Source organism: Mustelus asterias, unplaced genomic scaffold, assembly GCF_964213995.1.
Source record: "Mustelus asterias unplaced genomic scaffold, sMusAst1.hap1.1 HAP1_SCAFFOLD_98, whole genome shotgun sequence".
Lineage (NCBI taxonomy): Eukaryota > Metazoa > Chordata > Chondrichthyes > Carcharhiniformes > Triakidae > Mustelus > Mustelus asterias.
In genome coordinates, this window is record NW_027590146.1 from 987,558 (window position 1) to 1,131,736 (window position 144,179).

Below are 144,179 nucleotides of genomic sequence, written 5' to 3' on the forward strand. Positions count from 1 at the left end.
ACAATGCATCGTCCAATAGAGTGGGTCAAGAAAATATTCTATACGGTCATTGCTGTCGTTGGTGTTCCTGGTAAATCACACATCCATTGAAATTGTGTGAATCTATGTGTGAGTCTGTGCCTGCTTTTAATCTGTTCAATGTGCCATATGCTGTTTAATGTGTTATACGCTGATCTGATGCTGACCATTGTACAGATATCTGTGATAGTTTCCCAATCGCTTGCATGATTTAATTCTGGTTCCTGCACGGAAAAGCAATCTGTGGCCACAATTCCGACCAACTGTAAAGCGATTATTTCTTGAGTCCCACAGTGGGACTGTTGAACTAGATATCAGACCACGGAAAGTTTCTGAGGGAAAGTTATAATACAGGTATCTGTGATTGTGTGTTAGATTGGCACTAACTCGAGGGGACACTGACCATGCAAAATCTGGGCTCTGAGTCACAGGGAAATTGTGCTGATTGTGACTATCAGAGCATGTGAGAATGGAACAGGAGTATTGCATTAGTACCTTCCCCACTATTCAATAAGATCACGAATGACATGACTTTTTCTCAATTCGAATTTCCTCCCGTCTGGCACTAACACTTTAGTCGTTTATTTATCAAATAAATCTACTAAAATCAGCATTGAATATATTGAATGTCACAACAGCGGCGGCTTTCTGAGGAACAGAGTCGACAGACAACTCACTTTCTGTGATTGAGAGAAATAATCTCTAAACATCCCAAAACTAAGAGAGGACTCTTCTTTTGACTTGGGACCTCCATTTGTAATCTCACTTCCACGAGGAGACTCCCACTTGGTACCCATCCTTTCAAGAGCCCTCAAGATCTCAAAAACATTAAAGTAAAATACCGCTGGTGCTGAAAAACAGGCATTGAAACAGCAAATGTGGAAACATCTCAACCAGTCTGGCAGCGATGGCACATTATCACATTGTTTGTGGGAGTGGAATGAGATGAGTTTGCTCAGCACAACAGGAGACCTACCGGGGAGAAGAGAAAAGCAGATTCAAGAATGAGGTTTTCCACGACTTGTGGAGAGTGGGGAATGGAAGCGGGAACAAGAGCCACGCGAGGATCTATCATAAGAACATAAGAACATAAGAAATAGGAGCAGGAGTAGGCCATCTAGCCCCTCGAGCCTGCCCCGCCATTCAATAAGATCATGGCTGATCTGACGTGGATCAGTACCACTTACCCGCCTGATCCCCATAACCCTTAATTCCCTTACCGATCAGGAATCCATCCATCCGCGCTTTAAACAAATTCAGCGAGGTAGCCTCCACCACCTCAGTGGGCAGAGAATTCCAGAGATTCACCACCCTCTGGGAGAAGAAGTTCCTCCTCAACTCTGTCTTAAACCGACCCCCCTTTATTTTGAGGCTGTGTCCTCTAGTTTTAACTTCCTTACTAAGTGGAAAGAATCTCTCCGCCTCCACCCTATCCAGCCCCCGCATTATCTTATAAGTCTCCATAAGATCCCCCCTCATCCTTCTAAACTCCAACGAGTACAAACCCAATCTCCTCAGCCTCTCCTCATAATCCAAACCCTTCATCTCCGGTATCAACCTGGTGAACCTTCTCTGCACTCCCTCCAATGCCAATATATCCTTCCTCATATAAGGGGACCAATACTGCACACAGTATTCCAGCTGCGACCTCACCAATGCCCTGTACAGGTGCATCAAGACATCCCTGCTTTTATATTCTATCCCCCTCGCAATATAGGCCAACATCCCATTTGCCTTCTTGATCACCTGTTGTACCTGCAGACTGGGCTTTTGCGTCTCATGCACAAGGACCCCCAGGTCCCTTTGTACGGTAGCATGTTTTAATTTGTTTCCATTGAGATAGTAATCCCATTTGTTATTATTTCCTCCAAAGTGTATAACCTCGCATTTATCAACGTTATACTCCATTTGCCATATCCTCGCCCACTCACTCAGCCTGTCCAAATCTCTCTGCAGATCTTCTCCGTCCTCCACACGATTCACTTTTCCACTTATCTTTGTGTCGTCTGCAAACTTCGTTACCCTACACTCCGTCCCCTCCTCCAGATCATCTATATAAATGGTAAACAGTTGCGGCCCGAGTACCGATCCCTGCGGCACGCCACTAGTTACCTTCCTCCAACCGGAAAAACACCCATTTATTCCGACTCTTTGCTTCCTGTCGGATAGCCAGTCCCCAATCCACTTTAACACACTACCCCCAACTCCGTGTGCCCTAATCTTCTTCAGCAGCCTTTTATGGGGCACCTTATCAAACGCCTTTTGGAAATCCAAAAACACCGCATCCACCGGTTCTCCTCCATCAACCGCCCTAGTCACATCTTCATAAAAATCCAACATGTTCGTCAAGCATGACTTTCCCCTCATGAATCCATGCTGCGTCTGATTGATCGAACCATTTCTATCCAGATGCCCTGCTATCTCCTCCTTAATAATGGATTCCAGCATTTTCCCTACTACAGACGTTAAGCTGACCGGCCTATAGTTACCCGCCTTTTGTCTCCTTCCTTTTTTAAACAGCGGCGTAACATTAGCCGTTTTCCAATCAACCGGCACTACCCCAGAATGCAACGAGTTTTGATAAATAATCACTAACGCATCCACTATTACCTCTGACATTTCTTTCAATACCCTGGGATGCATTCCATCCGGACCCGGGGACTTGTCCACCTTCAGTCCCATTAGTCTACCCAGCACTGCCTCTCTGGTAACATTAATGGTATTAAGTATTTCTCCTGCTGCCAACCCTCTATCGTTAATATTTGGCAAACTATTTGTGTCCTCCACCGTGAAGACCGACACAAAAAACTTATTTAAAACAGGGACAATATAGATCCAGACCCTGGTTCAGGGCCACTCGCTTACCTGGAAAGAGCAGGAAGAGGGATCCAGGGAAGTTTTGGGGAGTTTGAAATTAAAACAATTCCTGTCATCGCAGGAAAGTTCGAAGTTAAATGGTTGGTGATGGAGTTTACTTAGAGGTGGGGCCAGAACAGATGGTGAGACTTTCGTGTTATTTAAAGTTTTATTAATCCTACTGAAACTAATTAAAATAGGGAAGTAAATTCTTCATATTTCTAACATTATTAATGCAAGAAGTCAGGCTATTTATTTGGCAATATGTTTCAATGTTGATGAGGTTGATTAATATTTTTAGAATGTATCAATATTTGTAAGTGTTGTGGTTTATTAATGATGGTATGGTTTGTTGAAACTGTTGCTTTTATTAAAGTAGAAAGGAATAATGGCATTGAAAATTGTATATTGAGTCATTATGTTTACTCGCAGCAGTGTCCAAGTGATCAACTGCAATGAACAGTGAACAGCAGAAGCAGCACCTCTGGAATGGGCCATCATCATCTCAGGGATAATTCGGCCACAGTCAACGTTCATTCCCAGCAAAGGGAGAGGCAGAGAGAACAGTTGCAGAGCTCACTGTATCCCGAAAAAGACAGGGATTAAGCTCAATAAGAAAAAGTAAGAAAAAGTAAGGGGCCTGGAATGTGTTGCCGGGCAAGGTGGTGGAGGCGGACACACTGGGAACGTTTAAGACTTATCTAGACAGCTATATGAACGGAGTGGGAATGGAGGGATACAAAAGAGTGGTCTAGTTTGGACCGGGGAGCGGCGCGGGCTAATTGTTCTTTGTTTCTCATTTCAAGGCTTCATTCTATGATCATCTTGCTGGTGCCAGTACAGAGCGAGACTGCGGATAGTTGGGAACCTGTCTCGGGGGCAGGGAATTCAGATGGTGTTCGAAAAGCAGAAGTGGAAATGAATAGGGTTGGGAAGCATTTTCTGATCAGGGCCAGTGTGATCTCCTGGACTCGTTTCGATCGCCTCAGGGGGTCGGAGAGGAATTTCCCAGATTTTTTCCCCCATATTGGCCCTGGGGTTTTCACTCTGGGTTTTTGCCTCTCCCTGGAGATCACATGGTCTGGAATGGGGGCGTGGGGGTGAGTAAATAGGTTGTGATGAACAAAGCATCGTAGCTGTGAGGGACAGCTCGGTGGAAAGGATATTAGGATGTAGATAGGCTGGAAAATTGGGCGGGGATCCTGGATTCAGGATTCAATCCTGGACCGGGGAGCGGCGCGGGCTTGGAGGGCCGAAGGGCCTGTTCCTGTGCTGTATTGTTCTTTGTTCTAAATATGGAGGATGGGGTGTGGAATGGACTGCCTGCAGTGATAGTGGAGTCAGACACTTTAGGAACATTTAAGCGGTTATTGGATAGGCACATGGAGCACACCAGGATGATAGGGAGTGGGATGGCTTGATCTTGGTTTCAGATAAAGCTCGGCACAACATCGTGGGCCGAAGGGCCTGTTCTGTGCTGTACTGTTCTATGTTCTATGTTAACATGACGAAGGACCAGATTCACTGTCGAAAGAGAAGAGAACTTACAAACAAATCAAATAAGAGAAGCAAAGAGAGAGCAGGATAAAATAATGGCTTCTTGCTGTAAGAGAATATCACAGTTTTAGTTTGAATAACAGATAGTAAGAGGACGATTGGGACGAATGGTGGGGTGGGGGGGGGCGGTGGATGATTTATGATTGGAGATATAGGTCATAGTTACCATCAAATGAAGAGTCAACATTCAGTTTTAAGAGGGGAGACTGCAAATCTCAAGAACCCAATACCAACCAAGCAATCCACCTATGGGACTCATGCATCCTCAGTTTGAATTCTTATCTGTAACTCTTCCCCTCCTCCATCACCCACCTCACTGTCAGTTCAAGAAGGCCGATCACCTTCTCAAAGGCAACATGGGCTTTCACACAAAGTGTTGGTCTTATCAGAGGCGTGCCTACGCCATGAAATAATATGTTAATCAGAGTTGCTGTGTCATTTCCATGTTCTGTTCCCTTCTCTGTCTACAGTTAATTTAATGGCGATTCTGGTCCTGCTCCGGGGGAAGTGTGACCTCTCCAGCTGCACCACTCGCTACCTGGTGGCCATGGCAGCCGGGGATCTGATGGTTATTATCTTTGAGATCATACTGCGGCGGTTCACCTTCTATTATTACCCATGGTGTTTCCTGGACTTGACACCCGTGTGCAGTGTTGTCAATGTCCTTCGCCGTGCAGCAATAGACTGTTCTGTCTGGTTCACCGTCATGTTCACCTTTGATCGATTTATCGCCATTGGTTCCCAGAAGCTGAAAGCTAAATATTGCACCGAAAAAACTGCGGCTGTGGTTCTTGCAACAACAACCATTCTACTCTGTCTAAAAAATGTGCCTCATTACTTAAGATATGAACCCAGTAAAGTAATCAACAATGTATCGTGGTACTGTAAAAGTAAGAGAATCTATTCCACTGATCCTAGATGGCGGGGGTTCATTAACTTTTCAACAGCATTAACTCCAATGATCCCATTCGCAGTAATTCTGATCCTTAACGCTCTGATTTTCCGACGCATTTTAATGGCCAGCCGAGCTCGCAAGTCACTGAAGGGTCAGAGCAAGGGAGACAAACAGAGTGACCCAGAGATGGAGAGTAGAAAGAAGTCTATTATTTTACTCTTTGCCATATCCAGCAACTTCATAATTCTGTGGTTATTCTATGTTTTATATATGCTTGGTGTGCCAGAACTCTTTTTAGATGGCAGTGGTTATGGTATCTTTGGGGCAGTCGCCTATATGCTGCAGAGTTTAAGCTGCTGCACAAACACCTTTATTTATGTGGCCGCTCAGCCCAAATTCAGAACAGAGTTAAAGAAAATGCTGGAATATCCGTTTGTATCGATTGCTCAGTACATTGATTGAAACAACCGTTTAAAAAAAATCCAGTGTGTAAGGGACAGGAACATGGTGCCCCTGTGAGCAGAGATATGACAGATATCCAGCTCATGAAGAGCAAGATGAAACTGGGGAGGAGGTGACGTAAAGTGTCTGCAGGAATGAACTGCATTGGAGGGATGTGCGCGGCGCAGGGAGAGAGAGAGAGCGGAAGAACCAGAGCTCTACTTCTACAAGGAGGTCAGACAAGGCGAGGAGAAGCCGCGAAGGACAAGAGGTGAACTTGACATAACCCAGAATAAAGATATCAGGTACAAAGTCTCTCCTGAATGTATTGATTTAAACAGTTCCTAAACTTGACAACTGCGGAAAGGGAGGTTGTTAATTTCTCATTTCAGGGTATCTCCTGGACCGAGGGGGGTTTTTAGCTGTCAGCATGTTCCCGTTTCTGCGATTCTGTTCTGTGAAGAGGACAAGTGTGTGGCTTTCTACATGGCAGTAATGTTGCAGAAACAGAGAAAGGGAGAGAGGGAAAGACAAAGAAAAAGAATCAGGGAGAGAGATAGAAACGGCTGGATGTTGTGTGTTAGAGGCAGAGGGAGCGGTGAAAGCTTCGAGTGAGGTGTGGGGGGCCTAAATGGGGGAACAGGGTCTCCATTTAATTCTGAGGGTCCCTGGATTTCACTGTCCCAGCCTCACTCTGCCTCACTCTGTACCTCTGTATAAAAACTGACCACATTTAAAACGCACTCCACACTGTTGATTGCATCTTGTGGGATCTTGCTCACCACCAGGGGCTCCACTTTAAAAAAGCCATCATGCTTTTCATGAGGGACGTTTACCCTTTGAGGGACTGAAGGGATATATCCAGACTTGAGAAAATGCCCACTGATACAGAGGTGTGTGTGTGTGTGTGTGCTTGTCTGTTTTTCGGGCCGTGTGTCTTGGTGTGTTTTAATGTATGTGCGTGTGTCTGCGTGTGACAGTGTTTGTGTGTCTGTTTGTGTGCATGTGTCTATGTTTGTGCGTGCTGCACGTTGCTGTGTGTTTGTCTCAGTGTCAGTGTATGCATCACTGTGCGATTGTACTTGTGTGTGTTGGTGTGTGTGTGTGTGTGCGCACCTGTGTGTGCGTGTGAGCCCGCCTGTGTATGTGTCCCAGTATCTGTGTGTGTGCCTCAGTGTTGTGTCTCCATGTGTGTCTGTTTGTGTCTCAGTGCGTGTGTCTCAGTGTTTGTGTTTGTCTGTGTGCTTGTCTGTGTGCGTGTGTCTCTGTGAGTGCATCTCTATGCGTGTGACTGTGTGTGAGTGTGTGCGTTTTTCTAGGTGTGTTTTGTGTCTGTGTTCATGTGTTTGTGTGTGTGCATGCGTGTGTGTCTATGTCTCAGTTTATGTTTCTGTGTGTACAGCTTTATGTGTTCCGTGTGTTTGTGTGTATGTGTCTTGTTGTGTGTGCCTATATATATGTGTGTGTATGTGTGTGAGCGTGAGTGTATGTGTGTTAGTTTGTCTCAGTGCGTTTGTGTGTGCATGCATGTGTGCATGTGGGTGTGACGGGAGACAGAGTGAGGGAAGACAGTGAGGGGCGACTTTGAGGCATCGCATAGTGCGGGAATAATGCGAAGGGAAAAAGAGTGAGGGGGGAGAGAGTGAGATGGAGAGAGCAAGGCGGAATAGCGCAAGAGGAGGATAGAGCGACGGGTAAAGAGTGTAACTGGAAAAGAGTTGGGGAGAATGTGAGGGAAGAGAAAGTGAGGGGGAGAGTGAGTGAGTGGGAGAAGGGTTTTAGGGTGCGAAGGAATAGTGTGATAGGAGAGAGTAAGAGGGGGAAGGAATAAAGGAGTTGAGGGAGTGAGATACTGGGTAAGGGACGAGCAGATGGGAGAGAGATTGTTGAGGTGAGAGGGGAGTTAACAGAAAGCAGAATATACTGGCCAGTTTGAATTTAATCTCAATTCATGAATTCTAACTTTCTATCTGAAGGAATTCACATCTGAGGATTCCAGTTAAAAATCCCAGTGACTCTCCCACTGTGATGCTGCTGAAGATGCTGTATTTAGTAAGTGGAAGTATTATATCTCACAATGAGAAAATTAAATTTAATGCAGATTTCTAGAGCAAGCAAATCCTAATTGAGTTAAGAAGAACAAAACTGTACACAATGCTCCAGGTCTGGTCTGGCCAAGGTTCTGTGCAATTGCAGCAAGACATCTTTACTGCTTTACACAAATCCCCTTGCGATGAAGGCCAACGGACCATTAACCTTGCTAAATGATTGCAGTCCCTGCATGCTAGCTTTTAGAGTCCCATGCACAAGGACACCCAGAACTTTCTGGACATCATCTATTTCCAATTTTGCACCATTGCATAATTACCTTGTTTCTCTGTATTTTCTACCAAAATTGGAGAACTAGACACTTATTCCCATTATATTCCATCTGCCCTGTCCTTGCCCATTTCCACAGCCTGTCCAAATCCCGCTGAAGAACCATCACAAGTGTGTGTGTGGGTGGGTGGGTGGGTGTGTGTTTGTGTGGCTTCAAGGTGATTTAAACAAGTTGATTAAGTGGGCAAATACATAGGGAATGCAATGTAACGTAGATAAAAATGGTATAATGTAATTAAATATGAATTTATACATTTTGGATGGAGAAACGGAATTGTATAGTATTCTTTAAATGGTGACATAATAAATTTTAGAAAATTCAGAAATCAAATTCACAACAAAGTGTTGGATTGGACATGTTCAATTATAAACCCAGGATTAAAGTTCAAACATACAATATGTTCACACTCTTCATTAGTGTCCTCACAGTTACTTCCCTGCCTACCTTAATATCATTAGCAAATTTATAATTGATAGATATCGTTCCTTCATCCAACTTACAGATATAGGAACAGCAGCACAGATCATCGTTACGTATACCATTAAAAAGTGGATGGAGAAAATCACAAGGAGCACCAATCAGAGCGAGAACAGGATAATAAAAGTACTGGATAACATAAAGTGCGTATTCGATCCGTGTATCCATCCATCTGGCTGTAGCGGCAAGGTGAAGCCACACTGATAAACCCCTTTCCAATGTTGTAACATTCGCACCTATTGTTCTGAGATCCTGATCCATTGCTGTTTCATCCCAAACTATTGTTCTCAGATTCTCATCCATTGCTGAACCGTTCCAAATTATTGCTGTCAGAATTGGATCAATTGTTGTCATCTTTCAAACTACAGTTCCAATCCCTCCCATAACTCTCACTTGAGCCACCGTTTCCTGTTGCTGCTGTTACCAGTTCATAACTTATCGAGGTGACCCCCTTATTAATGAAACAATGACGCCCTCCCGTGAGGCAGAATTGTCACGAATCCATGGAGAATGAAATTAATTTCTGTCACTAAACAAACAGGTTACGTTAACCCGTTTTGATTTTTGGATTCCGGGGCTTCCAAAACAACAATGGTCAGTTGACTGTCGGTGACTAGTTTAACATTATTTAATATAGTTATTGATAACAAACAGTTTGGCTGCAGCAAATTATCTGCATTGCCGAGACAAATCGACAGTTGACAGCTGATCACTGATCCGAGAGGAGCACCGAGAGAGTGGTAAGGAATGCACACTTTGTTTTCCCGCGTTCTCCAGGCACATCATGTGTCACCACTTTGATATTTGACATCAAAACGGTATATCCCCTGAGACAGATTGGACAGCCAACCGCATTCGGGATCAGCATATTTGAATCATCGACTCTACCCACCATCATGTGCCCCCCACCCCCCAACGTCCCTTCCCACTCCCCCCCCCCACCCCCGCCACCCACCCCCCTCCCCCCCCCAAGAAAAATTACCATTCACTTTCCCCTTGCCCTATCGTATGTCGCCACTCAGGCTGATTCTCTAAGCCTGGTTTGTCGCAAACCTCAATCCAGACACCCATTCACAAAGGTCACCTAAAAATGGGGTGTGGGGTTTCTTTTGGAGGGGGGTCCGAGTGTAAGTGAGTTTATAGAGTGGAAGTAAGATGACAGAGACTGAAAATGCATGGGCATTAACACAAATGTTCGACGTAGAGGAATATGAGAGGGGCGATTAATTCTGGGGCCGAATGGCAAAACGTTGGAGTGTCAATTTGAGGTGAATTGAGACCAATTGAGATCAGGATCCTTCAGCAAGATAACTGATGAGAGTTCAAATAATTAACAAAAAAAAGAGTCAATTGCTTCGAGACACATTGAAGTGAAATTCAATGATATTCAATCCCACCACGGCCCTCTCCCTGACCCCATATGTTTACCCTGCGAGTCCCTCTGATATTCAGTGGCAATTGAGCATGGCCAATCATCCTAACTCACACATCTCTGGCACGTGGGAGGAAACCGGAGCACCCGGAGGTAACCCACGCAGACATGGGGAGAATGTACAGACTCCATACAGACAGTCACCCGAAGCCGATATTGAACACGGGTCCCTGGCGCTGTGAGGCAGCAGTGTTATCCACTGTGCCACCGTGCCGCCCCTGTGAGACTGCAAATCCCAAACTTAACCGGGTGAATGGCTTCCCAAAAGGAAAACCAAATGTGAAACTTCGATTCTGCAAGGACAGAAATAATTTTTTGCAATGTATGATCTGGTACATGTAAGGAACTTAGGGGATGGTTCCGATGAGTCCATGGCATTGTTACGAAAGAAAAAATATGACCAGATTCTTACAAGGCAAATTTCAGGCAAAAGCACTAAACAGAGAAATATCGAAACCAAAAGTAGGAGTTCGCCATTCGGCCCCTTGAGCCTGCTCCGCCATTCATTTCAATCATGGCTGATCATCAAATTCAATGTCATGATCCCCTGCCCCGCCCTCCCTCCTCCACCTCCCACCCCCCCCCCCCCGCCCTCCCTCCTCCCACCATCCCCTCCCCCCCCCCCCCCCATCAATACATCAATATATCTTGTCCCCTTCCGCCGCAAGAGCTGCATCTCATTTCTTCTTGAAATCAGACAAAGTTTTGGTCTCAATTACAATCGGTTGTACTGAACTCCACATGCTCACCACCTTCTGGGTGAAGAAAATCCTCCTCACCTTAGCTCTGAAAGGTTTAAGCCGTATCCACAAACTATGACCCTCGTTCTGGACTCCCCCCGCCATTACAGAGATTCTTTCGGAATCAACCCTGTCTAACGCTATTTGAATTTTATAAATTTCTCTGAGATCCCCTCTCACTCTTTTAAATTCAAGGGAATCGAATCCTAACCGGCTTAATCTCTCGTCATATGGCACACCTGTCATAGAGCCATAGAGGTTTACAGAATCGAGACAGGCCCTTGGGCCCAAATTGTCCATGCCTCCATTTCTTAAACCCCTAAGCTAGTCCCAATTGCCCACATTTGGCCCATATCCCTCTGTACCCATCTTAGCCATGTAACTTCCTAAACGCTTTTTAAAAGACAAAGTTGTACCTGCCTCTACTATTAACTCAGGCAGCTTGTTCCAGACACTCACCACCCTCTGTGTCAAAAAAATGTCCATCCGGGCCCTTTTGCATCTCTCCCCTCTCACCTTCAACCTATGCCCTCTAGTTTTAGACTCCCCTACCTTTGGGAAAAGATATTGACTATCCAGCTGATCTATGCCCCTCATTATGTTATAGACTTCTATTAGATCTCCTCTAAGCCTCCTACGCTCCAGAGAGACAAGTCCCAGTCTATCCAACCTTTTCTTATAACTGGAAACATCCAGTCCCGTCGCATCCTAGTGAGGCTTTTCTGCACTCTTTCCAGTTTAATAATATACTTTCTAGATTTGGGTGACCAGACCTGTACACAGTGGTCCAAGTGTGGCCTCACCAATGTCTTGTCCAACTTCAACAATTCGCCCCAACTCCTGTATTCAGTGTTCTGACTAATGTATACTCTGTGACTCCGCTGCCGCACACACACTCACTCCCTCATTCCCACACACTGTAACACTCACACACCCACTACAGTATAAACTTACACTCTCCAACCGCCCCCTCCCCACCAAATACAAACTTACCCGTTCACGCACTCTCTCCCTCACTCCCACACACAGCAGCACTCACACCCTCACTACAGTATAAATTTACACTCTCCAACTCCCCCTCAAAATTCACACTCATCTGCTCACATATTCGCTCCCTCACTCCCACACACAGCAACACTCACACCCTCACTACAGTATAAATTTACACTCTCCAACTCCCCCATCAAATTCACACTCACCCGCTCACACATTCGCTCCCTCACTCCCACACACAGCAACACTCACACCCTCACTACAGTATAAATTTACACTCTCCAACTCCCCCATCAAATTCACACTCACCCGCTCACAAACTCAGTCGCTCTCTTACCCCACACGTTATCACTCACTGTCTGACTCAGACAGATGCACACGAACAATCTAGAGTCTCACTCTCTCTTCCAGTTACAGCCACACTCAAGCTTTCTCTGCAACACACTCACTTCCTCAATGCAACACAACCACAATCCGAATCTCTCATTCCCACACACAAATAGAGACTAACCACCTCACTCACTTACATATACACTCAAACAAGCACAGACAAAACACCAAGTCTATATCCCTCTCACATTCATGCATGCACTCCCAATTTCACATGCAAGCCAACATTCACAAACACACACAAACACTCTCTTTGTCTTTTCCCACGCTCACAGACACACGCACACATTTCTCTCTTGCACACCTTTCTCTCACACGTACAATCACACTCATTTTCACATTCCCACAATCTCTCACCCACACTCGCACATGTCCTGTCTCTGGTCTTTCTGACACACACACACACACGCACACACACATGCACGCACAGAGGCAGAGTTTATTTTCTTTTGTTCAGATGCAATATTCCCAGGCGACAGTGAATGGAGCAGTAACGCTGAACATTAAAATAACTTTTTAATTCAAGTGTTTACTTTGTTCTATGTCCAGTGTCTATGTGACTGTGTATTTCACTTTGTTGCAACTAACCTATTTACTGGTTTGATACTAACACGTGGAACATGTGGTCTCTCCAAATGTGTCACCTGCTAGTTAGTGGCCATGGCAACAGCAGAACTATTTGTCATTATTTTCGACGTGATAATGAAGCAGATTCCGCATGTTTACCTTTTACATTTTTTATTATTTGCTGCACTCTCTCAAAGTGTGCAATATCCACAGTACAATTCTTCACACAGCCACGGACTGTTCTGTCTGGTTCACCGTGACTGTCACCTTTGATAGATTTGTGGCCAGATGTTGCGGAAAGCTGAGAAGTAAACACTGCACCGTGAAATCCGCAGCGGTGGCTCTGGGAACAGTAACTGGGTTGAGCTGTTTAAAAAAAACATGTTCTGGTGTTTTACGTTCACAGGTTCATATGCGTTTATAAAAAGACTATGGCTTTGTAGACTTACAGGCGGCTTTATAAGCTCCCCTATGTGGGCATCAATCGAATTGCTGCAATATATTTTAACACCTTGTATTCCACTTGTCCTGATTATAATGCTCAATACCTTCACCGTCAGAAACATTTTAGTGACCAGCAGAGCCCGCAGGAGACTCCGTGCTCAGAGCATTGAGAAGACTCACCTAGACCCAAAAATGGAGAATAGGAGGAAATCCATCATTTTACTGTTTGCTATATCAGCGAATTGTATTCTGTTATGGGCATTGTTGGTGTTTTCTTCGAAACAGACACGCATGACATTTCTCCAGATTACGGATATTGCTGTGGGCTATTTTATCATTAAATTGGGCACCATGCTTCAGCTTCTTAGTTGCTGCACAAACACTTGCATCTATGCAATAACACAGACAAAGTTCAGGCAGCAGGTGAACACTATGTTGATATATCCCTTCAGTAGAATTGTGAAATCTATCCAATGATTCAAATAGATGAATAATTGAAATTTCCCATGAAGTCAAGATCTAATTTTACTTGTAAATGGACCAATTCTTTTAAGTTGTAGACGGCGTGTGGTTGGTTCATGTCACTGTCCATGTGCAGCAACTGTCCCTGAACTAATAGAACATGTGGTGCATCTTAATCTATGATAGGAAAGATTGCGGGGGGGGGGGGATGGTAGGGGAAGGACAGAGCGGGGGGGTGGGGGGAGTGGGGTGCAGAGCCTGTCATTATGGCAACAGAACTGGCTGAAGAATATCTCTATTGCAATAGGGATGGAATGCAGGCAAAATGATGGTAGCAGAGCAGGGCGGAGGATTGCCGCTAATCAAACAAAGCATGGAAGGTGCCAGCACTGTGCTGGCAGAGCATGGGTAAGAGCGCTATGTGTTTTCACAGAGTAGGGATGGGACCTGTCACTATGGTAACATGTTGATGAGCATCTGTATTGGGGCACGTTTGGAATGATGTTAATCTCTTAGTAACACAATACAAATTGTGCTCCCATTGTGGTGAAACGTGCAGCCGTGGGATATCTCTTTAGTTGCAGCGATGTGGTGAGACAGTTTTCAGCTGGAATTGGAGGATCTGTTTATGTTGGTATGCGTTAACAATATTTCAGTGTCTATGTTAGATTTTCTGCCTATTAGATTCAGGGCCCCCATTAGTTTCAGGGTCTTTGTCAGTATAAAGGTCTCTTTCAGTTGCAGCAACATTAGAAAATCATAGAAAATCAGTGAGACTGCATTAATTGCAGTCTCACTGAAGCGCCCCCATTCCAGACCCCTCCCCCTTCAATCACTGCAAATCACAAACACTTTTAGAACAGTACAAAGAACAAAGAACAATACAGCACATGAACAGGCCCTTCGGCCCTCCAAGCCCGCGCCCCTCCCCGGTCCAGGATTGAATCCTGAATCCAGGATCCCCGCCCAATTTTCCAGCCTATCTACATCCTAATATCCTATCCACCGAGCTGTCCCTCACAGCTACGATGCTTTGTTCATCACAACCTATTAACTCACCCCCACCCCCCCATTCCAGACCATGTGATCTCCAGGGAGAGGCAAAAACCCAGAGTGAAAACCCCAGGGTCAATATTGGGGAAAAAAAAAATCTGGGAAATTCCTCTCCGACCCCCTGTGGCGACCGAAACGAGTCCAGGAGATCACACTGGCCCTGATCAGAAAATGCTTCCCAACCCTATTCATTTCCACTTCTGCTTTACAAACACCATCTGAATTCCCTGCCCCCGAGACAGGTTGCCAACTATCCGCAGTCTCGCTCTGTACTGGCACCAGCAAGATGATCATAGAATGAAGCCTTGAAACGAGAAACAAAGAACAATTAGCCCACGCCGCTCCCTGGTCCAAACTAGACCACTCTTTTGTATCCCTCCATTCCCACTCCGTTCATATAGCTGTCTAGATAAGTTTTAAACGTTCCCAGTGTGTCCGCCTCCACCACCTTGCCCGGCAACACATTCCAGGCCCCCACGACCCTCTGTGTAAAATATGTCCTTCTGATATCTGTGTTAAACCTCCCCCCCTTCACCTTGAACCTATGACCCCTCGTGAACGTCACCACCGACCCGGGGAAAAGCTTCCCACCGTTCACCCTATCTATGCCTTTCATAATTTTATACACCTCTATTAAGTCTCCCCTCATCCTCCGTCTTTCCAAGGAGAACAACCCAGTTTCCCCAATCTCTCCTCATAACCAAGCCCCTCCATACCAGGCAACATCCTGGTAAACCTCCTCTGTACTCTCTCCAAAGCCTCCACGTCCTTCTGGTCGTGTGGCGACCAGAACTGGACGCAGTATTCCAAATGCGGCCGAACCAACGTTCTATACATCTGCAACATCAGACCCCAACTTTTATACTCTATGCCCCGTCCTATAAAGGCAAGCATGCCATATGCCTTCTTCACCACCTTCTCCACCTGTGACCTTCAAAGATCTGTGGACTTGCACACCCAGGTCCCTCTGCGTCTCTACACCCTTTATGGTTCTTCCATTTATCGTGTATCTCCTCCCTACATTATTCCCACCAAAATGCATCACTTCGCATTTATCAGGATTGAACTCCATCTGCCATTTCTTTGCCCAAATTTCCAGCCTATCTATATCCTTCTGCAGCCTCTGACAATGTTCCTCACTATCTGCAAGTACTGCCAGTTTTGTGTCGTCCGCAAACTTACTGATCACCCCAGTTACTCCTTCTTCCAGATCATTTATATAAATCACAAACAGCAGAGGTCCCAATACAGAGCCCTGCGGAACACCACTAGTCACAGGCCTCCAACCGGAAAAAGACCCTTCCACTACCACCCTCTGTCTTCTATGACCAAGCCAGTTCTCCACCCATCTAGCCACCTCCCCCTTTATCCCATGAGATCCAAAATTGCATTTAATGGGAACTCTCTGTTTGGACATTGTCATGTGAGTGTACATTAAAGCAATGTAAATGCCACACAGCTTACAGCTTCAGTGATGTCATTGGGGGGCTGCAGCTAAGCTGTGGCAGTCGGGTGATAGGGTTCTTTACCGTTGGGCTTTCAGTTACGTTTTTGGAAGCAGTTTACCTGCAAGCGAAGAAGCAGACTGATTTTCTCCCTGTTTCTCCCAGACAACACAATAAAGCTAGTTTAAATTGAAATAATAGATGATATGAATAGTTTGTTCTGAAGAAATGATACGAATTTGAAAGTGATTAATTCATAGTCTTTGAAGAATTTCCCCGATTCAATGTGAAGCTTTTAATGGTATAGAATATCTACCCACTTTTCAGCGCCGGCATCTGCAACTGTAGATGGATGAAAAACAACAATCTGACAAACACCAGGTAATATCTGTCATGGTAAAATAAACAGTTTGATAAATAATGGCAATATCTGACATCATGCATCTGTCCTGAGATCTTTGGGATAATCCAAAATAAATCATACATTCAGAAATTAAATAAAGCTGAGGTGAGTGTGCAGGAACAGAGTGAAATTGTGAATTCGAGCTTTCTATGCTATAGCTCTGTATCTGCTCAGTGAGATATAAGGAACAAGGAAAGAGCAAACTGCATTTCCGAGGCTCTGATCCTGTGCAATGCTGCGCCAGTGTTGCTGTGTTGCTTTCGTTCGAGGGATGTCGGTTTCAGAGGAAATGTTTTCACTTTTGTCCAACTTAAATGTTATTTGGTGACAGGGCGCTGCGATTTCATTAACCGCTGCAATGCATGGGTTTGTTGCTTGATAGTGGTTTGTGATGTGCGTTTCTGTGGGTTTATGGCTGCATGTTGCGAGTATTTAAGAGAGATTCTGTGTTTCTCTCTGTGTCAGTACGTGGATAAGAGTGTACAATTGTCTGTGTTTGTGAGTGTGTGGGTGTCAGTTTGTGCCTGTGTGTCTGGAAATAGGTGCAGGTGTGTTATCTTGGAAACAGGAATTACAGAGTGCAGCAGAGTTTACCCACTCCCATTCTGAATGGGATTAGTGTCTGATAACTGCACCAAATGTACACATTACAGTCTGAGATCATCCCCAACTACAATCTCCAGACAATATCTCCCATAGGGAATGAGGGAACAGAGTTCATGTACAGTGTCTGGTGATAAAAGGGTTCATTCACCAGCCGGGGTTCCTGCTACAAACTCCAATCCCTGTCAATATTGTTCAATATTCACGCTGCAGTAACCGGTTCCCAGATGCAGACATGGGACTTACTGAACTTGTCTGAGGCTCACAGAGAGCAGCGCCTGCAGTAGCTGGGAGCCACCAGCAGATGGTGGCATTGTGTCACTTTAATCACCAGATCGTGAAAGAGGTTTTGAGGAGAGGCTGGTGGAGCCTTTAATTCATTCACAGAGACAGAGAGGAAACTCTGACAAGATTGACCAATCTGCCCTCTGCTGGGTACTGTCAGAATCACACACACACTGTTCTCTCTCTGGAGAATGATCTCTGCTGCTCCATTTTGAAAGGAGGTTGAAGACTCTGTTGCTGAGAACACTGACAACACATTGCTGCTGAAACAATGGTTTGCAGCAATCTTTCCTTCAATGTGGAGACTAAAACTACAACAGTTTTCCAGCTGGGAAACCAGGTAAGCAGGGAAATCAGTGCCAGGCTGGAGGGGCTGATGGAATAGGGAGGGAGAGGGGCAGGAATGAAGGGTTTGGAAGGAGCTGTCGAAGATCTTCACAATTCAGGATTTCACTGTAACCGGTGGAGCAGCAATGTTTATAGATTGAAATGTTCACACTCGCACTGTCAGTCCCCGTCTGGATCCCCGCAGAGACTCCAGCTGTCTCTCTCCATTTGGACTGAACTGATTCCTCTCCAGCCTGAAACAGATTAAAGATGAAACAGGAAATAAACAGATTGAACAACAGAGTAAATAACAGGAGACTGGAGTTAATGGGACAAATCTTCTGGTCTCTGGATCGCCAGAGACCAGACACACATCCGAAGATGAGCATCGGGACCCTGTGGATGTCCTGACGCACTGATCTACCTGGGAATTGTCCCAGAGGTATTAACTACTATTGGGGAACTCCCCTGCTGCAGTTAGAGTCAGATACTTGGGACAGATCCACAAAGTTTACCTGGATAGTTACTCAGGTAATGTTAGACAGCTCACCACCTGGGCTAATACCTGAATAGCACAACTGAGTCCCCCAATCACTTCCCACTGATCCCCATACTCCACCTCCCACAATCTGACTAGAACCAGTCCCCGCAACTCATCCCTACCTCCCCTCCAGCCCGACTACCTCCCACTGGCCCTTGAACAAATCTGACTAAATCTCCGAACTTGGCCTCATCCAGACCCAACCTCTCCTGACCTGACACAGAAACATGGAAGATAGGAGCAGGGAGGCCATTTTGCCCTTGGAGCCGACCCCACCATTCATCACAACACTGGCTGATCGTCCAACTCAAAAGCCTAATCCTGCTTTCTCCTCATAACCTTTGGTCCCGTTAACCCCAAGTGCTATTTATAGCCGTCTCTTCAATACATTCTTGACTAAGCCTCTGACTGATTACTCCAAAACCAACCCCACCCCACTACCCTCTCTAAAGCTATTAACCATTCCCAACCCCCCACCATACACCCACATCTGCTGAGACCCCCAGCAGCATGACCAACTCCCAGCCACCATCTAAACTCCCGATTAACCCTCCAACCCAACACAATACAACTCGTCCACTCCTCCCACACCCAGAACCTCTCCCCAGCCCCCTGACTAACTATTCATCCAGCCACTCCCCCAATCAACTGACACTTATGGAGCTCCCCAGGGTCACTGTGCTGTAAATAGGGTGTGTGCTCTCTCTTCCCCGACTCTGCTCTGCTGTGCTGGAGCTCCCCGGGGTCACTGTGCTGTAAATAGGGTGTGTGCTCTCTCTTCCCCGACTCTACTCTGATGGAGCTCCCCGGGGTCACTGTGCTGTAAATAGGGTGTGGGCTCTCTCTTCCCCGGCTCTTGTCTGCTCTGATGGAGCTCCCAGGGTCGCAGTGCCGAAGATTCTGGGAGAAATATGCAGCAGTTTCAGGTTCGGAGAATTTTTAAACATACCGACAATCTGCTTACCATTGCTGCTGCTTGGAAGATTCAGGCACATTTATATTTTAAATCCATTTATATTTTAATTGTTACTCTGAAAATTAACACAAACACTCACCAGATCACCTCCAGACTCCTGCAGGTCAGTATGAGGCGGCGGAGAGCAGGGACAGATTGATCTGTGAAGGAGTTTGATTCCAGGGACAGAATCCTCAGTGACTGGTTTGTACTGAGAGCGGAGGCGAGATCCTCAGCACAAGAATCTGTGAGAGCGTTCTTAACCAGACTGGAGACCAGAGAGAGGAATAACAGGAATCAGGCTCAATCCCCAGTGTTTTAAATAATACTGTCAATAACAATAATAATGTATTGTATCAGACATTCCAAACACACAACCTGCATTTCTGTAGAATGAATAAATACTCAATGCTGAAAATGAAATATAAATAAACTGGAAATGCTCAGCAGGTTCGCTAAATACATGTGAAGAGAGAAACAGGGGTAAAGTTTGAGCTTCCATTGGAACTGGGAACGGGCAGTGAATTGACAGGTTTGAAGTGACAGCGGTGGGTGGCTGGGGAAGAAACAAAGAAAGGACAAACTGGAATTACAGGAGTGATTAAATGATAAAAGTGATGATGGGACAGGACCATAATCACAGGATCCCAATGTCCTTACTCGGAGTGGCTCGGGAGGGACATGGGATGGTCAGTGGTTTGGGAATGCAGTTTGTGGTGAGGTTGAAGATAATGGCTGTGATTTTACCAGAAGCTCTGAAGTGCCAGCATGGGGATTGGAAATGGGTGGTGTGTCCGTGTGGGCAGGATAGGCAGAGTTATGACGGTGATATTGTCAGAGGGGGACAATTAACGGCTGGCAGGCAGGGGGAGCTGCCCACTGAGGCAGCCTGGGCACGGGGCAGTCCCGGTTCAGGCAATGCTGGCACCATCTCCAAAGGCAGCAGGACTTTCAAACAACAGCTCTGGAGGGAGCAGCGAGGGAGCTCTGCTTACTGAATGAGGGGCTGAAATGTCAGACAGCAGACCAAGGCTTGCGCCCCCCCCCCCCCCCCCCTCCTCCCTGGAGGGGCTCCTCCCGGCTGCTCAGGCTCGGAGGGAGGTCCTGTTCCCTCAGGATGGGAGGAGATTATCCCATCGGTACAAGCCAGTCTGGATGGAGATTGCTGGGAGGTGAGCAGGTTTCAGACCCGTGGTTACAGAGTGGAAAAGGATCAATGTCCTGATGTGTTCTGCCACGGTGAGTGCAGCACAGCCTGATATGTGAATAAGGATTAGAGGGAAATTGTGGAAAGAACATCTCCACCCAGACACTGGCAATGCAAAGGACTTGCAGAATCTCACTGGCTGTCCTGTCTGGAGACAATACACATCTCTGTAACCTGTGCTTAATGCTGCCTTCTCTCACATTATCTGTCTCTTTAAGACCTGGTTGGCTGTAGGGATTCGCATTCTAATCAGTATTCTGGAACTTGATTTTGTGTCTCTGTGCCCTGTTTGAGAGCAGATTTCCACTCCATCTGACGAAGGAGCAGCGCTCTGAAAGCTAATGGTATTTGCTACCAAATAAACCTGTTGGACTTTAACCTGGTGTTGTTAAAACTCTTACAATGCAAAGGCAGCAGCATTGACTGTCAGAGACATGTCCGTTAGGCTGGCACCAGCATCGGCTGGAGCAGGGCTGACCAACATATTCACTGGGCAAACACACGTCAATGTTTTTCTCACTCAAGGGGCCGATGAGTAAATTTCAGAATGATAAAGTTTGGCACCGCAGAAATTTCAATTAAAAACTAAACTGAGATATGAAAAGAAACAACTTGCTGAGCACAATAATGAGTAATAAATAAAGATGATTATTAGAGTTTAATCCTCATCAATCACAAATTGTTTCTCTCCCACATTTGCTGCAGATTGGCTCAAAAACCTATCAGCAGCAAACATGGGAAAGAAGCGGGATGTGATTGGAGGAGCAGCTCCATGCAGATTCTTCCATTCAAACTGAACTGTGTGACTGAGATTCTGGAAACTCGCTCCGGGGGCCGCATTGAGGGGCTTCGAGGGTCACATTCGCCCCTTGGTCCACACGTTGGACAACCCTGGGCGAGTGCATGTGTTTGATGAGTGAGCAACAGTTTATGTGTTTGGAAAGAGAGCAAACATCATCAGGGAATGAGTGAAGAAGAGTGGAGACATCCAGGTCTTGCCATCCTTACGCCAATGGAAGATGAAGTGCTGGATCAGGAAGGCCTGGGGGCAGAGTGGGTAATTACTGCTGGTGAGATGGGTTGAGTGGGTGGCCTAATGAATGGGCACAGGAGAGCGTCTGGTGAGGACAAAACATAGAGCTTGTTTATCCATCACTGGTCACAGAGAGCAGTCTGAAGGACGTATTGGGATAGGAACAAAATACCTCGGAACAGCAGAAGGTCATTCAGCCCCTCGAGCATACTCCATCACGGCTGATCTAATTATAGTCTCAACTCTTTTCCCCGTAACCCTTGATTCGCTTCTCAATCCAAAATCATTCTGAACTCAGCCTGGAATATATTCAATGACTCTGCCGCCACTAGTCTCCAGGGAAGAGAATTCCACTGACCAGCCACCATCTAAAAATATAAATTTCTCCTCATCTCAGTCTTAAGGGACTGACAATTACATTTTAAAATCTGTCCCCTTGTTCTGGTCTCTCTTACAAGAAGAAACAGCCTCTCAGCAACCACCCTGTCTCATCCCCTCAATGCGATCACTCCCTGAGCCTCTCCACATCCCCTTGAAATATTTTTGCATCCTCCTCACAATGGTGCGAGGGGCAAGGTTTAAAGGAGATGCACGAGGCAGATTTTTTACACAGCGGGTGGTGGGTGCCTGGAACTCGCTGCCGGGGGAGGTAGATTTGATCCCCACATCCATATCATTCATGTAGATTCTGAATAGCTGAGACCCAAACACTGATCCCTGCCGTACTCCACTAGTTAGAGGCTGTCAACCCAAAAGTAACCCATTTATTCCAACTCCTTGTTTCTGTCCATTGATCAGTTCTCAATCCATGCTGGTATATTCCTCCCAATCCCACGTGCTCCAATTTTATTTAATAACCTCTTGTGTGTGAATCATGCAACTATAGAATCCCTAGTGTAGGAATCGTCATTCGGCCCATCGAGACATACTGACAGAGTAACTTACCAAGGTCCGTTCCCCATAAACTCACTAATTTACTGGGGCTAATCCACCTAACCTACATATCTTGGGACACGAAGGGCAATTTTACCATGGCCAATCCATCTACCATCCATATCTTTGGAGTGCGGGGGGAAACCGGAGCACCCAGAGGAAACACAGGCAGACACGGGGAGAATGTGGAAACTCCACACAGTCACCCAAGGCTGGAATTGAACCCGGGTCCCTGGCTGTGATGCAACAAGGTTAACCACTGTGTCACCGTGCCAGCCTTTCATAAATCCATGTTGGCCCTGTCTAATCCTGCCATTAATTTCAAAGTGTTCTGTTATCACTTCCTTTATTATAGATTATTATAGGATTTCCATACCATCAATGTCAGACTAATAGATCTGCAGTTGCCCAGTTTCCCGTAACCCACATATTTATGCCGCTAATCCACCTAAACTACACATCTTGGACACTAACGGGCAATTTAGCATGGCCAATCCACCCAACCTACACAGTTTATTTGGACTGTGGGAGGAAACAGGAGCAGCCGGAGGAAACCCACACAGACACGGGGAGGACGTGAAAACTCCACAGACAGTCGCTCAAGGCTGGAATGAATCCGGGACCCTGACGCTGTGAGGCAGCAGTGCCAACCCCGGTGCCACATCTTCACTGAATCTAATACACTCCTTGAATTAGCAACGGCTGGAACACTTCTGCTGCTGTTTTTCAAATGAAAGGAATGCATTTTTGTTGGAAACGCCACACATTTGCACATCACCATGTCTAAAACAGCTTGTTGTGTGATTGGCACTGGAACGTGCTTCTCCAAGAAATTGCTTGAATACATTCTGTGAACGAATCTTCTATTCAACTTTTGACAATCTGAGTGATTTATACAGTAAATGGAAGAAGCCACAGGAGCATTGACCGACAGAGGGATCTGTGTGTACAAGTCTACAGATCCCTGAAAGTGGCAACACAGGTGGATGAGGTGGTCAAGAAGGCAGACAACATGCTTGTCTTCATCGACCGGGGCATCAAGTGTAAAAGTTGTCAAGTTATGTTACAGCTGTATGAAACTTCAGTTGGCCACATTTGAATATTGCTTGCAGTTCCGTTCGCGACACGACCAGAATGATGTGAATGCTTTGGAGAGGGTGCAAGGAAGGTTTACCAGAATGTTGCCTGGTCAAGGACGGTTAGGTTATGAGGAGACGTTGTATAAACACAGATTGTTTTCACTACAAAAAGGGAGGCTGAGGGGTGACCTGATGGAGGTGTACACAATTATGAGAAGCATCAATATGGTGGATAGTCAGAGACTTTTCTCCAGGGTGGAATGGTCAACTACAAGAGGGCACAGGTTGAAGGTGAGAGGAGCAAAGTTTGGAGGGAGGTGTGTGGGGTAAGTTTTCACCCAGAGGGTGGTGGGTGCCTGGAAGGCACTGCCAATGGAGGTGACAGAAGCAGGCACGTTTCCAATGTCCAAGGTGCATCTTGGTAGACACATGAACAAGAGACAAACAGAGGAATAGAAACCGCAAATTGGCAGTAAGTTCTGGGTCTGAATAAGCGTTAGGAGGCGCCACAGGCTTGGTGAGCTGAAGGGCCTGTTACTGTGCTGTGCGGTTCTTTGTTCTTCTTTGTATATGAAGATTAAAATCACCCGTGGTTATTGCAATATGTTTTTACAAGGCCCCATTATTTTTCCTGTGTATTGTGTCGGAGATTGTGACTGTTGTTAGGAGCCTATAAATGATTCCCACAAGTGATCTTTTAACTTTGTTAAATCTTATTTCTATCCAAACTGATTCTGCATCTTGAACTAAGTTCAGCTCTCGCTGCTGTACTGACATCTGTTACTAACAGCGAGACTCCACCACCATGTCCTGTCCTCCATTTACTGCCATCTATTCACTCTCCCCCTTTCACTAATCAATGGATGCTGTGTCCGGGGAGAGCTGTGCACATCTGAGGAGGAGGAGAGGACCTCAGAGGGTGAACCGTAACATTATTCCCCCACTCCCTCAACATAAGGATTTGTGGGACTGACATCCCATTGCTCAGGGATCAGAGAGAGAAGCAACAGGAATCAGAGGAAAAGCAGTTTTCCTGATTCATAACTGACGCCAATAGTAATGGGCAGTGTTTTTTATACAAATACCAGTGGTGAAATTATATTGTTGAATATTCAGTTATTATAAACACAATCTCACACAGTCTGCTACTTACTCCAGTTCCTGTATTTTACAGTCCGGATTCCTCAGAGCCACAGACAGCAGTTTCACTCCGGAATCTCCCAGGTTATTGTAACCCAGATACAGATCTATCAGTGAGCGGTTTGTACTGAGAGCAGAGGCCAGGTCCTCGGCACAAGAATCAGTGAGATCGTTACCACGGAGACTGGAGATCAGAGAGAGAAAAATAACAGGAATCAGGGTAAATCCAGAATGTATTTAAGAATAAGATCATTAACAATAATAATGTACAGTGCGGGATATTCACGAAACACAACTTCAGTTGATACAGAAGACAAAATTCTATTGATGCTGTTAATCTGAAATATGAATAAAATATGTGGAAAATCGCAGCAGGACAGGCAGCATCTGTGAAGAGAGAAACAGATTTAGTTTCAGTTCAATTAGCTACAATTAAAACTTGGGAGTAGCAGTGAATTAAATTGTTTGAAGTGACAGGGAGCTGGGGGTGGGCGGGTGACAAGGAAAGAACAAAATGGAAGTGCCGGAGTGATTAAATGACAAAAAGGATGATGGTGAAAGGGAAGAGCACAGGATTCCCATGTCCTTACCCTGAGTCACAGGGAGGGACATGGGATGGTCAGTGGCTCAGGAATGGAGCGCGTGGTGGGGTTGAAGCTGATGAGAGAGAAACCTTTTTCACGATGCCAGTGGTTCGGGTCTGGAATGTACAGTCTGGAAGTGTGGTGGGGGCAGGCTGATTCGAGGCATCACAGAGGGCAGTCGATGAACAATCGAATGAAACAATGTGCAAAGATACGAGGAGAAGGCAGTAGAATGAGACAAATTCCTAATCCTAGTTTGGTGAGCCGGTGCAGACACATTTCGCCTCGTGGTGCTCCGCAATAATTCTGTGAAGATAATGGTTGGAAATGTATGGAGATTTTAACTGGAAGCTGGTGATGTTGCAGTGTCAACAGGGTGAGGTAATTTAGCCAGTGTCCACAAAGGGCCATTGGTATCTCTCTCAGGTAGAATCACAGAATTGTTACAGAGCAGAAGGAGACCATTCGGCCCATGCTCTCTGCACCGACTCTCTGAATGAGCAATTTACTAAGTGTCATTCCCCCAAATTCTCCCCGTAACCCTGCACAATCTTCCTTTTCAGATCATAATCCAATTCCCTTCGGAAATTTTCAACTGAACGTGTCTCCACCACACTCCCAGACAGTGAACTCCAGCCCTTAACCACTCGCTGCAGGGGAAGTCCCGGTTCAGGCAATGCTGGCACGGGCAGCACTTTCATAGAAATCATAGAAACCCTACAGTACAGAAAGAGGCCATTCGGCCCATCGAGTCTGCACCGACCACAATCCCACCCAGGCTCTACCCCCATATCCCTACATATTTTACCCACTAATCCCTCTAATCTATGCATCCCAGGACACTATGGGGCAATTTTAACATGGCCAATCAACCTAACCCGCACATCTTTGGACTGTGGGAGGAAACCGGAGCACCCGGAGGAAACCCACGCAGACACGAGGAGAATGTGCAAACTCCACACAGACAGTGACCCAAGCCGGGAATCGAACCCAGGTCCCTGGAGCTGTGAAGCAGCAGTGCTAACCACTGTGCTACCGTGCCGTCCCATTATTCTTTGATAGGCAGCAGCTCTGGAGAGACCAGTGAGGAAGACCTGGTTACTAAACACAGGGCTGGAATGGGAGGAGAAAGGTTAAACTTAATTCAATGATGCACTTGGCACCACTTGGTACTCTTCCCCAAGGCTACGTGAGTTTGGAGCAAATTTCTGTTCTCTCAGGACTGGACAGTATCTGCCACATCAATCCAAGTATATCGGGATGGAGATTACTGGAGACCTGAGTAGGCGTGGGTTATATGGTTGCATGAGGCAAAAGGATGAATAACTTGCCAAGTTCTGACAAGGTGGTGAAGCATTTTATAGCATATAATCTGAGGCATATGGGGTCGAATGAGAATGAAAGTGTGCACGTGTGTGTGAATGTGTGTCTGCGCGTGAGTGAATGTATATCACTGTGAGTGTGTGTGTGTGTGTGTGTGTTTATTACTGTGGGTGTCTCTGTGAATGAGTGTGTGTGTGTCCGTGAGTGTGCATCTGTGAATGTGTGTCTGTGAGTGTGTGTATGTGTGTCTGTGAATGTGTGTCTGTGTCTCTCTGTTGTGTGTGTGTCTCCGTGTGTTTGCGTCTGAGTGTGTGTGTCTGTGAATGTGTGTCTGAGTGTGTGTGTGTGTGTCTGTCTCTGTGTGTTTATGTCTGTGTGTGTGTGTGAGTGGTGGAGCAGGCTCGATGGGTTAAATGGCCTACACATATTTGAGATTTAAATATATTGATACAGATGCATGCTGTCACCCCCCCCCCCTCCCCACCCAGCCACAGAAAGATATCTGCAGTTTTGTCATATTTTTTGAACCATTTAATGTGACAGAATACGAAACATCCTGGCCAATGACACAAACAATGATCCAGCATCGTCAGCAGCATCGCTGGAAACATCAAATTGCAAAGTTATTCATATTTTGTAAATTGACAAAACTGATGGAGAGGTTTGAGTTCAGGGAAATGTAAACCGACACAACTTCGATTGAAAAGGGCTGGAACAATGTACTTTAATAAATGATGAAAAGTGGAAGCTCAAAATGTTCCGATATTTCACAGCTGGACTCACACAATACACAGAGCAATGTCTCTGATACTCTGGAATTGCTGCAAATGTGGTTAATCTCAGTACGGAGGCTGCTTTCATGGTTCAATGTTAATCTGATCACTCTCATCAAAACAGGGTCAACATTTCTGTACAATGTGAGGGATTCGTAAATTAATATAGTTCAGTTTCAATGTTTAAAATAACCAGTCACTTTTCTGTGGCTGCTTTGGGAATGTCAGTGGAATGTAGTTCACAGTAAAGTGTGAACAATTGTATTGGGAAATAATTGGAAGCAGTTTCCATTTTTGGTGGGGGGAGTGGGTGGGAGCTTTACTCCAGAGGCTGGGCAGTAAAGAAACAGGGGAGGCTCCCCACTCCCATAAGACCATAAGACATAGGAGCGGAAGTAAGGCCATTCGGCCCATCGAGTCCACTCCACCATTCAATCATGGTTGATTTCAACTCCATTTACCCGCTCTCTCCCCATAGCCCTTAATTCCTCGAGAAATCAAGAATTTATCAATTTCTGTCTTGAAGACGCTCAACATCTCGGCCTCCACAGCCCTCTGTGGCAATGAATTCCACAGACCCACCACTCTCTGGCTGAAGAAATTTCTCCTCATCTCTGTTCTAAAGTGACTCCCTTTTATTCTAAGGCTGTGCCCCCGCGTCCTAGTCTCCCCTGTTAATGGAAACAACTTCCCTACGTCCATCCTATCTAAGCCGTTCATTATCTTGTAAGTTTCTATCAGATCTCCCCTCAACCTCCTAAACTCCAATGAATATAATCCCACGATCCTCAGACGTTCATCGTATGTCAGGCCTACCATTCCTGGGATCATCCGTGTGAATCTCCGCTGGACCCGCTCCAGTGCCAGTATGTCCTTCCTGAGGTGTGGGGCCCAAAATTGCTCACAGTACTCCAAATGGGGCCTAACCAGTGCTTTATAAAGCCTCAGAAGTACATCCCTGCTTTTGTATTCCAAGCCTCTTGAGATAAATGACAACATTACATTTGCTTTCTTAATTACGGACTCAACCTGCAAGTTTACCTTTAGAGAATCCTGGACTAGGACTCCCAAGTCCCTTTGCACTTTAGCATTATGAATTTTGTCACCGTTTAGAAAATAGTCCATGCCTCTATTCTTTTTTCCAAAGTGTACAACCTCGCACTTGCCCACGTTGAATTTCATCAGCCACTTCTTGGACCACTCTCCTAAACTGTCTAAATCTTTCTGCAGCCTCCCCACCTCCTCAATACTACCTGCCCCTCCACCTATCTTTGTATCATCGGCAAACTTGGCCAGAATGCTCCCAGTCCCGTCATCTAGATCGTTAATATATAAAGAGAACAGCTGTGGCCCCAACACTGAACCCTGCGGGACACCACTTGTCACCGGTTGCCATTCTGAGAAAGAACCTTTTATCCCAACTCTCTGCCTTCTGTCTGACAGCCAATCGTCAATCCATGTTAGTACCTTGCCTCGAATACCATGGGCCCTTATTTTACTCAGCAGTCTCCCGTGAGGCACCTTGTCAAAGGCCTTTTGGAAGTCAAGATAGATAACATCCATTGGCTCTCCTTGGTCTAACCTATTTGTTATCTCTTCAAAGAACTCTAACAGGTTTGTCAGGCACGACCTCCCCTTACTAAATCCATGCTGACTTGTCTTAATCCGACCCTGCACTTCCAAGAATTTAGAAATCTCATCCTTAACGATGGATTCTAGAATTTTGCCAACAACTGAGGTTAGGCTAATTGGCCTATAATTTTCCATCTTTTTTCTTGTTCCCTTCTTGAACAGTGGGGTTACAACAGCGATTTTCCAATCCTCTGGGACTTTCCCTGACTCCAGTGACTTTTGAAAGATCATAACTAACGCCTCCACTATTTCTTCAGCTATCTCCTTTAGAACTCTAGGATGTAGCCCATCTGGGCCCGGAGATTTATCAATTTTCAGACCTTTTAGTTTCTCTAGCACTTTCTCCTTTGTGATGGCAACCATATTCAACTCTGCCCCCTGACTTTCCTGAATTGTTGGGATATTACTCATGTCTTCTACTGTGAAGACTGACACAAAGTACTTATTAAGTTCCTCAGCTATTTCCTTGTCTCCCATCACTAGATTACCAGCGTCATTTTGGAGCGGCCCAATGTCTACTTTTGCCTCCCGTTTGTTTTTAATGTATTTAAAGAAACTTTTACTATCATTCCTAATGTTACTGGCTAGCCTACCTTCATATTTGATCCTCTCCTTCCTTATTTCTCTCTTTGTTATCCTCTGTTTGTTTTTATAGCCTTCCCAATCTTCTGACTTCCCACTACTCTTTGCCACATTATAGGCTCTCTCTTTTGCCTTGATGCATTCCCTGACTTCCTTTGTCAGCCATGGCTGCCTAATCCCCCCTCTGATAACCTTTCTTTTGTTTGGGATGAACCTCTGCACTGTGTCCTCAATTACTCCCAGAAACTCCTGCCATTGCTGTTCTACTGTCTTTCCCACTAGGCTCTGCTTCCAGTCGATTTTTGTCAGTTCCTCCCTCATGCGCCTGTAATTACCTTTATTTAACTGTAGAACCTTCACATCTGATTCTGCCTTCCTTCTTTCAAATTGCAGACTGAATTCTACCATATTATGATCACTGCTTCCTAAGTGTTCCCTTACTTTAAGATCTCCCCCATCCCTTCCCTGATCTGTCTCTCTCCACGTCTAACCCCATCTCCAGCGGTGTTTCTGACTCATTTTACAAACCGCACCAACACTGAGAATCTCCCTCATTCGATAATGCCAATCCATCTACCATCCATATCTTTGGAGTGTGGGAGGAAACCGGAGCACCCAGAGGAAACACAGGCAGACACGGGGAGAATGTGGAAACTCCACACAGTCACCCAAGGCTGGAATTGAACCCGGGCCCCTGGCTGTGATGCAACAATGTTAACCACTGTGTCACCGTGCCAGCCTTTCATAAATCCATGTTGGCCCTGTCTAATCCTGCCATTAATTTCGAAGTGTTCTGTTATCTCTTCCTTTATTATAGATTATTACAGGATTTCCATACCATCAATGTCAGACTAATAGATCTGCAGTTGCCCGGTTTCCCGTAACCCCACATATTTACGCCACTAATCCACCTAACCTACACATCTTGGACACTAACGGGCAATTTAGCATGGCCAATCCACCTAACCTGCACAGTTTGTTTGGACTATGGGAGGAAACAGGAGCAGCCGGAGGAAACCCACACAGACACAGGGAGAATGTGAAAACTCCACAGACAGTCGTCCAAAGCTGGAATGAATCCGGGACCCTGACGCTGTGAGGCAGCAGTGCCAACCCCGGTGCCACATCTTCGCTTAATCTAATACACTCCTTGAATTAGCAACGGCTGGAACACTTCTGCTGCTCTTCTCCAAATGAAAGGCATCTAGTTTTGTTGGAAACGCCACACATTTGCACATCACCATGTCTAAAACAGCTTGTTGTGTGATTGTCACTGGAACGTGCTTCTCCAAGAAATTGCTTGAATAGATTCTGTGAACGAATCTTCTTTTCAACTTTTGACAATCTGAGTGATTTATACAGTAAATGGAAGAAGCCACAGGAGCATTGACCTACAGAGGGATCTGTGTGTACAAGTCTACAGATCCCTGAAAGTGGCAACACAGGTGGATGAGGTGGTCAAGAAGGCAGACAACATGCTTGTCTTCATCGACCGGGGCATCGAGTGTAAAAGTTGTCAAGTTATGTTACAGCTGTATGAAACTTCAGTTGGCCACATTTGAATATTGCTTGCAGTTCAGTTCGTGACACTCCCAGAATGATGTGGATGCTTTGGAGAGGGTGCAAGGAAGGTTTAGCAGAATGTTGCCTGGTCAAGGACGGTTAGGTTATGAGGAGACGATGTATAAACACAGATTGTTTTCACTACAAAAAGGGAGGCTGAGGGGTGACCAAATGGAGGTGTCCACAATTATGAGAAGCATCAATATGGTGGATAGTCAGAGACTTTTCTCCAGGGTGGAATGATCAACTACAAGAGGGCACAGGTTGAAGGTGAGAGGGGCAAAGTTTGGAGGGAGGTGTGTGGGGTAAGTTTTCACCCAGAGGGTGGTGGGTGCCTGGACGGCACTGCCAATGGAGGTGGCAGAAGCAGGCACGTTTCCAATGTCCAAGGTGCATCTTGGTAGACACATGAACAAGAGACAAACAGAGGAATAGAAACCACAAATTGGCAGTAAGTTCTGGGTCTGAATAAGCGTTAGGAGGCGCCACAGGCTTGGTGGGCTGAAGGGACTGTTACTGTGCTGTGCGGTTCTTTGTTCTTCTTTGTATATGAAGATTAAAATCACCCGTGGTGATTGCAATATGTTTTTACAAGGCCCCATTATTTTTCCTGTGTACTGTGTCGGAGATTGTGACTGTTGTTAGGAGCCGATAAATGATTCCCACAAGTGATCTTTTAACTTTGTTAAATCTTATTTCTATCCAAACTGATTCTGCATCTTGAACTAAGTTCAGCTCTCGCTGCTGTACTGACATCTGTTACTAACAGCGAGACTCCACCACCATGTCCTGTCCTCCATTTACTGTCATCCACTCACTCTCCCCCTTTTCACTAATCAATGGATGTTGTGTCCGGGGAGAGCTGTGAGCATCTGAGGAGGAGGAGAGGACCTCAGAGGGTGAATCATAACATTATTCCCCCACTCCCTCAACATAAGGATCTGTGGGACTGACATCCCATTGCTCAGGGATCAGAGAAAGAAGCAACAGGAATCAGAGGAAAAGCAATTTTCCTTATTCATAACTGACGCCAATAGTAACGGGCAGTGTTTTTTATACAAATACCAGTGGTGAAATTGTATTGTTGAATATTCAGTTATTATAAACACAATCTCACACAGTCTGCTACTTACTCCAGCTCCTGTATTTTACAGTCCGGATTCCTCAGAGCCACAGACAGCAGTTTCACTCCTGAATCTCCCAGTTTATTGTAACCCAGATTCAGATCTATCAGTGAACGGTTTGTACTGAGAGCAGAGGCCAGGTCCTCGGCACAAGAATCGGTGAGAGCGTTACCATAGAGACTGGAGATCAGAGAGAGAAAAATAACAGGAATCAGGGTAAATCCACAGTGTTTTTAAGAATAACATTAACAATAATAATGTACAGCGCGGGACATTCAAGAAACACAACTTCAGTTGATACAGAAGGCAAAATACTATTGATGCTGTAAATCTGAAATATGAATGAATATGTTGGAGACTCTCATCAGGTCAGGCAATATCTGTGAAGAGAGAAACAGATTTAGTTTCAGTTCAATGAGCTAAAATTAGAAATTGGAAATAGCAGTGAATTAAATTGTTTTCAGTGACGGGAGCTGGGGATGGGCGGGTGACAAGGAAAGAACAAAATGGAAGTGCCAGACTGATTAAACGACAAAAAGGATGATGGTGAAAGGGAAGAGCACAGGATTCCCATGTCCTTACCCTGAGTCACAGGGGGGGACATGTGATGGTCAGTGGCTCAGGAATGGAGTGTGTGGTGGGGTTGAAGATGATGCGACAGAAACCTCTCTCACACTGCCAGTGGTTCGGGTCTGGAATTACAGCCGGGAAGTGTGGTGGAGGTCGGCTGCATCGAAGCAGTCAAAAAGGAATTAGATGATTATTTGAATATAAAGAATGAGCGAGGATACGAGAAAAACGCTGGAGAATGACTCAAATTCCTAATGCTAATTTGGTGAGCTGGTACAGACACGATGGGCCAAATGGCCTCATTGGGCACCGTAAGAATTCTGCGAAAATAATGGTTGGAAATGTATCGATATTTCAACTGGAAGTTGGTGATGTTGCCGTGTGGACAGTGTTAGTCGCCATAGTCCTCAATAAAATGTTAATACTGATAGGCAAAGGGATCTGGGTGTACAGGTCCACAGATCACTGAAAGTGGCAATGCAGGTGGAGAAGGTAGTCAAGAAGGCATACGGCATGCTTGCCTTCATCGGCCGGGGCATTGAGTTTAAAAATTGGCAAGTCTTGTTGCAGCTTTATAGAACCTTCGTTCGGCCGCACTTCGAATATAGTGTTCAATTCTGGTCGCCACTCTACCAGAAGGATGTGGAGGCTTTGGAGAGGGTACAGAAAAGATTGACCAGGATGTTGCCTGGTATGGAGGGCATTAGCTATGAGGAGAGGTTGGAGAAACTTGGTTTGTTCTCACTGGAGCGACGGAGGTTGAGGGGAGACCTGATATAGGTCGACAAGATTATGAGAGGCATGGACAGAGTGGATAGTCGGAAGCTTTTTCACAGGGTAGAAGAGTCAATTGCTAGGGGGACACAGGTTTAAGGTGCGAGGGGCAAGGTTTAAAGGAGATGTACGAGGCAGATTGTTTACACAGAGTAGTGGGCGCCTGGAACTCGTTGCTGGGGGAGGTAGTAGAAGCAGATATGGTGGTGACGTTTAAGGGGCGTCTTGACAAGTACATGAATAGGATGGGAATAGAGGGATATGGTCCCCGGAAGGGTAGGGGGTATTAGTTAAGTCAGGCAGCATGGTGGGTGCAGTCTTGGAGGGTCGAAGGGCCTGTTCCTGTGCTGTAATTTTCTTTGTTCTTTGTGTTTCTCTCCAATAGAGAGAGAGACAGTTTGTTACATGTAGCTTCAGGGATACAATTTAATAAACGTGCGGCAATGGGAGGAGATGGGATTCCATGAACCCCACAGCCGGTAAGAGGACCAAACCCTCAGATTTAGCATCATTCTACATCACACTCTAAACACCAAACCAAATGAACTAACCAACTCCACATATACCCAAACAGGCACATTAATATCTGACAGGTTCGGGAAATCCGTGCACTCAGGCAGCACAGGCAGAATCACAGAATTGTTACAGAGCAGGCGGAGGCCATTCGGCCCATTGTGTCTGCACTGACTCTCCGAATGAGCAACTCACTAAGTGTCATCCCCCCACCTTCCCCCAAAACCCTGTGCATTCCGGAGCTTAACCACTGGCTGCAGGGGAAGACCCCATTCAGGCAGAGCTGGCACCAGATTAAAAGGCAGCCAGCAGCACTTTTAAAGGCTCTGAAGGGAGCAGTGAGGGAGCCCTGGTTAATGAACAAAGAGCTGAAATGGCAGAAGGCAGATTAAACCCAATTCGCTGACACTTCCCTGGAAATTCTCAAGGCTATATCAGTTTGGAGGGAGGTTCTGTTCCCTCAGGAGTGGAGGAGGAGACCTGTCACATCAACCCAAGCAAGTCTGGATAGAAACTGCCGAGGGCCAGAGCAGGCAGCACGTGGCTGCAGTGAGGCAAAGGATCAATAACCTGATATGTTCTGACAAGGAGAGCGTTAAACTTACAGGCTGATATGTGAATAAGGATGAAAGAGGAATGGTGGAAAGAACATCTCCACCCAGACACTGGCAATGTCCAGACAGCAGCATCAATCTTCAGGAACATGTCAGCCTCTCTGTGAAGGGTTCCGGTCAGTCAGAGATGGCTGCTGCACTGCCGACACTGAGTGACCATCCTGGTGGTCCCATGATGGGCAGTCTGGCAGCACCATAGGCTTGTGTGTGTCTTTGATGGGTGAGTATCAATGGAAATTTATGTGCTTGTAGAAGAGGGCACTCAGCGTCAGGGAAGGAACCAAGAGTGACAGTGTCTGGATTGTGTCATCCTTATGCCAATGGAAGATGCAGTGCTGGAGCTGGGAGACCTGGAGGCTGGGTGGGCAATCGCTGATGGTGAGATGGGTTGTGGATCCAGAGAGAGTGAGTGAGTGAGTGGATGGGCACAGGAGAGACTCTGCTGCTGAGTCCATAACTTGGAGCTTGTGTGTTCATCATTGGTCACATGGAGCTCTGGGTGAGGAACAGTCAGAAGTTTAACAACACCAGGTTAAAGTCCAACAGGTTTATTTCGTAGCAAATGCCACTAGCTTTCGGAGCGCTGCCCCTTCGTCAGGTGGAGTGTAGAAATGCTCACAAACAGGGCATACAGAGACACAAACTCAATTTACAGAATAATGACTGGAATGCAGTCTTTACAGACAATCAAGTCTTAAAGGTACAAACAGTGTGAGTGGAGGGAGCATTAAGCACAGGTTAAAGAGATGTGTATTGTCTCCAGACAGGACAGCCAGTGAGATTCTGCAAGTCCAGACAAGCTGTGGGCCATTCGGCCCATCAATCCTTCACTAACAACAATCCCGCCCAGGCCCTATAACAGTAACCCTACATATTAACTCTGCAAATCCCCCTGACATTAAGTGTCAATTTACCGTCGCCGCTCAAACTAGCGTGCACATCTTTGGCATGTGGGAGGAAACTGGAGTAACTGAAGGAAACCTGCGCAGACACGGAGAGTACATGCAAACTCCACACAATCTGTCACCCAAGGCCGGAATTGACACGGGTCTCTGGCGCTCTGAGTCAGCAGTGCTAACAGCTCTACCACCCTGCCGACCATGATCAGCCGTGGTTCGTCCCAATTGCAGTGAGTATAGGACGAATAATTTCTATATTTTTTCATAAGATAAGCCTGGTATGCCATGAAAGACTCAAGCCAACATTTTCTCAAATGTTTATAAAATACGTTCATAAGGTGACCAAAACTTTTTACGTTACTTCAGCTGTGCTGTGACCACAAACCTATCAGATTTGTGACTGGCGACCTTTGCTCCCAGGCGAATTGTCCCTCATTGCCTTTTCTGTTGATTTGTCAAAGCTGTCGGCTCTTATAATATGAAGTCATGTGATTGGATCAGGTTGGGGATTCTGAGAGTCAGCACACCCGAAGGTAGAAATTCAATACAGTTTGCAGTTGCCAATGACTGGACCTCAGAGGGTGAACCATAACATTATTCCCCCACTCCCTCAACATAAGGATCTGTGGGACTGACATCCCATTGCTCAGAGATGAGAGAGAGAAGCAACAGGAGTCAGAGGAAAAGCAGTTTTCCTGATTCATAACTGACGCCAATAGTAATGGGCAGTGTTTTTTATACAAATACCAGTGGTGAAATTATATTGTTGAATATTCAGTTATTATAAACACAATCTCACACAGTCTGCTACTTACTACAGTTCCTGTATTTTACAGTCTGGATTCCTCAGAGCCACAGACAGCAGTTTCACTCCTGAATCTCCCAGTTTATTGGAACCCAAATTCAGATCTATCAGTGAGCGGTTTGTACTGAGAGCAGAGGCCAGGTCCTCGGCACAAGAATCTGTCAGACCATTAACATTCAGACTGGAGATCAGAGAGAGAAAAATAACAGGAATCAGGGTAAATCCACAGTGTTTTTAAGAATAAGATCATTAACAATAATAATATACAGCGCGGGACATTCAATGAGTATTCTAACTGAGTGCAGTTAGACAGAGACACCAGGAGATGGAGACAGTGAGGGGGGTAACTGAGTGCAGTTAGACAGAGACACCAGGAGATGGAGACAGTGAGTATTCTAACTGAGTGCAGTTAGACAGAGACACCAGGAGATGGAGACAGTGAGTATTCTAACTGAGTGCAGTTAGACAGAGACACCAGGAGATGGAGACAGTGAGGGGGGTAACTGAGTGCAGTTAGACAGAGACACCAGGAGATGGAGACAGTGAGGGGGTAACTGAGTGCAGTTAGACAGAGACACCAGGAGATGGAGACAGTGAGGGGGGTAACTGAGTGCAGTTAGACAGAGACACCAGGAGATGGAGACAGTGAGGGGGTAACTGAGTGCAGTTAGACAGAGACACCAGGAGATGGAGACAGTGAGTATTGTAACTGAGTGCAGTTAGACAGGGACACCAGGAGATGGAGACAGTGAGTATTGTAACTGAGTGCAGTTAGACAGAGACACCAGGAGATGGAGACAGTGAGTATTCTAACTGAGTGCAGTTAGACAGAGACACCAGGAGATGGAGACAGTGAGTATTCTAACTGAGTGCAGTTAGACAGAGACACCAGGAGATGGAGACAGTGAGGGGGGTAACTGAGTGCAGTTAGACAGAGACACCAGGAGATGGAGACAGTGAGGGGGTAACTGAGTGCAGTTAGACAGAGACACCAGGAGATGGAGACAGTGAGGGGGGTAACTGAGTGCAGTTAGACAGAGACACCAGGAGATGGAGACAGTGAGGGGGTAACTGAGTGCAGTTAGACAGAGTCACCAGGAGATGGAGACAGTGAGTATTGTAACTGAGTGCAGTTAGACAGGGACACCAGGAGATGGAGACAGTGAGTATTGTAACTGAGTGCAGTTAGACAGAGACACCAGGAGATGGAGACAGTGAGTATTCTAACTGAGTGCAGTTAGACAGGGACACCAGGAGATGGAGACAGTGAGTATTCTAACTGGGGCTCAGGAATGGTGTGTGTGGTGGGGTTGAAGATGATGCGACAGAAACCTTTCTCACACTGCCAGTGGTTCGGGTCTGGAATTCACAGCCGGGAAGTGTGGTGGAGGTCGGCTGCATCGAAGCAGTCAAAAAGGAATTAGATGATTTTTTGAAGATAGGCAATGAGCTACGAAAATGGATACGACAAAAAGGCTGGAGAATGACACGAATTTCGAATGTCAATTTGGTGAGCTAGTGCAGACACGATGGGCCAAATGGCCTCATTGTGCTCCATAAGAATTCTGTGGAGACAGTGGTTGAAAATGCTATCGATATTTCAACTGGAAGTTGGTGATGTTGCCGTGTGGACAGTGTTAGTAGCCACAGTCCCCAATGAAATCTCTCCAATAGAAAGAGACACAATTTGGTACATGTCGCTTCAGGGATACAACTTAGTAAACGTGGGGATATGGGAAGAGTTGGGACTCCATTAACCCCACAGCCAGTACGAGGACCAAACCCTCAACAACAGCGTCATTCTACATCACGCTGGAGACACCGAACCAACTGAACTAACCAACTCCACACAGAGCCAGAACGGGCACAGTAAATGTCTGACAGGTTCGGGAAATCCGTCCACTCAGGCAGCACAGGCAGAATCACAGTATTGTTAGAGAGCAAAAGGAGGCCACTCGGCCCATCGTGTCTGCACTGACTCTCCGAATGAGCAACTCACTAAGTGTCATCCCCCACCTTCCCCCAAATCCCTGTGCATTGCAGAGCTTAACCACTGGCTGCAGGGGACAGCACAATTCTGGCACCAGATTTAAAGGCAGCCAGCGGCACTTTTAAAGGCTCTGAAGGGAGCAGTGAGGGAGCCCTGGTTAATGAACAAAGAGCTGAAATGGCAGAAGGCAGATTAAACCCAATTCGCTGACACTTCCCTGGAAATTCTCAAGGCTATTTCGGTTTGGTGGAAGGTTCTGTTCCCTCAGGACTGGAGAAGGAGACCTGTCACACCAACCCAAGCAAGTCTGGATAGACACTGCCAAGGGTCTGAGCAGTGGCTGCAATGAGGCAAAAGATGAATAATCTGATATGTTTTGACAAGGTGAGCGTTAAACTTACAGGCTGATATGTGAATAAGGATGAAAGAGAAATTGTGGAAAGACCATCTCCACCCAGACACTGGCAATGTCCAGACAGCAGCATCAATCTTCAGGAACATGTCAGCCTCTCTGTGAAGGGTTACATGGAACATAGGACATAGAACAGTACAGCACAGTACAGACCCTTCGGCCCACGATGTTGTGCCGAGCTTTGTCCAAAACCAAGATCAAGCTATCCCACTCCCTATCATTCTAGTGTGCTCCAAATGCCTATCCAATAACCACTTGAAAGTTCCTAAAGTGTCCGACTTCACTATGACAGCAGGCAGTCCATTCCACACCCCAACCGCTCTCTGAGTAAAGAGTCAGTCAGAGATGGCTGCTGCACTGCCGACACTGAGTGACCATCCTGGTGGTCCCATGATGGGCAGTCGAAATTAGCGTCAGGTTTGTTTGTGTCTTTGATGGGCAAGTAACAATGGAAATTTATGTGCTTGTAGAAGAGGGCACACTGCGTCAGAGAAGGAGCCAAGAGTGACAGTGTCTGGATTGTGTCTTCCTTATGCCAATGGAAGATGCAGTGCTGGAGCTGGGAGACCTGGAGGCTGGGTGGGCAATCGCTGATGGTGAGATGGGTTGTGGATCCAGAGAGAGAGAGTGAGTGAATGGATGGGCACAGGAGAGGATCTGCTGCTGAGTCCAAAACCTGGTGCTTGTGTGTCTTCCATTGGTCACATGGAGCTCTGGGTTAGGAACAGTCTCCAGGACATGTTGGAATGTGTATTACCCTCTAACATTCTTCACTCACAAATCCACAGCTGCTGCGAGAGGGAGACAAGTGTCCACCTCAGAAGAAGAGGAGGGGTTCACAGAGGGTGCTCTGTCACATTATTCCCCATAATCTCCACCAGAGCAGATACTGCCTCACACGATTAGCAAAGGGGTTACAATCTGGCAGCACAGGGCAGCACACACAAACCTGAGCAGCTGATGAAGGCAGCAATAGCTGGGTTCACTCACACTCTCGAGGGGACAGGTCATTGTCAGCTTCAGGAAGATGAAATGTGACTGGAGTCTTTAACAATGCAGCAGATACTGGAGCTGCAGCGCAAGGTATTTTAACATCCGGTGGAGTTTCCAAAGGCTGTGTGTATCCATACACAAAGGATGGAGGAGTCAATCCAGGCCAGCAGTGTTACCATGTCTCAGGTCTGAGCACAAATAGCATCCTCCACAGAGAGATTGGTGACCTTCATGGAGAGTCACATCCAGCCTATCACCCACAGGAAATACACATGAACCTGCATGTTCTCACCACCTCCATGAGCTCTGTGGAACACGGGCTGTGGGAGGGATGGGAAAATGTGCCTGGAGTAACTGTCAGGACCTCCCCAGCTGAGCAGGGAGGGTTCAGTTTGCCCTGAATTGGTAGAGGAGCGGCTGCCTGCAGTATTCGGGAGCTCCTCTCAGGATGCCCCTGGTGTGGATAGTGGGTCCTCTTCTGCTCCGACTGTGACACAAGCACCTCACGAAGCTATGATGACAGAGACAACTCCAGCATCTGTGCAGAGGACCCGCAGTTGGCCGGATCCTTCCAGGACTCAGGAAATCCGAGGACAAAGGCCACGGTCATCGAAATTCCCAGAGGAGAGGAGAGAGGTAAGATGCTGCCTGCAGCTCAGCGGAAAGTGCGGGGATGGCGGTGGTTGTCATGGTGGGGTTGCTTCCTTGGGTTTCACAGGATTATACTTCGTTATTACTGGTCACTTTGTTATGTCTGTATTTTGAGTAAGTTCAGAGACGGAGCACCACTAAAAAAATCCTTCACCATATTTCTGGGTCTTTAACAGTTCACTGGGAATGTGAGATGGGAAATACAGCACTGAATCAGGTCAATACAATTCCAATACCTTTGTTTCATGTCGTGACGGCTCCAGGGAAATTATAAAACATTCACAGAAACAGCAACAGTGCTGGAGATGGTGGAAGATTTATTACACTGAATGGCTGTGTGAGTGTGACTCATGCAAAACATGTCTGTATCACTGAATCTCGATCCTCCCTGACATATCCCATGATCCCTGGCCTGTGGTCCATGGGGTTCCTCATCATGAAGCATTGGTCAACATCGCACTTGTTCAAAGTTACACTTCGTTCAATGTTTCTCCACTCTAGATCCAGGTTGTATAGAACACAGCACAACACCTGGACATTTGAGACCCTTGCTGGGTATATTGAAGGGCTCCATCAGATCTATCTTTAGAAACCTTATGGCCTGCTCAATGGTCACTCCAATTGCCCTGTAGCAGCTGTGTGTCTCTCATCTGTAACTATGTTTGGGCACAATTACCCATCCCTTCAGTGGGTAGCGCTGGTCTTTCTTAATTCTTTCATGGGATGATGGTGTCACTGGCAATGCCAACACTTGTTCCCATCCACAATTGGCCTTGATCAGGGGATGGTGAAACATCTTGAATTCTGAACACTCTCTGGTACACTGCCGTTAGGAAGGGACATCCAGGATACTGATCCCACATCAGTGATGGAAAAGTAATGTATTCCAAGTCAGGTTGGTGTCTGGCTTGGCAGGGAATCTGAAGCTGGTTGGTGTTCCATCCTTCTGATGTTCTTGCCCATCTAGGAGATAGAAAATAGGAACACATGGTCTTCCTATTTTCTATCACCTAATCCGTCTAGGCTTGTGTCTTTGATGGGAGAGTAACAATGGAACTTTATGTGCCTGTAGAAGAGAGCACGAAACGTCAGAAAATGAACTACAAATGGTGGCAGTGTCCAGATGTTGCCATCCTTACACCGAGAAGCAGCTGCACTGGAGCTGGGAGATCAGCAGGCAGGGTGGGAAATCGCTGGTTGTGATACTAGTTGTGGAGCTGAGAGCGAGCGGTTGAATGAATGGGCACAGGAGACCCTCTGGCACCTGCAACACATAGAGCTTGTGTGCCCATCACTGGTCACATGGAACCGGCTGAAGGACGTGTTGGAATGTACATTTTGTTACAAACTATGTCTTGAAGAAATATACTGAATATTGAAGGATATTGAATTCGATGATCAGCCATGAACAAAATGAATGGTGGAGCAGGCTCGAAGGGCCGAATGGCCGCCTCCTGCTTCTAGTTTCTATTTCAACTCACTTGATGAAGGGGCAGTGCTCCAAAATCTAGTGGCTTGTGCTACCAAATAAATCGGTTGGACTTTAAGCTGGTGTTGTGAGACTTCTGACTGTGTTTACCCCAGACCAACACCGGCATCTCCACATCATGGCTACCATCTCCAAAGGCAGCCTCCAAACACGTCAGCTCTGGAGGGGGCAGCGAGGGAGCTCTGCTTACTGAATGAAGGGCCGAAATGACAGAAAGCAGATCAAGGGTTGCTCCCCAATCACTAATTCCTCCCTGGAGGGGCTCCTCCCGGCTGCACAGGCTCGGAGGGAGGTCCTGTTCCCTCAGGATGGAAGGAGAAGATTATCCCATCGGTACAAGCCAGTCTGGATGGAGATTGCTGGGAGGTGAGCAGGTTTCAGACCCGTGGTTACAGAGTGGAAAAGGATCAATGTTCTGATGTGTTCTGCCACGGTGAGTGCAGCACAGCCTGATATGTGAATAAGGATGAGGGGGAAATTGTGGAAAGAACATCTCCACCCAGACACTGGCAATGCAAAGGCAGCAGCATTGACTGTCAGAGACATGTCCGTTAGGCTGGCACAAGCATAGGCTCGAGCAGGGTTGACCAACATATTCACTGGGCAAACACACGTCAATGTTTTTCTCACTCAAGGGGCTGATGAGTAAATTTCAGAATGATAAAGTTTGGCACAGCAGAAATTTCAATTAAAAACTAAACTGAGATATGAAAAGAAACAACTTACATAGAACATAGAACAGTACAGCACAGAACAGGCCCTTCGGCCCACGATGTTGTGCCGAGCTTTATCTGAAACCGAGATCAAGCTATCCCACTCCCTATCATCCTGGTGCGCTCCATGTGCCTATCCAATAACCGCTTAAATGTTCCTAAAGTGTCTGACTCCACTATCACTGCAGGCAGTCCATTCCACACCCCAACCACTCTCTGCGTAAAGAACCTACCTCTGATATCCTTCCTATATCTCCCACCACGAACCGTATGGTTATGCCCCCTTGAAATAGCTCCATCCACCCGAGGAAATAGTCTTTGAACGTTCACTCTATCTATCCCCTTCATCATTTTATAAACCTCTATTAAGTCTCCCCTCAGCCTCCTCCGCTCCAGAGAGAACAGCCCTAGTCCCCTCAACCTTTCCTCATAAGACCTACCCTCCAAACCAGGCAGCATCCTGGTAAATCTCCTCTGCACTCTTTCCAGCGCTTCCACATCCTTCTTATAGTGAGGTGACCAGAACTGCACACAATATTCCAAATGTGGTCGCACCAAGGTCCTGTACAGTTGCAGCATAACCCCACGGCTCTTAAACTCCAACCCCCTGTTAATAAAAGCTAACACACTATAGGCCTTCTTCACAGCTCTATCCACTTGAGTGGCAACCTTTAGAGATCTGTGGATATGGACCCCAAGATCTCTCTGTTCCTCCACAGTCTTCAGAACCCTACCTTTGACCCTGTAATCCACATTTAAATTAGTCCTACCAAAATGAATCACCTCACATTTATCAGGGTTAAACTCCATTTGTCATTTTTCAGCCCAGCTTTGCATCCTATCTATGTCTCTATGCAGCCGACAACAGCCCTCCACCTCATCCACTACTCCGCCAATCTTGGTGTCATCAGCAAATTTACTGATCCACCCTTCAGCCCCCTCCTCTAAGTCATTAATAAAAATCACAAAGAGCAGAGGACCAAGCACTGATCCCTGCGGCACTCCGCTAGCAACCTGCCTCCAATCTGAAAATTTTCCATCGACCAACTATCCAATCGGCCAACTTTCCCTCTATCCCACACCTCCTCACTTTCATCATAAGCCGACCATGGGGGACCTTATCAAACGCCTTACTAAAATCCATCTATATGACATCAACTGCCCTACCTTCATCAACACACTTAGTTACCTCCTCAAAAAAAATCTATCAAACTTGTGAGGCACGACTTGCCCTTCACGAATCCGTGCTGACTATCCCGGATTAATCCGCATCTTTCTAAATGGTCGTAAATCCCATCTCTAAGGACCTTTTCCATCAATTTACCAACCACCGAAGTCAGACTAACCGGTCTATAATTACCAGGGTCATTTCTATTCCCTTTCTTAAACAGAGGAACAACATTCGCCATTCTCCAGTCCGTTCACTCCAGTGAAAGTTCAAAGACTATTTCCTCGGGTGGATGGAGCTATTACAAGGGGGCATAACTATACGGTTCGTGGTGGGAGATATAGGAAGGATATCAGAGGTAGGTTCTTTACGCAGAGAGTGGTTGGGGTGTGGAATGGACTGCCTGCAGTGATAGTGGAGTCAAACACTTTAGGAACACTTAAGTGGTTATTGGATAGGCACGTGGAGCACACCAGGATGATAGGGAGTGGGATAGCTTGATCTTGGTTTCAGATGAAGCTCGGCACAACATCGTGGGCCGAAGGGCCTGTTCTGTGCTGTACTGTTCTATGTTCTATAACCTCACATTTTTCCACCTTGTAGTTCAGCTGCCAAACTTTTGGCCGCTCCCTGAGCCTCTCCACATCCCCTTGAAACATCTTTGCATCCTCCTCACAATTCAGATTTCCACCTAGTTTTCTATTAATTGCAAATTTGGAAATATTATATTCAATCCCCACATCCATATCATTGATATAGATTCTGAATAACTGAGACCCAAACACTGTTCCCTGCCGTACTCCACTAGTTCGAAACTTCTACGTTTCTAAGTTCTAAATTAGAGGCGGTCAACCCAAAAATAACCCATTTATTCCAACTCCTTGTTTCTGTCCATTAACCAGTTCTCAATCCGTGCTGGGATATTCCGCCCAATCCCATGTGCCCCAATTTTCTTCAATAACCTCTTGTGTGTGAATCATGCAACTACAGAATCCCTCGTGTAAGAGGTCGTTATTAGGCCCATCGAGACACTCTGACGGAGTATCTTACCACGGTCCGCTCCCCACAACATCACAAATTTACTCGGGCTAATCTACCTAACCTACACATCCTGGGACACTAAGGGCAATTTTACTATGGCCAATCCATCTACCGTGCATATCTTTGGAGTGTGGGGGGAAAGCGGAGCACCCAGAGGAAACACACACAGACACGGGGAGAATGTGGAAACTCCACACAGTCACCCAAGGCTGGAATTGAACCCAGGCCCCTGGCTGTGATGCAACAATGTTAACCACTGTGTCACCGTGCCAGCCTTTCATAAATCCATGTTGGCCCTGTCTAATCCTGCCATTAATTTCGAAGTGTTCTGTTATCACTTCATTATAGATTATTGTAGGATTTCCATACCATCAATGTCAGACTAATAGATCTGCAGTTGCCCAGTTTTCCGTCACCCAACATATTTACTCTGTTAATCCCCCGAACTGACACATCTTGGCCAGTAATGGGCAATTTAGCACGGCCAATCCACCTAACCTGCACATTTTTTGGACTGTGGGAGGAAACAGGAGCAGCCGAAGGAAACCCACACAGACACGAGGAGAACGTGAAAACTCCACAGCCAGTCGCCCAAGGCTGGAATGAACCTGGTTCCCTGACGCTGTGAGGCAGCAGTGCCAACCCCGGTGCCACATCTTCACTTAATCTAATACACTCCTTGAATTCGTAACAGCTGGAACACTTCTGCTGCTGTTTTTCAAATGAAAGGAATCTATTTTTGTTGGAAACGCCACAGATTTGCACATCACCATGTCTAAAACAGCTTGTTTTGTCTTTGGCACTGGAACGTGCTTCTCGGAGAAATTGCTTGAATACATTTTGTGAACTGATCTTCTATTCAGCTTTTGACAATCTGAGCGATTTATACATTAAATGAAAGAGGCATCAATATGGTGGATAGTCAGAGACTTTTCTCCAGGGTGGAATGGTCAACTACAAGAGGGCACAGGTTGAAGGTGAGAGGAGCAAAGTTTGGAGGGAGGTGTGTGGGGAAAGATTTCACCCAGAGGGTGGTGGGTGCCAGGAAGGCACTGTTAATGGAGGTGGCAGAAGCAGGCATGTTTCCAATGTCCAAGGTGCATCTTGGTAGACACACGAACAAGAGACAAACAGAGGAATAGAAACCGCGTATTGGCAGTAAGTTCTGGGTCTGAATAAGGATTAGGAGTTGCCACAGACTTGGTAGGCTGAAGGGCCTGTTACTGTGCTGTATGGTTCATTGCTCTTCTTTGAATATGATGATTAAAATCACCCCTGATTATTGCAGTATGTTTTTACAAGACCCATTATTTTTCCTGTGTACTGTGTTGGAGATTGTGACTATTGTTCGGGGCCTATAAATGATTCCCACAAGTGATCTTTTAACTTTGTTAAATCTTAACTCTACCCAAACTGATCCTGCATCTTGATCATTGGATCCTCTCACTACTGTACTGACATCTGTTGCTAACAGAGAGACTCCACCACCATGTCCTGTCCTCCATTTACTGTAATCTATTCACTCTCCCCTCCTTTCACAAATCAATGGATGCTGTGTCCCGCGAGAGCTGTGCACATCTGAGGAGGAGGAGAGGACCTCAGAGGGTGAATCATAACATTATTCCCCCACTTCCTCAACATAAGGATCTGTGGGACTGACATCCCATTGCTGAGGGATCAGAGAGAGAAGCAACAGGAGTCAGAGGAAAAGCAGTTTTCCTTATTCATAACTGACGCCAAAAGAAATGGAGAGATTTTTTATACAAATACTTGTGGTGAAATTATATTGTTGAATATTCAGTTATTATAAACACAATCTCACACAGTCTGCTACTTACCACAGCTTCTGCATTTTACAGTCCGGATTCCTCAGAGCCACAGACAGCAGTTTCACTCCGGAAGCTCCCAGGTTATTGGAACCCAGATTCAGATCTATCAGTGAGCGGTTTGTACTGAGAGCAGAGGCCAGGTCCTTGGCACAAGAATCTGTGAGAGCGTTACCATAGAGACTGGAGATCAGAGAGAGAAACATAACAGGAATCAGGGTAAATCCCCAGTGTTTTATGGAAGAAGATCATTAACAATAATAATGTACAGCGCGGGACATTCAAGAAACACAACTTCAGTTGATACAGAAGGCAAAATACTATTGATGCTGTAAATCTGAAATATGAATAAAATATGTTGGAAACTCTCAGCAGGTCAGGCAATATCTGTGAAGATAGAAACAGATTTAGATTCAGTTCAATTAGCGAAAATTAGAACATGGAAGTAGCAGTGAATTAAATTCTTTTAAGTGACAGGGAGCTGGGGATGGGCGGGTGACAAGGAAAGAACAAAATGGAAGTGCCGGAGTGATTAAATGTCAAAAAGGATGATGGTAAAAGGGAAGAGCACAGGATTCCCATGTCCTTACCCTGAGTCACAGGGAGGGACATGGGATGGTCAGTGGCTCAGGAATGGAGTGTGTGGTGGGGTTGATGATGATGAGAGAGAAACTTTTTTCACACTGCCAGTGGTTCAGGTCTGGAATTCACAGCCGGGAAGTGTGGTGGAGGTAGGCTGAATCTAAGCAGTCAAAAGGGAATTAGATGATTTTTTGAAAATAGGCAATGAGCTAGGATACGAGAAAAACGCTGGAAAATGACATAAATTCCTAATGTCAATTTGGTGAGCTAGTGCAGACACGATGGGCCAAATGGCCTCATTGTGCTCCGTAAGAATTCTGCGCAGATAGTGGTGGTAAATGTTATCGATATTTCAACTGGAAGTTGGTGATGTTGCAGTGTGGACAGTGTTAGTAGCCATAGTCCCCAATGAAATATTAATATTTCTCTCCAATAGAGAGAGACAATTAGTTACATGTAGCTTCAGGGACACAACTTAGTAAATGTGAGGCAATGGGAGGAGGTGGGACTCCATGAACCCCAGAGCCGGTACGAAGACCAAACCCTCAACATTAGCGTCATTCTACATCACACTCGAGACATGAACCAACTGAACTAACCAACTCCACACAGAGCCAGAACGGGCACATTAATATCTGACAGGTTCGGGAAATCCGTCCACTCAGGCAGCATCACAGAATTGTTACAGAGCATGAGGCGGCTATTCGGCCCATTGTGTCTGCACTGACTCTCCGAATGTGCAATTCACGAAGCGTCATTTCCCCACCTTCCCCCAAAACCCTGTGCATTGCAGAGCTTAACCACTGGCTGCAGGGGAAGGCCCCATTTTGGCAAAGCTGGTACCAGATTTAAAGGCAGCCAGCAGCACTTTTAAAGGCTCTGAAGGGAGCAGTGAGGGAGCCCTGGTTAATGAACAAAGAGCTGAAATGGCAGAAGGCAGATTAAACCCAATTCACTGACACTTCCCCGGAAATTCTCAAGGCTATATGGGATTGGAGGAAGGTTCTGTTCCCTCAGGACTGGAGAAGGAGACCTGTCACATCAACCCAAGCAAGTCTGGATGGACACTGCCAAGGGTCTGAGCAGTGGCTGCAATGAGGCAAAAGATGAATAACCTGATATGTTCTGACAAGGTGAGCGTTAAGCCACCAGGCTGATATGTGAATAAGGATGAAAGAGAAATTGTGGAAAGACCATCTCCACCCAGACACTGGCAATGTCCAGACAGCAGCATCAATCTTCAGGAACATGTCAGCCTCTCTGTGAAGGGTTACATGGAACATAGGACATAGAACAGTACAGCACAGTACAGACCCTTCGGCCCACGATGTTGTGCCGAGCTTTGTCCAAAACCAAGATCAAGCTATCCCACTCCCTATCATTCTAGTGTGCTCCATCTGCCTATCCAATAACCGCTTGAAAGTTCCTAAAGTGTCCGACTTCACTATGACAGCAGGCAGTCCATTCCACACCCCAACTGCTCTCTGAGTAAAGAATCAGTCAGAGATGGCTGCTGCACTGCCGACACTGAGTGACCATCCTGGTGGTCCCATGATGGGCAGTCTAAATTAGCCATGATGTGGAGATGCCGGCGTTGGCCTGGGGTAAGCACAGTAAGAAGTCTCACAACAACAGGTTAAAGTCCAACAGGTTTATTTGGTAGCAAATACCATCGTTGGTGAAGACGAGCATCTCGCCAAGGCCATCCCCACACCCCCACTTCTTGCCTTCAACAATCACGCAACCTCAAACAGACCATTGTCTGCAGCAAACTACCCAGCCTTCAGGAGAACAGTGACCATGACACCACACAACCCTGCCACAGCAACCTCTGCAAGACGTGCCGGATCATCGACACAGATGCCATCATCTCACGTGAGAACACCATCTACCAGGTACACGGCACCTACTCTTGCAACTCGGCCAACGTTGTCTACCTGATACGCTGCAGGAAAGGATGTCCCGAGGCATGGTACATTGGGGGGACCATGCAGACGCTACAACAACGGATGAATGAACACCACTCGACAATCACCAGGCAAGACTGTTCTCTTCCTGTGGGGAGCACTTCAGCAGTCACGGGCATTCAGCCTTGGATCTTCAGGTAAGCGTTCTCCAAGGCGGCCTTCACGACACACGACAGCGCAGAGTCGCTGAGCAGAAACTGATAGCCAAGTTCCGCACACATGAGGACGGCCTAAACCGGGATGTTGGATTTATGTCACATTATCAGTAACCCCCACAGCTTTCCCCCTGATCTTGCAGAATCTCACGAGCTGTTCTGTCTGGAGACAATACACATCTCTTTAACCTGGGTTGAATGCTCCCTCCACCCACATTGTCTGTACCTTTAAGACCTGGCTGGCTGTAGAGATTTGCATTCTAATTAGTATTCGGTAACTTGATTTGTGTGTCTGTGCACTGTCGGAGAACAGATATCCACTCCATCTGACGAAGGAGCAGTGCTCCGAAAGCTAATGGTATTTGCTACCAAATAAGCCTGTTGGAGTCTAAATTAGCGTCAGGCTTGCGTGTGTCGTTGATGGGCGAGTAACAATGGAAATCTATGTGCTTGTAGAAGAGGGCACACAGCGTCAGAGAAGGAGTCAAGAGTGACAGTGTCTGGATTGTGTCATCCTTATGCCAATGGAAGATGCAGTGCTGGAGCTGGGAGACCTGGAGGCTGGGTGGGCAATCGCTGATGGTGAGATGGGTTGTGGATCCAGAGAGAGTGAGTGAGCGAATGGATGGGCACAGGAGAGGCTCTGCTGCTGAGTCCAAAACCTGGTGCTTGTGTGTCTTCCATTGGTCACATGGAGCTCTGGGTTAGGAACAGTCTCCAGGACATGCTGGAATGTGTATTACCCTCTAACATTCTTCACTCTCTCACAAATCAACAGCTGCTGCGAGAGGGAGACAAGTGTCCACCTCAGAAGAAGAGGAGGGGTTCATAGAGGGTGCTCTGTCACATTATTCCCCATAATCTCCACCAGAGCAGATGCTGTCTCACACGAGTAGCAAAGGGGTTACAATCTGGCAGCACAGAAGAGCACACACAAACCCGAGCAGCTGATGGAGGCAGCAATAGCTGGGTTCACTCACACTCTCGAGAGGACACGTCATTGTCAGCTTCAGGAAGATGAAATGTGACTGGAGTCTTTAACAATGCAGCAGATACTGGAGCTGCAGCGCAAGGTATTTTAACATCCGGTGGAGTTTCCAAAGGCTGTGTGTATCCACACACAAGATGGAGGAGTCAATCCAGGCCAGCAGTGTTACCATGTCTCAGGTCTGAGCACAAATAGCATCCTCCACAGAGAGATTGGTGACCTTCATGGAGAGTCACATCCAGCCTATCACCCACAGGAAATACACATGAACCTGCATGTTCTCACCACCTCCATGAGCTCTGTGGAACACGGGCTGTGGGAGGGGTGGGAAAATGTGGCTGGAGTAACTGTCAGGACCTCCCTAGCTGAGCAGGGAGGGTCCAGTTTGCCCTGAATGGATAGAGGAGCGGCTGCCTGCAGCATTTGGGAGCTCCTCTCAGGATGCCCCTGGTGTGGGCAGTGGGTCCCCTTCTGCTCCGACTGTGACACAAGCATCTTACGAAGCTATGATGACAGAGACAACTCCAGCATCTGTGCAGAGGACCCGCAGTTGGCCAGATCCTTCCAGGACTCAGGAAATCCGAGGACAAAGGCCACGGTCATCGAAATTCCCAGAGTAGAGAAGCAAGATGCTCCCTGCTGCTCAGCAGAAAGTGCGGGGATGGGGGTGGTTGTCATGGTGGGGTTGCTTCCTTGGGTTTCACAGGGTTATACTTTGTTGTTTCTGGTCACTTTGTTGTAGAACCATAGAACGCCTACAGTGCAGAAAGAGGACATTCGGCCCATCGAGTCTGCCCCGACATCAATCCCACCCAGGCCCTATCCCCATGTATGTATTTTCAGTAAATTCAGAGATGGAGCACCACTAAAAAAATGTAGCACAGTGGTTAGCACTGCTGCTTCACAGCTCCAGGGACCTGGGTTCGATTCCCGGCTTGGGTCACTGTGTGTGTGGAGTTTGCACATTCTCCTCGTGTCTGCGTGGGTTTCCTCCGGGTGCTCCGGTTTCCTTCCACAGTCCAAAGATGTGCGGGGTAGGTTGATTGGCCATGCTAAATTGCCCCTTAGTGTCCTGAGATGCGTAGGTTAGAGGGATTAGCGGGTAAAATATGTAGGGATATGGGGGTAGGGCCTGGGTGGGATTGTGGTCGGTGCAGACTCGATGGGCCGAATGGCCTCTTTCTGTACTGTAGGGTTTCTATGATTTCTATGATTACTGGGTCTTTAACAGTTCACTGGGAATGTGAGATGGGAAATACAGCACTGAATCAGGTCAATACAATTCCAATACCTTTGTTTCATGTCGTGACGGCTCCAGGGAAATTATAAAACATTCACAGAAACAGCAACAGTGCTGGAGATGGTGAAGATTTATTACACTGAATGGCTGTGAGAGTTAAGGTTCTTGGAAAACATGTCTGCATTACTGAATCTCCATCCTCCCTGACACATATCCCATGTCCCTGGCCTGTGGTCCATGGGGTTCCTCATCATGAAGCATCTGGTCAACATTGTATTGCATCACACTTTGTTCAAAGCTTCTCCACTCTCGATCCAGGTTGTATGGAACACAGCACAACACCAGGACATTTGAGACCCTCGCTGAGTATATTAAATAGTTCCACCAGATCTATCTTTAGAATTCCTCTGGCCTGTGCAATGGTCACACTATTTGTCCTGTCGCAGCTGTTTTTTCTCTCTTCCGTGACTGTGCTTGGGTTACACACAGGCACAATTACCCACCTCTACAGTGGGTAGCGCTTGTCTTTATTAATTCTTTCAAGGGATGATGGTATCACTGGCAATGCAAACACTTGCAGCCCATCCCCAATTGCCCTTGAGAAGGAGGTGGTGAGCCATCTTCTTAAATTCTGCAGAGCATCTGGGACAAAACCGCAAGGAAGGGACATCCGGGATTATGATCCCGCATCAGTGATGGAAAAGCAATATATTCCAAGTCAGAATGGTGTGTGGTTTGGAAAGAAATCTGAAGCTGGTTGGTGTCCCATCCTTCTGATATCCTTGGCCATCTCGGTGATGGATAGTGCCTGTGTGGATGATGCTGGCTCAGGAACCTTGGTGAGCTGCTACATTCCACCTTGTATGTGGTAAAATACTGCCACTGTGCGTCAGTGGTAGAGACAGCCAATGTTTAGTTTGGTGAATGGCCAGCTGATCCAGTGGGATCCTTTTCCATGGATGAGCTTCTTCAGTGTTTTTGAAGCTGCAGACAATCCAGCAAGATGAGCGGATTCCATCACACTGCTGACTTGTGCCTTGGAGATGGTGGGCAAAAATTTGGGAGAAAGGAGGAGAGTTCCTCATCTCCGAATTCCCAGGCTGTTATCTACCCTTGGAGCCATAGTGTATACAGTTGAGTGTCTGTTCAATGGTCCCAGTGCGCCCCCACCACTCAGGATGTTGATGGTCGAGGATTCAGCGATGGTGCTGCCATTTAATGTAAAGGGAATTATGGTTAGATTCCCGTCTGTTGGAGATGGTCCTTGCCTGGCATTTGTGCAGTGAAACATTACATGCCATTTATCAGGTTCAGCCTGAACGTTCTTCAGACATTAAGACGCTCGCTCTGTCGAAGAGTCATCCAGATTCGAATGGTTAGCTGTTCTCTCTCCACAGAAGCTGTCAGACATGCTGAGCCTTTCCTGGATTTTCTGTTTTGTTCAGGTCTTGCTGTTTATGGACATGGACTGCTTCAGTCTCTGAGGAATTGTGAACAGTACTGAGCATTGTGCAATCATTAGTGAGCATCCTCACTTCTGACATTATAATGGAAGGCAGGACATTGATAAAGCAATTGAAGGTGGTTGGGCTTCGGACATCACCCTCAGGAACTCCTGCAGTGATGTTCATGAGGCACTGGAAGGATGACACTTTTCTGACGATCAAGAGCAGACTGATGGAGCAGCAATTCATCAGATTAGATTTGCCCTGTTTTTTTCCACATTATCCGGTAGATCCAGTGTTGTAGCTGTACTGGAACAGCTTGGCCAGGGGAATGGCTAGTTATGGAGCACAATTCTTCAGTACCATTGCTGGGGTACAGCCAGGCTGACAGAGTTTGCAGTACGCAGCGCCTTCAGTCATTTCTTTACCTCACATGCAGTGAATCAAATTGTCATCTGGAATGCTGGGGACCGCAGGAGGAGGCCGAGATTAATCATTCTACTCAGCACTTCTGGCTGAAGATGGCACTGATGCTCTGGGTTCCCTCATCAGTAATGATGGAATTCTTGTGGCATGTTTATAGAATCATAGAATTCCCACAGTGTAGAAGGAGGCCCTTTGGCCCATCGAATCTTCACCAATTCTTTGAAAGAATATCATATCCAGGCCCTATCTCTGTAACTCCACATATATGGCCCACTAATCCCCGTAACCTACACACCCCGAGATACCAAGGGACAACTTAGCATAGCCAATCAACCGAACCTGCACATCTTTGGACTGTGGGAGAAAATTGGAGTACCCAGAGGAAACCCACACAGACACTGAGAGAACGTGCAAACTCTACACATCAAGTCACCCAAGGCCGGAATTGAACCCTGGTCCCTGGCGCTGTGAGGCAGCAGTGCTGACCACTGTGCCACCTTGTTGCCTAATGTAACCGGCATGTCCAACATTTTGTGGCATGTCTAACACTAGTTATGACTGGATATGGCAAGACAGCAGATCTCTGATCTGATCCATTGGTTTTGGTATGATTGAGCTCGGTCTATCATATGCTGCGTCCGCTCTGTGGTCTGGTGGCCATGTGCTGGAGCTTCACATCTCATCTTTAGATAAACCCAAGTCTCATTTGGTAGTATATGTAAAGAAAATTAGTCGTAGTAACACAGTACTGGTTGCTGGGGAAAGCCACTGTCAGCTTCCGATAAATGAAAAGGTACAGTTCACCTCTCCTGCCTGTTTCCTGTCACTCAGATAACTTCATATCCAGGCTGCCTTTGCCTCTTTTATTTCATGGTCTCCAACTTTGCTCCCAAGCTTATTTTATGTCGACTAATAGCGGACAGTGTTTTTAATAACACGAATACTGACAGCAATGGTATATTTAGTATCATTGTGTGTGTTCTTAAAAACAATGTCCATTATTGATAGGGACATCATTCAGATTATTCTGCACTGTGATTATTGCCATTGCCAGCTGAGCTGTGCCTTGAACTGCTGGGCTGTAAGCTCTGGAATTCTCTTCATAACCCTCCCCACCTCCATCTCTGCATTCTCTTTTCAGATGCTCCTGAAGCTCCGTTTAACGTAAATTTGAGAGTGGATCCCTCAGCATAAAACTCATCAGAATTCAATGTAGTTTGTAATCTGCCTCACCGATATACAGCAGTTTTCTATGTTTAATCAAACTGAGAAGCCGACAGACATAAACATCTATAATCTGAATGACAAATTAAACTAAATTGAACATGTGACCAGCCATATCTGGGAATTCTATAAACATTTAATTGTTTTGTCCATATTTTTTATTCTCATGAATGGTTTTGAAAATAATTATAAATGATTAGATAATTCCTTCACTCCTGAATCTCGCAGTTTATTGTAACTCAGGTTCAGACACATCACTGACTGGTTTGTACTGAGAGCAGAGGTGAGAATATCTGAGGCTGTTACTCTCCAAATTGGAGAACAGAAAGAGAAAGATTTCAGGAATCAGAATGAATCCGTGGTGTTTAACACGAATACTGACAGGAATGATGTGGAATGGTTATTAATGACACGATTACTGACACTGATAATAATTTACAGTGTCAGACCATCCACTGATTATTAACACAATCTCACAGTCTGATACTTACATCAGATTCTGTATTTTACATTCTTGATTCCTCAGAGCCGCAGACAATAGTTTCACTCCTGAATCTCCCACTTTATTGCCACCCAGACTAAATGGAGAAAGTGAGAAACACATTAAATTCAGATTAATGTTCAGCAGGAAAAATAGCTGGATCTATTTTTGTGTCAGAAACTTAGCATGAGTGGTGAACTGATTCAAGTTACGATATTATACCTCATCCAAGTTGATCTTTGTCTACATCCCAGCTATGACTGTGACACTGCATTCTGGACTCTTTCCTTGCCTTCCCTATGTGCGGTATGCTTTGGCACTAATAAATGTGACAATATTAAATCAAATAATATCAAATCCTTTCTGTTGAATGGAAAAGGCAATAGTCAGCATTGAAACAATTCAACAATTCACTATCATTGGTTTGCCTACTGGGGGAAACCAGTTTTACACCTCTCAAAATGTATATTTTGTTTAATTGTCCATGGGATATGGGTGTCGTTGGCTAGACCAGCATTTATTTCCCACTGCTAATGGCCCCTAGAGGAGGTGATGCCCACATCCTGTGAACAAGCAAGTCATTTTTAAACATGTCCCACATTCTGGTCTCATTTCCTGATCATCAGAATTACCCTCCTGAATCTCACTGACCATGCTAAGATTCCAAAAATTCAAATCATTTCTGCTGTTACATAAATCCAGCATTTTATGAGAATTGTACATTTTACTGAGGGTTAAATGATAAAGCTGCGAGAGTGGATCGCTCGGGATTCCCTGTGCTTCTTAACTATTGACATTATAACATCTGTATAATATCTCAGGGCGAGTTAAAGTGTGAAACTGTGCTAACTGTTGCTTTAAGATCCATCCCCTAGATTTTATACAACCAGGAAAGATTATTCTCCCATTAGAAAGTTGAAATATTTCTGTTTGATTAGTTTATAGGGGAGGGGTGTCTCCCGCTACATTCCACAGTAAACAGGCTCTACATTTTCTGCAGGTATGGCTCGTGTTCTATCTCCGGGAATTACCGGGAGTTCCCTCTTCCCGGTAGATCCTCACATAGGAAAAGGATGATGCGAAAACCCTGTTTCATATCACTGACAGTTTGACTGAGATTTTCCAGCAGCAGGTTTCCTCATTCAGGAAATTCTGGTTTCCTCGGTTCAGATGTAAGCTCTGCAGTCCTGCCACATTTAGTTATGATAGTGGACGATGAAACAACAGAAGGAGGAGGTTCCACAAATATCCCATCCTCATGACGGAGGAGACTCGCACATCAGTGCAAAAGATATGGTTCAAATATTAGTGACTAACTTCAGTGGCTGAACCATCCAGAGGGCCCCAACATCACAGATATCAGCTCATTCCATTCACCCCACATGATGTCAAGAAATAGTTAAAGATAATGGATACGGCAAAGACCACAGATCTTGACAACATTCCAGTAACTGTACTGAAGATTACTGCTCCAGAAGTTGCTCTGTTCCTCGCAAAGCTGTTCCAGTTGAGCTACAACACTGATGTTTACCCAAAATAGTGGGAAATTGCCCAGATATGACCGTAAACAAAAAGGAGAGAACAAATCCAATCTGTCCATTTACCCCCCCATCAGTCTACTCTCGATCATCAGCACAGTAACGGAAAGCTAACGAGACTAACAAGTGACACTTAATTAGCAATGACCTGCTATCTGACTTGAAGCTTGTGCTTACTCAGGGTCACTCAGTCCCCGACCTCATTACAGCCTTGATGCAAACACGGACAACAGAGCTGAACTCAGGATGAGAGGGGAGAGTGTCTGCCCTTGACATCAAGGCAGCATATGACTACATGTAGCAAAAAGGAGCCAGAGAAAAACTGAAGTCAATGGAAATGAGAAATGGGCAGCACGGTAGCACAGTGGTTAGCACTGCTGCTTCACAGCTCCAGGGACCTGGGTTCGATTCTCGGCTTGGGTCACTGTCTGTGTGGGGTTTGCACATTCTCCTCGTGTCTGCGTGGGTTTCCTCCGGGTGCTCCGGTTTCCTCCCACAGTCCAAAGATGTGCGGGTTAGTTTGATTGGCTATGCTAAAAAAATTGCCCCTTAGTGTCCCGAGATGGGTAGATTAGAGGGATTAGTGGGTAAATATGTAGGGATATGGAAGTAGGGCCTGGGTGGGATTGTGGTCAGTGCAGACTCGATGGGCCGAGTTTGCACATTCTCCTCGTGTCTGCATGGGTTTCTTCCGGGTGCTCCGGTTTCCTCCCAGTCTAAAGATGTGCGGGTTAGGTTGATTGGCCATGCTAAAATTGCTCCTTAGTGTCCTGAGATGTGTAGGTTACAGGGATTAGAGGGTAAAACATGTAGGGATATGGGGGTAGGGCCTGGGTGGGATTGTGGTCAGTGCAGACTCGATGGGCCGAATGGCCTCTTCCTGCACTGTCGGGTTTCTATGGTTTGCAGTCTCGAGGAAAATTTCAAAGTTTGTTGATCACAGAACAGTTTGAGGCATTGTAAACTGTGAGAAGAGCTTGGGACTGAAAAACAGACTATGGTGGAGTGTACAGATAGGTGGCAGATTAAGTTCAATGCAGAGACGGGTGAGGTGATACTTTCAGGAAACATGCACATGAGGAAGCAATATAAAATAATTGGTAGAATTGTTAACGGATTGCAGGAGCAGAGGGACTGGATGTATATGTACATTGATCATTGCCGTTAGCAGGGCAAGTGTAGGTAGCAATTAATAAAGAAAACAGCATCTTGGGCTTCACTGTTATGTAATAGTTTGTGTTTGTGGGCATTACACAGTAATTCATGAGTTTAAGTTTAATTTGTGTTTCTGTGCTTGTGAGCTCAGAAAGGGCCAAAACTTTAATTTCACTTCATGTTAAACAAAGCTACACGCTTGCGGCTTTTTGGTTTCAATTTAAACTGTCCCTACATTTTAATTTAAGGTTTACGACGTTGTAAGAGTTATAGAGGTTTAAAGAAATGTTTGCTTCTATTCAGAGGCCCACAATGAATGATAGAAGCTCTGAGTTTCAGTTACAACCAGTTAATCCAAGAAGCAAGACGGAGTTCACAGAGGCTGCCAGTAGAGGCAGCGCAACGCAGGCATTCAGAAAGCAACCCGAACTGATGATGTCACCAGTGATCACGTGACTTATAAAGGGACATTGTCCCAATATAACACACACCGACTGTAATACATAACACAGGTAGAGCGCAGTAAAATAATCCTGATCATAATTAAACACAAACTGTAAGCTGTACCGAACAAGAGAAACTAATTTCTGTATCGCATCGTACAGAATCAGATGGTTTCTGTTGGGAGAGGGAATGATCCTTTTTCAGATTTTGGAGGGAGGCCTTTACAGCTCTAATTATTTAAAATTCATCCCAATAATGTTTTTATTCATTCAAGGAACATGGGCATCGCTGGTTATGCCAACATTTATTATCCACGCCTATTCCAGGAGAATCTGCCTTCTTGAAACGATGTAGTTTTATCAGAGAATCTAGATTTATTACAGGTTCAGAAGGAGGCCAATCGGCCCATCATATCTGCATCTGCTCTCAAATGAGCATTATAACTTTGTGCCATTCTCCCACACTTTGTGACCATTGGACATTGTTTCTCTCTTGATGTCCTCGAATGAACATGCCTCTGTTTTATTAGAACAAAGGAAATGGCTTCTCAACAATGAAAATATCCGCTCTGAGACCAAACAGTTACCTCAACTCCTGACACTTGTGCAGAACGGGTCCCAGCCGCTGGAGCCCTTCACACTGAATGTTGCATTCCTCTAGATCGAGGTGTTTTATTGTATCACAGTGTCCAATGACATGAGACAGGACCGCACAGTCAATCGGGGTCAGTCGCAATCCGCGAAATGAAAGTTTTTCCATAGATCCCACTGTGTTCCGAGCCAGTGCTTTATTCCGAGACTCAAACAGGTAGTGGAATGTGTTCAGGAGCTTCCTCTTCCCAGTTTCAGTCTGTGTGTCTCCAATCTGCCCTTCAACCTTCTCCTTCACCCAGTCAATCACTCGGCAGGTTGTTTGATGAAGAAATGGACCCAGAAACTCCACCAGGGGTCGAGCTGACTGTGGGGAGGACAGACCAGCAACAAAACGGAGAAATATCTCAAATCGCCCATCTTCCTTGCTGTGGGCTTCACTGAGGAGTTTCCCGATTTCCCCAGGATCTGGAGTCAGGAATTGTGTGAGTGCAGCTACAAACTCTTGGATGGTGAGGTGTGGGAATGTATAAACCACACTCTGGGCAGAAACATCTCTCTCCAAAAGTTCCATCAGGAACCCAGACAGGAACTGGGAAGGTTGTAGATTGTACTCAATCAAATCTCCATTTCTAAACACAATCTTCTTCTTGGAGACTCCTGTGTAGGCCATCTCACCAAGCTTCAGTAACACATCACGGGGGTTTTCCATCTCTCGGCCATGGTTTTTCAGAATGTTGTAAATATAGTAGGAATATAGTTGGGTGATGGTCTTGGGAACTTGCTGCTGTTTCCTGTCTCTTTGTGTAAAGAAGGGACCCAGTGACAGACCGAGGATCCAGCAGTAGGAAGGGTTGTAACACATGGTGTACAGGATCTCGTTCTCCTCCACGTGTTTGAAAACAGCTGCTGCCACCGTCTGATCTTCAAAAAACTTGTTGAAATATCCCTTCCGTTCATCACCAACAAATCCCAGGATTTCAGCCCAGACACTGATGTCAGCCTTTTCCAATAAATGTAATGCAGTGGGGCGGCTGGTCACTAGCACTGAACATCCTGGGAGCAGCTTGTGCTGTATTAAACTGTACACAATGTCAGACACTTCACACCAGCATTCGGGATCTGTGCACATGTACTGAGGTTCTGTATTTCTCCGATTGTCAGCAAAATCAATCCTGTCCTTGAATTCATCCAAACCATCGAATATAAACAGCAATCCTTTTGGGTTCTTCCAGAGCTCTCCCAGAATATTCCCAAAGTAGGGATACTGATCCAATATCAGATTCCTCAGGTTTATTCTACAGTTAATAGTGTTCAAATCCCGGAATTTAAAACTGAAAACAAATTGAAAGTGTGGGTATATTTTCCCAGTGGCCCAGTCATGAACAATTTTTTGTACCATTGTTGTTTTTCCAATTCCCGGCACTCCGCTCACTGCTGCTGAATTCCCAGATTTGGATTTTCTCTGGGAAAAGCTGCTCTGAAACAATTGATCAGTTTGGATTTTTTCCAGTTCTCTCCGGAGATGTTTCTCTCTCCATTCTTCATGGTCTCGGCCTCTTGCCAGCAGTTCATGTTCGACAAGTGTCCGATCTCGAACAGTAGAAATAACCGTTAGCTCAGCGTATCGATCAACCAGCTGGAAAATCTTAACCTTCTCCTTTATGAGGATAGTGTTCACTCTCAGTGTTTCAGTTTGTACCCGGAGTGTCTCCTTGTGTTTCTGTTGAACATCTTCAATTAGAACAGAGAGAAAATGTTTATTGTTATTGGCGTTAATAAGTAACTTCTCAAGACCACTTTGCTGAAAACATAGATTTAATTCATTAAAATGTTAATGGAAATCTCATTTGAAAGTGAACAAAAGCTGAGAAAATTTTCATATCCTCACTTGATGTGGGAGCTGGTGGACCCCACTGTGGTTCCCAGTGAGCATGTCTGCACTAAGTGTTGGTTGCTTGAGGAACTCCAGCTCAGGGTTGATGAGCTGGATTCTGAGCTTCGGACACTGCGACACATCAGGGAGGGGGAGAGTTACCTGGACGCTATGTTTCAGGAGGCAGTAACACACCTTAGAAAAACTACCTTGAATTCAGACAGTGGTCAGGGACAAGAGGGTGTGGCTGCGAGTGAGGCACGTAGAGGGATCCAGGGAGTAGTGTTACCAGAGCCTCAGTCCCTGAACCTGTCCAACAGGTTCGAGACTCTCGCTACCTGTGTGGACGGGAACAGGGAATGCAGGGAGGATGAGCAAGCTGACCACAGCACCGTGGTACAGGGAGCCATTCAAGTGGGGGGAGAAAAAAGAAATGTAGTGGTAATTGGGGATAGTATAGTTGGGGGCATTGACACTGTTCTCTGTGACCAGGATCGAGAATCCCGAAGGTTGTGTTGCCTACCTGGTGCTCGGGTTCAGGATATCTCATCTGGGCTGCAGAGGAACTTGGAGTGGGAGGGTAAAGACCCAGTTGTCGTGGTCCACATAGGTGCCAATGACATAGGAAGAACAGGAACGGAGGTTCTGCTCAGGGAATATGAAAAGCTAGGATGTAAATTGAAAAGCAGAACAAAAAAGGTAATAATCTCTGGATTACTACCTGAGCCACGAGCGAATGGGCACAGGGTCAATAAGATTAAGGAGGTAAATGCGTGGCTCAAAGATTGGTGTGGGAGGAATGGGTTTGAATTCATGGGACATTGGCACCAGTATTGGGGAAGAGGGGACCTGTTCCGATGGGATGGTCTTCATCTGAATCGTGCTGGGACCAGAGTCCTGGCGAATCGTATAACTAGGGCTGTAGATAGGGCTTTAAACTAAATAGTGGGGGGAGGGTTCAGTGGAATGGAGAATTAGAAAATCAAAGGGAAAGGAGAGGGTAGGAGTGCAGATTAATGATGAGGACTTTCAATTAGTTAAAGGAGACGAGAGCACAGGAGAGGTTAGTAAAGTTTTCAGACCACATAATAGAACAGAGAGTATAGAAGGTGGCAGGAATCTAACCTCAGGCAGAGTAAAAAAGGTGACAAGCATGAGAAGGGAGGTGGTCAACACAGTGCAAGGAGTTGGTCTGGGGAAGAAAAACCAGTCTGTGATAGGAAGGGACAGAGCGTGCAAACAAAGGAATGCACTAACAAATCGGGTCCAGGTAGGAAAGACTAACATAAAGACACTTTACCTGAATGCACGTAGCATTCGAAACAAAGTGAATGAGTTGAAAGCAGAAATCAGTACATATGGGTATGATCTAGTGGCCATTACAGAAACGTGGTTGCAGGGTGACCGGGACTGGGAACTAAATATCCAGGGGTATCAGACAATTCGGAAGGATAGACAGGAAGGAAAAGGAGGTGGGGTAGCTCTGTTAATTAAAGATAGCATCAGGGCGGTAGTGAGAGACGATATAGGCTCCAAGAAACATAATGTGGAATCAATGTGGGTGGAGATTAGGAATAGTAAGGGGAGAAAGTCACTGGTGGGCGTGGTCTATAGGCTCCCAAATAATAACTTCAAGGTGGGGCGGTCCATAAACAAACAAATAACAGATGCATGTAGAAATGGAACAGCAATAATCATGGGGGATTTTAACCTTCACATTGCAGTTCTGGTCCCCACATTACAGGAAGGATGTGGAGGCTTTGGAGAGGGTGCAGAGGAGGTTTACCAGGATGTTGCCTGGTATGGAGGGGAGATCCTATGAGGAGAGGCTGAGGGATTTGGGATTGTTTTCGCTGGAAAGGCGGCGGCTAAGAGGGGATCTTATTGAAACATATAAGATGATTAGAGGTTTAGATAGGGTGGATAGTGATAGCCTTTTTCCTCTGATGGAGAAATCCAGCACGAGGGGGCATGGCTTTAAATTGAGGGGGGGTAGTTATAGAACCGATGTCAGGGGTAGGTTCTTTACCCAGAGGGTGGTGAGGGATTGGAATGCCCTGCCAGCATCAGTAGTAAATGCGCCTAGTTTGGGGGCGTTTAAGAGATCCGTAGATAGGTTCATGGACGAAAAGAAATTGGTTTAGGTTGGAGGGTCACAGTTTTTTTTTAACTGGTCGGTGCAACATCGTGGGCCGAAGGGCCTGTTCTGCGCTGTAATGTTCTATGTTCTATGTTCTATGTTCTATTGATTGGTCAACTCAAGTCGGACGCGGTGCACTTGCGGAAGAGTTCTTAGAATGCTGTCGCGATAGTTTCCTCGAACAGTATGTTGCAGAACCTTGGAGGGAGCAAGCTATCCTGGATCTGGTCCTGTGTAATGAGACAGGTAAAATAAATGATCTCCTTGTGAGGGATTCTCTTGGAATGAGTGATCACAATATGGTTGAATTTCTAATACAGATGGAGGGTGAGAAAGTAGGGTCCCAAACCAGTGTCCTCTGCTTGAACAAGGGGGATTACAAGAGGATGAGGGCAGAGTTGGCTAATATAGACTGGGAACAGACTAATTGGTGGGACAGTTGAGGAACAGTAGAGGATTTTTAAGGAGATTTTTCTCAGTATTCAGGAAAAATATATTCCAGTGAAAAAGAAGGGATGTAAGAAAAGGGATAACCAGCCATGGATAACTAAGGAGATAGAGTATCAAATTAAAAACCAATGCATACAGAGTAGCCAAGATTAGTGGGGAATTAGAGGATTGGGAAGGCTTTAAAAAGCAACAAACTACTAAGAAAGCAATAAAGAAAGGAAAGATAGAGTATGAAAGTAAACTAGCACAAAATATAAAAACTGATAGTAAGAGTTTTCACAAATATATAAAAAGGAAAAGATTGGCTAAAGTAAATGTTGGTCCCTTAGAAGATGAGAAGGGGGATTTAATAATGGGAAATGAGGAAATGGCTGAGGCCTTGAACAAGTTTTTTGTGTCGGTCTTCACAGTGGAGGACACAAATAGCAGACCAAAAATAGACGGTCATGGGACTGTAGGGGATGAGGACCTTAAAACGATCACTATTACTAAAGAGGTAGTGCTGGGTAGGCTAATGGGACTAAAAGTAGACAAGTCCCCTGGTCCGGATGGAATGCATCCCAGGGTACTAAAAGAAACGGCAGAGGCAATAGCAAATGCATTAGTTGTAATCTGTCAAAATTCACTGGACTCTGGGGAGGTGCCAGCTGATTGGAAAACAGCTAATGTGACGCCACTGTTTAAAAAAGGAGGCAGACAAAAGGCAGGTAACTACAGGCCGGTTAGCTTAACTTCCGGAGTTGGGAAAATGCTGGAATCTATTATTAAGGAAGAAATAGCAGGACACCTGGAAAAGAATGGTTCAATCAAGCAGACGCAGCATGGATTCATGAAGGGAAAGTCATGTTTGACTAATTTCCTGAGTTTTTTGAGGAGATGATGAGTGCAGTTGACAGGTGGATGCATTGTATTTGCATTTCCAGAAGGCTTTCGATAAGGTGCCTCACAAAAGGTTACTGCAAAAGATAAAGGTGCACGGAGTTGGGGGTAAAGTGTTAGCGTGGATTGAAGATTGGCTATCTAACAGAAAACAGAGAGTAGGTATAAATGGGTGCTTTCCTGGTTGGCAATCCGTGACTAGTGGCGTGCCGCAGGGATCGGTGCTGGGGCCTCAACTATTTACCATATACATAGATGATCTGGAGGAGGGGACCGAGTGTAGGGTAACAAAGTTTGCGGATGACACAATGCGGATGGGAAAGCAAATTGCGTGGAAGACACAGAGTCTGCAGAGAGATTTGGATAGGTTAAGTGAGTGGGCGAGGATCTGGCAGATGGAGTATGACGATGTTAAGTGTGGGGTTATCCACTTCGGAAGGAATAATAGGAAAAGGGACTATTATTTAAATGGTGAAAAATTACAACATGCTACTGTGCAGAGGGACCTGGGGGTCCTTGTGCATGAATCACAAAAACACAGTTTGCAGGTGCAGCAGGTAATCAAGAAGGCAAATGGAATGTTGGCCTTTATCGCGAGAGGGATGGAGTATAAAAGCAGGGAGGTCTTGCTGCAACTGTACAGGGTACTGGTGAGGCCGCACCTCGAGTACTGTATACAGTTTTGGTCCCCTTATTTAAGAAAGGATGTATTGGCTTTGGAAGGGGTGCAGAGAAGGTTCACCAGGTTGATTCCAGAGATGAGGGGGTTGACTGATGAGGAGAGATTGAGCAGACTGGGCCTGTACTCTTTGGTGTTTAGAAGGTTGAGGGGAGATCTTATAGAGACATATAAGATAATGAAAGGGCTAGACAGGGTCCAAACATCAAGATTGTTTCCACTTACAATGGAAACAAGAACTAGGGGGCATAGCCTCAAAATACGGGGGAGTCAATTTAGAACAGAGTTGAGGAGGAACTTCTTCTCCCAGAGGGTAGTGAATCTTTAGAATTCTCTGCCCAATGAAGCAGTAGAGGCTACTTCATTAAATGTGTTTAAGTCGCAGATAGATAGATTTTTTGCCAATAAGGGAATTAAGGGTTATGGGGAGCGGGCGGGTAAGTGGAACTGAACCCACTATCAGATCAGCCATGATCTTATTGAATGGCGGAGCAGGCTTGAGGGGCCAGATGGCCAACACCTGTTTCTATTTCTTATGTTCTTATTCTAAATTTACTGAATGCAGATTTCTTTGCAGGTAATATTTTCTCTCTAATGGTGAATACTATCCAAGCTGCCGTGTATTGTACACAGTACAAACCCCCACGTGATCCTGATTGCACAACAATGGAGATTCCAGTCGTTCAACGTTTGAATCCTTCAGTGATGTCTGTGAAGCAGAGTTCTGGGTATTGTGAGGAGTTGGGGCAAAGATTGCTCAGCGGCTGAAGGCTATCATAGCAGATTTTTACCATTTTTACCTGTGGTGCTGTGCACACTCGGAGGGAGAAAACTGTATGCCACATGCGACCGTATGGAAATGCATCTCCATCTCAGCACCCAGCCAGGTGGGCACAGCGCCTCAGCACCCAGCCAGGTGGGCACAGCGCCTCAGCACCCAGCCAGGTGGGCACAGCGCCTCAGCACCCAGCCAGGTGGGCACAGCGCCTCAGCACCCAGCCAGGTGGGCACAGCGCCTCAGCACCCAGCCAGGTGGGCACAGCGCCTCAGCACCCAGCCAGGTGGGCACAGCGCCTCAGCACCCAGCCAGGTGGGCACAGCGCCTCAGCACCCAGCCAGGTGGGCACAGCGCCTCAGCACCCAGCCAGGTGGGCACAGCGCCTCAGCACCCAGCCAGGTGGGCACAGCGCCTCAGCACCCAGCCAGGTGGGCACAGCGCCTCAGCACCCAGCCAGGTGGGCACAGCGCCTCAGCACCCAGCCAGGTGGGCACAGCACCTCAGCACCCAGCCAGGTGGGCACAGCGCCTCAGCACCCAGCCAGGTGGGCACAGCGCCTCAGCACCCAGCCAGGTGGGCACACGGTTTCACATTGCATCAGGACCCTGCCGGGCTCGCGCAGCGCATCAGGACCCTGCCAGATGTGTGCAGGGTTTTAAGAGCATCAGGATCCTGCCAGGTTTCACACCGTGTATCAGCATCCTGCTTGGTGTGTACAGGGTTTCACGCCGTGTAAGGGTCCTGCCTGGTGAGTACAGGGTTTCTCAGTGAATCAGGATCCTGCCAGGTGAGTACAGTGTTTCTCAGTGAATCAGGATCCTGCCAGGTGTGTACAGGGTTTCTCAGTGAATCAGGATCCTGCCGGGTGTGTACAGGGTTTCTCAGTGAATCAGGATCCTGCCAGGTGAGTACAGGGTTTCTCAGTGAATCAGGATCCTGCCAGGTGAGTACAGTGTTTCTCAGTGAATCAGGATCCTGCCAGGTGAGTACAGTGTTTCTCAGTGAATCAGGATCCTGCCAGGTGTGTACAGGGTTTCTCAGTGAATCAGGATCCTGCCGGGTGTGTACAGGGTTTCTCAGTGAATCAGGATCCTGCCAGGTGTGTACAGGGTTTCTCAGTGAATCAGGATCCTGCCAGGTGTGTACAGGGTTTCTCAGTGAATCAGGATCCTGCCAGGTGAGTACAGGGTTTCTCAGTGAATCAGGATCCTGCCAGGTGTGTACAGGGTTTCTCAGTGAATCAGGATCCTGCCAGGTGAGTACAGGGTTTCTCAGTGAATCAGGATCCTGCCAGGTGAGTACAGGGTTTCTCAGTGAATCAGGATCCTGCCAGGTGAGTACAGTGTTTCTCAGTGAATCAGGATCCTGCCAGGTGAGTACAGGGTTTCTCAGTGAATCAGGATCCTGCCAGGCGAGTACAGTGTTTCTCAGTGAATCAGGATCCTGCCAGGTGTGTACAGGGTTTCTCAGTGAATCAGGATCCTGCCGGGTGTGTACAGGGTTTCTCAGTGAATCAGGATCCTGCCAGGTGTGTACAGGGTTTCTCAGTGAATCAGGATCCTGCCAGGTGAGTACAGGGTTTCTCAGTGAATCAGGATCCTGCCAGGTGAGTACAGGGTTTCTCAGTGAATCAGGATCCTGCCAGGTGAGTACATGGTTTCTCAGTGAATCAGGATCCTGCCAGGTGTGTACAGGGTTTCTCAGTGAATTAGGATCCTGCCAGGTGTGTACAGGGTTTCTCAGTGAATCAGGATCCTGCCAGGTGAGTACAGGGTTTCTCAGTGAATCAGGATCCTGCCAGGTGTGTACAGGGTTTCTCAGTGAATCAGGATCCTGCCGGGTGTGTACAGGGTTTCTCAGTGAATCAGGATCCTGCCAGGTGAGTACGGGGTTTTGTGAATTTAAGGAAGTGAAGCAATATCCCTATAATTACAAGAAATGTCAGAAGTCACATGGATTGAATCTTACATCGATGCTGAATTCACAAGAATTGATGATTTCCAAACAAGTTTTAGTCCTGCTTCTCGACCCTATGAATTTCTGTATCTCTAATTCTGATAACCTCGAGGCAAAGATGTATTTTCAAATACCCACCTTCTCACAAGTCAAATGAATTGTCTGAAATCCCCATTTCCTCCCTTACCTTTCAGGTGGCTGGGTATTTCTGATAATTCTTGTCCAACTTTCATATAATTAATTGGATCAGAACCTGTTGAAAAGAATTAACTTCCATGAAATCAGGTCTGTGTAATATTATAGTAAAGTTTGCAGTGTTTGGGTCTGAAACTGAATTCAGTGTGATTTAACCATACCAAGTTCCTGTATTTCTCTCAGTATTGTGCCCAATTTCCGTAAGCTGTGGTGCATTTTCACAAAGGATTCCCACATCATCCTTCGAGCCCGAGGTCCTTTCTCCATAACCAGATTGAGGAGAAGTTTGGCACTGCCCGCCCTGTTTCCGTTCTGCACGAGCTCACTGACTTTCTGTGAAGAATAATAATGAATATATCGATGAGGTGTGAACGATAAACACTGGGAAAGGGAAGGAAAGGACTTGCTCAGGGATGGGATTTCCCAGTTGTTTTGAGGAAGGAAGCAGCGACTTCTTTAGGTGAAATGTCATTCTGAAAAGTGATGAATATTCTCCACACATCTTGATTCCATCATTCCTTCAAATGAATGTGAATAAACTAAATTTAATGGCTGGAATACCGCTCTCAGTTTGGCACACAAGTAATCCCGTGCTGCAGCTGTCTCAGGAATGACCACAGATGAATCAAAACATTGTTGATTTATCAATCACGAAAATCAACCAACGATAACAATTCAATCATTTTCACATCATTAACTGAAATATCTGAAGCCATTATTTTGCATGTTTACAGTGAGTGTGAAATGTCACTAACCATGTTCACAAAGTTTTAACATTCATCACCAGTTTACATTCAGAGTTTACAACCCACAAAAAGAGGAGAAATCGGACCATGAACCCAATACAAAGCAGGGTGCACAGAAATTTCTTCAGGAGGTGAGGAAAGTCGAGAGGCCGAAGGGACAGTAAGACATCGGAAGTCTCAGCCTCGAGTAGTGGTCTGAATGAGGTAGTGCACATAGAAGGGTGCACGAACCGCAAAGGGAAGTTTGAAACAGCTGTCAAAATGTTTTTTTTAATTTTTCTATTCTGCAAAGGTTTTCTGAAAAAGTAGCTCAGGCCAATTGTGATGGTATTGCATTAAGGTTAACAAATGATTCAAATAAGGGAAAGAATACACTTAACTGTTAAACATCCCCTGAAGATCTTTGCTTGAATAAACTCAGAGCAAAATCCCCTTTTGGTGACAACAGTCCTTATAGATGTGATCCATAACATTCCAGTAACTTTATCACACAACGCCCTGTGGCTTTAGGGTGTTCTTCAGCAGTTTAAAGATACACTACAGAGTAGATGTGCTCAAGATGCTGATGTTTCCCTGGGGAGGAGTGCCATCCAAACCAGAGCACAGGGTCAGAGTTTCACTCAGTTACGGATTATTTCGGACCCTCCATTATAGGAAAACAAAAGCAATTAGAAAACTGTCCTGAGAATATATCCGGATGTTACTGGAGGTGAATGGTTTGATGTTATAACAGAGATTTGAGAATTTCGGACTCATTAGACTCGAGTTGTGAAGATTAAAGGGCAAATCAATTGTGGCCTTACGCTGAAGTACATGTTCACAGATTGTTTCCAACATTCAGTCAGAGGTCACACATTTACAGTCTTATGGGTCAGACTGGATTTTTTTTAGTGTAAAATGGTTAAAATATGTTATTGTGATGAAGAAGTTAATTTTATTTTGTTGATATATTGGATAATAAATTAATAGCAAAGGAGAGCAAGAAGCAGGACTGGTCCAACAGGATGGGATATTAACTAACAGATAGTAAGCGTAAGGTTCAGGTTAGAATAAGTGATTGCTGGAGAGGAAAGTAAACGCAGGATCAACCTTGGAATGGTGGCAAAATGGCAGAGGAAGGCATTTGATGGCATTCCAGATGGTGGCCTCAAAATCGATTCTCGGAGAAGGCCTCTTTTTTGGACACTATTTGGTGCACAGATGGGCCTATCCTTTAGGGCAATAGATATGCCAAGGCATCGGTGCTGCCTGCCCTCAAAGAAACCCGGTCTTTCTGGGGTCTGGTCTCTCTCTGGCCCCCAGACCTAACTTGTCTTAATTTCAGGGCTCATGGCCATTGATCTGCACTCGCCCTCCAGATGCAGCTTATGGCGTTGCTGCTGAGGTACCGGCTGTCTGACTGGACTGACAGGTTTGGGTAGAAGCTGCCACCTTTAATAAGGACAGCAGCTTCCTGGATCCCCACCACCTGCTGAAGCAAGGTTCCTGTCAGTGGGATCTTGCCACTTCCAAAATAATTCTGGCCTTTTTATGGCTCCAAAGGTTCTAAAACACTGGGGTTTGTCTCATTCCAAACATTGGACTGCTGTAGACCTACCGATTGGTATGATTAGTCAACAATTCAATTTTCAGTACATCATGCAAGCGACAACATATAGGAAGATGTAGTAGACAGACTGAGGTATTTTTTCCACATTATTTCTTTGATTCTATTCTGTAGGTTCTGTGATGTGTGAAGAGATGGAATTCAATCTACATCTTACCTGATATTCTTGTCCACTGAAATGGTCCTCGCCGATTAACATGAGAGCCAAACCTTCCACCCCTTCTTCAATCGCCTGTTCCAGTCTATCCCGGTAAAATTTGGTTAATTGGAACAACAGGTCATCGTCGCAATTTGTGAAGAACTCAGTGAGTGTAGAGTCTGGATCTGTGAAAGCAAAAAAATACCAACACATTATCAATTTTTTACCCAGACGGTCACATTCCTCTCATTCTGAACAACCGAATCCTCCTGTGAACCAGCTTATTAAAGCTGTGTTTATTTGCTTTGCTACAACACCTGGGGGAACACGTCCTGCACATGCTCAGATGTGGTATCAGAGCCTGTGACATCACAGTGAGTGACATCCCTGGGAGATCCTGTATCAAACACTTCAATTCCAAGTTAACCTGGAGAATCCCAATGCAGGCGCGGTCCCAGCTCAATGCTGCATTAAGAACTGGTAATTGGAATACACATGGAAAACTAACAGTTTCAATGGAATTTCCAAATGGTTTCCTGACAGCCGCTTCCCCCACTCGCCTTTGCACTTCCCCCACCATCCTTACCATTTCCCCACTTCATTCAAACTTTTTCTCACATCTCTCTCTGCCACTCTCCATGCAGGTCCTCGCTGCTGGGTCACTTCCATAGAGGGGAAGAGAGCAGAATGGCAGAACCAGAAACAATGTGTCGGTGAAGAAGAAGTAGGGGAGATCCTAAATGAATACTTTGCGTCGGTATTCACAAAGGAGAGTGATGTGTTGACCGGGAGTGTCTCGGAGGGGAGTGTTGACCAGTTAGAGAAAATCTCCATTACAAGGGAGGAAGTGTTAGGTTTTTTAGAGAATATAAAGACTGACAAATCCCCAGGGCCTGATGGAATCTATCCCAGGCTGCTCAGGGAGACGAGAGATGAAATCGCTGGGCCTCTGACGCAAATCTCTGTCTCCAGAGGATTGGAGGATAGCTAATGTGGTCCCGTTATTTAAGACGGGTAGAAAGGATAACCCGGGTAATTATAGGCCGGTGAGCTTGACGTCCGTGGTGGGGAAGTTGTTGGAGAGGATTCTTAGAGATAGGATGTATGCGCATTTAGAAAGGAATAAACTCATTAACGATAGTCAGCATGGTTTTGTGAGAGGGATGTCATGCCTCACTAACCTGGTGGAGTTTTTTGAAGAAGTGACTAGAATGGTTGACGAGGGAAGGGCCGTGGATGTCGTCTATATGGACTTTAGTAAAGCGTTTGACAAAGTCCCTCATGGTAGGTTGGTGCAAAAGGTTGGATCTCATGGGATAAAGGGGGAGGTGGCTAGATGGGTGGAGAACTGGCTTGGTCACAGAAGACAGAGGGTGGTAGTGGAAGGGTCTTTATCTGGCTGGATGCCTGTGACTAGTGGTGCTCCACAGGGCTCTGTATTGGGACCTCTGCTGTTTGTGATTTATATAAATGATCATGGAAGAAGGTGTAACTGGGATGATCAGTAAGTTTGCGGACGACACGAAAATGGCTGGACTTGCAGATAGTGAGGAACATTGTCAGAGGCTACAGAAGGATATAGATAGGCTGCAAATTTGGGCAAAGAAATGGCAGATGGAGTTCAATCCTGATAAATGCGAAGTGATGCATTTTGGTAGAACTAACGTAAGGGGGAGCTATACGATAAATGGCAGAACCATAAAGGGTGTAGAGACGCAGAGGGACCTGGGTGTGCAAGTCCACAGATCCTTGAAAGTGACGTCACAGGTGGAGAAGGTAGTGAATAAGGCATATGACATGCTTGCCTTTATAGGACGGGGCATAGAGTATAAAAGTTGGGGTCTGATGTTGCAGTTGTATAGAACGTTGGTTCAGCCGCATTTGGAAAACTGCGTCCAGTTCTGGTCGCCACACTACCAGAAGGACGTGGAGGCTTTAGAGAGAGTGCAGAGGAGGTTTAGCAAGATGTTGCCTGGTATGGAGGGGCTTAGTTATGAGGAGAGATTGGGTCGACTGGGGTTGTTCTCCCTGGAAAGACGGAGGATGAGGGGTGACCTAATAGAGGTGTATAAAATTATGAAAGGCATAGATAGGGTGAACGGTGGGAAGCTTTTTCCCAGGTCGGTGGTGACGTTCACGAGGGGGGGGGGGGGGGGAGTTTAACACGGATATCAGAAGGAAGTATTTAACACAGAGGGTGGTGGGGGCCTGGAATGCGCTGCTGGGCAAGGTGGTGGAGGCGGACACACTGGGAACGTTTAAGACTTATCTAGATAGCCACATGAACGGAGTGGGAATGGAGGGATACAAAAGAATGGTCTAGTTTGGACCAGGGAGCGGCGCAGACTTGAGGGCCGAAGGGCCTGTTCCTGTGCTGTGTTGTTTTTTTCTTTGTTCTTTGTTCCTGGACCACAATGTCTTCACCTTCAACAACCAGTTCTTCATCCAGACACACGGAACAGCCATGGGGACCAAATTCGCACCTCAATATGCCAACATCTTCATGCACAGGTTCGAACAAGACTGCTTCACCGCACAGGACCTTCAACTGATGCTAACCACGAGATACATCGATGACATTTTCTTCCTTTGGAGTCATGGTGAACAATCATTGAAACAACTATATGACGACATCAACAAGTTCCATCCCACCATCAGATTCACCATGGACTACTCTCCGGAATCGGTTGCATTCTTGGACACACACATCTCCATCAAGGACGGTCCCCTCAGCACTTCACTGTACCGCAAGCGCACGGATAACCTCACGATGCTCCACTTCTCCAGCTTCCACCGTAAACACACTAAAGAATCCATCCCCTACGGACAAGCCCTCCGTATACACAGGATTTGCTCAGATGAGGAGGATCGCAACAGACGCCTCCAGACGCTGAAAGATGCCCTCATAAGAACAGGATATGGCGCTCGAGTCATCAATCAACAGTTCCGACGCGCCACAGCACCGACCTCCTCAGAAGACAAACACGGACACGGTGGACAGAGTACCCTTCGTCGTCCAGTACTTCCCTGGAGCAGAAAAGCTACGACATCTTCTCGGGAGCCTTCAACATGTCATTGATGAAGACGAACATCTCGCCAAGGCCATCCCCACACCCCCACTTCTTGCCTTCAAACAACTGCACGATGTCAAACAGACCATTGTCCGCAGCAAACTACCCAGCCTTCAGGAGAACAGTGACCACAACACCACACAACCCTGCCACAGCAACCTCTGCAAGACGTGCCGGATCATCGACACGGATGCCATCATCTCACGTGAGAACACCATCCACCAGGTACACGGTACATACTCTTGCAACTCGGACAACGTTGTCTACCTGATATGCTGCAGGAAAGGATGTCCCGAGGCGTGGCACATTGGGGAGACCATGCAGACGCTACAACAGTGGATAAATGAACACCGGTCGACAATCACCAGGCAACAGTGTTCTCTTCCTGTTGGGGAACACTTCAGTGGTCATGGGCATTCGGCCTCTGATGTTCGGGGAAGCGCTCTCCAAGGCGGCCTTCACGACAACGCAGAGTCGCTGAGCAGAGACTGATAGCAAGTTCCGCACACGAGGACGGCCTCAACCGGGATCTTGGCTTCATGTCACACTACCTCTAACCCCCATGACTTGTCTGGGCTTGCAAAATCTCACTAACTGTCCTGTCTGGAGATAATACACATCTCTTTAACCTGTGCTTAACGCTCTCTCCACTCACATTGTCTGTACCTTTGAGACTTGATTAGCTGTAAAGACTCACATTCCAACCATTATTTTGTAAATTGAGTTTGTCTTTGTGCCCTGTTTGTGATCAGAACTCCCACTCACCTGACGAAGGAGTAGCAAGCGCTCTGAAAGCTGGTGGATTTTGCTACCAAATAAACCTGTTGGACTTTAACCTGGTGTTGTGAGACTTCTCACTGTGATCACTTCAATAACCCATGAACATTGGCCAGAATTTTACGTTGGGCAGGTGGGGACGTGCCTGACTCAGACGTGTGTGAAATCATGGGAGAAGACATTGGGCACGCATTTCAACATTATTGCTCATGCAATATTTCAGTGGCAGACACACCTCTGACTCTCGCCACAAATCAACCTGTCAATTTAGCCCATTAAGGGGCCAATTAAATGCAGTGACAAGAAAATTTATTTTTCACGGGTCAGCAGCTTTCAAGTAAACTGCTCGGACAGGGAAAACATGAATAGGGACTGCAGGGTGGCTGGTCCCATGATGAAGAAAAGATGTTCTTTGGAAACCAGGGAATAGAACAAAAGAAAGTTCCAGGAAGAAAGGAAGAATCATAGAATTCCTACAGTGTAGGAGGTCATTCACCCCGCATATCCTTTGGGGAAAATTTAGCATGGCCAGTGTATCTAACATGCACATCTTTGGAGTGTGAGAGGAACCGGAGTATCCGGAGGAAACCCATGCAGACAGGGGAGATTGTGCAGACTCCACACAGACACCCAAGGCTGGAATCGATTCCTGGGTCCCTGACACTGTGATGCAGCAGTGCCAACTACTGTGCCACCGAACAGTGGGAATCTGAACAAGGTCACGTTCAGTGTTGTTACAGAAAGGAGCAGTGAAAGTCCCAAGAGGTACAGACAACTGCAAGAAGCCGATTTTAAATTCATTTTACAAGAAGCCAGACCTCGGATGTAATCAGAAGTTGGTGACAACTTATTGAGGCCGATAGGATTCAATAAGCTATCACCAACTTCTGATTACATTGTGTTCTGTTGACATGGCTACGTGCCATAGCGAGCTTGCGGCAAGTGAAGCTTGAATCTATGTGGTGATCCAGGGCAGATGGACACAATAAAGAGAGGCTGAAATCCTGGCAGTGTATTCTTGATGAAGACATTCAATAGAAGCATCAATTGGAGAAGATTCCAAAGCGTGCTCTTCAACAGCAAAGATTGCATCACTCATATGGAAAACAGAGTCCAAATGAAGCAATGGCCTAGTTTTATTATCGCTAGACTATTCATCCAGAAACTCAGCTAATGTTTCGGGGACCGGGTTCGAATCCCGCCATGGCAGCTTGCGAAATTTGAATTTTTTTAAAAATCTGGAATTAAGAATCTACAGATGACCATGGAAACAGTGTTGATGGTCAGCATTGTTGATGCTTCACTGATGTCCTTTAGGGAAGGAAGTCTGCTGTCCTTACGTGGTCTGGCCTACATGTGACTCCAGAGCGACAGCTCTGTGGTTGACTCTCAATTGCCCTCTGAAATGTCTTAGCAACTCACTAAGGACAACTAGGAATAAACAATAAACGCTGGCCAGCCAGCAACGCCCAAGTCTCATGAATGAATAAAAAAAAGTTGTCTCAGAGAGATCAGCATTGAGAATGAAGGATTGATAAAAGAAAATCCACAGAGGGTGCTTGGGAAACATCTGTCACATGGCCACAGAGAGTGGTGCATCTGCCCACAGTTTGCCTACTGATTTACATGTACTGTTTACTCATCGAGAACATCAAAGCGTTAAATAGATTTCAGAACATGTTACCTTGTAAATACTTATATACCTAGAAAGCAGTTTATTACAGTTTCTCTTTCCTTGTTTAATAAATATTTTATTATTTTGTTGAAACTTCATCAGTGAAATCAGACAGTGTGTAACCCGGGGAGGATGGAGTCAGTGAGATCAGACAGTGTGTAACCCGGGGAGGATGGAGTCAGTGAGATCAGACAGTGTGTAACCCGGGGAGGATGAAGTCAGTGAGATCAGACTGTGTAACCCGGGGAGGATGGAGTCAGTGAGATCAGACAGTGTGTAACCCAGAGAGGATGGAGTCAGTGAGATCAGACAGTGTGTAACCCGGGGAGGATGGAGTCAGTGAGATCAGACAGTGTGTAACCCGGGGAGGATGGGGTCAGTGAGATCAGACAGTGTGTAATCCGGGGAGGATGGAGTCAGTGAGATCAGACAGTGTGTAACCCGGGGAGGGAGTCAGTGAGATCAGACAGTGTGTAACCCGGGGAGGATGGAGTCAGTGAGATCAGACAGTGTGTAACCCGGGGAGGATGGAGTCAGTGAGATCAGACAGTGTGTAACCCGGGGAGGATGGAGTCAGTGAGATCAGACAGTGTGTAACCCGGGGAGGATGGAGTCAGGGAGATCAGACAGTGTGTAACCCGGGCAGGATGGAGTCAGTGAGATCAGACAGTGTGTAACCCGGGGAGGATGGGGTCAGTGGCTCAGTTCAGTCGTTGCCATCCAAAGTAAACATCCGAACACTACATAAATAATAAAAGTTAGGATCAATTAAGCCAGGTTCGATTCTGAGATTTGACTTGTCCAGTGGGATCAGCTGGAATCTTAACTCACTGTTTAAACCGTGCTGCTGTTTGTTGGGGTGTATTTTACCGTCCCACATGGCAGGAGAATCAGAGCGGGGGAGGGGCAGATCATGGAAAGGTCCGTTGATCTCGAGTGGGATTTTCTGGTTTCGTCACTGTCTGGATTCACCTTATAGCCCCCAGCTATCTATTGGACAGTACCAGAGCTCATGAGCTCCCTACATCTGTGACTGGGATGAACCTCTCGATGGTCACTCAATTCCTCTTCCTACTCAGGCCCTGTTCTCTTTTAACTTTGTATTTGAACCGTTGATTCTTGCTCAAAATCTGGAACTTTGTCCTGTATGAAATTACGATTTTAATTATTTTCTGAACCTACCCGCATCCATTTTCACTCTTGTTGAAGATGTTGGATCTGATCCTTCAGCCCCGGTGGTGTTAGACGATCCCGTATTCTGACACCCTGTAACAAATACAATTTTCCACATAAAATTGCACCGAGAAACACCTCATTACAGCCATACATTTTACATGTAATATTTCAGGAAATTTATCTGTGACGTGGAGTCACTGCTAATTCTGTTCAATTCTTGAAATATAAAGAGAAGGTGCTGGAAAATCCCAGCAGGTCTGGCAGCATCTGAGGGAAAGAAAACAGAGTAAACATGTTGAGTCCACGATGACTCTTGGTTCGAACCCCAATGTTATCTCTGTTTCTCTCTCCACGATGCTGCCACAGCTACTGAGTTTTTCCAGCATTTTCTGTTTTTGTTCCAGATCGCCAGTATTTCATTCTTACTCGACCTGTGTATTCTGATTTGAAACGCGTCCAGGCAAGCCCAGGCAATCTGCAAATGTTCTTTCTCCATTGGGCTTGGCTTTCTTTCAGCAGCATCACAGGTAGAGACCGCTGACATTCCCTGTCAGTCCTCAATAACCAGTTATTAATAATTATAATTTAAATTATGCTCAGTTCCAGACAAGATGCTGAGTTGTTTGAGCTCAATAGAGGCAGTTCCCAATACCAGCTATCTATAGGACAATTCCAGTACTCAGGAACTCCCTCACCTGTGACGCTGATGTCACTCCAGATGGTCACTCACTTTCCTCTTTCTACCCAGCCACTAGAAATATTTACCTCACAAAATGCAGCATCTCTCCTGGAACCAAACATAGTTTTACTTCCAATTATTAATAAGTAGTTTCAGTTTCCTCAGGACTTCTTTGTCTGGTAAACTAACAGTCCAGGCTCAATTCCCTATCAAATCTATCCATTGTGTCATCTGGAGAAGAGCTTTTTGCTTCATTCAGACACTTGCACGTGCAAAGACCTCTGTGTGTCGGATAGATTCCAATTATCAGATTAGCAAAGTAATCTGTTGCGCAATTAATAACCGGTCGCAGTTTCCAAAGGACCTGTTTGTTTGGTAAACTCACAGTGCGGGTGCAATTCCCTATCAAATCTATCCATTGTGTCATCTGGAGAAGAGCTGGATGAGTATCACAGACACTGCACGCTTCCAGGTGCACAGATCGATGTCTATCTGACACCTGCACCAGTCTGCCATGAGGGACCCAGTCAAAGGATCATTAAGATCATTGAAAGAATGTGTCCGCTTTGCTATGGGTACGATTGTGCAAAGCCCGACTGTGATTTACTTCAAGGTGAAAGTGAATGGAAAATTTGGGTTTGAGGGTATAAAGCTACAGGAGGATGGAGTCAGTGAGATCAGACAATGTGTAACCCGGGGAGGATGGAGTCAGTGAGATCAGACAGTGTGTAACCCGGGGAGGATGGAGTCAGTGAGATCAGACAGTGTGTAACCCGGGGAGGATGGAGTCAGTGAGATCTGACAGTGTGTAACCCGGGGAGGATGGAGTCAGTGAGATCAGACAGTGTGTAACCCGGGGAGGATGGAGTCAGTGAAATCAGACAGTGTGTAACCCGGGGAGGATGGGGTCAGTGAGATCAGACAGTGTGTAACCCAGGGAGGATGGGCTCAGTGAGATCAGACAGTGTGTAACCCGGGGAGGATGGAGTCAGTGAGATCAGACAGTGTGTAACCCGGGGAGGATGGGGTCAGTGAGATCAGACAGTGTGTAACCCGGGGAGGATGGAGTCAGTGAGATCAGACAGTGTGTAACCCGGGGATGATGGGGTCAGTGAGATCAGACAGTGTGTAACCCGGGGAGGATGGGGTCAGTGAGATCAGACAGTGTGTAACCCGGGGAGGATGGAGTCAGTGAGATCAGACAGTGTGTAACCCGGGGAGGATGGAGTCAGTGAGATCAGACAGTGTGTAACCCGGGGAGGATGGAGTCAGTGAGATCAGACAGTGTGTAACCCGGGGACGATGGAGTCAGTGAGATTAGACAGTGTGTAACCCGGGGAGGATGGAGTCAGTGAGATCAGACAGTGTGTAACCCGGGGAGGATGGAGTCAGTGAGATCAGGCAGTGTGTAACCCGGGGAGGATGGAGTCAGTGAGATTAGACAGTGTGTAACCCGGGGAGGATGGAGTCAGTGAGATCAGACAGTGTGTAACCCGGGGAGGATGGAGTCAGTGAGATCAGACAGTGTGTAACCCGGGGAGGATGGGGTCAGTGAGATCAGACAGTGTGTAACCCGGGGATGGAGTCAGTGAGATCAGACAGTGTGTAACCCGGGGAGGATGGAGTCAGTGAGATCAGACAGTGTGTAACCCGGGGAGGATGGGGTCAGTGAGATCAGACAGTGTGTAACCCGGGGATGGAGTCAGTGAGATCAGACAGTGTGTAACCCGGGGAGGATGGAGTCAGTGAGATCAGACAGTGTGTAACCCGGGGAGGATGGAGTCAGTGAGATAAGACAGTGTGTAACCCGGGGAGGATGGAGTCAGTGAGATCAGACAGTGTGTAACCCGGGGAGGATGGGGTCAGTGAGATCAGACAGTGTGTAACCCGGGGAGGATGGAGTCAGTGAGATCAGACAGTGTGTAACCCGGGGAGGATGGAGTCAGTGGCTCAGTTCAGTAGTTGCCATCCAAAGTAAACATCCGAACACTACATGAATAATAAAAGTTAGGATCAATTAAGCCAGGTTCGATCCTGAGATTTGACTTGTCCAGTGGTATCAGCTGGAATCTTAACTCACTGTTTAAACCGTGCTGCAGTTTGTTGGGGTGTATTTTACCGTCCCACATGGCAGGAGAATCAGAGCGGGGGAGGGGCAGATCATGGAAAGGTCCGTTGATCTCGAGTGGGATTTTCTGGTTTCGTCACTGTCTGGATTCACCTTACAGCCCCCAGCTATCGATTGGACAGTACCAGAGCTCATGAGCTCCCTCCATCTGTGACTGGGATGAACCTCTCGATGGTCACTCAATTCCTCTTCCTACTCAGACCCTGTTCTCTTTTAACTTTGTATTTGAACCGTTGATTCTTGCTCAAAATCTGGAACTTTGTCCTGTATGAAATTACGATTTTAATTATTTTCTGAACCTACCCGCATCCATTTTCACTCTTGTTGAAGATGTTGGATCTGATCCTTCAGCCACGGTGGTGTTAGACGATCCCATATTCTGACACTCTGTAATAATACAATTTTCCATGTAAAATTGCACCGAGAAACACCTCATTACAGCCATACCTTTTACATGTAATATTTCAGGAAATTTATTTGCGACACGGAGTCACTGCTAATTCTGTTCAATTCTTGAAATATAAAGAGGTGCTGGAAAATCCCAGCAGGTCTGGCAGCATCTGACGGAAAGAAAACAGAGTAAACATGTTGAGTCCACGATGGCTCTTGGTTCGAACCCCAATGTTATCTCTGTTTCTCTCTCCACGATGCTGCCACAGCTACTGAGTTTTTCCAGCATTTTCTGTTTTTGTTCCAGATCGCCAGTATTTCATTTTTACTCGACCTGTGTATTCAGATTTGAAACGCGTCCAGGCAAGCCCAGGCAATCTGCAAATGTTCTTTCTCCATTGGGCTTGGCTTTCTTTCAGCAGCATCACAGGTGGAGACCGCTGACATTCCCTGTCAGTCCTCAATAACCAGTTATTAATAATTATAATTTAAATTATGCTCAGTTCCAGACAAGATGCTGAGTTGTTTGAGCTCAATATAGGCAGTTCCCAATACCCGCTATCTATAGGACAATTCCAGTACTCAGGAACTCCCTCACCCGTGACGCTGATGTCACTCACTTCCCTCTTTCTACCCAGCCACGAGAAATATTTACCTCACAAAATGCAGCATCTCTCCTGGAACCAAACATAGTTTTACTTCCAATTATTAATAAGTAGTTTCAGTTTCCTCAGGACTTCTTTGTCTGGTAAACTAACAGTCCAGGCTCAATTCCCTATCAAATCTATCCATTGAGTCATCTGGAGAAGAGCTTTTTGCTTCATTCAGACACTTGCACGTGCAAAGACCTCTGTGTGTCGGATAGATTCTAATTATCAGATTAGCAAAGTAATCTGTTGCGCAATTAATAACCGGTCTCAGTTTCCAAAGGACCTGTTTGTTTGGCAAACTCACAGTGCGGGTGCAATTCCCTCTCTATCAAATCTATCCATTGTGTCATCTGGAGAAGAGCTCATTGATTATTACAGACACTGCACGCTTCCAGGTGCAAAGATCGGTGTCTATCTGACACCTGCACCAGTCTGTCATGAGGGACCCTGTCAAAGGATCATTAAGATCATTGAAAGAATGTGCCCGCTTTGCTATGGGTACGATTGTGCAAAGCCCGACTGTGATTTACTTCAAGGTGAAAGTGAATGGAAAATTTGGGTTTGGGGGTATAAACCTATAGGAGGATGGAGTCAGTGAGATCAGACAGTGTGTAACCCGGGGAGGATGGAGTCAGTGAGATCAGACAGTGTGTAACCCGGGGAGGATGGAGTCAGTGAGGTCAGACAGTGTGTACCCCGGGGAGAGTGGACAGATTAGCGAGAGGCAACATGGTTTTGTGAAGGGGAGGTCATGTCTCACTAACTTCATCGAGTTTTTTGAGGAAGTTGTGAAGATGATTGATGAGGGTAGGGCAGTGGATGTTGTTTATATAGACTTCAGTAAGGCCTTTGACAAGGTCCATCATGGCAGACTGGTGCAGGTGAAGTCGCATGGGACCAGGGGTGAGCTGGCAAGGTGGATACAGAACTGGCTCAGTCAAAGAAGACAGAGGGTAGAAGTGGAAGGGTGTGTTTCTGAATGGAGGCCTGTGACAAGTAACGTTCCTCATGGATCAGTGCTTGAACCTTTGCTGTTCCTAAATATATTTGGAGGAAAATGTAACTCGATTGATTTGTAAGTTCGTGGACGACAGAAAAGTTGGTGGATTTGCGGATAGCGATGATGACCATCAAAGGATACAGCAGGATATCGATCGGTTGGAGGCTTGGGTGGAGAGATGGCAGATAGAGTTTAATCCAGACATATGTGAGGTAATGCATTTTGTAAGGTGTAATACAGATAGGAAATATACAGTAAATGACAGAACCCTTAAGATTATTGATTGGCAGAGGGAACTGGGTGTACAGGGATACAGGTCACTGAAAGTGGCAATGCAGGTGGAGAAAGTAGTCAAGAAGGCAAAGGCACGCTTGCCTTCATCGGTTGGGGCATTGAGCTTAAAAATTGGCAAGACATGTTGCAGCTTTATCGAACCTTAGTTAGGCTGCGCTGGGAAAAAGAGTGTTCAATACTGGTCGTCACACTACCAGAAGGATCTGGAGGCTTTGGAGAGGGTACAGAAAGGATGTTGCCTGGTATGGAGGGCATTAGCTATGAAGAGAGTTTGGAGAAACTTGGTTTGTCCTCACTGGAACGACGGAGGTTGAGGGGCAACTTGATAGAAGTCTCCAAGATTATGAGGGGCATGGACAGAGTGGATAGTCAGAAGCTGCTTCCCAGGGTGGAAGAGTCTATTATTAGGGAGCATAGGTTTAAGGTGCGAAGGGCAAGACTTAAAGGAGATGTACGAGGCAAGTTTTTTTACACTGAGGGTGGTGGGTGTCTGGAACTCACTGCCGGGGGAGGTAGTCGAAGCAGATACGATTGTGAGTTTCAAGGGGCATTTGGACAAATACATAAATAGGATGGGAATAGAGGGATAGGGTCCCTGGAAGGGTTGGGGATTTTAGTTAATCCGGGCGGCATGGTCAGGCTAAGATGACCTACGGACCTGTTCCTGTGCTGTAATTTTCTTTGATGGAGTCAGTGAGACCAGACAGTGTGTAACCCGGGGAGGATGGAGTCAGTGAGATCAGACAGTGTGTAACCCGGGGAGGATGGAGTCAGTGAGATCAGACAGTGTGTAACCCGGGGAGGATGGAGGCAGTGAGATCAGACAGTGTGTAACCCGGTGAGGATGAAGTCAGTGAGATCAGACAGTGTGTAACCCGGGGAGGATGGAGGCAGTGAGATCAGACAGTGTGTAACCCGGGGAGGATGGAGTCAGTGAGATCAGACAGTGTGTAACCCGGGGAGGATGGAGTCAGTGAGATCAGACAGTGTGTAACCCGGGGAGGATGGAGGCAGTGAGATCAGACAGTGTGTAACCCGGGGAGGATGGAGGCAGTGAGACCAGACAGTGTGTAACCCGGGGAGGAAGGAGTCAGTGAGAACAGACAGTGTGTAACCCGGGGAGGATGGAGTCAGTGAGATCAGACAGTGTGTAACCCGGGGAGGATGGAGTCAGTGAGATCAGGCAGTGTGTAACCCGGGGAGGATGGAGTCAGTGAGATCAGACAGTGTGTAACCCGGGGAGGATGGAGTCAGTGAGATCAGACAGTGTGTAACCCGGGGAGGATGGAGTCAGTGAGATCAGACAGTGTGTAACCCGGGGAGGATGGAGTCAGTGAGGTCAGACAGTGTGTAACCCGGGGAGGATGGTGTCAGTGAGATCAGACAGTGTGTAACCCGGGGAGGATGGAGTCAGTGAGATCAGACAGTGTGTAACCCGGGGAGGATGGAGTCAGTGAGATCAGACAGTGTGTAACCCGGGGAGGATGGAGTCAGTGAGATCAGGCAGTGTGTAACCCGGGGAGGATGGAGTCAGTGAGATCAGACAGTGTGTAACCCGGGGAGGATGGAGTCAGTGAGATCAAACAGTGTGTAACCCGGGGAGGATGGAGTCAGTGAGATCAGGCAGTGTGTAACCCGGGGAGGGAGTCAGTGAGATCAAACAGTGTGTAACCCGGGGAGGATGGAGTCAGTGGCTCAGTTCAGTAGTTGCCATCCAAAGTAAACATCCGAACACTTCAGAAATAATAAAAGTAAGGACCAATTAAGCCAGGTTCGATCCTGAGATTTGACTTGTCCAGTGGGATCAGCTGGAATCTTAACTCACTGTTTAAACCGTGCTGCAGTTTGTTGGGGTGTATTTTACCGTCCCACATGGCAGGAGAATCAGAGCGGGGGAGGGGCAGATCATGGAAAGGTCCGTTGATCTCGAGTGGGATTTTCTGGTTTCGTCACTGTCCAGATTCACCTTATAGCCCCCAGCTATCTATTGGACAGTACCAGAGCTCATGAGCTCCCTACATCTGTGACTGGGATGAACCTCTCGATGGTCACTCAATTCCTCTTCCTGCTCAGACCCTGTTCTCATTTAACTTTGTATTTGAACCATTGATTCTTGCTCAAAATCTGGAACTTTGTCCCGTATGAAATTAGGATTTTATTTATTTTCTGAACCTACCTGCATCCATTTTCACTCTTGTTGAAGATGTTGGATCTGCCATAGTGGTGTTAGACGATCCCATATTCTGACACCCTATAACAAATACAATTTTCCACATAAAATTCCACCGAGAAACTACTCATAACAGCCATACATTTTACATGTAATATTTCAGGAAATTTATTTGCGACGCGGAGTCACTGCTAATTCTGTTCAATTTTCGAAATATAAAGAGGTGCTGGAAAATCCCAGCAGGTCTGGCAGCATCTGAATGAAAGAAAACAGAGTAAACATGTTGAGTCCACGATGACTCTTGGTTCGAACCCCAATGTTATCTCTGTTTCTCTCTCCACGATGCTGCCACAGCTACTGAGTTTTTCCAGCATTTTCTGTTTTTGTTCCAGATCGCCAGTAGTTCATTTTTACTCGACCTGTGTATTCTGATTTGAAACGCGTCCAGGCAAGCCCAGGCAATCTGAAAATGTTATTTTGCCTTTGGGCTTGGCTTTCTTTCAGCAGCATCACAGGTAGAGACCGCTGACATTCCCTGTCAGTCCTCAATAACCAGTTATTAATAATTATAATTTAAATTATGCTCAGTTCCAGACAAGAAGCTAAGTTGTTTGAGCTCAATATAGGCAGTTCCCAATACCAGCTATCTATAGGACAATTCCAGTACTCAGGAACTCCCTCACCCGTGACGCTGATGTCACTCACTTCCCTCTTTCTACCCAGCCACTAGAAATATTTACCTCACAAAATGCAGCATCTCTCCTGGAACCAAACGTAGTTTTACTCCCAATTATTAATAAGTAGTTTCAGTTTCCTCAGGACTTCTTTGTCTGGTAAACTAACAGTCCAGGCTCAATTCCCTATCAAATCTATCCATTGAGTCATCTGGAGAAGAGCTTTTTGCTTCATTCAGAAACTTGCACGTGCAAAGACCTCTGTGTGTTGGATAGATGCTAATTATCAGATTAGCAAAGTAATATGTTGCACAATTAATAACCGGTCTCAGTTTCCAAAGGACCTCCTTGTTTGGTAAACTCACAGTGCGGGTGCAATTCCCTCTCTATCAAATCTATCCATTGTGTCATCTGGAGAAGAGCTGGATGAGTATCACAGACACTGCACGCTTCCAGGTGCAAAGATCGGTGTCTATCTGACACCTGCACCAGTCTGCCATGAGGGACCCAGTCAAAGGATCATTAAGATCATTGAAAGAATGTGTCCGCTTTGCGATGGGTACGATTGTGCAAAGCCCGACTGTGATTTACTTCAAGGTGAAAGTGAATGGAAAATTTGGGTTTGGGGGTATAAAGCTACAGGAGGATGGAGTCAGTGAGATCAGACAGTGTGTAACCCAGAGAGGATGGAGTCAGTGAGATCAGACAGTGTGTAACCCGGGGAAGATGGAGTCAGTGAGATCAGACAGTGTGTAACCCGGGGAGGATGGAGTCAGTGAGATCAGACAGTGTGTAACCCGGGGAGGATGGAGTCAGTGAGATCAGACAGTGTGTAACCCGGGGAGGATGGGGTCAGTGAGATCAGACAGTGTGTAACCCGGGGAGGATGGAGTCAGTGAGATCAGACAGTGTGTAACCCGGGGAGGATGGAGTCAGTGAGATCAGACAGTGTGTAACCCGGGGAGGATGGAGTCAGGGAGATCAGACAGTGTGTAACCCGGGGAGGATGGAGTCAGTGAGATCAGACAGTGTGTAACCCGGGGAGGATGGAGTCAGTGAGATCAGACAGTGTGTAACCCAGGGAGGATGGACTCAGTGGCTCAGTTCAGTCGTTGCCATCCAAAGTAAACATCCGAACACTACATGAATAATAAAAGTTAGGACCAATTAAGCCAGGTTCGATCCTGAGATTTGACTTGTCCAGTGGTATCAGCTGGAATTTTAACTCACTGTTTAAACCGTGCTGCAGTTTGTTGAGGTGTATTTTACCGTCCCACATGGCAGGAGAATCAGAGCGGGGGAGGGGCAGATCATGGAAAGGTCTGTTGATCTCGAGTGGGATTTTCTGGTTTCGTCACTGTCTGGATTCACCTTATAGCCCCCAGCTACCTATTGGACAGTACCAGAGCTCATGAGCTCCCTACATCTGTGACTGGGATGAACCTCTCGATGGTCACTCAATTCCTCTTCCTACTCAGACCCTGTTCTCTTTTAACTTTGTATTTGAACCGTTGATTCTTGCTCAAAATCTGGAACTTTGTCCTGTAAGAAATTACGATTTTAATTATTTTCTGAACCTACCCGGATCCATTTTCACTCTTGTTGAAGATGTTGGATCTGATCCTTCAGCCACGGTGGTGTTAGACGATCCCGTATTCTGACACTCTGTAATAAATACAAGTTTCCATGTAAAATTGCACCGAGAAACACCTCATTACAGCCATACATTTTACATGTAATATTTCAGGAAATTTATTTGCGACACGGAGTCACTGCTAATTCTGTTCAATTCTTGAAATATAAAGAGGTGCTGGAAAATCCCAACAGGTCCGGCTGCATCTGACGGAAAGAAAACAGAGTAAACATGTTGAGTCCACGATGACTCTTGGTTCGATCCCCAATGTTATCTCTGTTTCTCTCTCCACGATGCTGCCACAGCTACTGAGTTTTTCCAGCATTTTCTGTTTTTGTTCCAGATCGCCACTAGTTCATTTTTACTCGACCTTTGTATTCTGATTTGAAACGCGTCCAGGCAAGCCCAGGCAATCTGCAAATGTTATTTTGCCTTTGGGCTTGGCTTTCTTTCAGCAGCATCACAGGTAGAGACCGCTGACATTCCCTGTCAGTCCTCAATAACCAGTTATTAATAATTATAATTTAAATTATGCTCAGTTCCAGACAAGAAGCTAAATTGTTTGAGCGCAATATAGGCAGTTCCCAATCCCAGCTATCTATAGGACAATTCCAGTACTCAGGAACTCCCTCACCCGTGACGCTGATGTCACTCACTTCCCTCTTTCTACCCAGCCACTAGAAATATTTACCTCACAAAATGCAGCATCTCTCCTGGAACCAAACATAGTTTGACTTCCAATTATTAATAAGTAGTTTCAGTTTCCTCAGGACTTCTTTGTCTGGTAAACTAACAGGCCAGGCTCAATACCCTATCAAATCTATCCATTGAGTCATCTGGAGAAGAGCTTTTTGCTTCATTCAGACACTTGCACGTGCAAAGACCTCTGTGTCGGATAGATTCTAATTATCAGATTAGCAAAGTAATCTGTTGCGCAATTAATAACCGGTCTCAGTTTCCAAAGGACCTGTTTGTTAGGTAAACTCACAGTGCGGGTGCAATTCCCTCTCTATCAAATCTATCCATTGTGTCATCTGGAGAAGAGCTCATTGATTATTACAGACACTGCACGCTTCCAGGTGCAAAGATCGGTGTCTATCTGACACCTGCACCAGTCTGCCATGAGGGACCCTGTCAAAGGATCATTAAGATCATTGAAAGAATGTGCCCGCTTTGCTATGGGTACGATTGTGCAAAGCCCGACTGTGATTTACATCAAGGTGAAAGTGAATGGAAAATTTGGGTTTGGGGGTATAAAGCTACAGGAGGATGGAGTCAGTGAGATCAGACAGTGTGTAACCCGGGGAGGATGGAGTCAGTGAGATCAGACGGTGTGTAATCCGGGGAGGATGGAGTCAGTGAGATCAGACAGTATGTAACCCGGGGAGGATGGAGTCAGTGAGGTCAGACAGTGTGTACCCCGGGGAGAGTGGACAGATTAGCGAGAGGCAACATGGTTTTGTGAAGGGGAGGTCATGTCTCACTAACTTCATCGAGTTTTTTGAGGAAGTTGTGAAGATGATTGATGAGGGTAGGGCAGTGGATGTTGTTTATATAGACTTCAGTGAGGCCTTTGACAAGGTCCATCATGGCAGACTGGTGCAGGTGAAGTCGCATGGGACCAGGGGTGAGCTGGCAAGGTGGATACAGAACTGGCTCAGTCAAAGAAGACAGAGGGTAGAAGTGGAAGGGTGTGTTTCTGAATGGAGGCCTGTGTCAAGTAACCTTCCTCATGGGTCAGTGCTTGAACCTTTGCTGTTCCTAATATATTTGGAGGAAAATGTAACTCGATTGATTTGTAAGTTCGTGGACGACAGAAAAGTTGGTGGATTTGCGGATAGCGATGATGACCATCAAAGGATACAGCAGGATATAGATCGGTTGGAGGCTTGGGTGGAGAGATGGCAGATAGAGTTTAATCCAGACATATGTGAGGTAATGCATTTTGAAAGGTGTAATACAGATAGGAAATATACAGTAAATGACAGAACCCTTAAGATTATTGATTGGCAGAGGGAACTGGGTGTACAGGTACACAGGTCACTGAAAGTGGCAATGCAGGTGGAGAAGGTAGTCAAGAAGGCAAAGGCACGCTTGCCTTCATCGGTTGGGGCATTGAGCTTAAAAATTGGCAAGACATGTTGCAGCGTTATCGAACCTTAGTTAGGCTGCGCTGGGAAAAAGAGTGTTCAATTCTGGTCGTCACACTACCAGAAGGATCTGGAGGCTTTGGAGAGGGTACAGAAAGGATGTTGCCTGGTATGGAGGGCATTAGCTATGAAGAGAGTTTGGAGAAATTTGGTTTGTCCTCACTGGAACGACGGAGGTTGAGGGGCGACTTGATAGAAGTCTACAAGATTAAGAGGGGCATGGACAGAGTGGATAGTCAGAAGCTGCTTCCCAGGGTGGAAGAGTCAATTATTAGGGAGCATAGGTTTAAGGTGCGATGGGCAAGACTTAAAGGAGATGTACGAGGCAAGTTTTTTTACACTGAGGGTGGTGGGTGTCTGGAACTCACTGCCGGGGGAGGTAGTCGAAGCAGATACGATTGTGAGTTTCAAGGGGCATTTGGACAAATACATAAATAGGATGGGAATAGAGGGATAGGGTCCCTGGAAGGGTCGGGGATTTTAGTTAATTCAGGCGGCATGGTCAGGCTAAGAGGACCTAAGGACCTGTTCCTGTGCTGTAATTTTCTTTGATGGAGTCAGTGAGATCAGACAATGTGTAACCCGGGGAGGATGGAGTCAGTGAGGTCAGGCAGTGTGTAACCCGGGGAGGATGGAGTCAGTGAGATCAGGCAGTGTGTAACCCGGGGAGGATGGAGTCAGTGAGATCAGACAGTGTGTAACCCGGGGAGGATGGAGTCAGTGAGATCAGACAGTGTGTAACCCGGGGAGGATGGAGTCAGTGAGATCAGGCAGTGTGTAACCCGGGGAGGATGGAGTCAGTGAGATCAGACAGTGTGAAACCCGGGGAGGATGGGGTCAGTGAGATCAGACAGTGTGTTACCCGGGGAGGATCGAGTCAGTGAGATCAGACAGTGTGTAACACGGGGAGGATGGAGTCAGTGAGATCAGACAGCGTGTAACCCGGGGTGGATGGAGTCAGTGAGATCAGACAGTGTGTAACCCGGGGAGGATGGAGTCAGTGAGATCAGACAGTGTGTAACCCGGGGAGGATGGAGTCAGTGAGGTCAGGCAGTGTGTAACCCGGGGAGGATGGAGTCAGTGAGATCAGGCAGTGTGTAACCCGGGGAGGATGGAGTCAGTGAGATCAGACAGTGTGTAACCCGGGGAGGATGGAGTCAGTGAGATCAGACAGTGTGTAACCCGGGGAGGATGGAGTCAGTGAGATCAGGCAGTGTGTAACCCAGGCAGGATGGACCGATTAGCGAGAGGCAACATGGTTTTGTGAAGGGGAGGTCGTGTCTCACTAACTTCATCGAGTTTTTTGAGGAAGTGTCGAAGATGATTGATGAGGGTAGGGCAGTGGACGTTATTTATATAGACTTCAGTAAGGCCATGGCCGACTGGTGCAGGTGCAGTCGCATGGGACCAGGGGTGAGCTGGCAAGGTGGATACAGAACTGGCTCAGTCAAAGAAGACAGAGGGGAGAAGTGGAAGGGTGTGTTTCTGAATGGAGGCCTGTGACAAGTGACGTTCCTCATGGATCAGTGCTTGAAACTTTGCTGTTTCTAATATATATATATATAATGATTTGGAGGAAAATGTAACTAGATTGATTTGTAAGTTCGTAGACGACAGAAAAGTTGGTGGATTTGCAGATAGCGATGATGACCATCAAAGGACACAGCAGGATATAGATCCGTTGGAGACTTGGGCGGAGAGATGGCAGATAGAGTTTAATCCAGACATACGTGAGGTAATGCATTTTGGAAGGTCTAATACAGATAGGAAATATACAGTAAATGACAGAACCCTTAAGAATATTGATAGGCAGAGGGATCTGGGTGTACAGGGATACAGATCACTGAAAGTGGCAATGCAGGTGGAGAAAGTAGTCAAGAAGGCAAAGGCACGCTTGCCTTCATCGGTTGGGGCACTGAGTTTAAAAATTGGAAAGACATGTTGCAGCTTTATAGAACCTTAGTTAGGCTGTGCTGGGAAAAATAGTGTTCAATACTGGTCGTCACACTACCAGAAGGATCTGGAGGCTTTGGAGAGGGTACAGAAAGGATGTTGCCTGGTATGGAGGGCATTAGCTATGAAGAGAGTTTGGAGAAATTTGGTTTGTCCTCACTGGAACGACGGAGGTTGAGGGGCAACATGATAGAAGTCTACAAGATTATGAGGGGCATGGACAGAGTGGATAGTCAGAAGCTGCTTCCCAGGGTGGAAGAGTCAATTATTAGGGAGCATAGGTTGAAGGTGCGAAGGGCAAGACTTAAAGGAGATGTACGAGGCAAGTTTTTTTACACTGAGGGTGGTGGGTGTCTGGAACTCACTGCCAGGGGAGGTAGTCGAAGCAGATACGATTGTGAGTTTCAAGGGGCATTTGGACAAATACATAAATAGGATGGGAATAGAGGGATTGGGTCACTGGAAGGGTTGGGGATTTTAGTTAATTCGGGCGGCATGGTCAGTCTAAGAGGACCTAAGGACCTGTTCCTGTGCTGTAATTTTCTTTGATGGAGTCAGTGAGATCAGACAGTGTGTAACCCGGGGAGGATGGAGTCAGTGAGATCAGACAGTGTGTAACCCGGGGAGGATGGGGTCAGTGAGATCAGACAGTGTGTAACCCGGGGAGGATGGAGTCAGTGAGATCAGACAGTGTGTAACCCGGGGAGGATGGAGTCAGTGAGATCAGACAGTGTGTAACCCGGGGAGGATGGAGTCAGTGAGATCAGACAGTGTGTAACCCGGGGGGGATGGAGTCAGTGAGATCAGACAGTGTGTAACCCGGGGAGGATGGAGTCAGTGAGATCAGACAGTGTGTAACCCGGGGAGGATGGAGTCAGTGGCTCAGTTCAGTAGTTGCCATCCAAAGTAAACATCCGAACACTACAGAAATAATAAAAGTGAGGATCAATTGAGCCAGGTTCGATCCTGAGATTTGACTTGTCCAGTGGTATCAGCTGGAATCTTAACTCACTGTTTAAACCGTGCTGCGGTTTGTTGGGGTGTATTTTACCGTCCCACATGGCAGGAGAATCAGAGCGGGGGAGGGGCAGATCATGGAAAGGTCTGTTGATCTCGAGTGGGATTTTCTGGTTTCGTCACTGTCTGGATTCACCTTATAGCCCCCAGCTATCTATTGGACAGTGCCAGAGCTCATGAGCTCCCTACATCTGTGACTGGGATGAACCTCTAGATGGTCACTCAATTCCTCTTCCTGCTCAGACCCTGTTCTCTTTTAACTTTGTATTTGAACCGTTGATTCTTGCTCAAAATCGGGAACTTTGTCCTGTATGAAATTACGATTTTAATTATTTTCTGAACCTACCCGCATCCATTTTAACTCTTGTTGAAGATGTTGCATCTGATCCTACAGCCACGGTGGTGTTAGACGATCTCATATTCTGACACCCTGTAACAAATACAAGTTTCCACATAAAATTGCACCGAGAAACACCTCATTACAGCCATACACTTTACATGTAATATTTCAGGATATTTATTTGCGACACGGAGTCACTGCTAATTCTGTTCAATTCTTGAAATATAAAGAGGTGCTGGAAAATCCCAGCAGGTCTGGCAGCATCTGAATGAAAGAAAACAAAGTAAATATGTTGAGTCCACGATGACTCTTGGTTCGAATCCCAATGTTATCTCTGTTTCTCTCTCCACGATGCTGCCACAGCTACTGAGTTTTTCCAGCATTTTCTGTTTTTGTTCCAGATCTCCAGTCGTTCATTTTTACTCGACCTGTGTATTCTGATTTGAAACGCGTCCAGGCAAGCCCAGGCAATCTGCAAATGTTCTTTCTCCATTGGGCTTGGCTTTCTTTCACCAGCATCACAGGTAGAGACCGCTGTCATTCCCTGTCAGTCCTCAATAACCAGTTATTAATAATTATAATTTAAATTATGCTCAGTTCCAGACAAGAAGCTGAGTTGTTTGAGCTCAATATAGGCAGTTCCCAATACCAGCTATCTATAGGACAATTCCAGTACTCAGGAACTCCCTCACCTGTGACGCTGATGTCACTCCAGATGTTCACACACTTCCCTCTTTCTACCCAGCCACTAGAAATATTTACCTCACAAAATGCAGCATCTCTCCTGGAACCAAACATAGTTTTACTCCCAATTATTAATAAGTAGTTTCAGTTTCCTGAGGACTTCTTTGTCTGGTAAACTAACAGTCCAGGCTCAATTCCCTATCAAATCTATCCATTGTGTCATCTGGAGAAGAGCTTTTTGCTTCATTCAGACACTTGCACGTGCAAAGACCTCTGTGTGTTGGATAGATTCCAATTATCAGATTAGCAAAGTAATCTGTTGCGCAATTAATAACCGGTCTCAGTTTCCAAAGGACATCTGTTTGGTAAACTCACAGTGCGGGTGCAATTCCCAATCAAATCTATCCATTGTGCCATCTGGAGAAGAGCTGGATGAGTATTACAGACACTGCACGCTTCCAGGTGCACAGATCGATGTCTATCTGACACCTGCACCAGTCTGCCATGAGGGACCCTGTCAAAGGATCATTAAGGTCATTGAAAGAATGTGTCCGCTTTGCTATGGGTACGATTGTGCAAAGCCCGACTGTGATTTACTTCAAGGTGAAAGTGAATGGAAAATTTGGGTTTGAGGGTATAAAGCTACAGGAGGATGGAGTCAGTGAGATCAGACAGTGTGTAACCCGGGGAGGATGGAGTCAGTGAGATCAGACAGTGTGTAACCCGGGGAGGATGGAGTCAGTGAGATCAGACAGTGTGGAACCCGGGGAGGATGGAGTCAGTGAGATCAGACAGTGTGTAACCCGGGGAGGATGGAGTCAGTGAGATCAGACAGTGTGTAACCCGGGGAGGATGGAGTCAGTGAGATCAGACAGTGTGTAACCCGGGGAGGATGGAGTCAGTGAGATCAGACAGTGTGTAACCCGGGGAGGATGGAGTCAGTGAGATCAGGCAGTGTGTAACCCGGGGAGGATGGAGTCAGTGAGATCAGGCACTGTGTAACCCGGGGAGGATGGAGTCAGTGAGATCAGACAGTGTGTAACCCGGGGAGGATGGAGTCAGTGGCTCAGTTCAGTAGTTGCCATCCAAAGTAAACATCCGAACACTACAGAAATAATAAAAGTAAGGACCAATTAAGCCAGGTTCGATCCTGAGATTTGACTTGTCCAGTGGTATCAGCTGGAATCTTAACTCGCTGTTTAAATGGTGCTGCAGTTTGTTGGGGTGTATTTTACCGTCCCACATGGCAGGAGAATCAGAGCGGGGGAGGGGCAGATCATGGAAAGGTCCGTTGATCTCGAGTGGGATTTTCTGGTTTCGTCACTGTCTGGATTCACCTTATAGCCCCCAGCTATCGATTGGACAGTACCAGAGCTCATGAGCTCCCTACATCTGTGACTGGGATCAACCTCTAGATGGTCACTCTATTCCTCTTCCTGCTCAGACCCTGTTCTCTTTTAACTTTGTATTTGAACCGTTGATTCTTGCTCAAAATCTGGAACTTTGTCCTGTATGAAATTACGATTTTAATTATTTTCTGAACCTACCCGCATCCATTTTCACTCTTGTTGAAGATGTTGGATCTGATCCTTCAGCCACGGTGGTGTTAGACAATCCCGTATTCTGACACTCTGTAATAAATACAAGTTTCCACATAAAATTGCACCGAGAAACACCTCATTACAGCCATACATTTTACATGTAATATTTCAGGAAATTTATTTGCGGCGCGGAGTCACTGCTAATTCTGTTCAATTTTCGAAATATAAAGAGGTGCTGGAAAATCCCAACAGGTCCGGCTGCATCTGAGTGAAAGAAAACAGAGTAAACATGTTGAGTCCACGATGACTCTTGGTTCGAACCCCAATGTTATCTCTGTTTCTCTCTCCACGATGCTGCCACAGCTACTGAGTTTTTCCAGCATTTTCTGTTTTTGTTCCAGATCGCCAGTATTTCATTTTTACTCGACCTGTGTATTCTGATTTGAAACGCGTCCAGGCAAGCCCAGGCAATCTGCAAATGTTATTTTGCCTTTGGGCTTGGCTTTCTTTCAGCAGCATCACAGGTAGAGACCGCTGACATTCCCTGTCAGTCCTCAATAACCAGTTATTAATAATTATAATTTAAATTATGCTCAGTTCCAGACAAGAAGCTAAGTTGTTTGAGCTCAATATAGGCAGTTCCCAATACCAGCTATCTATAGGACAATTCCAGTACTCAGGAACTCCCTCACCCGTGACGCTGATGTCACTCACTTCCCTCTTTCTACCCAGCCACTAGAAATATTTACCTCACAAAATGCAGCATCTCTCCTGGAACCAAACGTAGTTTTACTCCCAATTATTAATAAGTAGTTTCAGTTTCCTCAGGACTTCTTTGTCTGGTAAACTAACAGTCCAGGCTCAATTCCCTATCAAATCTATCCATTGTGTCATCTGGAGAAGAGCTTTTTGCTTCATTCAGACACTTGCACGTGCAAAGACCTCTGTGTGTCGGATAGATTCTAATTATCAGATTAGCAAAGTAATCTGTTGCGCAATTAAAAACCGGTCTCAGTTTCCAAAGGACCTCCTTGTTTGGTAAACTCACAGTGCGGGTGCAATTCCCTCTCTATCAAATCTATCCATTGTGTCATCTGGAGAAGAGCTGGATGAGTATTACAGACACTGCACGCTTCCAGGTGCACAGATCGATGTCGATCTGACACCTGCACCAGTCTGCCATGAGGGACCCAGTCAAAGGATCATTAAGATCATTGAAAGAATGTGTCCGCTTTGCTATGGGTACGATTGTGCAAAGCCCGACTGTGATTTACTTCAAGGTGAAAGTGAATGGAAAATTTGGGTTTGGGGGTATAAAGCTACAGGAGGATGGAGTCAGTGAGATCAGACAGTGTGTAACCCGGGGAGGATGGAGTCAGTGAGATCAGACAGTGTGTAACCCGGGGAGGATGGAGTCAGTGAGATCAGACAGTGTGTAACCCGGGGAGGATGGAGTCAGTGAGATCAGACAGTGTGTAACCCGGGGAGGATGGAGTCAGTGAGATCAGACAGTGTGTAACCCGGGGAGGATGGAGTCAGTGAGATCAGACAGTGTGTAACCCGGGGAGGATGGAGTCAGTAAGATCAGACAGTGTGTAACCCGGGGAGGATGGAGTCAGTGAGATCAGACAGTGTGTAACCCGGGGAGGATGGAGTCAGTGAGATCAGACAGTGTGTAACCCGGGGAGGATGGAGTCAGTGAGATCAGACAGTGTGTAACCCGGGGAGGATGGAGTCAGTGAGATCAGACAGTGTGTAACCCGGGGAGGATGGAGTCAGTGAGATCAGACAGTGTGTAACCCGGGGAGGATGGAGTCAGTAAGATCAGACAGTGTGTAACCCGGGGAGGATGGAGTCAGTGAGATCAGACAGTGTGTAACCCGGGGAGGATGGAGTCAGTGAGATCAGACAGTGTGTAACCCGGGGAGGATGGAGTCAGTGAGATCAGACAGTGTGTAACCCGGGGAGGATGGAGTCAGTGAGATCAGACAGTGTGTATCCCGGGGAGGATGGAGTCAGTGAGATCAGACGTTGTGTAACCCGGGGAGGATGGAGTCAGTGAGGTCAGACAGTGTGTACCCCGGGGAGAGTGGACAGATTAGCGAGAGGCAACATGGTTTTGTGAAGGGGAGGTCATGTCTCACTAACTTCATCGAGTTTTTTGAGGAAGTGGTGAAGATGATTGATGAGGGTATGGCAGTGGATGTTGTTTATATAGACTTCAATAAGGCCTTTGACAAGGTCCATCATGGCAGACTGGTGCAGGTGAAGTTGCATGGGACCAGGGGTGAGCTGGCAAGGTGGATACAGAACTGGCTCAGTCAAAGAAGACAGAGGGTAGAAGTGGAAGGGTGTGTTTCTGAATGGAGGCCTGTGTCAAGTGACGTTCCTCATGGATCAGGGCTTGAACCTTTGCTGTTTCTATATATAGAAATAATGATTTGGAGGAAAATGTAACTCGATTGATTTGTAAGTTCGTAGACGACAGAAAAGTTGCTGGATTTGCAGATAGCGATGATGACCATCAAAGGATACAGCAGGATATAGATCGGTTGGAGGCTTGGGTGGAGAGATGGCAGATAGAGTTTAATCCAGACATATGTGAGGTAATGCATTTTGGAAGGTCTAATACAGATAGGAAATATACAGTAAATGACAGAACCCTTAAGAATATTGATAGGCAGAGGGATCTGGGTGTACAGGGATACAGGTCACTGAAAGTGGCAATGCAGGTGGAGAAAGTAGTCAAGAAGGCAAAGGCACGCTTGCCTTCATCGGTTGGGGCACTGAGTTTAAAAATTGGAAAGACATGTTGCAGCTTTATAGAACCTTAGTTAGGCTGCGCTGGGAAAAATAGTGTTCAATACTGGTCGTCACACTACCAGAAGGATCTGGAGGCTTTGGAGAGGGTACAGAAAGGATGTTGCCTGGTATGGAGGGCATTAGCTATGAAGAGAGTTTGGAGAAATTTGGTTTGTCCTCACTGGAACGACGGAGGTTGAGGGGCAACTTGATAGAAGTCTCCAAGATTATGAGGGGCATGGACAGAGTGGATAGTCAGAAGCTGCTTCCCAGGGTGGAAGAGTCAATTATTAGGGAGCATAGGTTGAAGGTGCGAAGGGCAAGACTTAAAGGAGATGTACGAGGCAAGTTTTTTTACACTGAGGGTGGTGGGTGTCTGGAACTCACTGCCGGGGGAGGTAGTCGAAGCAGATACGATTGTGAGTTTCAAGGGGCATTTGGACAAATACATAAATAGGATGGGAATAGAGGGATTGGGTCCCTGGAAGGGTCGGGGATTTTAGTTAATTCGGGCGGCATGGTCAGTCTAAGAGGACCTAAGGACCTGTTCCTGTGCTGTAATTTTCTTTGATGGAGTCAGTGAGATCAGACAGTGTGTAACCCGGGGAGGATGGAGTCAGTGAGATCAGACAGTGTGTAACCCGGGGAGGATGGGGTCAGTGAGATCAGACAGTGTGTAACCCGGGGAGGATGGGGTCAGTGAGATCAGACAGTGTGTAACCCGGGGAGGATGGAGTCAGTGAGATCACACAGTGTGTAACCCGGGGAGGATGGAGTCAGTGAGATCAGACAGTGTGTAACCCGGAGAGGATGGAGTCAGTGAGATCAGACAGTGTGTAACCCGTGGAGGATGGGGTCAGTGAGATCAGGCAGTGTGTAACCCGGGGAGGATGGGGTCAGTGAGATCAGACAGTGTGTAACCCGGGGAGGGAGTCAGTGAGATCAAACAGTGTGTAACCCGGGGAGGATGGAGTCAGTGGCTCAGTTCAGTAGTTGCCATCCAAAGTAAACATCCGAACACTACAGAAATAATAAAAGTAAGGACCAATTAAGCCAGGTTCGATTCTGAGATTTGACTTGTCCAGTGGGATCAGCTGGAATTTTAACTCACTGTTTAAACGGTGCTGCAGTTTGTTGGGGTGTATTTTACCGTCCCATATGGCAGGAGAATCAGAGCGGGGGGAGGGGCAGATCATGGAAAGGTCCGTTGATCTCGAGTCGGATTTTCTGGTTTCATCACTGTCTAGATTAACCTTATAGCCCCCAGCTATCGATTGGACAGTACCAGAGCTCATGAGCTCCCTACATCGGTGACTGGGATCAACCTCTCGATGGTCACTCTATTCCTCTTCCTGCTCAGACCCTGTTCTCTTAACTTTGTATTTGAACCATTGATTCTTGCTCAAAATCTGGAACTTTGTCCTGTATGAAATTACGATTTTATTTATTTTCTGAACCTACCCGCTTCCATTTTCACTATTGTTGAAGATGTTGGATCTGCCATGGTGGTGTTAGACGATCCCATATTCTGACACCCCATAACAAATACAATTTTCCACATAAAATTCCACCGAGAAACTCCTCATAACAGCCATACATTTTACATGTAATATTTCAGGAAATTTATTTGCGACGCGGAGTCACTGCTAATTCTGTTCAATTTTCGAAATATAAAGAGGTGCTGGAAAATCCCAGCAGGTCTGGCAGCATCTGACGGAAAGAAAACAGAGTAAACATGTTGAGTCCACGATGTCTCTTGGTTCAAACCCCAATGTTATCTCTGTTTCTCTCTCCACGATGCTGCCACAGCTACTGAGTTTTTCCAGCATTTTCTGTTTTTGTTCCAGATCGCCAGTATTTCATTCTTACTCGACCTGTGTATTCTGATTTGAAACGCGTCCAGGCAAGCCCAGGCAATCTGCAAATGTTATTTTGCCTTTGGGCTTGGCTTTCTTTCAGCAGCATCACAGGTAGAGACCGCTGACATTCCCTGTCAGTCCTCAATAACCAGTTATTAATAATTATAATTTAAATTATGCTCAGTTCCAGACAAGAAGCTGAGTTGTTTGAGCTCAATATAGGCAGTTCCCAATACCAGCTATCTATAGGACAATTCCAGTACTCAGGAACTCCCTCACCTGTGACGCTGATGTCTCTCACTTCCCTCTTTCTACCCAGCCACTAGAAATATTTACCTCACAAAATGCAGCATCTCTCCTGGAACCAAACATAGTTTTACTTCCAATTATTAATAAGTAGTTTCAGTTTCCTCAGGACTTCTTTGTCTGGTAAACTAACAGTCCAGGCTCAATTCCCTATCAAATCTATCCGTTGTGTCATCTGGAGAAGAGCTTTTTGCTTCATTCAGACACTTGCACGTGCAAAGACCTCTGTGTCGGATAGATTCTAATTATCAGATTAGCAAAGTAATCTGTTGCGCAATTAATAACCGGTCTCAGTTTCCAAAGGACCTGTTTGTTTGGTAAACTCACAGTGCGGGTGCAATTCCCTCTCTATTAAATCTATCCATTGTGTCATCTGGAGAAGAGCTCATTGATTATAACAGACACTGCACGCTTCCAGGTGCAAAGATCGGTGTATATCTGACACCTGCACCAGTCTGCCATGAGGGACCCTGTCAAAGGATCATTAAGATCATTGAAAGAATGTGCCCGCTTTGCTATGGGTACGATTGTGCAAAGCCCGACTGATTTACTTCAAGGTGAAAGTGAATGGAAAATTTGGGTTTGAGGGTATAAAGCTACAGGAGGATGGAGTTAGTGAGATCAGACAGTGTGTAACCCGGGGAGGATGGAGTCAGTGAGGTCAGGCAGTGTGTAACCCGGGGAGGATGGAGTCAGTGAGATCAGACAGTGTGTAACCCGGGGAGGATGGAGTCAATGAGATCAGACAGTGTGTAACCCGGGGAGGATGGAGTCAGTGAGATCAGACAGTGTGTAACCCGGGGAGGATGGAGTCAGTGAGATCAGACAGTGTGTAACCCGGGGAGAATGGAGTCAGTGAGATCAGACAGTGTGTAACCTGGGGAGAATGGAGTCAGTGAGATCAGACAGTGTGTAACCCGGGGAGGATGGAGTCAGTGAGATCAGACAGTGTGTAACCCGGGGAGGATGGAGTCAGTGAGGTCAGGCAGTGTGTAACCCGGGGAGAATGGAGTCAGTGAGATCAGACAGTGTGTAACCCGGGGAGGATGGAGTCAGTGAGGTCAGGCAGTGTGTAACCCGGGGAGGATGGAGTCAGTGAGATCAGGCAGTGTGTAACCCGGGGAGGATGGAGTCAGTGAGATCAGACAGTGTGTAACCCGGGGAGGATGGAGTCAGTGAGATCAGACAGTGTGTAACCCGGGGAGGATGGAGTCAGTGAGATCAGACAGTGTGTAACCCGGGGAGGATGGAGTCAGTGAGGTCAGGCAGTGTGTAAGCCGGGGAGGATGGAGTCAGTGAGGTCAGGCAGTGTGTAAGCCGGGGAGGATGGAGTCAGTGAGATCAGATGAAAGTTATAAGGAGAGGCTGAATAGACTGGGACTTTTTTCTCTGGAGCGTAGGAGGCTGAGGGGTGACCTTATAGAGGTCTATAAAATAATGAGGGGAATAGACAAGGTAGATAGTCAATATCTTTTGCCAAGGGTCGGGGAGTATAAAATTAGAGGGCATAAGTTTAAGGTGAGAGATACAAAAGTGTCCAGAGGGGCAATTTTTTCAGAGGGTGGAGAGTGTCTGGAACAAGCTGCCAGAGGTAGTGGCGGAAGCGGGTACAATTTTATCTTTTAAAAAGCATTTAGATAGTTACATGGGAACAATGGGTGTAGAGGGATATGGGCCAAATGCGGGCAATTGGGATTCGCTTAGGAGTTTAAAACAAAAAGGGCGGCATGGACAAGTTGGGCCGAAGGGCCTGTTTCCATGCTGTAAACCTCTAGGACTATGGGAATTGATAAGATAGAAGCAGGGAAGTTGGTTCCACCGGTAGGTGAAACTAGAACTAGGAGGCATGGCCTGAAAATAAGGGGTGCAGATTTAGGACTGAGTTGAGGAGGAACTTCTTCACACAAAGCGTTGTGAATCTGTGGAATTCCCTGCCCGGTGAAGCAGTTGAGGCTGCCTTACTGAATGATTTTAAGGCAAGGATAGATAAATTTGGAGGCCATTTGGTCCATCCAGTCTGCACTGACCACAATCCCACCCAGACCCTATCCCCGTGTTTACCCTGCTAATCCCCGACACCGAGGAGCAACTTAGCATGGCCAATGCACCTATCCTGCTCATCTCTGGAGAGTCGGAGGAAATCCCCACAGACACGGGGAGAATGTGCAGACTCCACACAGACAGTGAGCCAAGGCCGGCAAAGTCAGCGAGGTGAAAGTTGTGCAGTAGAAGCCCAGACAGGGCAAAAGGGAGGGGAGGGGATTTCCATGAGACACAAACATTGCGGGTTCCAGTTCTCTCTCTCTACAGAGTTTGGGATTTGGGGCTGCTGTGGCAATACACGTGTTGCACTGTGAATGTGCACGTATCCTCGTATTCAATCAACCTCTGTCAGTTTCCTTGCATTTGTTGATTTACAGCCGCACAAAGCAATTTAGTTTCATGTGCTGCAAATGCTCAGACAGGGCCCAGACTGAAATAATGAAGAGAGATCTGGTGCTGTGTTTACTCAGACAAGCGCTTGATTGCAGTAATTTAGATGCTGCAGCAGTGTTTACACAGACACGGCCTGGATTGTAATAACAGATCTTTCTGTGAAACATAGAATCATCCAATTGCTGCAGTGCAGGAGGAGGCCATTTGGTCCATCCAGTCTGTACCGCCCACAATCCCACCCAGACCCTCTCCCCGTGTTTACCCGGCTAATCCCCCTGACACTGAGCACCAACTGAGCCTGGCCAGTGCCCCCGTGCTGCTGATGTTTGGAGAGTGTGAGGAAAGGGCCGCAGACACGGGGAGAATGTGCAGACTCCACACAGACAGTGAGCCAAGGCCGGGAATTGAAGCCGGCTCCCTGGCGCTGTGAGACCGCAGCACCAACCACTGAGCCACCGCGCCGCCCACAATGTAACTGACCGTCCCCGCTCTGTTAATATGATACAAAGACGGGCTGTATTTACACAGGAAACCGACATTTTAATCCTCAAGCTGAATGTTGTTGGAGTTGAAACTTTTTCTGGGCCGTTAATTCCTCCCCGTGATTCACAAACCCGGAAATACCCGGATACGCAGTGATGGTGTACAGGATCTTGTTCTCCTCCACGTGTTTGAAAACAGCTGCTGCCACCGTCTGATCTTCAAAAAACTTGTTGAAATATCCCTTCCGTTCATCACCAACAAATCCCAGGATTTCAGCCCAGACACTGATGTCAGCCTTTTCCAATAAATGTAATGCAGTGGGGCGGCTGGTCACTAGCACTGAACATCCTGGGAGCAGCTTGTGCTGTATTAAACTGTACACAATGTCAGACACTTCACACCGGAATTCGGGATCTGTGCACATGTACTGAGGTTCTGTATTTCTCCGATTGTCGGCAAAATCAATACTGTCCTTGAATTCATCCAAACCATCAAATATAAACAGCAATCCCTCTGGGTTCTTCCAGAGCTCTCCCAGAATATTCCCAAAGTAGGGATACTGCTCCAATATCAGATTCCTCAGATTTATTCTACTGTTAATAGTGTTCAAATCCCGGAATTTAAAATTGAAAACAAATTGAAAGTGTGGGTATATTTTCCCAGTGGCCCAGTCATAAACAATCTTTTGTACCATTGTTGTTTTTCCAATTCCCGGCACTCCGCTCACTGCTGCTGAATTCCCAGATTTGGATTTTCTCTGGGAAAAGCTGCTCTGAAACAATTGATCAGTTCGGATTTTTTCCAGTTCTTTCCGGAGATGTTTCTCTCTCCATTCTTCATGGTCTCGGCCTCTTGCGAGCAGTTCATGTTCGACAAGTGTCCGATCTCGAACAGTAGAAATAACCGTTAGCTCAGCGTATCGATCAACCAGTTGGAAAATCTTAACCTTCTCCTTTATGAGGATAGTGTTCACTCTCAGTGTTTCAGTTTGTACCCGGAGTGTCTCCTTGTGTTTCTGTTGGAGATCTTCAATAAGAATGGAGAGAAAGTTAGTTCTATTGGCATTTTACAAACATCCCGGTAAAATTGACCAATCCATTAAATATTGCAGGCATTAGTTCAGTTCCAACATAGATTTTTGTACAACTGGCTTTGACAACTAATGGCCCATGGGCCAAATTCAGCCACTGAACTGTTTGTATTCAGCCTAATAAATATGGCTGGACAGCTCAGCTCTGCAGAAGTCAAATCTGATCCAAACACCGGTCTCCCTTTCTGCCTCTGCAGATCTGCAGAGTTTTTCCGCAATTTTCTCTTTTTATGTCATTTGTCCTGTAACAGAATTAGACCACAAATAAAGAAAATATGGGGAGAAAGGAGGCTGTGATTGGACAAGCAGCAAAGTGTTGAAAACCCCACTTTTCTATTTCAATTTGAATCTTACAGAGCTCGTATCACAACAGCGAATAGCAGAGTTCAGGTCAGGGCAGAGAAAGGGCGAGAATCCTGAGGAACAATTACCGCACGTGAGTGGGGTGTTTGTGTGTGCATAGATATGTGTGAGTGAGTGAGTTCACAGAGAGAGAGAGAGAGATGGAGAAAGACAGAAGCAGAGTGTGTGCGAGAGAGTGTGTGTGAGATTATGTGAGAGTGACAGAGAAGGAGAACAACTGATAGAGAGCGTGTGGGAGGGAACATGAGAGTGAAAAATTCCCTGAGACTGTGGGTGTTAAACAGAATGCGATAATAACAGAGGAAAGGTTGAGGGATAAAGGTTGTGAGACTGTGTTAGGGAGAATGACAGAGGAAGCGATGAAGAGGGAGATAGTGTGCGTGAGGAAAGGCGAGAGGATAATATTGTGAGACTGAGTAGGTGAGAGTGAGAATGTCGATATAAGATAAAGAGAGAAAATGTGAGAGCAAAACAGAGTTATCGATGTGTGTTTGAGAAACACACAGCGTGTATGGAAGAGAGTGCGTGTGAGAGGAAGAATGAGGGTGTTGTGGGTGTACATAAGAAAGAGAATGTGAGAGTATGTGAGAAATATGTGAGAGGAAGACCATGCGAGAGATTATGTGACAGAGAATCTGTGTGTGACTGAGTGACGATGAGTCTGAGAATGTGTGTATGAGTGCGTGTGTGTGAGTCTCTGTGAGGGATAGACTGTGAGAGTGTGTGCGCGAGTGAGTGAGTATGAGAATGTGTATGTGAGAACATGTGTATAACTGTGTATGTGGGACAGCGTGTATGTGTGTGAGAGAGAGTGTATTGTGACAGAAATTGTGCAAGAGAGTATGTGCGAGAGGGTCCATTGGAGAGTTTTTAAAAAATCATTTCCTGGATCCAGATGTCACTGGCTAGGGTAGCATATATTGTCCGTCGCCGATTGCCTTTGCGATTGTGGCAATGAGCTGCCTTCCTGAAGTCAAGGAACCGAACAGCACGTCTTTCGGGCTATGGGAGAAAAACGGAGCACCCGGAGGAAAACCATGCAGGCGCAGGGAGAACGTGCAGACTCCACATAGACAGTAACCCAAACCAGGAAAAGAACCCGTGTCCCTCGCCTGTGAGGCAGCATAGGGGGAGCAGCTGGAAAATGCAAGGTTAAAACAAGGTTAGTGAAGCAAAACTTGAAACTGACATGTGGCCTTAGAAGTTGAACAATATAATGATGTGCAAGTGTCACGGGTGAGTCACTTTCATACACACTGTGAGAAGGACAATAATGAGAAAGAGAGCTGTGATAGAGAGGGATGCAGCTAACAAGAATTTGGGGAGATAGTGCAGAAATATAGTAAATTCGAGGTAACTGTGAAGTGAAACACAGAACGCAATCAAAAACTGTCTAACGACACAACGTGTCAGAAGGAGATAGAGGCTGACATAGAGAGTGATAAATTGGCGTCTCTATTCTCAGCTCAAATGGTATGATGTGCAGTTTTGAGAACCATGGGCTGGATGGAATCAGTGATAAATTGAATTATTGAATTTGCTCCTGTCGCCTATGGTGGGTTGTTTTACACATTTGGGAACACAGAGCTGGATGAAGACAGCGACAGGGACGGAGATATGGTGTGCATTTGGTGAAACCATCAGGTCCACTTGCACCCATAATCACGACCCTCACATAGACCGCAAAGAAACCCAAGGGGCCATTTGCACCAAAACAAATAAGTGAGCAAGTGATTGCGCGATGTTACAGAACTGGGAGGGGAAGGAACTATGTCCCCACACATCACCTGGAAATGTTGTAAACAAATTGGCAAGAGGCAATGCAAGGGTAGGTTCATACCGATCCACTGCTGTGCTGTAAATTGGTGGGAGGCTCAGGTCACAGATAAAACAGATCACGCCTGTATGGCTAAGCTAACTAACTATCTGGGAAAAGACTTTGAATCACAGCATTCTGAATGCACATTTAAAACACAATATGCTTTGATAAGGAAACTTGTGTTTGAGTAAGTTTCTGTGTTGTGTGACAGGTCCGTGTGATTTTTCTTGCCAGCGAATCTGTGCCTCCTGTCTGCGGCATTGAATTGTGCTGGTGAACCCTCTGTGATTTGGTTCCATTAGCTGGTTTCAAGTTTCTTGGTAAATGCATGCAGTTATATGTTGAAATAGGTTGAGTCAGGAGAAGATAATTGTGATAAAATGATACAGGAGTTTTTGAAGCACCTGCTTTGTTTTGGCGGGAGAGTGGTGATGATGGGACAATAAATATAATTATTTACACTTTGGTTTAACTTCAAAGACTATCTATGGCTTAGAGAGATTGACTGTTAAACCAGAAAGGCATTGTTTATAATTTCTTCAGAATTTACCTTTAGCTTTGAGGATAATTGCAGTTTTTGTAGAAAGAAGAATGATGACTCCTGTCTGAACCTATTCCCTTATTTTATTTTAATATTCTATTTTCAGTTATAAGTCGTTAACAATGAATGAAAGCAAAGTTTAATGCTGTGCAGAGGATATGTGAATGTGAGGCATCCATGCTCGATGAGTCTGTGTGTCTAATAAAACACTGGTATGGATTTTTCTTTGCTGTCTTGGTAGCTTTCATGTTTTGTTTCCCTTAATTACGATTTTGTAATAAAAGTTTCAATAAACAGTTTATAATCAAATGTGGGTCATGAGCAGAATGAAAAATGAAATTTATAACCAGGCAAAACTTTGAAATTCCTTAATCCTGGGCACGGTTGCTGATAACTTATTTGTATTTTTTTTTAAAGGGGCAGTGATGATGTAACTACTTTTGAAAACTTTTGTTCTTTTTTCATTTCCAACGAGCAAATCTTAACAATTCTCTGTTTAAATTTATTGCACATCTCATATACGGATTGCGATTTTTTATTTAGAGCAGATTTTAGCTTTCAGTTTTTCTCAAATAGCCAGATATATCTGGACTGAATTAACTAACTTGGCTCCAAGCCAAATGTATACTTTGTGTTTTCATCAAATATACAGCTCATGAAGCACAAGACAATAAGGAAGTCGACCAGCTTCAAGATTGTTTATCACAACATAATGATAATTGGGGATGTAAAGGCTTTGTCTTTTTGTAGAAAAGGTGAACACATTTAAACTAATTTGTTACCCTTTGAATTAAAGTATTTGTGATTAAATTCACTTAACTTCCATTTCAACTCGGGCACTGCTGTATCTGATAATTTAACCCTTCTCTTAAACCTGCCATGCCTGTATATTTAACTGTTTAAATAAATTGATTGTATGGATATTAGCAACTCGTATTTAAGAAGTTACATACTGTTTAAGAGGCTAATAAGCATTTTTAAAAATTGTTTTTAAGGAACAAAGAGTAATATGATTTAGTCTCTATGTTTTCTTTTGAATTTCAAGACCTTTTAGTTGTTCGAAAAGTGATGAGTTAAACATATTCTCAGCTTATGGTCAATTTGAATCTTGGCCTCAATTTCTAAAGGTAATATGAAGTGTTTTGTGTGTTATGCATGCGGAGTAATGTTAATGTAAACTCAGCTAACGTATACAGAGGCATGAAAAATATGTTGCTGAATTTATACTTAATTAAATGCTAATATATTAGAAATTAATGACTGTAAAGTAATTTTACAACAACAACAAAGAACAATACAGCACAGGAACAGGCCCTTCGGCCCTCCAAGCCCGCGCCACTCCCCGGTCCAGGATTGAATCCTGAATCCAGGATCCCTGCCCAATTTTCCAGCCTATCTACACACCAATATCCTATCCACCGAGCTGTCCCTCACAGCTACGATGCTTTGTTCATCACAACCTATTAACTCACCCCCACCCCCCCATTCCAGACCATGTGATCTCCAGGGAGAGGCGAAAACCCAGAGTGAAAACCCCAGGGCCAATATGGGGAAAAAAAATCTGGGAAATTCCTCTCCGACCCCCTGAGGCGATCGAAACGAGTCCAGGAGATCACACTGGCCCTGATCGGAAAATGCTTCCCATCCCTAGTCATTTCCACTTCCACGAACACCATATGAATTCCCTGCCCCCGAGACAGGTTCACAACTATCAGCAGTCTCGCTCTGTACTGGCACCAGCAAGATGATCATAGAATGAAGCCTTGAAACGAGAAACAAGGAACAATTAGCCCGCGCCGCTCCCTGGTCCAAACTAGACCACTCTTTTGTATCCCTCCATTCCCACTCCGTTCATATAGCTGTCTAGATAAGTCTTAAACGTTCCCAGTGTGTCCGCCTCCACCACCTTGCCCGGCAACACATTCCAGGCCCCCACGACCCTCTGTGTAAAATATGTCCTTCTGATATCTGTGTTAAACCTCCCCCCCCTTCACCTTGAACCTATGACCCCTCGTGAATGTCACCACCGACCCGGGGAAAAGCTTCCCACCGTTCACCCTATCTATGCCTTTCATAATTTTATACACCTCTATTAAGTCTCCCCTCATCCTCCGTCTTTCCAAGGAGAACAACCCCAGTTTCCCCAATCTCTCCTCATAACCAAGCCCCTCCATACCAGGCAACATCGTGGTAAACCTCCTCTGTACTCTCTCCAAAGCCTCCACGTCCTTCTGGTAGTGTGGCGACCAGAACTGGACGCAGTATTCCAAATGCGGCCGAACCAACGTTCTATACATCTGCAACATCAGACCCCAACTCTTATACTCTATGCCCCGTCCTATAAAGGCAAGCATGCCATATGCCATATTTACAACAACACTTTAGGGCTGTTATGTGTTGAGGAATGAGGTGATCTGCAGATAGGAAGATAAAGTTAAATATTGGGAATGACAATGAAGTTGCAACAGATGATAAGGTTTTTCCATCATTTAATTGTCTGCAGTTATGGAATGGAATTCAAAACCTTAAAAGAATAAAATACAGAGTTTGCGCCAATCACGCTATTCACGAACTAAAGGAAAAACAGTTAAGGACAGTAGAAGGGAAAGCTGGTGGGTACCACATTAGCAGAATTCTATCAAAGAGACAAGATAATTGCCTGCTCCTTCCCCATATGCCAATGTGCCACCCCTATTCAAAAAGGGATGGAGGCAAAAAGCAGGTAGCTATCGGCTGAATAGCCTAACATCTATTGTGGGAAAAGATTGGAATCAATTCTGAAGGAAGCAATAGCAGCAGATTTGTAAAATTATAATCTAATTAAACAGCATCACCATGGCTTCATGAAAGGGAAATATGTCTGACTAATTTATTAGACTTTTTCGAGGACCTCTCAACCAGAGTGGAGAGAGGGGAAGCAGTAGATGTGATGTATTAGGACTTCCAGAAGGCGTTTTACAAGGTAAGTCAAAAAAGTTCAAGATATTAGATATGAGCCCATGATGTTTGAGGCAGTGTATTGGCATGGATCGAGGACTGGCTAATGGGCCGGAAACCGCGAGTGGCATAAAGGGTTCCTTTTCAGGTTGGTGACCTATAAACAGTGGGTTTACACAGGGATCAGTGCGGGACTGCAAATCTTTACAATATATAATAATGACTTGGATGAAGGAAATTAATGTTTTGTAGCCAAATTTACAGACAATACAAGAATAGGTGGAAAGGCAAGTTGCAAGATGGATACGAATAGCTTACAAATAAATATTTATAGGAGAAGCAAGTGGGCAAAACGTTGGCAAATGGAGCATAATTTGAGAAAATGTGAAGTCGTTCATTTTGGAAGGGAGAACAAAAGAAAAGTGTATTATTTAAATACAGAAAAACTGCAGAAAGTCACAAGACAAAGTGTCTTGGTGGTACGTGAGCACGAAACACAGACATCTCGCACATAGGTGCAGCAGGTAACCAGGAAATCTACTGGAATGTTGGCCCTTATTTCAAGGGTGTTGGAGTACGAGTAGGGAAGCCGTGTTGCAAGTGTTGGTGAGACCACATCTGGAGTACTGTGAGCATTTTTGATCCCTTTATTTAAGGAATATATTATTTCATTCACGGCATTTCACAGAACTTATGGAGGCATTGTCTTATGAAGAAACATTAAGCAGGTTGGGACTCTACTCATTGGAATTTAGAAGAATGAGAACTCATTTTATTGAGACAGATATGATTCTTAAGGGGCTTGTCAGGATAAATGCTGAGGGGATGTTTCCAGTCATGGGAGACTCTAGGACAAGAATGCATAGTCTTCGAATAAAGGGGCGCCAATTAAAGACTCTGCTCCCACAGGGCTGTGAGTCTTTGGAACTCTTTTCCACAGAGAGCTGCGGCGGAAGAATTATTGCGTAGTTTTGAGGCTGAGAAACATATATTTTTGATCAGCAAGGGAATAAAGGGTTATGGCAAATGGCGGGGAAGTAGACATGAGGAATGTCAGATCAGCGATGATCCAATTGAATGGCTGAGCAGGCCCAAGGAGCTGAACAACCTATGTCTGTATGTTTTTCTTATGGTCTTATGTTCTTATGATCTTATGAGGGGCGGCAGGGTGGCACAATATTTAGCACTGCTGCCTCAAAGCACCAGGGATCCGGGTTCGATTCCCGGCTTGGGTGACTGTGTGTGTGGAGTTTTCACATTCTCCCTGTGTCTGCGTGAGTTTCCTCTGGGTGCTCCGGTTTCCTTTCACAGTCCAAATATGCAGGTGAAGTGGATTGGCCTTGCTAAATTGCCAATTAGTGTCAGGGTGCGTAACTAGTGTAAGTGCATGGGGTTATGGGGATAAGACCTGGGTGGGATTGAGGTTGGTGCAGACTCGATGGGCCGAATGGCCTCCTTCTGCACTGTAGGATTCTATGATCTATGATCTTGTATATCCCAGCGTAAAAGCGTTGTGTGAATTTAAAACAGACAAACATCTGAATTGTACAATGGAAATCCGAACCCTCGATATTGACAGTGTACAAGTTCCTTATAAGGGAAACGGGGAATATTGTATTACCACCTAATTGAAAGAATAGGAATATGGCTGTGAGATTTTTTCCCATTGCTAACACCATCCTTTGCTTTAAAGCCCAGATCCCATCATGCTGAGGCCACCTCAAGCTGCTCGACAGAGATAAACTGGAAGAAAACATTAATAATGTCACTGAAGAATCAAACAGTACTTTGGGCAATTACGTTGATAAATGTGAAACTTACATTCGAGTTATACAAAAAGATTTGCAATGGATCAAGAAACAAATACAATTCACCAAACTATTGCCCAAGTCATTCAACAAAGAGGGAAAACCAGGCAAGTGATTGCAGCAACAAACAGAACCAACTGTTGAGTTGAATTTTGGAATTGGGGTGCGAAAGTACAAATACAACTATGGATAAGAATTACTTTGCATGTTGCAATTATTGTTGTAGTTTCGACGCTAAAGTAACAAATGCATACTTTGATGATTTGAATTCCGGAGAGATGAAATTGAAAATAAGTTAGAAACGTAATTGTACATAAGAAAGCCCGAACTACTGATCAATATACTTCGAATGTAACATGACATGGATTTGAGTATCTGCTTAAACAGGGTGTGGACGGAGAAAGAACGGCTACGACAATGACTTAACAAGAATAATGGCAACAGTGACTGTAAAAAGGGTATTCTCGCTGGGAGAGAAGCATGCTGGGATTTTTATTCAACATGTAGATTAAAACCAGGTGCCTGTCGGAAAGAGACTGTGGTCTGGGAGCTGTGTTCTGAAATTCCTGTATTGGCCCAGATAAGGGAAGTTGTTTACATTAACAGAAACACTGCGTCTCGGATTTATATAGCTGCTATGTATGGGATATATAAAATGAACTAAGCGTAAAGGCGTCTTTCAAAAGTAATTTCAGTGGATGTTCGAGCCATGTGATCGGTTTCTGGTTACACAATTAGCTGGATGACAGATAATCTTCCGGAGGCGAGTGAAGAATTGTGGATAAAAAGCCATGTGAGTCCTTTGTTTGGCAGCGATAACTCAAAGAGACCGACCATCGCAAGTAGACTTGTACCCTGAAGGATGCTTCAGAGAAGGGGAAAATAGATTCTACATCGAGGATATTTAATGGCCAATGCTCTCCTCAACTGGGTAGTATCTATTTTCAGTTAAATAGTTAAAGTTGATGTTCAGTTAAAGTGCAGTTTAAGAGTTAAAGTTCAATTGAAAGTTGATGTTCAGTTAGTTCAAGTAGAGTGAAGATTTAATGAGTTGCAACTGTTTGTTTGAATTGGTACGAGAAGTGTAAAATGAAGCAATAATTGAATTGCTGTCCTTGTTTGTCTCATTAAATGAAATGCTTGGAATGTGTTTCTATTAAAGCTGCATGACAAGAGTGAGGTTTGATGAGGCTCAATTGTGCTCCAATTCGCTAATGCTCAAAGGGGGACTAACAGCGAAATGCCTGCAGAGCATGATGGGAAAAAGGTCAACTTTGCACAAACCAGAGAACTGCTGCAGTTAAGGAACACGAGCAATAAACAGAGGCCGTCAGAATCTATAATTGGGTAATAGCGGCAAGACAAGAGCATTTTACGGGACAAGTGGATCCTTATTACCTTAATGAGAGAGAGTGTGCGAGCGAGAGTGAGTGAGCAGAATGTGTGGGTGTGAATTAGAAGTGGTGAGAAACATAGTATGAAAAACGGTGTGAGAGAATGAACCTGAGAAAGTAAGTTTGAGAGAGAGAGATAATCTGTGAGAGAGGTGATGAAGGTGTGAGGGAAAGTGTGAAAGAGTGAGTGAGAGAGTTTGCAAGTGTGTGATTGTGTGAGAGATGGAGGATGTGATAGAGAGAGTGAGTGAATGAGTTATGGAGTGAGAGAGTGTGAGAGAAAGTGATGGAGATTGTGAAGGAATCAACAGAAGAATGTATGCGTGCCGGAGGGAGGGCGCGCGTGCCTCCATCCTCCCCGGGTTACACACTGTCTGATCTCACTAGCTCCATCCTCCCCGGGTTACACACTGTCTGATCTCACTGACTCCATCCTCCCCGGGTTACACACTGTCTGATCTCACTGACTCCATCCTCCCCGGGTTACACACTGTCTGATCTCACTGACTCCATCCTCCCCGGGTTACACACTGTCTGATCTCACTGACTCCATCCTCCCCGGGTTACACACTGTCTGATCTTGCTCACTCCATCTTAGACAGAATGAAAGTGGAAGTTCCCTATTTTTAAACAAACTCTTTACAATACAGGCATCAATGCCATTTTCCTTCTTAACTCCTCACTTAATTGCGCAGAAGGAGGCCATTCAGCCTATCAAGTCTGCACCAATCACAATCCCACCCAGGCCCACGTATTTGCCCTGCTGATCCCCTTGACACGAAGGGGCAATTTAGCATGACCAATCAACAGGACCTGCACATCTTTGGAGTGTGGGAAGGAACTGGAGCACTCGGAGGAAACACATGCAGACCCGAGGAGAACGTACAAATTCCGCAAAGACAGTCACACAAGCCGGGAATCGAACCTGGTTCCTCGGTGCTATGAGACAGCAGTGTTATAACCATTGTACCACCTGTATCTGAGGTCATCATTGCAGATTAGAGAGCAGCTTCCTCGATGGTCAACTGATGGAATGCGACTGGCCCGGATGGGGTACCCGGACAAGCACTCAGATCATGCTCAGATCTGACACGGCGGCACGGTAGCACAGTGGTTAGCACTGCAGCTTCACAGCTCCAGGGTCCCGGATTCGATTCCCGGCTTGGGACACTGTCTGTGTGGAGTTTGCACATTCTCCTCGTGTCTGCGTGGGTTTCCTCCGGGTGCTCCGGTTTCCTCCCACAGTCCAAAGATGTGCGGATTAGGTTGATTGGCTATGCTAAAAATTGCCCTTAGTGTCCTGAGATGCGTAGGTTGGAGGGATTAGTGGGTAGATATGGGGGTAGGGCCTGGGTGGGATTGTGGTCGGTGCAGACTCGATGGGCCGAATGGCCTCTTTCTGTACTGTAGGGTTTCTATGATTTCTACAAGCACTCAGATCATGCTCAGATCAGCTGGTGGGGGTATTCGCAGACATTTTCAACATGTCTTTACAACAATCTGTGGTCCCTATTTGTTTAAAGAAAACGACCATTATCCCAATACCAAAGAAAAGCCTAGCAGCATGTCTTAATGACTATTATCCGGTGGCTCTGACATCCATCATTATGAAGTGTTTCGAAAGGCGAGTCATGGCATTAATCAATTCCAGCCTCCTGACTCCGTGGATCACAACAGTTCACCTCCCACCACAACTGGTCCACAGCAAACACCATCTCCCTGGCCCTGCACTCAACGCTGGAACACTAGATAACGAATATTTGTCAGACTCCTATTTATTGACTACAGCTCAGCCTCCAACACCATTATTCCTACAAAACACATCTCCAAACTCAGTTGCCTGGGTCTCCGCTCCTCCCTCTGCGACTGGATCCTGAACCTCTGAGCGAAGAGACCACAATCAGTAAGGATAGGCAACAACACCTTCTCCACGATCTTCATCAACACCAGTGCCCCAGAAGGCTGTGTTCTCGGCCCCCTACTTTATTCCTTGTACACCTATGACTGTGTGGACAAATTTCCCTCCAACTCGATTTTCAAATTTGCTGATGACACCACCGCAGTGGGTTGGATCTCAAACAATGACAAGACTGAGTACAGGAATGAGATAGAAAATGTGGTGAACTGGTGCAGCAACAATAATCTCTCCCTCAATGTCAACAAAACAAAGGAGATTGTCATCGACTTCAGGAAGCGTAGAGGAGAATGTACCACTGTCTACAGCAACAGGGGCGAAGTAGAAAGGATCCTGAACTTCAATTTTTCAGGTGTCCAGATCAGCAACAACCTGTCCTGGTTCCCTTCTGCCGACACTATAGTTAAGAAAGTCCACCAATACCTCGTCAGAAGACGAAGGAAATTTGGCATGTCAGCTATGACTCTCACCAATTTTTACAATTGCACCTCAGAAAGCATTTTCTGATTGTATCAAAGTTTGGTTTGACTCCTGCTCTGCCTAAGAGCACAAGAAACTTCAAAAGGTCGTGAATATCGCCGAATCCATCACGCAAACCAGGCTCCTGTCCACTGACTCTGCCTACACTTCCCGCTGCCTTGGCAAAGCAGCCAGCACAATTAAGGACCCCATTGTACCCCAGACATTCTCTCTTCCACCTTTTTCCCTCGGGAAAAAGATACAAAAGACTGAGATCATGTACCAACCGACACAAGAACAGCTTCTTCCCTGCTGCCATCAGACTTTTGAATGGACCTACATTGCATTAAATTGATCTTTCTCTGCACCCAAGCTATGCCTGTAACACGGCATTCTGCACTCTTTCGTTTCCTTCTCTATGAACGGTATGCTTTGTCTGCATAGCGCACAAGAAACAATACTTTTCACTGCATGTTAATACATGCGACAATAATAAATCAAAACAAAACCGTGTTGCCCCTTGATGGACATGCCAGCTAACGTTTAGTGATTCATGCAATGAAACACCTGGATCTCTCTGTACTTAACTCACCTGCAGTCTCTCTCCTTTTAGACAACAATCTGCCTTTTGATTCCACCTACTTGAAATGCATGACCTCACACTTGCCCACATTAAATTCCACTTGCCAAGTTTTCACCTAGTCACCCAGTCTATCTGTATCCCTTTGCAGCTTCACAATATCCCCATCACAACATGCTCTTCCAACGAACTTGGTTCCATCGGCAAATTTGGAAACCTTACATTCTCCTCCTTCTGCCAGGTCACAAAACAATTGTCAGCCAAGAATTGATGCCTTCGGTGCTGCACTAGTTATACCTTTCCAGTCTGAAAAGGAGCCATTTATTCCAACTCAGTTTTCTGCCCGACAGTTTTCAATCCACGCTAACGCACTTCCTCCAATTCCATGGGCTTTACTGTGATGCGCCATCCTGTTATGCATCACCTTGTCAGATGCTCATACAGGGCCCATAATGAAGAGAGATCTGGTGCTGTGTTTACTCAGACAAGCGCTTGATTGCAGTAATTTAGATGCTGCAGCACAGTGTTTACACAGACACGGCCTGGATTGTAATAACAGATCTTTCTGTGAAACATTGAATCATCCAATTGCTGCAGTGCAGGAGGAGGCCATTCGGTCCATCCAGTCTGTACCGCCCACAATCCCACCCAGACCCTCTCCCCGTGTTGACCCTGCTAATCCCCCTGACACTGAGCAGCAACGAGCCTGGCCAGTGCCCCTGTGCTGCTGATGTTTGGAGAGTGTGAGGAAAGGGCCGCAGACACGGGGAGAATGTGCAGACTCCACACAGACAGTGAGCCAAGGCCGGGAATTGAAGCCGGCTCCCTGGCGCTGTGAGACCGCAGCACCAACCACTGAGCCACCGCGCCGCCCACAATGTAACTGACCGTCCCCGCTCTGTTAATATGATACAAAGACGGGCTGTATTTACACAGGAAACCGCCATTTTAATCCTCAAGCTGAATGTTGTTGAAGTTGAAACTTTTTCTGGGCCGTTAATTCCTCCCCGTGATTCACAAACCCGGAAATACCCGGATACGCAGCGACAAACCGCAGTGCGCCTGCGCGCAGTAGGAAGCGGGCCCCACCCTCCCGGAGTGAAGGTCGCGCAGGCGCACTCGGGGCGGCGAGGGCTGGTTTCCGGCTCGCCGATTGGTCAGCTCCCGGTCACGTGCTGTGAGCGGGCAGTGACTTCAAACCCCCCTCTCCAGCCGCGCGCAGAAACCGTCAACGGCCGCGCCACGTGACCGCGAGCCGCTCTCACTGAGTGGGCGGGGACCTCACCGCACCCTCATTCCCCATTGGTGCATTCTGCTGTCCGTCAAATGAACGCAGCCAATAGGAGGCCGCTCCAGCAGAATGATTGGCAGCCAGTGCGGGCGCACTCGGGCAGCTTGTGATGAAGCAGCGACTCGCTGCCACTGGGGACAATCCCAGTCGGCGAGAGTCGGCGCCGCTGAAGTGGAGACTTTTTCTCTTATTTAATTCCTTACCGTTATTGAAAGATTCGGTGTGAAGCCGCTGGGAAAGCCCCGCACACGCAGTGAGAAACGGCGCGGCGCCTGAACTCCGCACTCGAGACGGCGGCGGCTGATTGTCCCGCTCGCCGATTGGCCAGATCCAGGTCACGTGCTGTGCGTCGGCAGTGACGTCAGAACGCCCCCTCCAGCCGCGCGCGGAAACCGTTTAACGGCCGCTTCCAGCCACGTCACTGAGGGGGCGGCACCTCATTGCGTCATCATTCAGATTTACATACAGCAGGGAAACAGGCCCTTCAGCCCAACTTGTCCAGGCTGCCTTTGTTTTTAAATCCCTAAACTCGTCCCAATTGCCCACATTTGGCCCATATCCCTCTAGACCCATCTAACTAAATGCTTTTTAAAAGACAAAATTGTCCCCACCTCTACTACTCCCTCTGGCAGCTCGTTCCAGACACTCACCACCCTCTGTGTGAAATAATTGCCCCTCTCACCTTCAACCTCTGCCCTCTAAGGTTTAGACTCCCCGACCTTTGGGAAAAGACATGAACTATCCAGCTGATCTGTGCACTCATTATTTTATAGACCTCGATAAGATCACCCCTCAGCCTCCTACGCTCCAAAGAAAAAAGTCCCAGTCTATCCAACTCCTCCTTAGAACCCAATCCATCAAGTCCCGGTAGCATCCCAGTAAATCTTTTCTGTACCCTTCTAGTTTAATAATATCCTTTCTATAATAGGGTGACCGGAACTGTACACAGTATTCCAAGTGTGGCCTTACCAATGTCTTGTACAACTTCAACAAGACGTCCCAACTCCTGTATTCAATGTTCTGACCGATGAAACCAGGCATGCCGAATGCCTTCTTCACCACCCTGTCCACCTGTGACTCCACTTTCAAGGAGCCATGAACCCGTACCCGAGATCTCTTTGTTCTGTAACTCTCCCCAACACCCTACCATTAACTGAGTAAGTCCTGCCCTGGATCAATCTACCAAAATGCATCACCTCGCATTTGTCCAAATTAAACTCCATCTGCCATTCGTCAGCCCACTGGCCCAATTGCTCAAGATCCCATTGCAATCCGAGATAACCTTCTTCACTGTCCACTATGCCACCAATCTTGGTGTCATCTGCAAACTTACCAACCATGCCTCCTATATTCTCATCCAAATCATTAATATAAATGACAAATAACAGTGGACCCAGCACTGATCCCAGAGGACACCGCTGGTCACAGGCCTCCAGTTTGAAAAACAACCCTGGACAACCATCCACTGGCTTCTGTCATCAAGAAGTTTAACAACACCAGGTTAAAGTCCAACAGGTTTATTTGGTAGCAAAAGCCACACAAGCTTTCGAAGCTCTAAGCCCCTTCTTCAGGTGAGTGGGAATTCTGTTCACAAACAGAGCTTATAAAGACACAGACTCAATTTACATGAATAATGGTTGGAATGCAAATACTTACAACTAATCAAGTCTTTAAGAAACAAAACAATGGGAGTGGAGAGAGCATCAAGACAGGCTAAAAAGATGTGTATTGTCTCCAGACAAGACAGCCAGTGAAACTCTGCAGGTCCACGCAACTGTGGGCGTTACAAATAGTGTGACATGAACCCAATATCCCGGTTGAGGCCGTCCGCGTGTGTGCGGAACTTGGCTATCAGTTTCTGCTCAGCGACTCTGCGCTGTCGTGTGTCGTGAAGGCCGCCTTGGAGAACGCTTACCCGAATATCAGAGGCCGAATGCCCGTGACCGCTGAAGTGCTCCCCAACAGGAAGAGAACAGTCTTGCCTGGTGATTGTCGAGCGGTGTTCATTCATCCGTTGTCGCAGCGTCGAAAGGGGCTTAGAGCTTCGAAAGCTTGTGTGGCTTTTGCGACCAAATAAACCTGTTGGACTTTAACCTGGTGTTGTTAAACTTCTTACTGTGTTTACCCCAGTCCAACGCCGGCATCTCCACATTCTGTCATCAAGCCAATTTTGTATCCATTTAACTACCTCACCCTGGGGCCCATGATGGAGGTTGTGCAACAACCTGCCATGTGGTACCTTGTCAAAAGCCTCATTGATTCATTGCACAATCCATCACTGCACCCTCATTCTCCATTGGTGCATTCTGCTGTCCATCAGCTGAACACAGCCAATAGGAAGCCGCTCCAGCAGAATGATTGACAGCCAGTGTGGGTGGAGTCGGGCAGATTGTGATGAAGCAGCGACTCGCTGTGGATTCGCTGCCATTGGGGACAATCCCAGCCAGCAAGAGGCAGCAAGGGCGGCACCTTCCGTCCCCAAGCGCAGCATTCGCACCATCCCACTTTCTCTTCCATTTGGGCAGCACCACAAACAGCTTCTTGTTGTCTCTTCCATTGGCAGCACCCCCGGGTGCTCTTGGTGCTCCCGTTCCAGCACCTTTCCTCTTAATGATGGGGGAATGAGGCTCTCATTGCCCAGAATAAACATCCAGCAACACCGACAACTCCCAGCTTCCCCACACTTATCACCGTAACTCCGGGTGCTTTCTACTCATCCTCCCTCTCTGGACAAGTTCCACTCCCTGCCTCATAACCGGATCATTCCGGGTGGCTTTCCATAACTGGTTAGCGGTTACCGGAACTTTATCTTCTTGTGTGAAGAGCATTATCTGCACATTCCAGCGGGAACATCTTTATCTCCAGGCAAAGGCAGCCTTGACAGAGCATCCGCATTGCTGTGTTTCTCACTGACAGCACCAACACCCACCTCTGCAATCAAACTGCTGCCATGGACGGTATCCCAGTGAATGGTCCAAGGATGGAAGATAAAATATAGGAATTATGAATGGGAGTCAGTAATTCAGCCCTTTGAGCTCAGTCACAACATCATCATGGCAGAGATTTTAGTTTCTTGATGCAAAGACGATGCCTAAGCCTTCTTTTTCCACCCGAGCAAACTTTTCCTCAGCTTTCGTCAATGATCTAGAAGCGAATACTATGGATCTTCCTCTCCGTTTGACAGAACGTTAGACAGGACAACCTCAATCCCATTGGGCGAGGCTTCGCATGTAAGCTGCAGCGGTAACTTTGGGTTAAATTGAACTCGCATTTCCAATCTCTTCAAAGCCTGCTTTACCGCCAGGGAGGCCTCCTTTTGTTCACTTCCACGGCTCTCCTTTCACCAGCAACTGGAGCATCAGTTTCAATGCTGCCGCCAGGTCCGGATTGAGCTTGTTGTCATAGTAATTGATTAGACCCAAAAACAACCTGAATTGGGACACATTGTCTGGTCTTGGGGCCTTCATGATGACCTCCATCTTAGGCTTTGTGCATCCATTTCATGACCCAGGCATTCAATGGAGTCCTTGAAGAACTCATATTTCTCTCTTGATTTGCAGGCCGTGCTCCTGCAACCTCTAAGGTATTCTCCAAGTACTTGGAAAATAGTCGAATCCATGAGCAAGATACCATCCAGGTAAGTCTGGATTCCTGTCATTCCACTCAGGATTTGGTCCATGGCCCTCTAATCGAGATAAGGGCGCATGTAATCAAGATGGGGGCACTCCAAACCGAAATTGGGGGCATTCCAAACCGAAATTGGGGGCACTTATAATTCACCTGGGCACTCCTCATTGACAGGAGCACTGCGAGCTGATATGCGGGCACTCAGAATTGATACTGTCACTGCTCTAAATCTAAATGGGAGCACACCTAATCGGGATAGAAGTCTCTCTTATTCGAGATACGGCGTGCTCCCAATCGAGACAGGGGGGCACTGCGAACGGCGACGGTGGCGGGGGGGGGGACGACTGCCAACGGCGATGGGGGGGGCACTGCTAACGGCGATGGTGGGGGGGGCACTGCTAACGGCGATGGAGGGGGGCACTGCTAATTGAATTAATCGCTGCTCCAAATCTAAATAGGGGGCACCCCGAACTGATATAGAAGGCTCCATTATTCGAGATACGGGACACTCCTAATCGAGGGAGGGACAGACCTAATCGAGGTAGGCAGCATTCCTAATTGACCGGGGACACTCAGAAATGACGGGGGGGCACTCCTCACTGAAATAGTCACTGGTCCAAATCTAAACAGGGGGGCATTCCTAATTGAGATAGAAGGCTCTTATTGCAGATCGGGACACTCCAAATCAAGATGGGACACTCCTAATCGTTAGAGGGTCACTCGCAATCGAGATAGGGGGCACTCCAAATTGAGATAGTTGGGACTTCAAATCGAGCTAGAGGGAACTACTAATTGACACGGGCACTCCTGTGAACCTGGCACTGAACCCAGCCAGGCCTGTGACACTGAATCCTAAAGGACAGAGTGAATCCAGCCAGGCCTGTGACACTGAATCCGAAAGGACAGAGTGAATCCAGCCAGGCCTGTGGGACTGTATCTCAAGCGACAGACAGAACCCAGCAATGCCTGTGACACTGAATCTCTAAGGATAGAGTGATCCCAGCCAGGCTTGTGACACTGAATCTCAAAGGACACAGTGAACACAGCCAGGCCTGTGAGACTGAATCTGAAAGGACAGAGTGAATCCAGCGAGGCCACTGTTCGACCACCCTGAAGCCTCCTATGCTCCAGGAGAAAATGTCCCAGTCTTTGCAGCCTCTGCTTATAACTCAAACCATCAAGACCCTGCAGTATCCCAGTTGTTCTTTTCTGCACACTTCCTAGTTTAATAATATCCTTGGTATAATAGGGTGACCAGAACAGTACACAGTATTCCAAGTGTGGCCTTACCAATGTCTTGTACAACTTCAACATGATGTCCCAAATCCCATTCAGCATTCTGACCAATGAAACCAAGCATGTGGAATGCCTTCTTCACCACTCTGTCCACCTGTGACTCCACTTTCAAGGAGTTATGAATCTGTACCCCTAGATCTCTGTTCTATAACTCTCACCAATGCCCTACCACTAACTAAGTAGTGCGCTGGTTCGATCTACCAAAGTGCATCATCTTGCGTTTATCTAAATTAAACTCCATCCACCATTCATCAGCCCACTCGATCAAATGATCAAGATCCCGTTGCAATCCGAGATAACTTTCTTCACTGTCCACTATGCCACAAATCCTGGTGTCACCTGCAAAATTACTAACCATGCCTCCTAAATTCTCATCTAAATTATTAATATAAATTACAAATAGCAGGGGACCCAGCACCGATCCCTGAGGCACCCCGCTGGTCACAGGCCTCCAGTTTGAAAATAGAACAACCCTCCACAACCACCTTCTGTCTTCTGTCATCAACCAATTTTGTATCCATTTGGCCACCTCATCCTGGATCCCATGAGATTTAACCAAATCCAGTCTAGTTTTGCTTTTAAATGTTTACATTTTCAAACACTGAAACCTCTTGCCCTTGTTGGGAATATCAGTGCGGTTTGAAAAAAGCAAACACTGATCCCACACTCAACACCCCCCAACACAGGACTGAGCAGAGAGTGTGAAATGTGACTGGTGTGAGTGTGGATTATCTTTTAAAAGTGGGTAAGAAACACTCCTCCATTTTCAAATCTTTACCTTGTTTATGTAGCGTCTCGGACTCCCCTGACACTCACTATCCATCTGAATTAATCTCTATTCCTCACTGTCTAACTGTTACTCTCTGCATTGCTCCCTCTCTCTCTTCCTCTCCCTCTCTATCCCTCTCCCTCTCTATCCCTCTCATCCACTCCGTTAAGGAGTCTAATCACAGAGAATTCAAACACTCTTTCTGTTTCTGTCTTGGCAGAATTAGCAACATGAGTGCAAATTTCAAGATTGGATTCACACAATACAGACAGAACAGTATTTATATAATGGCTTCTGCAAATGCTGGTGAGCTCAGTACATGTGGTAGCTTAATGTTACAATAAGATAGAATCTGTATTCAGACAACTGTTACTCTCTGCATTGCTCTCTCTCATTCTCCCTACCTCTCTGTTACTCTGTATCTCTTCCTCTCTCTCTCTATCCCTCTCATCCACCATGTTGTTTATCATTAAGGGGTCTAATCACGGAGAATTCAAACACTCTTTCTGTTTCTGTTTTGGCAGAATTAGCAATATTAGTGGATATTTCAAGACTGGATTCACACAATACAGACAGAACGCTGGTGAGCTCAGTACACGTGGTACCTGAATGTTACAATAAGATAGAATCTGTATTCAGACAACTGTCACCCCACAGGGCCCAAACTTCACCGTGTCAATTTGATTTGATTTGATTGATTTGTATTGGGATGCAGTGAAAAGTATTGTTTCTTGTGCGCTATACAGACAAAACATACCGTACATAGAGTACATAGGGGAAATGAGAGGAAAGGGTGCAGAATATAGTGTTGCAGTTACCGATAGTGTGTAGTGAAAGATCAGCTTAATATATGGTAGGTACATTCAAAAGTTGACATTCTCTCCAAGCACTAAAGCTTCCCACAAAGCAAGGCTCACAAATTCAACACCAGTTTCCTTTGTCCCCTCTCCCATCATGCTGTGTTCGGAGTCTCTGATCGATGCTAAGGGCCTAGTATTTGAGGCTCTGAGCTGAACCCACAATCTGTCTGATTCTGAGAGAAGATTACTGCCCACTCATATATATACCCTTGAAATATATCTGTTGTGTACAGAGTCACTTCTTTTTTCCCTGTGTCTGCTACCCTTAAAGAACTACTGAATAATCTTTAAACATCTGTATTATCACAGAACAGGGCCAACATGGGGGAATCTAGTATCAGGGAGGGCACAGTTTAAAATTCATACAGCGCCCATTAAAGATGAAGATGAGGAGGAATAATTTGTTCTCTCAGGGGGTGGTTAGTGTTTAGAATTCAAAGTTAAAATTCATTTATTGGTCACAAGTCAGTCTTACATTAACACTGCAATGAAGTTACTGTGAAATTCCTCTAGTTGGCGCCTGTTCGGATCAATGCACCGAACCAGAATATGGGAGGAAACCGGAGCACCCGGAGGAAACCCATGCAGACACGAGGAGAACATGCAAACTCCACACAGACAGTGACCCAAGCTGGGAATCAAATCCAGGTCCTTGGCGCTGTGAAGCAGCAGTGCTAACCACTTTCCCCAGAGAGTGAGTTGAGCATTATGGGGAGACAGGCAGCAAAGTAGAGTTCAGGCCACAGTCAGATCAGCCATGATCTTATCAATGGGAGGAGCAGCCTCAAGGGGCAGAATGGCCTACTTCTGCTCCTATTTGTTGTGTTCTGTGTGGTACCTTCAAAGGCCATTGTACTCAGCATTGCAGGAACTCTGCCGAACACACTCTATCTCAATCACTTCCTCTCCCTCTCTGTGACTCTCACTCCATTCCTTTCCTCCCCTCTCTCTGTTACTCTCTCTCTATCTCTATCCCTGTTTCTCTCTTGCCCACTCCAGCTGGATGGAGAGTGGGAAAGAGAGGCTGATATGATGGGAGTTTTCATCTGTATCTAACTGCATTTTCTGAACTGTCCTGTCCTTGTTTGATGAAACAATGAAATGGGAGATTGTATTTGTTTGTGTGCGTGTCTGTGTGTGTGTGTGTGTCTGCGTGCGTATATTGGTGTATGTATCAGTATGTGTGTGTGTGTATCAGGGTGTGAGGTGGTCTGCATAGGTGTATTTGGGTGTGTGTATGTGTGTGTGTGTATTCTGCATGTATGTGTGCGTGTGTGTATATGTGCATGGGAGGGGTGTGTGCTTATGTGCGAGTGTGTGCGAGTGTGTGTGTCTGTGTTTGTGAGAGAAATTGAGTGTGTGAGTGTGTAAGTGTTTGCCTGCATGGGGGTTATGTGTGAAACATAGAAACGAGAAGCAGGAGGAGGCCATTCGGCCCTTCGAGCCTGCTCCACCATTCATTTTGGTCATAAGAACTAGAAGCAGGAGTAGTCCATCTGGCCCCTTGAGCCTGCTCCGCCATTCAATAAGATCAAGGCTGATCTTTTCGTGGACTCAGCTCCACTTACCCGACCGCTCACCATAACCCTTAATTCCTTTACTGTTCAAAAATGTATCTATCCTTGCCTTAAAACATTCAACGAGGTAGCCTCAACTGCTTCACTGGGCAGGGAATTCCACAGATTCACAACCCTTTGTGTGAAGAAGTTCCTCCTCAACTCAGTCCTAAATCTGCTCCCCCTTATTTTGAGGCTATGCCCCCTAGTTTTAGTTTTACTGCCAGTGGAAATAATTTCCCTGCTTCTATCTTATCTATTCCCTTCATAATCTTATATGTTTCTATAAGACCTCCCCTCATTCTTCTGAATTCCAATGAGTATAGCCCCAGTCTACTCAGTCTCTGCTCATAAGCCAACCCTCTCAACTCCGGAATCAACTTAGTGAATCTCCTCTGCACCCCCTCCAGTGCCAGTATATCCTTTCTCAAGTAAGGAGACCAAAACTACACAGTACTCCAGGTGTGGCCTCACCAGCACCTTATACAGCTGCAACATAATCTCGCTGTTTTTAAACTCCATCCCTCTAGCAATGAAGGACAAAATTCCATTTACCTTCTTAAATACCTGTGCAGGTCCCTCTGCACAGCAGCATGCTGCAATTTTTTACTATTTAAATAATAGTCCATTTTGCTGTCATTCCAACCAAAATGGATGCTCTCATATTTACCAACATTGTACTCCATCTGCCAGACTCTCGTCCACTCACAAACTATCTATATCCCTTTGCAGACTTTCAGCGTCCTCTGCGCACTTTGCTCTGCCACCCAACATAGTATCATCTGCGAATTTTGGCACACTACACTTGGTCCCCAGCTCCAAATCATCAATGTAAATCGTAAACAATTGCAGTCCCAACACTGGTCCCTGCGGCATACTACTAGTCAGTGATCGGCAACCAGAAAAACACCCATTTACCCCCACTCTTTGCTTTCTGTTAGTTAACCAATCCTCTATCCATGCAATACATTACCCGTAACACCGTGCACCTTTATCTTGTGTAGCAGTCTTTGGTGCGGCACCTTGCCAAATGCTTTTTGAAAATCCAGATACACCACATCCACAGGTTCCCCATTGTCCACTGCACATGTAATGTTCTCAAAGAATTCCACCAAATTAGTCAAACATGTCCTTCCCTTCATGAACCCATGCTGCATCTTACCAATGGGACAATTTATATCCAGATGTCTCGCTATTTCTTCCTTGATGATAGCTTCAAGCATTTTCTCTACTCCAGAAGTTAAGCTAACTGGCCTATAGTTACCTGCCTTTTGTCTACCTCCTTTTTTAAACAGTGGCTTCACATTTGCTGTTTTCCAATCTGCGGGAACCATGCCAGAGTCCAGCGAATTTTGGTAAATTATCACCAGTGCATTTCCCCCACCATCTCTTTTAGTTCCCTGGGATGCATTCCATCAGGGCCAGGAGACTTGTCTACCTTTAGCCTCATTAACTTGCCCAACACTACCTCTTTCATGATAATGATAGTTTCGAGGTCCTCACCTGCCATAGCCTTCCACTCATCAATTCTTGGCATGTTATTTGTGTCTTCCACTGTGAAGACTGACGCAAAATACCTGTTCAATGCCTCAGCCATTTTCTCATATCCAGTTATTACATCCCCCGTCTCATCCTCTAAAGGACTAATGTTTACTTTAGCCACTCTTTTTCATTTTATATATTTGTAGAAACTTTTGCTGTCTGTTTTTTTTATTCTGAGCGAGTTTACTCTCATAATCCATCTTATTTTTCTTTATAGCTTTTTTTGTGGCTTTCTGCTGACCTTTAAAGATTTCCCAATCCTCCAGGTTCCCACTAATCTTTGCCACTTTGTATGCATTTTCTTTCAATTTGATACCCTCCTTTATTTCCTTCGATATCCATGGCTGATTATGTCTTTTTCTACAGTCCTTCCTTATCACTGATATATACTTTTGCTGAGCACCGTGAAAGATCGCTTTGAAAGTTCTCCACTGTTCCTCAATTTTCCCACCATAAAGTTTTTGCTCCCAGTTTCCCTGAGCCAACTCCTCCCTCATCCCTTTGTAGTCTCCTTTGTTTAAGCACAAGACATTGCTTTTGGATTTTACCTTCTCACGCTCTATCTGTATTTTAAATTCAACCATACTGTGATCGCTTCTTCCAAGAGGATCCCTAACTGTAAGATCACTCATTATTCCCGTCACATTACACAGGTCCAGATCTAGGATAGCTTGCTCCCTTGTAGGTTCCATTACATACTGTTCAAGGAAGGTATCGCAGATACACTCTATGAACTCTTCCTCATGGCTAATCATCAAATTCAATATCCTGATCTCCCCTTCCCCTCCCTAATCCCGCGATCCCTTTAGCCCCAAAAGTTATATCTAATTTCTTCTTGAAATCACACGTGAACATGTGCAAGTTCCGGGCCATCTCCGTGTGTGCGTACATGCGTTTGTACGTGTGCATGATTGAAGTCAATGGTGAGATATGGTTAAAATTCCATATGTTTATTGTTATTCCCATACATTGGTAAATTCAAGAATCTCACAGCAACCTTTGAAATCTTCAGACTATTTGGGTGGACAGGATAACCATGAGAGCACAAAGTGCCTCCAGCTGCTTGTGTGAGACTCACTGAGATGAACTAAGTTCCTGGGACAAGATGAAAAGACACCAGACAGTGAGTTTGATGCAACAGGTTAACAGAATTTATTCAGTCAATGATTGAACAAAGATGCTGAATAGGCAATTGATTGACAGCTCCTCACGTGACCTGCCGAGCTGACCTCAGCGGTCTCGAGCCTGCGCAGTGTCTGAGCCACATTCCCTTAGCAACGGGCTGCGCCTGCGCAGTGATTGAACCGCATTCCCTTAGCAACGGGCTGGGCCTGCGCAGTGTCTGAGCCACATTCCCTTAGCAACGGGCTGGGCCTGTGCAGTGATTGAACTGCATTCCCTTAGCAACGGGCTGGGCCTGCGCAGTGTCTGAGCCACATTCCCTTAGCAACGGGCCGGGCCTGCGCAGTGATTGAACCGCATTCCCTTAGCAACGGGCCGGGCCTGCGCAGTGTCTGAGCCACATTCCCTTAGCAACGGGCTGGGCCTGTGCAGTGATTGAGCCGCATTCCCTTAGCAACGGGCTGCGCCTGCGCAGTGATTGAGCCGCATTCCCTTAGCAACGGGCTGGGCCTGCGCAGTGTCTGAGCCACATTCCCTTAGCAACGGGCTGGGCCTGTGCAGTGATTGAGCCGCGTTCCCTTAGCAACGGGCCGGGCCTGCGCAGTGTCTGAGCCGCGTTCCCTTAGCAACGGGCTGGGCCTGTGCAGTGATTGAACTGCATTCCCTTAGCAACGGGCTGGGCCTGCGCAGTGTCTGAGCCACATTCCCTTAGCAACGGGCCGGGCCTGCGCAGTGACTGAGCCACGTTCCCTTAGCAACAGGCCGGGCCTGCGCAGTGACTGAGCCGCATTCCCTTAGCAACAGGCCGGGCCTGCGCAGTGACTGAGCCAGGTTCCCTTAGCAACGGGCCGGGCCTGGGTGAGGAGGCTGTTTCCTTATTGTGAGTGTCCCCGCTCAGGGGAAAGATCAGCAACATTGGTGACCCAGTAACATGGAGAGAGTCTGTGTGAATCTGCACATTGTTAATGACCCTTCAATAAAAATAACACAAAGCTCACCGACATCAGACAAGGGATAAACTGTCTGAAAGGTGGGCTGTCCCATATTGAAGTGGCCGAATGGCCTCCCCCAGCTCCAGGAGCTGCACAAGCTCTGAGCTCCGGCAGCAGCAAGAGGAGGAGGCAGACATTCAGTCCCTGCAGCCTGAGCTGCCCGTTGATCAGGGAGACAAACTCCATCCAGCCGCCTGGGCTTCAGATCCACACCTTCTGGCAGCAGAAATATCCCCATCTCAGAGTGAAAATTGTTCACAGAATCCCCACAGTGCAGAAGGAGGCCATTCAGCTCAGCAAGTCTGCACCGACCACAATCCCACCCAGGCCCCACCCCAATAACACCCACATATTTACCCTGTTAACCCCCTGACACTAGGGTCAACTGAGCACGGCCAATCCACCTAACCCGCACATCTTTGGACTGTTGGAGGAAACCAGAGCACCCGGAGGAAACCCATGGAGACACGGGGAGAATATTCAACAGCTAATATCTGCAGCTATGTGTGGGAGAGAGTTCCACACTTCCCCCACCCTTTGTGTGAGCAAGTGTTTCCTAAATTTATCTCCTGAATATCCTGGCTCTGATAATAAGATATTTGCCCCCTTGTCCTGAGCTCTCATAGAAACATAGAAAAACTACAGCACAAAACAGGCCCTTCAGCCCCACAAGTTGTGCCGAACATATCCCTACCTTTTAGGCCTACCTATAACCCTCCATCCTATTAAGTCCCATATACTCATCCAGGAGTCTCTTAAAAGACCCTATAGAGTTTGCCTCCACCACCACTGATGGCAGCCGATTCCACTCGCCCACCACCCTCTGTGTGAAAAACTTCCCCCTAACATTTCCCCTGTACCTACACCCCAGCACCTTAAACTTGTGTCCTCTCGTAGCAGCCATTTCCACCCTGGGAAAAAGCCTCTGAGAGTCCACACGATCTGTGCCTCTCAACGTCTTATATATCTCTATTAGGTCTCCTCTCATCCTACGTCTCTCCAAGGAGAAAAGACCGAGCTCCCTCAACCTATCCTCATAAGGCATGCCACTCAATCCAGGCAACATCCTTGTAAATCGCCTCTGCACCCTTTCAATCTTTTCCACATCCTTCCTGCAATGAGGCGACCAGAACTGAGCACAGTACTCCAAGTGGGGTCTGACGAGAGTCTTATATAGCTGCATCATTATCCCCGGACTCCTAAACTCAATCCCTCGATTGATAAAGGCCAGCACACCATACGCCTTCTTAACCATCTCCTCCACCTGCGGGGCCGATTTTAGAGTCCTATGGACTCAGACCCCAAGGTCTTTCTGATCCTCTACAGTACTAAGACTATTTCTCTTTATATTGTACTCCTTCATCCCATTTGACCTGCCAAAATGGACCACTACACATTTATCTGGGTTGAAGTCCATCTGCCACTTCTCCGCCCAGTCTTGCATTCTTATCTATGTCCCTTTGTAACTTCTGACATCCCTCCAGACTATCCACAACCCCACCAACCTTCGGCAAACTTACCAACCCATCCCTCCACTTCCTCATCCAGGTCATTTATGAAAGTGACAAACAGCAAGGTTCCTGGGGCACACCACTGGTGACCGACCTCCATTTAGAAAAAGACCCATCCATGCACACACTCTGCCTCCTTTGGTCAAGCCAGTTCTGGATCCACAGGGCAGCAGCCCTTTGGATCCCATGCCCTCTCACCTTTTCTAGAAGCCTTGCATGGGGGACCTTATCAAACGCCTTGCTAAAATCCATATAAACCACATCTACTGCTTTCCCTTCGTCAATGTGTTTCGTCACATTTTCGAAGAACTCCATCAGGCTCATAAGGCACGATCTGCCTTTGACAAAGCCACGCTGAGTATTCTTGAGCATACTAAACCTCTCTAAATGCTCATAAATCTTGTCCCTCAGCTTACCAACTACTGAGGTTAGACTCACCGGTCAGTAATTTCCTGGGCTATCCCTATTCCCCTTCTTGAAAATAGGAACCACATCCGCAATCCTCCAATCCTCCGGCACCTCTCCCGTCTCCATCGACGACGCAAAGATCGTCGCCAGAGGCTCTGCAATCTCTTCCCTCGCCTCCCACAGTAACCTGGGGTACATCCCATCCGGACCCGGCGACTCTCACACCAGTGAGTAAAATTTCTGTCAACTGATAATTCCATTCAAAACCCTAAAATCCTCAGTTAGAGCAGTTGGAGGGAGAACAGGAGGGGAGGTTATTTGCGGCCTCACTTTTTCAGATAGTTCTTTCCAGATCAGAACTTGCTGTTTAAAAGATAGCTCATCTCCCTTCTGGTTCCTTTACCAATTACAGAACGCCATAAATCTGTCCTTATCTGCTTCTGACCCTTTTGTCAGTGGAAACACTTCTCATTATCAAAGCCTCCTCATTTTGAACTCCCCTGTTCAGACGCTCTTTATTCTTTGCTCTCGGAGAATAGTGCCAGTTTCTCCATGGTCTAAAAAACTGAAGTTTTTCTTCTCTGTCAATGGAATCGGGACATCACCGGCATTTGTTGCTGATCCCTAATTGTCGATAAGAAGGTGGCGATGAGCCACCTTCATGAACCTTTGCAGTCATTTGGTAAAGATCCTGATTCTTGGAGCTGTGCCAGAAATGCTGCTTTACATTCTTTCCAGAGACCTCAAATTGGGTGCAGTGCTGAAGCTGAGGCTGAACTGGTGAATGATAAACATAACCTTCTCTCGCCTTTTGTAGTTTATGGGGGTGATTCCCCCAGTCCACTAGCAGTGCAGTGAGCCAAGAGACGCAAGCGAAGACCGTGTAGCGGGCTTCCCGCTGGGTGCCACGGCCTCCGTGTGTCACTGGCCAGATTTTTGGCGCAGTCAGCTTTGTGCCAGAAATCGGTGCGGAGCTGTATAAATTATACTGATGACCATTTGCATAGCGGGCCTGGGACTGAAGTCTTTGGGGCCGCAAGCATCTCCCCCCAGTCCCCCTCCAGGCCAGTGGGGGAGGTTGGGTGGGGGGTAGAGAGGTCATGGCTGGCCCAGACATGTCTGCGAGACCAGTGATCAGGACGTGTGGGGGGAGGGGTGGGGGGGTCGCACGGTCAGTAATGTGTGTGGGGTCGCGGGGCTGGACAGCAATCGGGAGGCTGGCAGTGTGGATTACTGCGCCAGCCCCAGTCTCTGCTCTGACAAAGCAGCGTCTGCACAGTGACCCGCTCAGTGCTCTGCCACCGGCCTCTCCGGCTGGAATAGGCTCCGCCCTGGGTTTTGAAGGAGATTCACGCGAGTGCATTCTGCAGTGCGCACAGTGTGGGAGATTTGAAAATCCCACCAAAATAAACCCCAGCGGGAATTACTCCAGTTTTTACGCGAATTCGGCATTTGGAATTTTTCCCAGCTTTTTAAACAGTGTTGTCTTTAAAAATCTCTGCCCTTTTTCCCAAGTCTCTCTGTTTTTGGGCTCCCTTTCAAATTGCAGCACAAATGATCATGAAGGATTTCAGTTGGAAGTGAAGCTGGGAGCTGCAATTGAATAAATGGAGAGCAGCGAGTGGATACGTTCTTCATTTGTATTTTGGGAAAGGGGAAGCTGGTGATTGCGGATTCAGACAAGGTGATGGTTGTTAAGACTGTCCACGCTCCATTGTAAGATCTTTCTCTTTTCTGTTCCAGCCATTCCTAATTGGCTAAATGTGTGAACTTGACTGCCGCTTTGACCCTGACTACTTCTCCATGGACATTAATATCTTCTTTTACTGTCTGCCAGGCAGTGAACTGAAAGTGTTAATTTGTATATTACTGCCCAGTTGGCAAATGTCTGGCTTTTAATTTAAATGTGGAGATGCCGGCGTTGGACTGGGGTAAACACAGTAAGAAGTTTAACAACACCAGGTTAAAGTCCAACAGGTTTACTTGGTAGCAAAAGCCACACAAGCTTTCGAGGCTCTAAGCCCCTTCTTCAGGTGAGTGGGAATTCTGTTCACAAACAGAACTTATAAAGACACAGACTCAATTTACATGAATAATGGTTGGAATGCGAATACTTACAACTAATCCAGTCTTTAAGAAACAAAACAATGGGAGTGGAGAGAGCATCAAGACAGGCTAAAAAGATGTGTATTGTCTCCAGACAAGACAGCCAGTGAAACTCAAGGCCATCCCCACACCCCCACTTCTTGCCTTCAAACAACCGCACAACCTCAAACAGACCATTGTCCGCAGCAAACTACCCAGCCTTCAGGAGAACAGTGACCAAGACACCACACAACCCTGCCACAGCAACCTCTGCAAGACGTGCCGGATCATCGACACAGATGCCATCATCTCACGTGAGAACACCATCCACCAGGTACACGGTACATACTCTTGCAACTCGGCCAACGTTGTCTACCTGATACGCTGCAAGAAAGGATGTCCCGAGGCATGGTACATTGGGGAAACTATGCAGACGCTGCGACAACGGATGAATGAACACCGCTCGACAATCACCAGGCAAGACTGTTCTCTTCCTGTTGGGGAACACTTCAGCGGTCACGGGCATTCGCCCTCTGATATTCGGGTAAGCGTTCTCCAAGGCGGCCTTCGCGACACACGACAGCGCAGAGTCGCTGAGCAGAAACTGATAGCCAAGTTCCGCACACACAAGGACAGCCTCAACCGGGATATTGGGTTCATGTCACACTATCTGTAACCCCCACAGTTGCGTGGACCTGCAGAGTTTCACTGGCTGTCTTGTCTGGAGACAATACACATCTTTTTAGCCTGTCTTGATGCTCTCTCCACTCCCATTGTTTTGTTTCTTAAAGACTGGATTAGTTGTAAGTATTCGCATTCCAACCATTATTCATGTAAATTGAGTCTGTGTCTTTATAAGTTCTGTTTGTGAACAGAATTCCCACTCACCTGAAGAAGGGGCTTAGAGCCTCGAAAGCTTGTGTGGCTTTTGCTACCAAATAAACCTGTTGGACTTTAACTTGGTGTTGTTAAACTTCTTACTGTTTTAATTTAAACACATCAGAAATAGTGTCAGTTGTCGACTGCATGGCCCCTTGCCCCTGCTCTGCATTGAATATAATCGTGGCTGCTCTTCTGCCCCAACTCCACTTTCCCAGCTGCTCCTCATATCCCTTCACTCGATAAGAGATCAGAAATCTCAGTCCTGAATATTTTCAGTGCTGGATCATCCACCTTCTCTGGGGTAGAGAATTCCAAAGATTCACAACCCTCTGAGTGAAAACATTTCTCCTCACCCCAATTCTAAACAATCCACGGCTTATCCTGAGATCCTGCACTGCTGTTTTCAATTTCCAAACGAGTGGAAAACAATTACTTAGTGTCTACATTGCCCAGCCCTTTCAGATACTTGTATGTTTCAGCGCAATCACCGCTTATTCCTCTCAACTCAGTGTATAAGCCAAAATTATTCCGTTTGTCATCCGAAGAGAACTATCTCACCCTGCATTTCATATCCCTTTGAGGCCTCATTTCTCTTTAGCACTGTGTCTTCTTCCAGACCGAGAATTTTCAACCTCCTGTTCACATAGGTCTATGGTTTTTCCCCTCTGAGATCTCAGCATTCCTCCACGTTTGGCCTCCTGTGTATCTCCACTCCCTTTGACCTGCAGCTCTGAAATTCCTTCCCTGAACTCTTTGCTTTTATGTCTTTTACCTGGAGATGGTAATCACTTTTTCATCCAACTTCCCACAGAGAAAATACTCAGAACTGAAGTGGATGGCCTCACACTGCCTATTCATAGATTTCCAGTTTTTTTATGCTGTAGCTTTACCAACTCACTTAGTCCCTCTGTGTTCCCGATTTCTAGGAATTAAATACGGTCAAATTCTGATTCAATTACAGCGAGTAGGTTAGGAAACTTAAAGAATGAGCTAAAATACAAGTTCAGATGAAGGGTCATCTTGACTCAAAACTTTGGCTCGATTCTCTCTTTTCATTTGGAGGCCCACACTGTCTGTAATTTACACACAGTAAAACAACAACCTGAATTGTTGTCTTGTCCTGCCAAGTGGGTGCAGGAGAACCAGTGGACCTCACCCAACAGAGATGGAGAGTTGGAAGCAGTGTTAGAGTGCACACTGCTCTCACCTGTCTTACTCTTATCAATTTAACATCAAAATTGATATTTAACCTCGTGGATCCGATCTAGAATCCTCAGCATGTTGGATCAGGTTATAAATCAGTAATTTCCAAATCTGTATATTTAAAATCACTCGATAGCAAATCTTTTGTTCAGAGATTTGGTTGAACCCAGAATAAAACTATCAGTAAGTTTAGGGGCCTGATTCTATAACTGGCACAGGATGGAACATTGAAAGTGTTTTTGCTAAACTATCGTTTCTAAAGTTTGCCCTTTGAAACCGATTATCTGATCATTCTCTGAATAAAAATGTTGCACCATCTGAAATAAACAATCCAAGATCAACTGATTAAAAGGGAGGTGCAAATCCTCCAGAAGTTTCACACTTCATTATTCAACCAACATTTAAATACAGTAACAGGATGAAATTATTCCGCCCCTTGAGCCTCTTCCTCTATTTAATTAAATGTTGCCTAATCTGCATCTTAACTCCATTTACCCTGAGTAGATGTCATCCTCGATAAGGACAGTTGACGATGACCTGCCATAGATTCACTTCACTTGTCATCCTGAGTTAGTGAAATTCTGAGCATCTTCTTGAATAACTCCATTGGGCCAGAATCTGGTGTCTCAGTTGCTGGTTTACAATAATAAATGTAACTGGAGTGTTAGTGCTCACTGCCCAACAGCTGCAGCCATTGTTGCTCAGAGATCATTCAGTTTGGAAGTTAAATGGTTAATCTCCATGTAGAGAAACAGCCCTTCTCTCAGCTCATTGACAAGGAACTGGCTCCTGGGCTCTGGGGTGAAACCACAAATATCAGGAAATCAATGTTTGCTCAAAGTTCCGAAGTCCCAGTTGGAATTTGTTTCTTATCGTTTGACTGATTTACTGAACATCTCTGGAACAAGAAGAGTTAAAGTAAAATTTCGAATGAAACTTGTTGACAGTTGAATTAGCCGCAGGTTGTCAAACTGGTTGAATTTGATGCCTGGAATGGGGCCGCTCCCTTCTCTGCAGTAAGTGGGGAATGTTTAAATTGAATTCCATGCTGAGGATGGGCAGCAGCTTTCACACAGAGGGTAAAGCTGTGAGCCTCACTGAAAAGGGATACAGTCACATTTCCAATTTGTTTCATTTCAGCAAGTTGCAAGAAATTTCTATCTCATTGATGCAGAGGATCAGGGATAGAACTGACACACACTACACGGAAATGAAGAGACAGGGATGTTTTGCAGACAGAAGATAAGATTAATGTAACTTCTTACATTTAATGCCTTGACCAATATTCTGTACATGCAGCTTGTCCTGGATTCCAACATATCTCTGTTTCTTTGGTCTCTCTTTCCCCGATCCATCCATTTATTGTGTATTTCATCGGCTTATTTGCCTTTTCTAAATGCATTACCTCACACTACTCTGGATTAATTTTATTTGACACTTTTCTGCCCAGCTGTTCAGTCCACAGACATCTTCCTTCATTCTAAAGCTTTCTGTCTCACTGTTAACGACTCAACCAATTTTCATATAACTTGCAAACTTCTTAATCATGGCTCCTATATTGAAGTCAGTGCAGGAGGATCATTTGCAATCTCAGGAAGGTTTTGCTTCTGCAATTCACTCCAGCCCCAATTAAGTCTCCCATGTGGGGTTTATGAGGCCTGGCCAATGGTGATGGAACCAGTAAATGTTTGATCGCAATATTGGAAGTGCTGGAACCCTGAGGTACAATGGCTGCTTATGGGTGGAGCTCTCTTCAGGAAGAGGACTTGTGTTTAGTTTACAGGAAGTCAGGAAACTTCTTCACGCCTTTCGCTCGGATTATTGCTCGTTGAAGTTGGAAATGGGACGCTCTGACGAATAACTACAGAGGAATGTTCAGAACTGTGAAGAGTGGAGAAATAAGCAGAGGACCTTCCTTGTGCCGATCACTGCTATATTTAGGACTGAATTATTGATATTTACCACAAACAGCAAGGCGCCGAGTACGGAGTCCTCACTGGATAGTCATTCAATTACAAAAAATATCCATCCACCATTACAATTTGATTCTAGCCACTGAGCCAGTTTTGGATCCAAATGACCACTTTCTTTCCCTTGGATCCAATGGCTTTTACTTTTCTGACCAGTTGTCAGAAAAACCTCACTAAAACCCACGTAGACTGCATCAAACAAGTGTCTCTCTCATCTGAAAAAAATTCAGTGAGGATAGTCAGACATCACCTTTCTTTTACCAATTGATGCCTTTCCAAAGGAGCATTTATAATAACTGTCCGAAGGTCTTTGAATAATTTGTCCACCAAGATCAAACTGACTGACCTGTAATTACCCCTTGCTGCTTTTTAAATAACTGTACAACATTAGCAGTTCCCCAATCTGACAACATCACGCTGCAGCCAAAGAGCACTGGAAAGTGATGGTTAAAGCTTCTTCTTTTTATTCCCTTACTCATCTTGGCAGCCTGGGATGCATTTCATCCAAATCTTTCAAAGATGGTGAATATCTCAACACTTCATCCCTCACTAAGTTTAACACATTCAATATTTCACAACCCTCATCTTTAACTGAGAGGTCTGCTTCGCTTCCCTGTTTTGTGAAAACAGACACACAGATCATTAAGAACCCTGTGCATTTCGTCTCTCTCCATCCACAAGTTACCATTTTGTTTTTTAATCCTTGGAACTCTTGTCTGAGTTATCTGTTTGCATTTTTTGTCTTTATAAAATATATTTTGTCTTTCCTTTTTACAGCCCCCTTATTGTTTCCTGCCCTCTCTTTGCTTTTGCGAGTTCCTTTTTAATTCCAGCTCTGTAATCGCAGACTGACACATTCCCAGGTTCAGGATAACGTACTGGGGCCACAGTAAAATCTGGGGCCGCTCCCACAAAGGGAAAAGGCTGCTTTTTAAGACCCCTCAGCGAGAGAATGAAAACTCAAAATAAACCCTCAGGCTACACGTTTGACGTATGTTCACGCTAAATGTTAACTGTGATTGTGAATGGAGTGAATAACATACAGAATTGGGAGAAACTTATTTGTTTTGCACTTTGTGTGCTGTCAGCTTTGAGTAGTCTTGTAATATACTTTTGTAAACTTCATGTGTAGAGTATATTGTTGGACAAATGCATTTTGATTGCTCTTTGCCCCCCAACCTCAATTCATCTCAGTTAATTCTGGGACAGTTGAAATCCACTTTGATCGCTGCCATTTTGTTTCTGCACTTGGAAAGGCCAGGCCTATTCGGGAAAGTCAGCATGTGCCTGTGTGGGGCAGGTTATGTCTTACTAACTTGATTGGTTTTTTTGAGGGGTGATGAAGGTGATCGATGAGGGTAGAGTAGTGGATTTAGTCTACATGGACTTTAGTAAGGCTTTTGACAAGGCCCCTTATGTTAGGCTCATCCAAAAGATTTACAAGCATGGGATCCACGGTGACTTGGCCACTTGGATTCCGAATTGACTTGCCCAAAGAAGTCAGAGTTGTGGTAGAAGGGTGTTTTTCTGGCTGGAGGTCCGTGACTAGTTATGTTCCACAGGGATACGCACTGGGACCTATTGCTTTGGGATATATATAAATGACTTGGATGATAACATGGATGGGTCAGTAAATTTGCAGACAACTCTAGGTATGTGGAGTTGTGGATAGTATAGAAGGTTGTCAAAGGATACAGCGGGATATAGATCAGTTGCAGATATTTGCAGAGAGATAGCAGATGGAGTTTAATCCGGGCAAGTGTGAAGTGCTGCACTTTGGAAGGTCAAATGTTAAGGGTAAGTATACAGTCAATGGCAGGACCCTGGATAGCATTGATGGACAGAGGGATCTTGGGGTTCAAGTCCATAGCTCCCTGAAAGGGGCTATACAAGTAGATATGGTCGTAAAGAAAGTGTACGGCATGCTTGTCTTTATTGGTCGGGGCATTGAGTTTAAGAGTTCGGATGTCATGTTGCAGCTTTATAAAACTTCGGTTCGGCTGCACTTCGAGTATTGTGTTCAATTCTGGTTGCCACGTTGCAGGAGGGGTGTGGAGGCTTTGGAGAGGGTGCAGAAGAGGTTTACCAGAATGCTGCCTAGATTAGGGGATATGAGCTATAAGGAGAGGATGGACAAACTCGGGTTCTTTTCTCTGCAGTGGCAGAGGCTGAGGGGAGACCTGAAAGGAATCTATAAAATGATCATAGGGTTGACATTTACTAGAAGATTTTCTACCGAGAGTTACTACTAAGAGGCCTGCACTTAACGTGAGAGGGGGATTGTTCAACAGAGATGTGAGAGGCATATTTTTTACTCAGAGTGGTAGGTGTCTGGACCGCGGTGCCAGGGGTGGCGGTGGTAGGTGTCTGGACCGCGGTGCCAGGGGTGGTGGTGGTAGGTGTCTGGATCACGTTGCCAGGGGTGGTGGTGGTAGGTGTCTGGACCGCGTTGCCAGGGGTGGTGGTGGTTGGTGTCTGGACCGCGGTGCCAGGGGTGGTGGTGGTTGGTGTCTGGATCACGTTGCCAGGGGTGGTGGTGGTAGGTGTCTGGATCACGTTGCCAGGGGTGGTGGTGGTTGGTGTCTGGATCACGTTGCCAGGGGTGGTGGTGGTAGGTGTCTGGATCACGTTGCCAGGGGTGGTGGTGGTTGGTGTCTGGACGCGGTGCCAGGGGTGGCGGTGGTTGGTGTCTGGAACGCGTTGCCAGGGGTGGCGGTGGTAGGTGTCTGGACCGCGGTGCCAGGGGTGGTGGTGGTAGGTGTCTGGACCGCGGTGCCAGGGGTGGCGGTGGTAGGTGTCTGGACCGCGGTGCCAGGGGTGGCGGTGGTAGGTGTCTGGACCGCGGTGCCAGGGGTGGCGGTGGTTGGTGTCTGGACCGCGGTGCCAGGGGTGGTGGTTGGTGTCTGGAACGCGTTGCCAGGGGTGATACGATAGGGGAATTTAATAGGCTTTTAGAGAAGCACATGAATATGCAAAAAAGAGAGTTATACGGACCAGGGGCAGGCAGAAGGGATTAGTTTAATTTGGCATCATGTTCAGCACAAAATCGTGGGCTGAAGGGCCGTTTCCTGTGCTATGTTCTATGCAGAGAAACATAGAAGATAGGAGCAGGAGGAGGCCATTTCGCCCTTTGAGCTGCTCCGCCATTCACTACGATCATGGCTGATCGTCCAACTCAATCGCCTCATCCTGCTTTCTCCCCATAACCTTTGATCCCATTTGCCCCAAATGCTATATCCAGCCGCCTCTTGAGTACATTCTTCTCAGCAATGTCACTACATATTTGCTCTTTGACTTCCTTTTGACTGTCTGGGGTAGATGTTATACTCCCAGAACTGTCAGTGTCCCTTTCTTGTTCTTCAGTTCAATCCATATGACCTTATTTGATGATACCTTTACGAATGAAAATATTATACATTGATGTTAATATTAGTAGAAGAGTGGTAACTACTTTCACCTCCTACAGTGTTCATTGGTCAACTGCTGACACAATGAGAAATTTGGTCACTGTATTCAAGTTAGAGCTTCAACCAGGGCACTCATCTCATGGAGATTGTCACTGTCCAGAGGAATCATATCCACTTATAATGTATAAGTGCAGAGATATAATTCATACATTACCAGAGCTTAATATCAAAACTCCATCAAATCAAACACATCAAACATAAATGTTAACATAGTACAACCCTGCCAGGCTGTTAGAAACCAAGTGAAGGATCATTTAATTCACCATTGATCACCAAACTCCACATTTCCCTTGAGAATATTCTCTGCCATGGGAATTAGTCTGGTTTCATCCTGCACTGGGAGTAAATCTTTAACCAATGGGATTTCCCAGTGTGGAGTCTCAGTGAACAGGATCCCACCTGTAACCAGGTTGTGGAGACCAGTGGGACTCTCTGGATTTCACTGGGCAGCTGTCTGTGTCACACCGGCTGTGGAGAGTTAATGATCACTCTTGGGAAATGCCTGATCCCAGAGCTAACAGATGTTGTATCATGGAAAGGTGGATTTATTCACTGGTTCGGCTAAAGGCAACACTTCAGTCAAATTGATCTTAATCGTGTTTATCTCCAGATGAATTTGGATCCAGATTCACAACAATATTTGACTATTGTGACACACCAAGGGCTATTCAGATAGACAAGACTTCCATTTGGCATCATGTCTGCACCTGTGCTGTTCCAATGTGCCATGGATCAAATTCTAAGCGGATTAGAAAGAGTCCAGTGTTTCATAGGCCATATCTAAGTTACTGGAAAGAATGAGGAAGAACATCTCCACAACCTAGATGCCACACTCCAGAGACTAGAAGATCATGGATTAAGATTACGGAAAGATAAATACGGAAGATTTCCAATCTTCTATAGATGCAAAGAGACTGCACAAATTGCCTTCAAAAGTCAAAGCCATTTCTGACGCACCTGCACCTCAACATCAATCATCTTAATTCTCCTTTGGGCTTATTAAAGTATTTTTCATGAAAGGTTTGTCACTAATCTAGCGACTATTCTTAAACATTTACACAACTTTTTGTGTCATAAGAGGAAACAGAAATGGAAATGGGTGGATGTGTGTGAGAAAGCCTTCGTACAAGCTAAAGAGGTACTAGTAAAGTCAGAAATCCTGACACACTTTAATCCAAATTTACCTTTGCAACTGGCACATAACGCATCGCCTTATGGGATGGAGGCAGCAGTTTCTCACGCAATGCCCGATGGGAAAGAGAAGCCGATAGTTTTTGCACCAAGACCTTGAACAGAGCAGGAATGAACTCTGCACACAAACAAAAGGAAGCTCCAGGAATCATTTTCAGAATCAGGGCAACACCGATGTGGAAGGAAATGTACTGAATTAATGGATAATCGGTCACTAACAATGTTTTTTGGGCCTCATACTAGGATTCCATTTCTCACAGTCAGCCGGACATACCATAAAATATCGTCAGTCAAGTTTCCAGAGGGAAGCTGAGTTATTAAAGAAGTTATTTTTGGTGGTCAGGGCTCGATACCCAAATCGAGGAGAGAGCAGCGAAGTGTTTGTCTTGTGCAAAAGTTCAGAGCCTGTTGCCACGAGCTCTATTTCACCGAGGGGAATGCCCGCAAGGACCATGGTCAGCTCTGCTGAGGGCTGTTGGCTCTATTCACTCTCCACAGATGCTGTCAAACCTGCTGAGATTTTCCAGTGTTTTCTGTTTATGTTTATTTATTCGTGTCACAAATAGGCTTACATTAACACTGCAATGAAGTTACTGTGAAAATCCCCAAGTCGCCCACACTCCGGCGCCTGTTCGGGTTACACTGAGGGAGAATTTAGCGTGGCCAATGCACCTAAGCAGCACGTCTTTCGGACTGTGGGAGGAAACCGGAGCAACGGAGGAAACCCAGGTCAACAAGGGTTGAACGTCCAAAGTGATCCAAGCCGGGAATCGAACCCGGGTCTCTCGCACTGAGAGTCACCGGTGCTAACCACTGGGCCACCCATCCCACCCTTTGGTTCAGATTCCAATATTCACAGTATTTTGCTTTGATTTCAACAAAAGCGATTTGCATTCTTATAGCTCCTTTAATGCTATAAAATATTCCAAAGTCCTTCAGTGGAGCAAAATGAGGCAAGTTTATTGTCTTACTGTCCTTACTGGACAGGAGAGTAAAAGCTTGATAAAAGAGGCAGATTTGTAAAAGATTTCTAAGGGACAGATGGGAGTAAATTCTGGAGCTCTGGACCCAGGCAGATGAAGGCACGGCTGACAATGGAGGGATGAAAGAAATGAGGGACGCAGAATTGAAAGAACGCTGAAACTTTGGATGGTTCCAGCGTTGGAGAATGTTAAAGATATCGGAAGGGATGAAATCGTTCAGAAAATTGAAGATGGGAATGAGAACTTTAAAATCAAGGCATTTCTGGACTGAATCCCAATGTCGGTCAGTGAACACAGGGGGCAGGGTCGACAGGCAGCCTGGAGTGAATAAGATCCAGTTTTAAATCCTGCCAGTGGCCAGGGACAGCAGGGTGTGACTGCAAGTCAGGCAGGTAAAGGGAACCAGCAGTCAGGAACTCAGGAGCCTCAGCCCTTGACCCTGTCCAACAGGTACGAGGCACTTGCTCCCTGTGTGGATGGCAAACAGGGCTGCAGGAAGGATGAGTCAGCTGACCAAGGCACCATGGTTCAGCAGGCCACTCAAGGGGAGGAAGTAAATAGGCAAGTTGTAGTTGTAGGGGATTCTATTATCAGGGGGATAGATAGTATCCTTTGTGAGCAGGATAGAGTGTCCCGCATGGTATGTTGCCTGCCCGGTGCTAGGGTGCGGGACATCTCTGACCGGCTTGAAAGGATACTGGAGAGGGAGGGGGAGGATCCAGTTGTTGTGGTCCATGTTGGTACCAACAACATAGGCAAGTCTAGGAAAGAGGACCTGTTTAGAGATTATAAAGAGCTAGGATTCAAATTAAAAAACAGGTCCTCAAGGGTCATAATCTCCGGATTACTGCCCGAGCCACGTGCAAATTGGCATAGGGAGGCAAGAATAAGGGAAGTTAACACTTGGCTGAAAGAGTGGTGTGGTAAAGAGGGGTTCCTTTTCATGGGACACTGGCATCAGTTTTGGGGCAGGGGGGGACCTATACCGTTGGGATGGTCTCCACCTGGACCGAGCTGGGATCAGTGTTCTGGCGAAGAGAGTAAATGGGGTGGTCAATAGGACTTTAAACTAGAGATTGGGGGGGAAGGGAAAGTCAGGGAACCAAGAGGTGAAGGAATCAGTGGGAAGCGTAGCTGCTTAGGGTTACAAAAAATCACGAAAAGACAGCGCTCAGGAGAGGTTCCGATCGTCCCCATCTCACAAAATATGACACAGTGTCTGGAAAGGCTCAGTAAACCAAGGTCCACCACACTACGAAAACAAAAAGGGACGGTCAATAGGGAATTAAAGGTGCTATATTTAAATGCCCGCAGTGTCCGGAACAAGGTAGATGAGCTTGTGGCCCAGATTGTGACTGGCAGGTATGATGTGGTAGGCATCACAGAGACGTGGTTGCAGGGGGTTCAGGACTGGCAGTTAAACATCCAGGGATTCACAACCTATCGAAAAGACAGAGAGGTGGGTAGAGGGGGCGGGGTTGCCTTGTTAATTAGAAATGAAATTAAATCAATAGCACTAAACGACATAGGGTCAGACGATGTGGAGTCTGTGTGGGTAGAGCTGAGGAACCACAAAGGCAAAAAAACCATAATGGGAGTTATGTACAGGTAATTACAGGCGCATGAGGGAGGAACTGACAAAAATCAACTGGAAGCAGAGCCTAGTGGGAAAGACAGTAGAACAGCAATGGCAGGAGTTTCTGGGAGTAATTGAGGACACAGTGCAGAGGTTCATCCCAAACAAAAGAAAGGTTATCAGAGGGGGGATTAGGCAGCCATGGCTGACAAAGGAAGTCAGGGAATGCATCAAGGCAAAAGAGAGAGCCTATAATGTGGCAAAGAGTCGTGGGAAGTCAGAAGATTGGGAAGGCTATAAAAACAAACAGAGGATAATAAAGAGAGAAATAGAACATAGAACATAGAACATAGAAAGCCACAGCACAAACAGGCCCTTCGGCCCACAAGTTGCGCCGATCACATCCCCACCTCTAGGCCTATCTATAGCCCTCAATCCCATTAAATCCCATGTACTCATCCAGAAGTCTCTTAAAAGACCCCAACGAGTTTGCCTCCACCACCACCGACGTCAGCCGATTCCACTCACCCACCACCCTCTGAGTGAAAAACTTACCCCTGACATCCCCCCTGTACCTACCCCCCGGAAGGAATAAGGAAGGAGAGGATCAAATATGAAGGTAGGCTAGCCAGTAACATTAGGAATGATAGTAAAAGTTTCTTTAAATACATTAAAAACAA

The 144,179-nt window shown here is 46.2% G+C and overlaps 1 protein-coding gene across 1 annotated transcript; it reads right to left on the bottom strand.

The window, feature by feature from the left end:
- Positions 1-16,338: 16,338 nt before the first annotated feature.
- On the bottom strand, positions 16,339-116,773 carry LOC144484291 (NACHT, LRR and PYD domains-containing protein 3-like). Its single transcript, XM_078202819.1, has 19 exons — positions 116,663-116,773; positions 102,317-103,288; positions 94,383-94,466; positions 92,158-92,241; positions 86,640-86,723; positions 84,391-84,465; positions 80,184-80,267; positions 77,080-77,163; positions 70,393-70,559; positions 68,045-68,216; positions 67,876-67,941; positions 58,927-60,664; positions 55,214-55,300; positions 46,708-46,878; positions 36,423-36,593; positions 32,247-32,417; positions 24,670-24,840; positions 19,365-19,532; positions 16,339-18,022 (listed from the first exon to the last, which is right to left on the bottom strand). Exons 3-19 carry the CDS (start codon positions 94,390-94,392, stop codon positions 17,935-17,937), a joined length of 3,591 nt encoding a protein of 1,196 aa, XP_078058945.1. The 5' UTR covers positions 94,393-94,466; positions 102,317-103,288; positions 116,663-116,773; the 3' UTR covers positions 16,339-17,934.
- Positions 116,774-144,179: the final 27,406 nt, after the last annotated feature.

What these genes read in the sequence shown, in the direction of transcription:
- LOC144484291 (XM_078202819.1), bottom strand. An exon ending in TGTAAAATACAGAATCTGAT is followed by an intron (nt 46,879 to 55,213) that starts GTAAGTATCAGA and finishes TCTGATCTCCAG; the next exon opens with TCTCTATGGTAACGCTCTCA. An exon ending in TGTAAAATACAGGAACTGTA is followed by an intron (nt 32,418 to 36,422) that starts GTAAGTAGCAGA and finishes TCTGATCTCCAG; the next exon opens with TCTCTATGGTAACGCTCTCA.